The 144179-nt window shown below is 39.4% G+C and overlaps 5 long non-coding RNA genes across 7 annotated transcripts in view; 1 reads left to right on the top strand and 4 right to left on the bottom strand.

Moving 5' to 3' along the window:
* Positions 1–7408: 7408 nt before the first annotated feature.
* Positions 7409–9643, bottom strand: LOC103477327 (uncharacterized). Its single transcript, XR_535625.3, has 3 exons — positions 8788–9643; positions 8523–8706; positions 7409–8411 (listed from the first exon to the last, which is right to left on the bottom strand). It is a non-coding gene; the product is annotated as an uncharacterized LOC103477327 (long non-coding RNA).
* Positions 9644–12461: 2818 nt separating this feature from the next.
* On the top strand, positions 12462–19158 carry LOC145555062 (uncharacterized). Its single transcript, XR_014091130.1, has 2 exons — positions 12462–12562; positions 16260–19158. It is a non-coding gene; the product is annotated as an uncharacterized LOC145555062 (long non-coding RNA).
* Positions 19159–56353: 37195 nt separating this feature from the next.
* Positions 56354–120694, bottom strand: LOC145555063 (uncharacterized). Its single transcript, XR_014091131.1, has 3 exons — positions 120276–120694; positions 57469–57635; positions 56354–57082 (listed from the first exon to the last, which is right to left on the bottom strand). It is a non-coding gene; the product is annotated as an uncharacterized LOC145555063 (long non-coding RNA).
* Positions 120695–132392: 11698 nt separating this feature from the next.
* On the bottom strand, positions 132393–134185 carry LOC145555135 (uncharacterized). The gene is made up of 2 exons (XR_014091222.1): positions 132975–134185; positions 132393–132682 (listed from the first exon to the last, which is right to left on the bottom strand). It is a non-coding gene; the product is annotated as an uncharacterized LOC145555135 (long non-coding RNA).
* Positions 134186–143239: 9054 nt separating this feature from the next.
* LOC145555151 (uncharacterized) overlaps positions 143240–144179 on the bottom strand; it is a 10424-nt gene continuing 9484 nt past the window's right edge. Inside the window, exons 4-5 of one of the 3 annotated variants that reach the window (XR_014091246.1) lie at positions 143588–144053; positions 143240–143520 (exon numbers count right to left, since the gene is read on the bottom strand). This is a non-coding gene — a long non-coding RNA (uncharacterized LOC145555151). The other 2 variants (XR_014091245.1, XR_014091247.1) reach the window with 2 other exon arrangements.

The following is a 144179-nucleotide window of genomic DNA, read 5'->3' as shown; positions in this document are numbered from 1 at the left end:
TTGCTGAAAAGTTCTGTGTAAGTTAGTTTTCTTATTTCAAATGTACCAAGATATTTGCACTAGAAACTATACAAAAATATGTTGTAAGATTTTGTTTTTTTGCAGTGTAAACACATTATAAACAATCATAACTGTTTATTATGCTTTAATTAAGGGTGAGAATGACACAAAATAATCCAGTTTCTTTCAAAACTAGTGAGCCTAATCTGTTCACATATCCATTTTATCTGGAGTTCTACGTTGTAAGTTCTACGTTTATAAGCATTTATAAACGTAATTTTTATATTCTGCTTCTCACCCTTAATTAATGCATAACTAACAGTATTTTACAGCACAATCAGCAAAAAATTTTCCTTCAGTTTTTATCAAAATGTATCTATAAAACATAATTTAAAAGAATTTGACGTCTTAAAAGTGGGTCTCTGTCTCTTTAAGAAACTCCTACTCTTTTCGAAACTCTGCCTTTAGGGAATCATTACAACAATGCTCCTCCACTAAGCCGTTTACAACCTTCCTAGGAGTGTTGGAACGAGAAACAGCAGATGAACAATTCCAGTTCCAAGTGCTGGCTAATTGCTGCTGCCGCTAGTCTGGAGGAGCCGAGAGGTGAACTGAGTTAGATATGCCTCAAAAGGATGTTTGTGTGTTAGAATGGTCCAGTCAAAGTCCATAACCAACTCTAAAACAAAGTATTTTACATTAAAAAAAAACAATATGGACAACCCTAGAAAGGCAGTGTCTTCAGTCAGAGGCTTCTTGAAATTTGCCTACAGGAGACAACCGTCACTATCTGCAATAATGCTTTGAGAAAGATAAATTAGTTACAACAACAACAATTCCCCTTTTGGGATCAATAAGGTATTTTTTATGCTGGTTTTTATTTATAAAAGTTCAATAAAATAATGTCCACAGGTGGGCACTAATGTTGCTCCATATGTAATTGCCAGTATAATGACACAAAGTCTGTAGTTATGTGAGAACTTATGTAAGAGATTTTAGAGTAAAAATGTTAAAGTTGGTCCAGATTCTGGTTTGAGACGACGTGGTGACATAAACCTGGTGGTGAGCCGTGTCAGGAGGGCGCAGTGTAGCGTGTGGCGCCGCGGTGCAGGACGGTTTCGGTGCTGGACGGTTTCGGTGCAGGACGGTTTCGGTGCTGGACGGTTTCGGTGCTGGACGGTTTCGGTGCAGGACGGTTTCGGTGCTGGACGGTTTCGGTGCAGGACGGTTTCGGTGCTGGACGGTTTCGGTGGTCCTACCGGGCCTCCGTCCCGCCGCATGACGATCCGGAGCCGGGGCATCGCAGGGGGGCCCGCCTCATTCATAACACTCACTCAGCATGCTGCAGCTATTTGTACAGTATAAAGATTTTGGGTGATTACATGTAGTAACCCGCTGCAGCTCGGACGTCCATGGACTCAAAGTAACCTGAACACACTGACCTGGCACTGTAAAACACAACAAGTGGAGCTTACTTAAAAAAAAATCACGTTCTTAAAACTTAAAAATGCTAGTATGTGTGATCCGTACATCTTAACTTGACTAACTTCACTGCAAAAAGACAAACTTAAGTATTTTTGGTCTAGTTTCTAGTGCAAATATCTTAGTACCTTTGAAATAAGACAAACTAACTTAAAAGTAACTTTTTGGCAAGAAACGAGCTTATTTTAGTTAAATAATTCCTCAATGACAACGTGCTAGTCCCATTAGCAGATAAAATGACTTGTAACAGTTTTTCCCATGTTATCAGCTAAATAACAGTGTAGTGGAAAATTTTTTCAGGAATATTAAGGAATTATTTATTTAGCTGATATCTCTTACTGAAAAGTTACTTTTAGTTAGCTTGTCTTATTTTAAGTTCACCAAGATATTTGCATGAGAAACCAAACCAAAAATATTGGTACAATTTTGTGTTTTTGCAGTGTAAGGTGTTTCTCCACCATTAGCATGTACATGAGGATGATTGGCAGCGCTAAGACCCTCCTCTTGGTTCTGATTGGTTGTTTTTTGTGCGTCTCTTCAGACGCCAAGAGGTGGAGATTAGTCTTTTCACAGATTATCTGTCTCATATTAAACTGTCACAACGTGGTGACATTTTTAATAAACATATTTTTAATAAAAACTAAATAGTGCAGCTTTCAGATGATCCTTTCTGCTTATTGCATTCTGTGACCGGCTTCTGGCAGGAAGCTAACCGGGCCTGGGGTTCTTACAGAATGCGGTTCCGGAGAAGACCCGTGTTCCCCTCTCCTCGGTCCGGCTGCGGCGCTCCAACTCACGTCCATATTTCATATCTGCGACTTTCAAACAAAAGCTGAATGTTGATACAATCTGCTGGCTCGCTGGAGGAAATGACTGTTTGTGGGCTCACTAATGATGTTTCTGTTTCTCTTTCTAATGCAGCCCTGCCTTTTCTTTTCTCGCCGTTTTCATTTCCCAGCATGCCCACACACGTCTCCTGTTGAGAAACTTTCCCCCAAACTCCCCTGGCGGTGAACTCGTCCAAACCGGGTCCCGAAGGACTGCGTTTGTAATGAATCTGTTCAGATCACGCTCCTGCAGAGCGCTGACTGCGACTGTTACTGTGACTTAATGCAATTTATCAGCAGCGTCATTTTAAAAATCATCACAAAAAGTCACACATGATCGATGGCAACATGTTGTGTTTAGTCTGTTTGCTTTCAGACGACAATGCTGAGAAAATCTACACTAGTTTGTTTTAAATTTCCCAAAATACCTTTGAGAAGTGAGGCTGTTGCTTACATGGCATTCGGAGCAACATATTTGTACTTTCTCCTCATCTGTTCCTGATTTTCTTTTAAATGGAGGAATGAAGTGGAGCTTTTTCAGCTTTTATTTAAGTGATTTCTTGGTTGTGCAGGTCTGGCAGTAATCAGGCCCGGGTGTAGCTGGTGAAACTGAATCCAGAAAATGTAGTAATTTACAGAGAATTCATTATTTAGCAAGATTTTTATTTTATTTTTTAAATAGGACCTGGTCGGTTTTCACATATTAAATGAAAATCTTATGTATTTTCAACTTGAGTTTTTTTGTTGTTGTGGTGGCTATTATTAAAAATTGTTTCATGATCTGAAAAATCATCATTTCATTCAAATCTTTTGAATCAAATATCCTATTGTTGCAAACTCGGTTTGTCTAGGTTTTGAACAGAAAATGCCACTCACACTATGGCTTCACCACTGCTGTTTTCATGTAGTTTACTCTTGTCTAGATCTGCTACAGCTATCTAGCATGCTAGTGTTAGCATACTAGCTTATGACATAGTTTTTGTTGATTTTGGCATGTAATATTCTGTTGGCATCACAGACAATGTCAGCTTCTTTAAGCTAACATTAATACGCCACTCGCAATATGGCCACACCACTGGCGTACTCATTAAGTTGACTCTTGTGTCTATATTTGCTATTGCTAGCTAACATAGTAGTGCTAGCATTCCTTCTAGTGACGCCAATTTATTGATTTTTGTATGTAATATGTTGCTAGAATCACAAATAGCAGTAGCTACTTTAAGCTAACAAGCTACCAGTAGCTTTGCGTCTTTATTGCTTCTCTGTTTAAATCTAAAAACACAGATCAGGTTTAAATGTTTTGTCTTTAACTCTGCTTCTTCGGCAACTTTCTGCCTTAATTTAACTTGGCCTGCTTCTAAAACCAAAACATATTTAAAACTTGCTGCTCTTATGATGCCAATTTATGCTCTGCAACAGATTTTCCAGCTTCGGTTCAGCTTCGTCATGCATTAATTTATAGGCTTTGATTTCCTGTCACTTAGTAAATTTCCCCACTAAGGGACAAAGAAGGTTATTTCTATTCTATTCTACCTCAATATTAATAGTTTGACCTCTAATTTTGAATCTTTTTATCTACTTTTACCAAATGTCCTTCTCCCATCTATAATATTTGAGGTTTTTAAACTGCTTGAAGGTTTCCTGAACATATTTCTGAGTTTCCTCTGCTGTTGTGCACCTGTCACTTTCACGACTCGCCGTCTCCCTGCGTGGCCGAAAGTCCTGCAAGACCAGTTCTGCCATCAATGACTCCCTTTTGAGAATCAGGAGAGCGGCGCGGCAGGACAGACCACCTTTATCTGGCGCTCTCAGGACTCCCATTCATGCGCCGGATGGGGGGAAAACTATCTGCATTTACACACACATGCAAACAGAGTGGGAAAAGTTTGTGTTTGTGTGTGTACCAACTAAATTAACCTCCATCAGCGAGCGGAAAAACATCTAATTTTATCACTTTTTATAGTGCGTAACTGTTTCCTTTGTATCTGCAACTTTGCACACATCTAATTTTACAACTATTTTAATTTGTGTTGTTTCTATTTTTTACTGATTGCCTGCGTGTCTGCCTCCACACCAGGACCAGAAAACAGCATTTTCTGGTTTCATTGATACTTTTGTCTCATCATCAATGGAGAAATGGCTTTAAACAAGAGATGAGTCATAATCTGCATTTCTGCGCCGTTTCTCGGTTATGTGGCCTGGAATACACACAGTTATTTACGTTGAGTAAACACACACGTACACACACACGTAAATAGTAAGTAAATTTTATTTATACTGCGTCTTTCACAGGTCAAAAACCCACAAAGTGCTTTACAATCAAAACAAACCTAAAAAAATACAGAAAAACGTTTTGAAAACATTCAGCAGCAGAAATGAGTCTTCAACTGAAAACTGGAAGTGACCTATTTGATTTTAAATCTTTAGGTGGCCTCGAATCTGCCTGAGTCAAAACAAGAAAATGTATGTACTTTAAAATTAAACAGATAATTTCCCTACCCGTTTTTAAAATTTATTTAAAAAAGTCAAATTCCTTATGTATGTGCACAAAACTCTCTTTATACACTGCAAAAACACAAAATCATACCAAGTATTTTTGTTTGATCTAGTGCAAATATATTCAAATATTTGAAATAATAGTAGCTTTTCATTGAGATAAAGGGGATTGTTTAAATCAATAATTCATTACTATTGGTAAAAAAAAAAGGTTATTTCACCTATAAAAAGGGAAAACATGTTTTTATGAGTGATCAAATCTGCCACTGGAGCTAGTACTTTACCAGTATTCAACATTTTTCTTTACAAGTTTATTTATCTTGTAAAGTTACTTGTTAGTTTTTTTTAGATATTTGCACTATGGACAGAAATTATTGGTCAGATGTTGAGTTTTTGCAGTGTAGCTCTTAAGTTTAGCATCTTTTTCCTCCTTCATATCAAACCCAGACTCTGCTGTGTTATTTTCTAAGAAATACAGGATTTTTAAAACCTGTTTTTCTGATAAAGAAGACAGTACACTAAAAAACACAACATTTACCAAGTGCTTCTGGTCTAGTTTTTACTCCAAATATACACTTGAAATGCAAAAAAACTAAATACAAGTAACTTTTTAGAAAAATATAAGATTATTTTAAGTCAATAATTCCTTAATATTGATGAATATTGGCAGATTATTTCACTTCTAATAAGACATTTTCCCATGTTATAGGTGAAATAATCTGCCGATAGAACCATCCCTGTTTCATCGATATAAAGACTTAAAACAAGCTTCTACACAGTAAAAATGCTGGTGTTGAATTAACACCCAAAAGTGTTTATATGTGTCCAAGTCAGCAGGTGTTAAATTCAACAATACAGAGTCACATTAACATTTACAACGGTGCTGTTGTTAAAATATATTAAAAGTAACACCAGTGTAGTGTTAATCACATAATGTGGTGTCAAAAAAGTAAATAATTGACCCACAAGGTGCCAATATCAATCAAATCCAGTGGAAAATATTCAAAACAATACACAGAAATGGAAAGTTTAACTTTTCTTAAACCCATTTCAGTATTATAGACAAATGTTAATTTAACAAAAAAAAACATGGGTGTCAATCTTTTAACACTTTCAAAAGTGTTACTTTAACACCTGCTGACTTGGACACATATAGACACTTTTGGGTGTTAATTCAACACCAGCATTTTTACTGTGTATCTTTTGCTGAAAAGTTACTTTTATGTTAGTCTTATTTCAAGTGTACTAAGATACTTGCAGTAGAAACTAGACCAGAAACACTTGGTAAGATTGAGTTTTTACAGTGTATTTGCCACTTTCTGAGCGTTTTACTGTTTTTTTTTCGGTGTTTTACTTCTCTGCCTCTAAACCTTCCAGGCTTTTTTCCTGCTCACAACATCAGAAGTTTGTAGTAGAAACAAGATGATCCAACACAATGTGCCCTTTGTGTTGATTCAGCTGCAGAGTAAAAAAAAAGAACAGAAAAGTTTCTGTCTGAAATTATTTTTCATGTCCAGCGTTTAAAGATTTGAAGACGCTTGTCATTACTTGGAAATCTAAATATACCTTCACATTTAACACATGTGCAAAGCTGGGTAGTAACTTCAGTAACTTCCTTTTTGACAAAATGTACTTTTAGGAGTATTTTTACTCTTATTTGAGTAAAACTTCTGGATTTTCTACCCACTGAATGAAAAACAAACATGTTTTAACCAAACATTCACCAGAGACACCTGCAGTTTCTGTTAACGTTTCATAAGTTTTTTATTTTAAACATATCATTTGGTAATACTTTATTTTGCCTGATTTTGTTATTTTTGTTGCTTATATAAATTATTGTAATTTTTGTCCTAAAAATACCAAAATTTCCACTTTATATTTGCATCCGTCTGATGATGTAATTTTAATTATTAAATGATTAATTTGATCAGATACTTGAGTATTTTATGCTTTTTATTTTTACTTGCCTAAAATAAGCTAAGAGTATTTCTGCTCTTGAGTATTTGAAACAAAAATAAAACTTGAAAACTGAGAATCTTCAGACACGTTTCCTTTGAGACAATAAAACATTTCATTTCAAGCTTAGAAAATCAATCATGATTAATCTGATTTCACTTTTTAAAAATTAACAGGACTAATTTATTTATAATGTACAAACATATTTTAAAATATCAGCTAAAAAACACAAAAATCTGTTTAAATGTGTGTTTTCGATCCTTGTTGCGGTGAAGTGTGACGCCTTCAGAAGCTTAAATAAGTTATATATATGTAAATAAGGATTTCATCAGACCTTCTCGCATGCAGAGAAATCCCGTCTGACATTTTTGTCACTTAGGAAGAAAACCTGTCGGCTGTTTCTGTCGCCAAAACTCTCACTTCCAGTTTAAATCCCTTTATTCTCTGCAGCAGTTAGTTGAGCAAACAGCAGCTTTTTTCTCCTCCACAGAAAAAAACTCATTAAGTCACAGAGCTGCAGGGAAGCTAATGCTAATTTCACCAGCATGCTAACTCACATTTACTAAAATAAGTAGTTTTTTCTGTTTTATTCATAAAAGTTTGAATTTCTTATGTCAGTAAGTGACTTAATGTTGACAATAAGTTACAGCAGAAGGAAAGATTGTGCTGTTCACCAAGATAAGTTCAAACTCTTTCCTGATTATTTTCTGCAGAGATAATAGATTAAAATTTGCTTAATTTGATAATTTAACACAGCAGTGTGCACTTGAATTGTCTCCCAGGCCTTAGCTTGACATTTTAAACGGCTTACTTGCGTTTTGTTTTTTAAAATTGCTCCTAGTTGCAGGGTCCACATCAGCAAAAGTAAAGACAAAGAGGAAGATAACGGCCTAAACCTGGTTTGCTGGTGAGAAAAGAAACCTTCTGTTATGTTAACCAGGCAATAAATCAATTAGTCACTTGATAAGCTGAAACAAACTCATGGTGATGAGCTCCATCTTCCTGGTTTTAGTCAGAACGCCAGCAGCAGCTGCAGGGTTCTGGATCAGCTGCAGCTGGAGGATTGATCTTTTTAGGCAGAAAAGTGAAGAAACTGTTCAGAAGTCAATGTGACTAAAGATAAACGCATGGACAAGTTTGTCCAGGTCGTGCTGAGGCATTAGTCCTCTAATCCTGGAAATGTTCTTCAGGTGATGGAAGGCTGGCTTTGTAACCATCTTTATGTGGCTCTGATCGTTCACGTCTGAATCTGTCACCCAGATTTTGGGCCTTTTTGAGAAATCTTAACTGCTTAAAAATAAAAACAACATGGAGTAAAAAACAGTTTTTACTCCATGTCGCCAGTTTGGCTCAGACTTGATTTCTGAACAGGATCAGAAAAAAAATCACCCAAAACTTAAGTCACGTTTGTATCAGTTCAGGCTGAAACCCAGGCAGCATTCGGGTTGAATTTCACTCATCTGCTGATTCATGACTCTGGATGGTCCTCGGGTCTCTCTGACCCACATTCTTCACCTAAAAGATGACTTTGTGCGCTCTCAGACTCGATAAGGTGTCGCAGGTGGTCACGTTGCCGCTGCAGTGTGACCGCAGTCCAAGCTCGACACTCTGTGTTCTGTTCTGACGCTGTAATGCCTGGAAGCCCTTAATCTGCAAACAGAAACCGTACACACGGCTCTCATGTGACCTGGAAACTGCCCACGCTAATGCAAGAAATGAAAGTAAATGGAGTTAAACTGCTTATAGATGTATTTGTTTTACCTGAACGGATCTCGCTAGCATGTTGAAGCATTTCAGTTCGTTTCTGCAGGCAGAAATGCTTTGGTGCCATAAAACAGAGTGTAGTTTGTGCATCTGCTGGCGCTGAGGGCTTCCTTTCACGTTACCAAAAACTGTAAACTCCTCCAAATGGTAAACATCCCTACCAGCTGAATTACTGCTGTGTCTGTGTGCACATGAATCTGGTGAGTCATGAGTGGGTGATGCTTCGTCCAGGCGTGTGAGTGTTTGTGTGTCATTAAGCTACCTGAGGAGCGCAGAGGGGAACATCTGGAAACGAGGCTGCAGCTTCGGTCAGTGGCGTCAAACCAGCAGCTACTGGTTTTTAAACCGTCTGTCTGCGAACGGCGCTTTTCACACCGGTGAAAATGTGGGAAATGTCTTAAAATAAGAATACTTGGGTGAAAGAAGGAGATAAAATCTGTAAAAAACAAAATAAATCCTCTAAATTAGGGAGTCAAACTTGGGCCAAATTACAAATCTGATGTTCTTAAAGGGCCAGAATGTACTGATAAAACCCATTAAACTGTTAAAATATCAATAAACAGATGTTTGCTTCAGCATTTAAGAGTTTCACTGATCATTTCCTCCAGGATCTCATGATTGTTTTTGTAGTTTTTTTTGTAATCAAATCACAGATTTTGTTATGCTCATTTAGAAATATTTGTAAGGAATTCTGCTCTAATGTATGAAGTTAAATGTGACATTTTATTACCTCGTCAACCATGGACTACAAAATCCAGTAAAGCTGAGGCAGGAGCTGCTTGTTTTTGGCCAATTTTGAGAAACTTTAGCAGTAAAATCAATAAAATTTGTGGATTTGCGTGAAATTTGCAGATTTGTGAAAAACTGGAGGAACTTATTGATGTAATTTGGAGTCTAGAGGGCCACATAAAAAACTACGGCGGGCCAGATTTGGCCCCTGGGCCTCGAGTTTGACACACTTCTAGATGCTTATTTTAATAGTTTAAACACCAAATAAACACCAATACACATTGATATAGTTGATGCAAACAAAAGTTTTGAATCACGAGAAGTAGTTAGTAGAAAAAAATACATAAAGCCGCCCATTCTCTAAAGTCAGTTTGATGTACCATTAAAAACTAAGCATATATATATATATATATATAGTTCACCTAGATACAAGCAGTAAAACATGCAGAATATCCACCCAAGAAGTGTATGGGTGAAAAAGATTTTTATAAAGTTAAATTATTATAAACAAAAAAACGGATGAATTGATCAAACTTCAGCCTCAGAAGTGCAAACCCTCCTGATCCCGTTATCAGCTGTAGTTTTCCTGTTTTTTCCTGGGAATGAGGCCACGCTCCCATCTGGCAGCTTCGGCTCAGCAGATTAAATATTCACTTTCTCTAACGAATGCAGAAAGTTTAGTTTGCATAAGAAATGTTTTGGTGTCTGCAAACTTAAATCATCTTCAGTTTTTCTCATTTGATTAAAGTAATTTTCTTTCTTTTGTCGTGATGGTGTCTGCTAACGCTAACGGCTAACGAGGAAATGTTCCAAATGAATATGGCTTCAACCAAACTAATTATTTCTATTTCATTTTTATTTCAATCAGTCATTAATAAATGTGAATAGTTCATTTAACAACTAAAAGAAATCATGAATAAATAGGAGCAGAACAAAGTATAAACACCTGATGGTTCGATAGATTTGGTTCGATTGGGGACCAAAATTGCAACATTTGTTGCATTTTCAGCTGCGGTTCACTTTCACACTGCATTGTGTCCAACAATATGAAAGACCTGTTCCCCTTCTCGCCTGTGGGGGCGCTGCACCAAGAACCACTGAAGGAAACGTCAGATTTTAGCAGTCGTACCATTTCTCTTCTGTCTTTGGCAAAAGACCATGAGTCGTTTCTCCTATTAGTGCTAGACTCTCATGTCTGCTTTGGCTTTATTTACCCAGAATGCCCTGCGCTCTAGTCCACTTCCTGCTTTTGGATCGGTGTGCAATCTGCATTCAAATCGCACCAGAGTTCATTTCAATCAAACCAAGAACGAGGTTTGTAGATGGGCCAGAGTTTGATTGTTTTGGTTCACACCAGAGTTGGTTAGATTTTTTGGTTCACACCAGAGTTTGGTTTTTTTTTTGGTCCACACCAGAGTTTGGTTTTTTTTTTGGTCCACACCAGAGTTTGATTTTTTTGGTCCACACTAGTTTGATTGCACGTTCACACCTCCCCAAACGAACCGGACTTTCTAACAAAAATCTAGACTTTGATTAAAGTGGATTAAGCAGGGCTGGTGTGAATGAACCGTTTGAACTACATTTCAAATAAGCATCTTATTTACATCCTTATCTCTTCATATTTGCTGTGGTTTTATAGAACCAGATAAGAGCTGATTCTTCTAGCAGCGGGACTGCAGTGGTAAAAATAGCTGATTACTCGAAGTACACTTTTAGATTAGTTCTGAACTCTTCAACACTGAATAAATAGTGTGCAAAGACTTCTCAAAGTAAAAATAAGCAGAAATATTTGTCTCAACAGAGGTATAATTGTTCCCGTTTTAACAATGCGGTGCTTTAAAGTGAAATTTGACGTCAGGCTGCTGGTTTCCACTGAGGTATCATGGGGAATAGGTTCGTCTCCAAGCATCACATGCTGCTTCATACACTCAGGCCCTCTTGCAGCTTAGTCACATCACTGTGCATTCAGCTTCCCGGTGAAAACAACACCACTTCCATTCAGCCTTTATCAGTACATCATCAGTTCAGGGAACACATGGTGTTCCTCATAGTGCCGTGTCCTCACTCGATCGTGTTTCCCACTCTCGGTTTCTCTCGACACCCATAGAAAGCTTGTAACCAACAGCTAAAAAGCTTTTCTTATATTATTGGACATGACTTACGACACGTTTAAGCCGTAAAGACAGACTTTAAGCTCCTGCCTCCCCGTTTCTGAACGAGATGTGTGTCCGAACATGTGTTTCATGTTTCACTGTTGGATTGTTTTTGTTGGTTTTGGTTGAGTGTTTGCGTGTGAGCCAGAGAGACCGTCTGTTTGCTTTCTGTGGTTTTCCTCGGGCTGCGGAGAGCTTGCTTCTTCCACTATCATTCCAGCAGGCCTGGTGGCAAACTTTCAGAGTGTGAGAGCAATTTATTTTCGACTCGGAGGGAAATCAGATTTAGGGAGGTCGGACAACCTGGCAGTGATGTTGACTATCTTGTTTTCCTTTTAATTTTATTTAAATGTTCCCAGCCATGGACTCACCCAGACAGAGAATCCTGACTTGAATGTGATAAGAAACCAAGAAGGCCTTCCCTAAAAGATGGGCCATAAGCAAAACAGTTGGTCAGATTATTGATTATTGAGCATAAATAAATTCTCAATGGATGCCTTACCTTCCCTGCACTCGCTCCCCTCACAAATTACTGTTCGACTAGAAGCAAAAATAATAATAAAAATGGCTGCAAACACAGGCGCAATAATACAAACGTGCATCTTTGAAAAGCAGAAGTAGAGCCTGCTGCAAAAACAAGAAAGCGGTTTCTGGATGGTAAGCCAACAACAAATCAGCTGTCTTTTCTAGCAGCCATTGTACAGCGCATACAGTGGTAAAAACAGCTGACCAAACATGCGGGAGCTCTGCTGGAGTTGCTAGGTAACGTGCAGAAATCTGATGTGGTTGCTAGGTAACGGAGCGTGTGACTTAACATTGAGGAGGTTTTTGTAAGTGCTCGTCTTCCAGACACCAGAAAACATTAACCTATTACCAAAAAAATGTCTGGGTGTTTTTTTTTTGAAGCAGTAGAAACCCAAATGGAAAAACAAAAACATGAAAATGTGAATTTTGCTCAATAGGTGGCCTTTAAGTGTTAAGCTCTTCCAATGATGTATTGTTGTCTGAATATAATTAGTCTTTAAGGTCAGAAGAAGGTTATATCCCAGAACAGCGCCGCCATATTTTAGCGGTTAGGCTAAACCCCGAAGAGGCGAGGCAGAACTTCAAGCAGGTTTCGGGTCACCAAGGTGACGCGGACCGTCACTCGAGCAGGTGGGAAAGAGGCCTGGTGTGTTTGTGCATGTGTGTTAGAGGTCCAATAGGTCAGCGGGTTGCTGTTTGGATTCGTTCATGCTGGTGTTTAGCTACGCGGCCGTTGCAGGCGCTGAGGGCTTCACCATGACAGCTGCTAATCCAACCCGCCGGCCTCAGGAGCGACTGGAAACCAGGGAGCCTCAGCCTGTTGGTGCTTGTGCGATTGTGTCGTTTTTACGTACATGCTGGAGCCTGAAATAAGTGTAAGCTGACACAGCAAAGTGCTCTTAATTAGTGTGCGGTTATTCTTGCTTTTCCCACAGGACAGGAAAGAAAACATACGATACAGCTGAGCTATAATGTGAGCAGGATAAACAACGAGGAAAAATGGAGTCTGGAGCTAAATCTGTTTCAGGGCCACAAACATGAAGGCTGTTAATCAGTTTCACATTTGGTGCAATGTTTTCAAAAACCTGGACAAGCAGAAACATACGTCTAATACTGAGCTATTTCTGTAATCGATTAATCAATTTTCTGACGATTAATCGAGTAATCAAATAAAAAATTGACATTCTACAGATTTTTTATTGAACCACTTAAGCCTTTTTTATATAATATCAGAAATAAATTAAAAACTTGCAAATAAATGAACTATTTAATTACTTTGTTAAAAAAAAAAGCCTAAAATGCAGTTACACAGCATTTCTTTCAGTGAATTTGAACTGGATGATGCTAAAACTATGCAACTTGAGGAGTTTTGGCTAAAACAATATTTACAGAAAAAAAAAGTTTTTATCTTAAATGCTAAATGTATCTTGTAGAATTTTGGCTTAATTACTAATATGAATGAATACATTGGCTTTTTTCCACCAAATGCTCTTTTTGAGTTTGTATATTCCAATTAACAATAAATAGTTTACTAAAATAGTTGATAATTATTCCATTAGCTGGAGTGAAGCAGAGAGCATGGGGGGGAAATGGAGAGATGATTGACAGCGCTAAGACCCGCCTCCTGGTTCTGATTGGTTGTTTCTTGTTAGCACTGGAAGAATGCAGATATTTCATTTTTCATAGTAACTAGTTACATTTACTAGAGTAACTTTTTGAAAAAAAAAACTAACTTTTAGGAGTATTTTTACTATGCTGTACTTTTTACTTTTTCTTGAGTAATTTTATCATGAAGTATTTCTTCTCTTACTTGAGTAAAATTCCTGGATTTTCTACCTACTGAATGAAAAACAAACATGTTTAACCCAAAATCCACCTGACACAGACACACACCTGCAGTTTGTGTTAAAGTTTCATAAGTTTTCATTGACATACTGCAGCTTTAAGACAAGAAGCAAACATTTAAAACCGTCTGTTCTGTCCTCGTTTCAGTCATAAAGGTTAACAGTTAGCATGCTAACGTCAGACTGAAGAGTCTGAGGTGGAGCTTTGGGAATAATGCAGAATATTTTTTAGCCTTATTTTTATTTTTCAGATTGCTTTGATTAAAAATCTTTAAAAATAAACCTGTATTGGTTTGAAAACAGGCTATTAGCTTTTCCTAGATTGATTGCCAGCCAGTTGCTCCTGTACGATCCCTCTTGTTGCCCGCGGTTATAGCGCAGATCAAACTGATCTGTTCACTGCATTGAATCAGCTGCTACTTTCACTTAAAATAAATGAGCAGACACTGCAGGCTTGTTCTTAATATTTCACACTAATATTTTTATGTTGACTTCTTGTTTAATGAATAATGCCAGTGTGTGTGTAGTCTGTTGTGTGTTTTGTTAAATGACGATAAGAGGTGATGAATGTAAATATTTACATTTCAATAAATGTGTCAGTTTCTTCAGGAAGCTTTGAAAAGCAAATATTTATGATAGCCTAACTACCAACTCACCTATCAGCTTCCTTATGAGCCGTTTTCCTGGCATCAGGCTGAGTTGTCCCATATAATGATTCTAGGAACCTAATGACAGATTTTACACCCATCAAATATATGAATCGAGGCTGACGCAAAAGCTTCTGTACTGCTAACTTTCATGAGGTTATAAACAAAACTTGTTTTTTAAAGTTCCCGTCTAGTTAGGAGAGTCTCATTTGATGATTGGCCAAGTGAAAACAATCATTTTAAGAATAATGTTGCAGAAAACTGAGTGATTTTACTGAGCTGATGTGTTTCTAAACTCTAAACGAATCAAATAAAGTCAAGGATCTGGTTTTTAAAGGGTAGTTATGAGCAGTAAGTATCTTACTGAGGAAGCTATGTTTAAAGAATCAGGGAAAAGTTAAAGTTTTACAAGTGGGAAGAAACAACTTCCATTAGTTTTATCCTCTCAGTGGAACAGTAGAAACAAAATAAAAGAAATATTAGAGATTAGCACTAAGCCTCTTCTGACTCTGGTTGTTTTTGGTGCGATTCTTCACATAGTCATGGCAGCTCAGAAAGAACGTGGATATCGATCTTTTCACATATCATCTGTCTCATAAACTATAAAGACAAGGTGACATTTTTACCAAATATGCTGAAGATATATTTTTATAAAATAACAGGTTTTATAAAAAGCCCATCCTGCATCATATGACCTGATGTGTTTCTATAGCTGCTCGTCCCAGAACTTAATGACAGCCTGAGTGTAAATGTATGTTGCTCTGTTTGAGTGGGGTGACTGAGTTCACTGCGAGCGTTTTGAGTCTGAGACGCGGGGAAATTAGTAGGAAGACGAACAGGACAATCAGGGTCGGCTGACCACAGAGGAATGCTCCCTGCAGGCCGCGGCTCCTCCAGCTGTTCCCAGCGCCTGGCAATTACACTACACACACACACACACACACTGAGCTCAACCTTTACATAATAATAAAGACGCTCAAGTCAGATGTTGTGCAGTCCAGGACTTTGTCACATGGCGGAGTGGAAGTGGGGCAGGCTATTTGCTAACATTTGTTTTGGGTGGAGTCGAGTGCTGTCAAATTTAGCTAACGCACACAGACACACACACAGTCGTGTTTTCATGACTTGTGGGGACTTTATATTGACTTCCATTAATTTTCTAAAGCCTAACCATATCAAAATATCACAAATATTCCTAAATTAGTACCACAAACACTTACAAAAATTATTTGTAAGTTTTACAAAAAGAATTACAAAAAGAAAAATTACAAAAAGAATTACTAAATCCATGAGGGACTGAAAAGATATTCGATAATATTATTTAATTTTAAGAATTCATTGATATTTTATCAGTTTGTGAACAGGATTTATCAGTACATTCTGGCACAACCGGCCAGAATTTACACCGTAACCCCAACCAAAAGTCAATTCACACCTTTGCCCTAAACCTAACCCCAAAACAGCATTTCCCTTCATGGGGACCAAGAAAATGTCCCCACAGGGAGCCGTGGTCCCCACAACCCCACATTGTAGACAGAAATAGGTCCCCTTGAGGATATAAAAACCAGGTTCACACACACACACGATTTAAGCCGCATCGCTCCGAAAAGAAGCGTTGTAGATTTTTATTTAGCTTCTGTTTTCACAATCTGTGCTGCAAAGAGAAACGGCGCCCAGGTAGGTGGTGTGTGCTGCCGAGGTGTTGACCATCATGAGACCGGATCAGTGCACTAAAAACACAGCCACATGATCCACGCACACACACACACACACACGCACACAGGTACAGGTTCAATGAGAAACATCACACCGCCTCTTTCTCTCTTGACTTTGCAGGCCGCTGTCGACATGGCAACCGTTGATGAGTCTGACGTCAAGGCCGCTTTGTGTGTCTGCCCTCGGTGTGAGCGAGACGCGAAGGTGAACGGAGGCGGAAAATGTGAGAAAGTGCGCCTCGTTCGTTTAATCCCTGCGTCCCGAAATCTTTCTTTCAGGTTCCATGGAAACGTCCGGAGTTTAGTCGTTTTTACGTCCTTTTAAGATACAAAATACTAAAAGTTTACGACGAATTTAAGGCCTGTGAAAAATGGACGTTACCAATGGAGGATGGAAAAAGAAGAAGCTGAATGGAACGAAGGAAGGACACAAGGAAGGAATAAAGAGTAAAATAAAGGGCAGACAAGATGGAAAGAGACAAAGATGGACACAAGAAGGACGGGAAGCGACAAAGGGAAAAGGGAAAGAAAGAAGGACAAAAGAAAACAAGGAAGAATGAAAGGAAAGAAGGAAGGGAAGTAAAACAAAAAAGGAAAGATGGAAGGACAAAAGGGAAAAAGGAACAGAGAAAGGAAAGAAAGCTATAACAAAGTATCCAGGGAAGGAAGGAAGGAATGACCGAAGGAAGAAGAGAAAGAAGGACAAAAAGATATGAAATGAGAAAGAAAAAAGGAAAGAAAAAAAAACTAAAGGAAGGAAAAGCAGAAAAAGAAAATATCCTTGGAAGGTGGAAGGAAGGACAGAAGGATGCATCTGAGGAAGGACAAGAGGAAGGAAGGAAAGGACAGACTACTGTACACTGTAAACTGGAATTTATTGTGACAATGATAATTCAAAAATAGTAAGAAAATAATACACGATATGTTAAATTTCCACCCCTGATGTCTCAATTAAAAAAATGTTATAACCTGATAAAGTTTGGAAAAGCTGGTGGTGGACGACATGAAAGTTTTATCATGATATTTTGTGGCGATAATAAAAGTGATGATGGCAAACATTTATTAAACGTAATCCTAACAATATGGAGAGCTTTTCTATAAACATCGTAAATTGGAATTTATCTTGTAAACGATAAAACATTCGATAGTAACTACTGTCTGACGCCGACGTCATCACTGAGATCAGTGTAAACATTTTCCTGATAAACTCAGAAATGCTCGTCTGATGCATAAAACCCTGTAACTTTCTTTTCCGACTCCCATCATGTGAAAAAAACAACTGAATCGGTTGTTTTTGTGTGACTCAGCTCAAATTTTAACCCTCTTCATCTCTGGCTCTGCCGATTCTCACCCTGACGTAGCAAACAGCGCATTCCTCCCTTACCTCTGGTAACGGCAGCTACGTCTTATTAGCATACGGTAAATTTAGATGTGAAACCAGTTTGGGGACTGAGCGGATGGTTTAACTCTCAAGGCGCTGAGTCATATGAGCCCACTGGGGGACGAGCTGTGTCATGCTTCTTGCTGCTCTGCTGAGAATCACACTTTTATCTTTGTTCTCAGAAGACTCTGGATGAATTTATTTGAAACGGTATTCAAATCTGAGTGAAACTGAAAAGGTTCGGGTCTAATCGGCCCCCTTAATGAACCGGCTGTGTGAGTCAGAACCGGGCTTCTCGTTTATTCATGCCCGTCCCAGTGATGCAGTGATAACGTCGGCTCTGTGAAACAGAAAACATCCTCTGCTGTCCTCACAGAGGAGATCAGATATTACCAACACACCAGATTCTGCTTGGATGGAGTTTACAATAAAAAACATTTTCTGGATGATAAATTGTCCCAGAAATGATGTTGATAATATAATGTAATATATTGATAATGGCATGATATTAGAAACTTTATAATTAAAACGCTAATTTTTACTAACCAAACATTGGTCCATAAAGTCTGTTAATTTAATGCTCATTAGAGAGTTTTTGTGTTTAAATCATTAAAGTATCTCATGTTTTTTAAAACGGCATTTATTTAACTTTTATTAAATTATTCTTTTACATATTTGTTGAAACTGTCGTGACAGTTTGATACGAGACAGATAATCGGTGAACAGAACCCCGAACACCTCTGCCTTCTCCCAGTGTTGACTAGAAACAACCAATCAGAGTGAGGAGGCGGGTCCTAGCACTGTCAATCACGCCCATGTACATGCTGCTCCCCCCCTGTGCCCTCTGCTACAACACAGCTTTTCCCTGTCAACAGAGCATGTCGTAAATCTTACTGCTAGTTAGCATAGCCACTGGTGATGGTCAACAAGCTGTTTTCCTGTAACTGTAAGCTGTTTCTCCTCCATTAGCACATTTAGCAGCGTGTTCATGAGGTTGATTGATAGCACTAAGACCCGCCTCCTGGCTGTGATTGGTGCATGTCTTCAGACGGCAGTAAGTGGAGGAGATCCATCTTTTCATAGCAAAAATTTAAAAAATGTGTTTTTTGTTGTTTTGTTTATAAAAGTTACCCTCTGTGCTATTAATGGTTTATAAACAAGCTATAAACAGACGAGACTTGATGGTAGCTTTGGGATTCACGCATCAGCTGAGACATTTTGGATGTTTTTGTAACATTTCCTGTTGATTTCCAACTCGATGACAACACGTGATGAGGGGGATGTCTGTGCATTTCTGAGAGATGTGCAGATATGATGCTGCAGGTTTTATAAATCATGATACACATTTCCTGTGTTTCCTCGTTGTGTGCCACTGCCTGTTATTACATAGGTCCATTCGGGACAGAACGCCTCAGGCCAGTGGAATAAAGCTGTATCTGTTTGTGACCACTCATATCCCATAATGCATTGTAGGGAACATCTCTGGCCTGGGGGGTAAAAGGTTATGAGACAATACTCCAGCTAATGCTATTTAATATGTTGGGCAGCTGTCTATCTGAACATCTACCTGCATGTCTGTCTGTTTGCTTCTAATATCACATCTTTAAAAAAGATCTGCTGCTGCATACCTGATCTGAAACTTGTTTATGGAAACTCTATCCTCCCTGATGTGATTGCATCCTGGGCTCCAAACCTCCCAGTCATGCCTGACTCACTTTATGAGGCGTCTCCAAGGACAAACAGCCTTTCATGCTCCACGTAATGCTTTGAATTTGTGTATTAGGAAACTTTTACTCATTCCTAATTGTTTGAGAATGTGCACTCAGGCACGTCCTGCGGTTTCCAAAAGAGCAGAAAAAAAATTGGAAAGCTGTCTTTTGTGTTTTTCCAAGATGTATTAATCAGTTGGGGACAATACACAACTATTCTCATGCTGTTTAATTCAGTGCTGCACAGCAAGAAAAACAACGAGAAAGCTACTTTTCACTTTGGCTGCTTTCCGCTAAACATAATTTGTTCATGATGAAAGGGATAATTTATATCTGACAGAAAGGGTTCTTCACCTCGAGCCAACATAGTTTCTCCACAATGTAGGGAATACATCATGACCACCTTGGATTTGTTACCAAGGATAAAAATATGATGGAAAAAACAAGTTTAGACACTTGTGCTTCCAGGTTAATGGGTTTTGTGCGGTTTAGCAGAATTAGGCACTGAATAAAAAAGTATGTTTGAGTTTCAGTTGAGCCAAATTCACATTTTATATGTTTTTATGTTACCATTTGTGTCTCTATTGCTTCTAAAAACAATACAAAAAATATATTTTATATACATATAGGGCTGCACAGTGGCGCAGTTGGTAGAGCTGTTGCCTTGCAGCAAGAAGGTTCTTGGTTTGATTCCCAGCCCCGGTCTTTCTGCATGGAGTTTGCATGTTCTCCCTGTGCATGGTGGGTTTTCTCCGGGTACTCCGGTTTCCTCCCACAGTCCAAAAACATGACTGTCAGGTTAATTGGCCTCTCCAAATTGTCCCTAGGTGTGAGTGTGTGTGTGCATGGTTGTGTGTCCTGTGTGTCTCTGTGTTGCCCTGCGACAGACTGGCGACCTGTCCAGGGTGACCCGCCTCTCACCCGGAACGTGAGCTGGAGAGGCACCAGCAACCCCTCCGACCCCACCAAGGGACAAGGGTGTAAAGAAAATGGATGGATATATATATAAGTGTGTGTGTGTTACCCAGCCATTTTTTGGCAATAAGTTAATGTTTTTTTTGGTGTTTGGAAAATGAGCCGTTTCAAAAACCTTACGAATATCAGCAGGCACTAGCCGTCACCTAGCAACCCCATGGAAGCCCAGCCCGTTACCTAGCAACATGCTTCATTCTACTGGGCAACTCAAAACTGTCCTGTTTTAACGTATCAACAGGCTTCAAAATAAGCCTGTTGATACTGAACACGTTTCTCTATTTTTAAAGGCAACAAACTAAGATTTAACATTAATTTTAACTCTTAATAGTGTAAACCTACTGTAAAGGTGACAACATTGTTTTATTAACGTATAAAATATACACAGGGCAGATCAGAGGTTAAAAAGACTTCTTTACCTTTTCGAGACTAATTTTACCTGTGACATCACAGAATTCGAAGCAGATACGCGATATACGCCTTTCATGTCAGTCAATAATATCGATAATTATTGACTAGTTTTTTGTTTTAAATATATGAAGTACTGCCAAACTGGTGGTGTGAATTTTTCTGTTTTATTCAGTTTCACTCCATGCTGTTTTTTGTTGTTGTTGTTTTTTAGTTCTAAGCAGTTTTGAGGCAAAGTGGCGGAAATTTAAACTGCTGCTGTGCAAGTTACTCAACAGGTTGTTGCTAGGTAACCACAGAAGGAGTGAGTTGCTAGGTAACCAGAGAGAGAAGGGTGAGTGAGTTGATTCCACTAACCTGTAAGAAACCCATCAATATTGAGCCCACACTTCATGTAAATGTCTTTTGAGAAGTTATTAAAGGACAATAAGCACCAAACCAGACCAGTAAATTGCAAACTTTATCTTTTGACTTTCTTTTTTTACCCCGTGGAATGTGTGCAGACAAATTCTAAATCCATTTAAACGTAATAAAAACAGAAGATAATAAGACGGCTTGTAACAAACCAGAATGGATTTTTGCAGAAACGAATCACAGGAAGAGAGCGACTGCTAACTGGGGTCATGAACCGCCAGCCTAACCTGATCCAACCTCGTCCAGGCGGCTTCCATCATGCAGCTCCACCATCTCATCCAGTATTCAGCACCATCTGTGGTGCCGGTCCACAGCTGCACCGTGGCACACAGCTGTTAATATGCAGCCAGGAGTCATGCATGATGAGTGGCTGGACCCGACTGTCAGAAAAAAAAACAAGAAAAGCATAATTGGGGTCAAAAGATGACACGGGATCATGTAGCCGATCAACACAATTACCTAGAAAAAATGGAGACACACACACACCACCTGATTAGGTTAATCAGAATCAGGGATTCAGATCGTTGGTACTTTATTACTCAACCACAACGAAGAAACTATTATGTCTTTAATCTGGCGTATTTAACTTCTATTTTAAGAAAATTGTTTTTTAAAATATGTGTTAAAACTGTCACTATGTTGAGACAGAAATATACAGCTTGGTCACAAACAACCAAGCAGAGCAAGGAGGAGGGTCTTAGCGCTGTCAATCATTCTCTGGTACATGCTGTTCACATCCTCCCCAGGAATGCTAAAGCTAGTTAGCATGACCACCAATAACAGTACCATGCTCTGTAACTATACAGAGCATTTTCTTTAACTGCAAGTTGATTCTCTGCCTTTAGCACATTTAGCAGCACATACACAAGGATTATTGACAGTGCTAAGCCCCTCCTCCTGGCTCTGATTGGTTGTTTCTGAGATGAGCATTTCTTCAGACATGGAAGGACTCGATGTTCATATAGGTTAGCAACATGGTGACGGTTTTAACAAATATGTAAAAAAACATTTTTTTAAAATAAAAATTACATTCTTTAGCGTTAAGATAAATATTAATGTATTACTGCACTAAAAATGTGAGTTCCTGCTTCATTGTAATACTTTTGACTTGCTGAAATAAAAAAAGCTGATTGCTTAAATTATTTATATTTGTCTGAGTCAAACATTTGTGCAATTTATGACTTCAGTCTGATTAAATCCTCCCACACAAACCAAACATGACCGAGTCAATAAAAACGTCAATTTCTGCAAACTAAGCATCCAAACTGATGTTCTGGTGTCTAAGCAACGCAACCTGGATGTACATCAGCCTGCGAACGACAAAAACACCAAAATGTTTGGGTAGAAAAGGAGACGCACTCCATGAGGATTCTCGTTTTAAAATTCCCCATGGGAAAAATGACCAGATGTGAAGAGATGTGAAGAGACGTGTTAGACGTCGTCATGCGACCTGACCGATCTGTGCAGGAGCCGACAGTCTTTCCATATCAGTCATATCCTGTCCTGGAGGACAAACAGTGGAGGGGAACATGCGGGGAGACACTGCATGTTTTTACAGATCAACGTTTTACCGTCACCGTGTTTTACGTTTTGACGAGTTTCAGTTCTGCCGGTTTTCCATCAGAACTTGGTGCCTCCATGTCGGATGTGGACGGTCGTCATCGAGCGCTGGAGGCTGCAGGAATCCACGAGGACAAACGTTGAAGACGACGACAGATGCTGGGAAGCCAGATTTAACAGTTTCCTCCACACTGATAAAAATATTCTGCCCCAAATACTTCCATAATTTATTTATATTTATCAAGCAAGACTGTTCTTTGTTTACTTAAATGCAAAAGGAAATCCAAGAAAAGTGAACTTAATTTTCTCAAGAAGATGAAGCAAAACTAAACTTTGTTTAAATTATTCCACTTTTTTAATGTAGTAAATAAAATTTGCACTGTAAAATCTTAAGACATCTTAATAAATCTGAATATGTTGTAATTACTCAACTATTTTCAACTAGAAACTACTTAAAAGGAAAATACTTGACTGAAATAATTCGTGGCTCCTGCTTTTTATTTGTTTCTCTGCTCAAACCTCGACAGAAAATATGGAAAGCAGCGACAGTTTGTTCACTTTTTTCAGTAAACAACCATATGCAGGCAGAATGCGAGTATTTTTACTTTATTTTAATGAGATTTCTGGATTTTCTACCCACTGAATGAATGTTTTAACCCAACATTCACCAGAAACACACCTGCAGTTTTTATTAAAGTTTCATCAGATTTTATTGATCAAAACTGATTTGGAATTTTTTTTATTTTGCCTGATTTTATTTTTTGTTATTTACATGGATTAAAGTAATTTTGTTCATTAAATCACTCAAATTTACACTTAAACTTTACATTTTGGTCCATCTGATGATGTAATTTTTAAATATTAAATGATTGATAATTCGATTAGTTGATCAGTACTTGAGTTACCAAATAACTTTTTACTCTTCAGTAATTTCTTGGATTTGTACTTTTTACTTTACTTGAGTAAAAGTACGTTAAAGTACTGCTACTCTTACTTGAGTAAAATTTTTGGGCACCTTAGGGTTTTGTTAATAATGTCATCTAATAAAATTCAGTTATATTTTCAAATTTTCCGTCCACTTTAAACATTTTTTAACTCAAAAACATGGTGCTTGCTAACCGTCCTTGCTAACCACCAGGCTAGCAAGTTGGATTTAAACTCCAGATTAAAATTGTCCCACTGTCCAGATTCACATCATTTTTCTCTTTTATTTAATTTTCTCCTGCCACCAAAATGGTTTCCTGATGTTTTTGATCCTCTTGGCTTCTGTCCTTCTTCCATAACACTAGATAAGAAAAGTGCTAATTGTAGCAGAGTGGAGCTTTGTGGTCAAGGGCGGCTTGTCATAACATTTTGAGCCCCAATAAAGCAGAAAAGATCCCACCTTTAATGTCCGTGAAATACAGATTGTTATGAACACAGCTGCAGCATACATACAATTTTTACTTTCTGTTTATGTATAAATGCAATCACAATAGCATTTTATTATTTATATGTGAGAAGCTCATACAGATTCACTGCAAAAACACAAAATCTTACCAAGAAATTTTGGTTTAGTTTTTAGTGCAAATATCTTAGAACGCTTGAAATGAGAAAAAAAACAACTTTTAAGAAATGTTTCTGCAACATAGGTTGTTCTAGGTCAATAAATATATGATATTGATGGCAGATTATTTCACTAATATGGGGAAAATATATTGTTAGAAGTTGAACTAGTAATTTGTCATCAATATTAAGGCGTTACAGTTGAAACAAGCTTCAATGTTTTGCTGGAAAGTTACTTGTAAGTTAGTTTTGTCTTATTTTAAATGTACAAATTTATTGGTATGACAGCGTATTAGAGCCGTTATAGAAAAGATGAGTAAATTTCTGCCAAAAAACTCTGATAGGGTATTCAAAAAAAATAAAATAAATTTCAAAGCTCAAAAAGTCAAAAATGTGAAAACTCTTAAATTTTTCTTGAAATTTTTTTAAGATTGATTAAAATATTTCATGTTTTTTTTTCTTGCAAACGTTCAACTTTTGAAGCTCATACATTTTCACACTTTTTCTTGAAAATTTCTGGGCTCAATCAAAAAATTTCTGAAATTGTTTGGCAGAAATTAGCACCTCCTATTTTTCCTAACTCCTATTGAAAACTAGACCAAAAATACTTGGTAAGACTTTATTTTTTTGGAGTTGAAATAATGTTTTTGGAAGATCAGGGTACAAACATACTTTGCATCTTCCATCAGTTGTCTGTAGATGATTCCCCCACCGGGTGGAGGCGATGCAAAACCAGCAAAGGTCAACGACCTTGAAAGCGTCACGACAGAACCGATGGGAGGAGGAGGAAAACGAGTGAAGATGAGAAGAACAGAACCCGATTTGGAGGCTAAAGGAGAGAAACAGGCTACAGGAGCTGCTGCCGTCTGTGACGGAGAGAAAGCAGCTAACTAAACAACAACAAAAGGAGAAAGCCGAGTGGATGTGCAGCTCCACCGTAGAAACAACAAACGGGCTCAGAGTGGAGAAACCAGATGGCTGTTCTGGTACCAACAGGAACCTCCACTGGTCTTCGCTTAGAACCAGTTTAAATATTCAGAGGAAAAGGTGACAGGACCTCTGTTACTCAGCGTTGTTTAAAGGATGTTTGCTCAGTTTAAAACTTTTAATGTTTGGTTTGTTCCTGACTGCTGAAGAGAGAGAGAAATCTGGAAATATTGAGAAATTATTCAACAAATGAAAACGTCTAAGTGCAGAAACTACCAGCTCCGAATGTACAGATCAGGTCATGAAGACGAGATCATCCTGAGAAAAGACGGCAAGATAAAACCCTAAACGCTCATCAGGGGACTGGAAAACAAAAATACTTGGTAAAATTGTGTTTTGTTTTTTCAGTGTAGTGTAGCAAAGGGTTTATTTTAAAGACAGACGGCAAAAACACAAAATCATAACTAATATTTCAGTCTAGTTTCTAGCACAAATATCTTAAATATTTAAGATAAATAAAACTAACAAGAAACTTTTTAGAAAGATATAGAAGCTTGTTTTAAGTCAATAAACCGTTGACGAAAAATTTCTATTTCCATTGGCAGATTATTTCACTTGTAATAAAACATTTTAAACAGTTATAAGCGAAATAATCTGCCAATATAACTAGCACTTTAAAAAAAAATCAATATTAAGGAATTATTGACTAAAGAAAGTCCTACATATTCCTGAAAAGTTACTTGTAAGTTATTTTTGTCTTATTTTGTGCATTAGGTTATTTGCACTAGAAACTAGAACAAAAATACTTGGTAAGATTTTGAGTTTTTGCTGTTTAAAACTTATGTAAATAAGCCATAACTTCCTAGAAGCTGTTAAGGTGCATAACTGCATATATTCAAAGCTGGAATGTTAAATTTTTGACATAAAGTCGCAGATGAGTTTAAAACCTTCCAAATAAAACATAAAGGATTTGATAGTTTTCCAAATAAACGGTGGATGAGCCTGGATGTAGGACACAGCAGACAGAAAGAGCTGTCACTTCTGAACATAAACTCTGCAGAGTGTAATACAGTGTGTGTGTGTGTGTGTGTGAGACTTTATGAGTGTGTGTGTGTGAGTTTATGAGTGTGTGTGTTGATCATCTGTGGAGTTTCAAGGACGGGTTAAACTCTGCTGTCTTTTTATAGCTCAGAGCAGCTATTGTGCTTTTGTTTGTGCTAGTCCTGCTTGCACTTATTGACGACCTGGAGTGAATTTGAGAATCGCAAAAAGCTCCAGGTGAGTTTCATCAAGGTGAGGAAATGTGTGTGTGTGTGAGCATGCACACTCCTGCATGTCCTTGTAGCTCCCAGCTTAGCTTTGTGCCAGGGTAGTCATAAAACTATGAATCAGCCTGTGTGTGTCTGTGCAAACACACACACACACACACACACACACACACACACACACTCAGGGTGTATTTTTCCATTCAGGTGTAAAAACAGACAGCACCGTCAGGTGTGAGAGGATGACTCACCTGACCTGCATTACACACACATTGCACTCGCTCGAGAAACAAACAGTCGAGTTATTTTCTGCACGTTGAAACGTTCTTCCTTCCTCTGGAGGGATTCGCTGCAGAGGAAGGCGAGTCCGGCCTCTCACACGTCCACCTTACTGATCCGCTACGACTCTGGTAAAAATTACACGTCAGAAACATTCGGCTCAAATCTGGCGGCAGAGGCAGCAGATCTTCCACGTCTGTGGAAACGTGTCCATTTCCCAGATTATTCCTTACACTGCAAAACATACCAAGTGCTTTTAGGAGCAAATAACTTGGTACACTAGAAAAATGTATTGACTTTTCAGCAACATATAGAAGCATTATAGCGTTATCACGAGTGAAATAATCCACCAGTAGAGCTGCACTGCAAAAATACAAAATCTTACCAGATATTTCAGGTCTAGTTTCTAGTGCAAATAACTTGAAATAAGACAAACTGACTTATAAGTAACTTTTCAGCAAAATATAGGAGCTTGTTTTAAGTCAATTCCTTAATGGCAGATTGCAATTTTTCATTGATAAAATTGAGGGTTTCCCTCAGTGTATTACAAGCCTGGCGGGCCACCAGGCTTTACTTGTGCCCCCACCAGGCTAAGCATTGCTTATTTATTCAAGTTTTTAAAATTTGTTTGCCTTTTTTAAGATTTTGTAGTTTGTGTTCAGGTATTAATCTTCCAATCTTTCAATAACGCGTAATTATCAAGTGATATTTTCAAATTTTCTTTAAACATTTTTAACTCAAAAACACGACGGGTCGCTGGATGAACAACGGCCGCAGCACCGATCCACCGGTCTTATCAAGTTTTCAGGAGGAAAATCTTGAAGACTCTATGATAATAATTCCTTTTACTAATTAAAGGAAATTACTAGTATATATTTCTAAAAAGTTACTTTTAAGTTAGTTTTGTCTTATTCCAAGTGAACCAAGATTTTTGCACTAGAAACTTAATCAAAATATTTGGTAGTATTTTGTGTTTTTGCAGTGTGGTCAGTATGTGGGAAAAACTTTCCAGGGTTTGTTTTTAGAGAGTAAACTGCAACGGCTTCTTTAGATCGGTCTTAAAATTGCATCCCTGTACAGTTAAGATCTGGATTTGCTCTGTTTTGGTATTTATTGGTCTGAAACGTCGGTGTGACTGGGAGCCGTTGTCCTCTGACAGATTACTGCAGCGCTGCAGATGGTATCAGCAATTGTCCGGAGGACTAAGACAAGCTGCCACCAGCAGCTGCTGAAGGAGCAATTGGGCAACAGGTCAGGATTCGTTCCAACATGCAAGTTTTCTCGATGAGCGGGAAAGTTTCACAAAGCACTACTGGTTTTAATTACTGAACCATATGACTATTTATCCTACTAGCAAATCATGGTGATGCCTTTTGACTTGTTACAAATACTTTCATGTTTTACATTGCAAGACTTTAGACATGCTTACGAGTATTATGGACGTTGCAGAATGACTACAATTAGCTAGGAACACATATCCACAGTCTGCTGTTGTTCTTCTGAAGCAGCTTTGAGCCTTAAAACCCATCAGGAAACTAAAACCTAATAATTAAACCATGAAAATGCAAGACTTGTAAGAAAAATGCTAACATTAGCAAACATGCTATCATTAGCATCATGCTACTACTAGCAAACATTGCAGATTACGCTGCAGTTTTATTTCAGATAGTTTAAAATAGAAACATTTTAAACTGCTTTGAAAAACTAATTGCTCATACTGTGCTGTCTTATGACTACAATCAATTGGGATTTAAGTATTTATGATTGGATTTAAATTATTTTTGTAAAAAGCCTCAAGACATTTGTTGTGAATTGGCAATATATGAATAAATAAACTGAATTCTCAAAACAGGCAATTTTATCATAACTAACAAGTTAAGCACATGTTAGCCGTCTGTATCTGCTATGCTAGCAGCACCTTATATGTTATCACCAGTTAAAATGCTAACATTAGCTAAATGTTAAGCCATATGCCACTGGCATATGGCTTATTAAAAGCCAACAATATTATGGTGCAGTTGGGTAATGTTTGAACATTTCTTAAGATGCTAAATTAGCTGAAGTCTTGTTAGCATGTCCACCAACACTCTTAAGATGGTCCAGACCAGTGACGTGCGGTGAGGTTCTTAGCTGACGAGGCACCGACTTAATTATAATCGGATTTACAAATCTAGACCCCTACATATTATTGTTTACATAAGGAAATTTTGCGCATGCGTACAATGCTGGAGGGCAAAAAGACTTTAATATGTGATGCTTAGCCGCGCCGCCGCTACAGAATAATTCCGTTATCTCAATCAAACTTAGACATGTAGATATTATTAATTTCGTGCTGTGCTTAACAGCAAAGGGAGAAACCGTTAAAGTACCACGTCTTTCTCGCTCTCTGTGTCAGTGCAGCTACTGTATGGTTAGCTCGCTGTTACTGTGTCTTACTCTGCAGTTGTGGAGTCACAATGTCTGGGATCATGAGCGCCCCCAGCCATGAGGCAGGAGAACTGCCTGCCTCACCTCGAATCTGTTCTCTGCCGTTTCTGATCGCTCCTCAGCACACGAAACACGTTACACACACAGTTGGTGACAATAAAAACACAGTACATTAAATACATAAGCTAAATTATGGAAAATCTGTTCATACATTAAATGTTTTTAACTATTTTATTGCCGGCGTACAGACAGGAGGAGCATGCTCTCATAGAGTGGCAACCGGTGCAGTTAGCGAGAGGTTGCGCAATCCCAGGTGAGGCTCAGCTCGCTGCTGCCTCACCGGCTTCGCTTCTGAGCATTTGAATGGGAAAATGCGAACATTCAACTATTTTTAAGGGGGAAAAAATCATCAGATTTGGTTAACTTAAATGAAAAATAGGTACTTTATAGTACAAACCACAGGGTGAAAATATCTTTATAAATGATTTTATTATATTATTTTTCCATGATGCCTCCCCTGCCCGCACGTCACTGGTCCAGACAGTTAAATAAAATAGAAAAGTCACACAACAAAGCCAGTACAGAAGTCATAATAAAACAGTAGTAAAAAATAAATAAAACTGGCTAGCAGAAGTTTTTCGCTGTACATGTGCTGTGTGGAAGTAACTCCACTCACAAACCTGGAAGGGAACACTATTAGGAACCTTAATTAGCATAGAAGTTATGCTAACTAAAATATTAGCCACAACTTCATTTATTCTTATATTTTTTTTAATTTTCATTTTATTACTTCCATTGTAGCTGTGTTGTAGCTTGCATGTTTTATTGCATCTATGCTAACAGCAGCCAATATGCTATGACTAGCAAAGATGCTAACATTAGCTTCACTTAACGATGCATAATAAATAGAAACATTATTTTTATCTCACTTGTTCTCATAACCCGCAACTCTCAGACTCCCTGGTAGATAATTATTTAAACTTAATTCAAGCTGCTTCTGGTTAGTTTTCTAAGATGATAATTAATCAGGATATGACAAGACACACATGGCCTGTCACATGTGGCCCCGCGGTTACTCCTCTCACCTCCTATTCAACGCATGTTGGAAAACCACCAGAGGCCCGGGCCTTTCTTCAGCCTCTGCTATGACCGGAATGACAGGAGCATCCGAGTCACAAAACCCGTTTGTCAAAGCAGCATCAAGCTCCGCCCCTTTAATTAGCCGCTCTGCCTCCAGCCGCGAGGCCAAGACTAAGGTAACAGCTTCCTCTCACAGCGTTTGTGTTCTTAAAAATTCATAGCTGAAGCTTTCTCTTTGTGTATGACATTCTTTGTTCGGTCTCCATTGGCTGTTTTGAAAACAGACTCTCCTGACATGAAGATCCCACTTTGTCATGTCTGGCAGACGTCCAAAGAGCAAACGTCCTTCTGAAAACTGTAATTTCTGATTAAATTTCCCTTAAAAAAACTTTTGTTATAAAGCTCCAGTATGCAACTTTTATAAAAAAATACTACAATCATGTCGTCACAATAGAGTATGAGACAGATAATCTGTGAAAAAATAAATAAAATCAAGCTCCTTTGCCTTCTCCCAGTGCTAACTAGAAATGACCAATCAGAGCAGGAAGGCGGGTCTTAGTGCTGCCAATCATGCCTGGGTGAATGCTAATTAGCAAAGCCACAGATGACAGTGGAGTTGTTTCTCTGCCATTAGCACACTTAGCAGCACATACGCAAACATAGTTTAAGAATTTAACTTTGGTCATTTTGATGGTTAAACTGTAGCCATTTAACTACAAGTTCAGAGCTGTAACAAGCAATTAAAGATTCAGATGTACTAAGTTATTACTTGTTTTTATTTTCCACCATTTCCACCTCATTATCAAATTCACAATATTTCTTGGTTCTGATGAAACATGGAATGAGCATCACTGAGTAATGTACGGGTGATCGTTTGTTGTTTCCTCACAACAGCATCATGCATGTTTACAGTTGTGTAAAACACAAACGGCCTATTTAAGGATAGAAACCATCCTTAATACATTATTTAAATGTGAGTCATCTGATCAGTCTCTCTCTGCCTGATTACATATTTTTACTTCCATCTCTACTGCTTCTAAAAACACACCAACCACTTAAAAAATAACAACCTGACAGTTTTTGATAATAAATTTATGTATTTTTGTAAAACAAGTCGTTTCAAAAACCTCTGGAATGTAACGTTACAATCGGAAGGGACTGCCCGTTACCAAGCAACCCCAGCGGAACCCAACCCGTTACCTAGCAACCCAAGCAGAGCTCCAGCACATTAGGTCAGCTGGTTTTCCCCTGTATTCGCTGTGCAATGGCTGCTGGATATATAAAATATATATGAAAATGAATTTATGCAAAAAAATGTAATGATGTAGTTTGTTTCTGTCGGTGAAGCTAGCACTTTTTCATCAGTATTAAGGAATTATTGGCTTAAACAAGCTCCTATTTCTCCCTGTAAAGTTACTTGTAAGTTATTTTTGTCTAGAAACCAAACAAAAAATACTAGTTCATCCATCCATCCATTTTCTTTACACCCTTGTCCCTCAGTGGGGTCGGGAGGAGCTGCTGCCTCTCCAACTAACGTTCCAGGCGAGAGGCGGGGTCACCTGGACAGGTCACCAGTCTGTCGCAGGGCAACACAGAGACACACAACCATGCACACACACATACTCACACCTAGTGACAATTTGGTGAGGCCAATTAACCTGACGGTCATGTTTTTGGACTGTGGGAGGAAACCGGAGTACCTGGAGAAAACCCACCATGCACAGGGAGAACATGCAAACTCCATGCAGAAAGACCGGGGCCGGGAATCGAACCCAGAACCTTCTTGCTGCAAGGCAACAGCTCTACCAACTGCGCCACTGTGCAGCAAAAATTGATTAGTTTCTAGTTTAATATTTTGTGTTTTTGCAGTGTATGAGTTAGAGTGCGTTCACACTGCAGCCTGAAGTGACCCAATTCCGATTTTTTTTTGACGTAATGCGACCTGTATCCGATCTTTTCATGGCAGTGTGAACAGCACAGGTCGGATTCTTTTACGAATGTGACCCGTATCCGATTCAAATGCGACCATAACGTTCAGGTCGTATTCATTCTCAACAAATCTCACTATTCTGCGTCCTGATACACGCAAGCGGGAAGAAAAACAGCAACCATGACGAACTATATGAGGATTAAGTTGTTAATATGCTGCTCCGGTTGGACAACAACTTCAAATATATAAGCTAAGCTCCACCGTTAGCCTCCATGTTTACTTCCGCAAACACCGAGCTCTTCTTCTTTTTATGGCAGTTGGCAGAACACTGAGAACTCTTGACGTTATTGCGCCCTCTACTGCGCATGCGGGACACTTTCAGGTCGTTTGCCCATTCAGACTGCAGAACGCATACAGGTCGCATTTACTGGCAGTGTGAACGGCCCAGTAAAATAAATCGTAATTGCCAAAAAATCAGAATTGGGTCACTTCAGGCTGCAGTGTGAACGCACCCTTAACCACTAAACCAGGCCAGTAGAACTGAACTGGTATCATGAACTGAACTGCTGCGTCTGCAGTGGACTTTCAAACCGCCTCGTCCTGAAGCGCCACACACCCTGGCAAATAGCTGCTAAACTTTAGACATAGTCACACACACACACACACACACACACACACACACACACACACACACACACACACACACACACACACACACACACACACACACACACACACACACACACACACACACACACACACACACAGGCTGTTCGGCTCAGTGTTGCATGCCAGTGAAAACAATGACGGTTTGTCAGGAACAGGCGGGAGTCAGTCTATCCTTGGTGTGACAGGTGCAACAGCAGAGCCTGCCTCAGTAATCATTAGCTAACCGTAGTTCACTCAGTGCGCATTGCTCTGCATTGTGGTTGTCTCAGTCAATCACTTGGCCCCTCTAGGGTTTTTAAACGCAACAGGTCATTGCTTTCGTTAACTGATGGCCTTATCGGAGCTGGGTACACAATGATGTCACTGAAGGTGTGTGTGTGTGTGTGTGTGTGTGTGTAAGAGAGAGAGTGCATTGGTAAAGAGCAGCACTACAGTAATCAATATGCTGCCTCCTTTTCTCATTTTTATCTTTACTTGCGGTTAGGTTTGCTGATTTACTGATAACATAAATCTGCAATTTAGTTTCTTTGAAAAGTTTCCCATTGCATAATACCAAGAAATGTTTTGTTTTTCTAATGTAAAAGTACTACAAATATCAACTTTTCAATGCAAAAACAAAATCTTACCAAGTATTTTTGGTCTAGTTTTTAGTCCAAATATCTTAGAACACTTGAAATAAGAGAAACTTAAAAGTAACTTGGTTGCAAAATATAGGTGCTTGTTTTGAGTCTAATTCCTTAATATTGATGAGAAAATTCTAGTTCCAGTGGCAAATTATTTAACCTATAATAAGATATTTTTCCCATTTTATAAGTTAATGTAGCTGCCAATGGAACTAGTATTTTTTTCATTAATATTAAGGAATTATTTACTTAAAACAAGTGCCTCTAACCTGCTAAAATTAACTCACAAGTAACTTTTCAGCAAGATAAGAGATTGTTTTAGGTCAACAAACCCTTAATATTGATCAAAACATACTTACAGTATAACGTAGTAAACGTGTTTCGTTACGTTTTTACTAATATTAAAGAATTATTCATTAAAAACAAGCTCCTATTTCTTGCCAACTTTGTCTTCATTCAAGCGTACTAAAAAACTACATTAATAAACCACTTAAAATGATGATTCTCTGTACTTTTTATAGTTATACGTCTGTTTTTTTTATTCTATGAACTACTGACATGTCTCTGAAATTACAAGCAAAAATTTAGTATTTGCAGAAAATTAAAAATGGTCAAAATAACAAAAACAATCCAAAGAAAACAAGTTAATATTCATTTAGAAACAACAATATTAATGTTTTAACTCGGCAAGAGTTCAGACATCAATATTTGGTGGAATAACCAGGTTTTCAGTGGGATTTAATGCAGTGGTAGCTTAATTTTTTTCCTGAGCTGCAGAATAAAAATACTTTTGTGTAATGAATCTTTTAAATAAATAAGTTTAATGTTTTGATTTAAATTGCTGAAATGAACTACCAAGCTGCTGAGATGCACCTGTACATGCATGACCTGCATTAACATTGTGAACGTCTCTGTGAATCTCTGCCTGTTAACAAGACGAATCGCTTTCCAGGGGAGCGTGGCTCGACAAGTTCACTGTATCAACATTCCCTTCACGCAGCTCGGAAAAATGCTCCCTCGTTGCCAAAATCCTCACAGAAGAGGGTTAAATAAACAAAGACGTCCGTCTGAGTCTGACAGCGGTCTCTCCAGAGCTGTCTGGTCAAAACATGCTAATCCCAGTTTAAGTGGGAGAACTGGGAGCGCGGTGGCCTTTATGAAGCATCAGTCGATATGATCCATTTCATAATGCAGCTGGTTTACTGTGCAGCAGATCAATCCTGCAGTCAGTATCGACAGACCAGCTCCACTCAGCGCTAACGCTGTTAGCGGCGGCTAGCAGAGTTAGCTCTGTCATAAAACTCACTCTGGTTACAGCCACCATAGACAGAATGGGCAGTAAATAGTTACATTTACTTAATTAACCTTTTTTGAAAATATGTACTTTTACTTTTGGTTGAGTAATTTTATTATGAAGTATTTCTACTTTTACTTGAGTAAAATGTCTGCATTTTCTACCCACTGAATGAAAAATAAACATATTTAACCAAAACATGACCAAACACAGACACACACCTGCAGTTTTTGTTAAAGTTTCATAAACTTTATATTGAAAGAAACTGATTTGGAACATTTTCTTTTGCCTGATTTAGTTTTTTTTGTTGTTATTTATATGAATAATTGTCATTTTAGTCCTTAAAATACCAAAATTTCCCCTTAACTTCATATTTTGGTCCATCTGATGATGTAATTTTTAAATATTAAATTATAATTTTATCAGTTATTTTTAGGCTACTTTTTACTTTTACTTGTCTTGGCCACTTATTGTATGCTAAACTATAAAATATACATTTTGTTCTGCAATAAGTGGCCAATCTAATCCCTGCAGATGTTTTAATGACCAAAAGTCAGACTATGGATATGGAAGTGTTAGTTGGTTGTAGATTTCTATCAGCGTCGGCCATCTTCTGCATGTTTGAGAGGTCAGAGGTGAGCAGAGTACCTTACCTCTGACTTAAGAGTAGCTCTACTTCAAGTCAAGTAAAAGTAAAAAGTAGCCTAAAAAGTACTAAAGTAGTGAAAAAGTTCAGTGATTCAGAAAACGCGGCAGCACCTGAGGAAAAAGGGAACTGAGACGGTGCCAGGTTTTTGTCTCTGTTGGAAAGGTAAAAGCGTGACAGTTGTAAACGTCGCGACTGCTTCAGCGTTGCTTCGACTGTCAATCATGCAGAGAGAGACAAAAGACACGTCCAACCAGAACAGGACCGAACTCTGCACGTCCGTCAACGTGACCGTTTTATGATGAGTCACTTCACCTGGAGTACAGAACGCACCCACGGCATCTCAGTATTATGTTTATTAATGTGGTTAAAGGTGCAAAACGATTTAATTAACATCCCTTTCCAAAAAACAAACAAACATTGGACTACTTTATTTGCTTGATTTAATTAATTTAATTTTGTTACTGGAGTACTTTTGACAATTTCTTAATGAAAATAATTCATTAATATTGATGGAAAAAGTACCATTTCTTCTGAAAGATTTCTTCACTCATAACCTGGGAAACATGTCTTTCTTAACACCTTTTAAAGTAAATATTAAGGAATTGTTGACTAAACACAAGCTCCTGTACTTTGCTCAAAAGTTACATGTAAGTTTGTGTTTTATTTTCAAGTGGATGAAGATATTTACACTAAAAGCAAGAGAAAAATACTTGGTAAGACTTTGTGTTTTTGCAGTGAGCCGATTGAAGGTGAGCTGCAGGAAATCCAGTTTAGATAAAACATTTGTTTTTCACAGAAAAAAAATTGAGACCCACAGAATGTCATCGTTGACAGAGGAAAGTAGGATAGAATCAAAATACGTTAAAATACGAAAAACGATAATTCAGGTACAGGACTGACACCTGGTGTCAGTCAATAATCGCAACATCCCTAAATTAAAATCTTCCACTGATGAGGAGAGAAAATAAACGTCTCAAAGAGTAAAGAACTGTTTGGTAAAAAGTCTACACAAGTACTGAGTAATTATCAATTATTAAATATTTATCAGTCTGTGTCTGGTGAATTTTTGGTTAAAACATATTTTTCATTCAGCGGGTAGAAAATCCAGAAATTTACTCAATAAAAAAAACAGTACAGCGTAGTAAAACTACTCCTAAAAGTACATTTAACTGGTTACTACCAGAGGTGGACAGAGTACCAACAATTGTACTCAAGTAACAGCAGCGATACTTCAACATATTTTTACTCAAGTAAAAAGTAGTAAAAAAGTATTTGGTTACAAGTCTACTCGAGTACTGAGTTACTGATCAAATGATCAATACTTTAATATTTAAAAATTACATCATCAGATGGATGAAAATATCAAAAAAGTTACTAGAGTAACTCTGTAGTGTCGGTCCTACAGTCAACAGCAGTTATTTTCCATCCACTTACTGAGACGCGGCGTCTGATAACGCCGCGGTTCGGCTCAGACTTGGAGCAGCGTGGGGGAACCACCAGCTGCCTTATCTCTGTTTATTCAAACTTCCCACCCATTCCAGCACACGCCCGCTTTTTTCCTCCAATAACAAACCAATAAAAACTCCAAGAAATCCCTTCCTAATTGCGAAGCTGAGGTGAATGAAGCGTGGACTGAAGTCTCGGTTGGTTTCTGTCTGCGCTCTTACGTAACCGCGCCGATGAGAAACCTGCTTGCTGTTCAAACAGGTCAACATCACGGAGGATTAGCGGCTGGCGGACCTGACCCACATACCGAGACGCCTTCCTGCAAGTACACTGCAAAAACACAAAACCTTACCAAGTATTTCTGGTCTGGTTTCCACTGCAAGTATCTTAGAACACTGGAAATGAGAGAAAACTAACTAAAACGTAACTGTTCAGTGAGATAGAGGCTTATTTTAAGTCAATAATTCCTTAATATTGATGAAAAAAGTACTACACTGCAAAAACACAAAATGTTACCAATTATTTTTGGTCTATTTTCTAGTATAAATGTCTTAGTACTCATAAAATAAGACAAAACAAGCTTACCAGTAACTTTTCAGCAAGATATAGAGGCTTGATTTAAATGAATAACTCTTTAAAATTGATAAAGTTCTAGATTTTTTGGCTGAAAAATTCACTTTTAACAAGACATTTTTCCCATAAGTAAAATAATCTAATATAACTGGTAGTTTTTCATCAATATTGAAAAATTATTGACTTAAAATAAGCATAAGCCTCCATATCTTGCTGGAAAGTTACTTTTAAGTTAGTTTATTTAAAGTGTACTAAGACATTTGCAAGATAAACTAGACTGAAATTAGACTGAAAGTTCCACTGGCAGATAAACTAACTTAACATGGGAAAATGTCTTGTTATAAGTGAAATGATCTGCCAATAGAACTAGCACTTTTTCAATATTTAGAAATCATTTACTTAAAACAAGCTCCTTGATCTTGCTAAAACTTAACTTGCAAGTCAGTTTTATCTCATTTCAAATGTATTAAGGCATTTGCACAAGAAAATAGACCAGAAATACTTTGTGTTTTTGTAGTGTAGCTGTCACCTTCATCTCTCATGTGCTGCTTTCACACTAATTTGTGACTCCCTTTGCCACAGTGGAGGCTCAGAGTTTTGTAGAAATAACAAACGGCAGCTGCTGATGAGACGTGGCAGAGATCCAAGAGTTACTGTGAAACCTGGCTCAAGGCCTCAGATAGACTTTCCATTGTTCTCCTCATTGTTTGCTGACATGACTCATCCCAGAAAAGTGTTTGGTGATTGGCTGCATGAAGCCTTGTGTCTTGCTTTGTGTTCTTTTTATTTGTTATTTTGAGATAGTTCAGTTTCTGCTTCTCGCAACATCTGTCAACATTCAATCCATCATGTTTCCGAGCAAAACGTCGATGGATGTTTGTGACCTTACGTAGCATCAGATTAAAATGGAAGCAATATTTTCCACTTAAAGGGGACCTACTATGCCAAATTCACATTCACCAAATGTTTAGGGGTTGCGGGGGAAAATGCTCGTCACCGCTCTCAGTTTTGATACCCTTGTTATTTCTGTGGATTACTAAGTCAGTGACACGGTGGTTAAAACAAACCCGCTCTGATTGATTCCTACACCCAAACCAAGACTTGGAACAAGATACGCTGCCTTTCTAAATGCATTTATTACAATGTGTATTTTGGAATAATAAATTCCCCCCCCGTCTGTCAGGCACAAAACAAAAACAAATTGCCATTTTCCAGCGGCTGCTGATGAGGTGACATCAGTTTCATCTCATGGTTGCGGCTGACATCTGCACAGGTGTCAGGAGGCTGTGCGTCATCCTGGGGTCTCTCTCTGCACACTCGCTGAACCTAAAACCACAGGTCTGACTCACTCTGCAGCTCCTCCTACCCTTCTTGTTGTTCATAAACTCTCGGTTGTTCCCTGACCCTCACCTTTGCACTACTTTCCCTCCGGGGTGAGCGAGCATCACCGCCTACTCACATCCCCCCGTCTTCGGTATTTTCCTTCGTGTTTTCTTTTATCTAGAGCCGGAGCGAGCTTCCTGCCAAACAATTGAAGGAACCCGGCAGTCAGAGGTGCCATGTTCTCCCGACCGACTGTATGTCTATTGTATGCACAGATAGGACACACGAACTCATCCCACAGCTGGAGGGATGAGAGGATGCAGCAGCAGGAAGAGCTGCATCCTGCTCAAAGGTTCATGGATGATAACCGTCTGTTTACTGCAGGTTTGGTTAGAATAGTCTCTCTGTTTCAGATAAATCTAATACCATGAGTGACGTTCGATTTCCTTTCAGATCCAATACTGAGTAGAATTTGCTCTTGGAGTAATAACAGTATATTAGTATGTAATTTGGTGGAGGCTCAAAGCCTTACGGTTAGTTTCTCATTACCAAAAGTGGCAGGTATAACTTTCCCATTAGCTTAGAAAGCATTTTAAAGGGATCCACCACTGATTGAACATGTTGGTCTAAATATGTTGTAGTCTTTCTCTTAACCTAAAAATTGTTGTAATAATATACTTTTTTTTTTCCTTTTCTGTTTTTACAAATATTTTTTATCTTTTACAGACTCCCCCTATTGGACATAGGGAAAAAAAAATTTCCTTTGCGTCATTTCGCAAAAGTACTGCACAGAGCCTCAGGGAAAATGTGTTTATGTATTCTTAACTTTGATTGAAAATTAGTTTATTTGCTGCATGTTTATGTCTGTTTGTGTAAGGGTGAGATGGAAATGCACATGACAACAACCCTTTATTAACCATTCAGACTACCAACCCAGATGATTTTATCACCCCGTGAAAATAACTCAGAAATAACCCAAATAGTTTGGATATTTACTTACGGAAAGTTTCTGTTTATATCTTAGAAGGGATGGAAAGCCTATATTTAGCCTAATTTGCTTTTGAACATGAAAGTTTGTGGTGCGCTTCTATTCTAAAGAAGAAGATATAAAACACCAGATATCTCACAAACGAGATATTATAAACCTTACAAAAACCTTGTAATAAAGTACTGTGGCCAATGTAAGAAAGATTAAATTATGCTGCATAAACTAATGAGTATTATTGCGCGGGAACGCAAAAGAAAAGAAAAAAACCTAATCCTCCGTGTCCCGTTGGGGTCTCCGTAATATTTTTCACCTATCAAGGTCGTGAATTTTTCACCGGCGCAATGAATGGACCTGAGGTTTCAGGTCAAGAAATATTGACCTGCAACCTATAAACCAAACGCGAGACGTCCAGGTGGTGGAGGCTGATGAGGGCAGCCCGCAAAACATCTGGATTGAGGAAAACTGCCTCGACGTTTTTACGTCGCTGTACATACGATATCGGCTAATGAGCTACTGTTTACTCTACTAGCTGGAGCTAACGCCTTTAGCAGGAGCTAACGCGAAATCAAAACAAATCGGAAGATAACGAATGGACGTTTGAAGTGAAAGACTTTATAAAACACAATTTTTGATATATTAGCGAGAATGTTATGATGCCGTCGCTTACCGTAAACAGCTTGAGTTGGAAACGAGCTCATTTCCGGTTAGCATTTTCAAGCAGAAGCAGCACAAACACCTGCTTTTTTTTTATCCGACTTCCTCCTCTTCATCTGTAATTTCCACTCGTAATTACTTCATTACCTTCGATTTAAACGCGCTCCGGTTCAAATTAAAAGAGCTAAGCTTTACTTATTAAACAAAAATTACTGTTCTGACCGTATTAATGTCTATGATTCTGACTGGCTCGAACTAGCGCCTAGCAGATCCACTACCCAGAATGCATTGCAGCATAAACGATGTGTGTAATATTTCTTTATAAAACCTAATTTTTGCTGTTTTTGCATATTAAATAAAAGTTTCTAAAATAAAGTATATTTATCACTACTAATAAAACTTTTTTAATAAATAAAATCAACATTTGAAAACTATTTACCCAGGTTGTTTTTCTGAATTTGTTATTTTAATAATGCAAACACTTTCGCTGGTGTGTAACTCTTCCAAACAACTATCAAGTTTCATGTATATGCTGAATTAATGCAAATAGATGAAACTCTGAAATTAAAACCAAAATGTTAACAGATTATGATCATCGTTTAATTCGGAAAAGTTTTTCCTTTTAAACGTTGCTTTTCTTTAGAATAAAATCACTTTTGCTTTATAAAATTAGGATAATCCTGTTATTTCTTCATTAAAGCTCCAGCCTCTACCAAAGAACCTGCAGCACATTTTCTTCTTTTTCTTATCGTCTGTTGAATGATTGCACTCAACAGACGATAGTAAGCATGTTGTTTGCATAAATGAGTTTGTCTTCGAAAAGAATAGCAGAACCAGGAAGGTCGGACCTGAAAGACGGCGCATCTCTAAGATTAACCCTGAACACAGTTTGCTTAATCATTCAATTGCACAATGTTCTACCTTTTTAGAAAATGTCAGACATGACTTCGGTGATGGTCAGGCCCTGAAATAAAAGAGTGACCAGAACCGAAGAAATAAAGCCAGGGTGGAATAAACACAAACAGGTCATGAAGAGAGCCACACAAACAGAGATATAAAAAGGTTTTGGTTCTGGACGGCAGATTTAGACCGCTGGGTGAGGTTAGGGGAAAACCTACGGCCGCTCCGTTGGACAGCTCTTTGTTTATCGGCTGCATTTTCTCCTGCATTCTGTCGCGGTCATGGTGACTGTGTAAAGTTTGTCTTTTCTAAGTATCGGGTAACCACGCTGCGAGCTGCCAGCTTTCTGTGTTTGTGCGTATCTGCCTCAATACCATAAGTGATTATACCCCGTTTTGGAATAAATACGTGTGCTTTTAAAAGAATGATTTCATGGGAAAATGTAGCGCAGCGTGGACACGGCTCCTGACCGATGTTCCCCGAGACAGACGTGCAGACTCAGCGCGCCGACTTGGACTCACACACGCTGGAAAGCAGCTGGAGGTTGACCCCGGGTCAGCAGGCCGCTGCGTTGATTGGCAGATGCTTTAACAGGCTCTGATTGGCTCTAAGCTCACCTGTGGCAGGCGGGATGCAGAACCGCCAGTTTTAGTAACAGAGCCTGTCACACACACACACAAACACTGCAAAAACACAAAATATTACCAAGTATTTTTAGTCTAGTTTCTACTGAAAGCATCTTATTACATTTAAATTAAGACAAAACGAACATGCAAGCAAATTTTCAGAAAGAAACGGAAGCTTTTCTGTCACTAATTATGTAATTGTTGACTAAAATAAGCTCCCTTATCTTGCTAATAAACTTACTTGTAAGTTAGTTTTGACTTATTTCAAGTGCTAAGATAATTGCAATAGAAGCTAGACTAAAATACTTGGAAATACTTTGTGTTTTTGTAGTGCAAGATGTTTTTTCTAAAGAAACTGGCTGCTTGCAAAAAGATGAATCCAAGTGTATTAATGGAAGGTTTAGTGGAAAAACACAACGTTTACACTGAAAACACACAATTTTACCAAGTATTTTCAGTTTAGTTTGTACTGCAAACATTTTATTACACATAAATTAAGACAAAACCAACCTGAAAGTAACTTTTCAGCAAGAAATAGAAGCTTGTTTTCAGGCAAAAAATTACATAATATTGATTTTAAAAAGTATATTAATAATTTATTTACTTAAAACAAGCTCCCATATCTTGCTAATAACTTACTTGTAAGTTAGTTTTGTCTTATTTCAACTATACTAAAATAATTGCAATACGAAGTTGACTATTGCAACGTAGCTTTTAATCTACTTTCAAATACAATAAGTAAACTAAAAATGCTTGGTTTTATTTTGTGTTTTTGTAGTGTAACTCAAGATGTGACTACTAAAGAAGCTGACTGTGTATCAATGGAAAGTTGAGTGGAAGGAAAACGTCCTACACAGCAAAACGTCTTACCAAGTATTTTTGGCATAGTTTCTAGTGCAAATATTAGTAAATTTGAAGGAATAATTAACTTTACCAAGAATTAGAAACTTCTTTTGAGTTTTGATTTTTTAAATCTTTTTGATTTTATAAAGTATCAGTTCCACTGGCAGATTATTTCACTTATAACACGAAATGTTTCCCATGTTATAAGTGAAATAATCTCCCAATGGAACTAGCACTTTTTCATCAATATTATCTAATATTTGACTCAAAAGAAGCTCCAATATCTTTATTGTTAGTTTTGTCTTATTTTAATTGTACTGACACATTTGCTGAAGAAACCAGACCAAAAATACTTGGTAAGATTTTGAGTTTTTGCAGTGTATGCAAACAATACCACCCCACCCTTTACGTCTCACACTGTGTCCCCAAAAATTTAATCCATCCAGAGTCCATTAGGAATGAAGACGTTCTGTTTGATATGCAGAGGAATTTCCCTCTCTCTCGATCTCCAGGACAGAGGAAGAGAGCGCCGCACAATGTTCCAGTTAAAAGGACTTGGTCCCCATTGAAACTGGGCCCTCTGAAATCCCTGTAGAGCCCCCGGGGGCCCCCATTACGGTTCTGGCCTCAATAGACGGAGCTGCGATGCCGAACACTGGGCCTCCTTGTATTCAGCCGGCGCCCCAGCCGAGAGCCATTGACAAGCCCCACAATGTCCCGAGCGCTCCTTTACAGTAGAGAAGGGCTCTTTTCTCTGGACGCGGAGAGGAGGACCTGCTTTTTCACAAGGAGCCTTTCCAAAGGAGGCATCTGCAATCTGTTGCTTACCCCTCAACTCACAGAAGTCTCCCCTTCAGCCTTTTTTTTGTGTTTTATTGCAAACTGGACGAGAACAAATCGACCATGAATTCCTGAGCGCCTGGCAGCCGCTGCCCGCTCCGGCTCCGCAAACTTTCTCCTGCACCGTCCCTCCTTTCAATCTCCCTCCCTCGCTCTCTAACTTTCTCTTTTGTTGACAAAAAAAAAAGCCGTTCTCCCTCCTCCTCTACCCTTTTACTTCTCTCATGTGTATCTTTCAACCGATTCTCTCTCTCTGTGTGACTGAAGAGCCGAACAGTTGAGGGGGCTTTACACTGAGGTGCTGAATGGGAAATTGTTTCGCAGAGCATCAACCCATCTTGCATGCAATCCCAGGCCATCGCTACCATCTCAAGAGCTTAATGAAGATAAAAAGCAGACGGGGGACAGATGAAAGATGTTGGGAGGACGATGGTTTAGAGTCATTGTAAATGACTCTATTTATATAAGAAAAATTATATATAAGAAAAATTTCCAATATAAAACTCAAATATTCTGTTACAATACGGACTCTGGACTTTTCCTGTTTACCATTGTGGTTTGTCCGCCATCTTTGTTTCTGAAGCGGATTTTATTAGTTAACCGCCTGGAACTAATTTTAATCTGATAAACAATTACATCTACAATTAATGATCAGATAATTAATCGTTTCAAAAGTTGAGGTGCAAACATGTTTTCTGGTTTCTAAGTTAGGCTTGGACAATAAATCAATAACAATATGTACTGTGATAGATACATGATCAATATCTATAGATAATACATATGATGTAATATTCAATATTCAATACATAGGGTATTCGCTGACCTCTGAGCCAGAACCGCACAGCATTCTGGGAGATGTAGGCAGAGGAAAAGCTTTAGCCACTCAAGCTCTCACAGCTAGCTAAGCAAAGTTAGTGAAGTCAACAAACTCTCATTCTTTGGTTACCTAGCAACTCACTCTTTCTTTGGTTACCTAGCAACAACCTGTTGAGTAACTTGCGCAGCAGCAGTTTCAGGTTTCCACGCTGCGCCTCATAGTGGCTTCAAACTAAACGGCAGCAGAGTTGAATGGAAACTGTGAGTAAAAGTCACACCAACTTTTTTGGATGCATTTTAAATACTAAAAACAAACCAAAAAAAACAAATCAATAACTGTCAATACGAAACATTAATATGGTGGTGAGATTTCCAACCATATCGTCCAGCCCTAATCAAAGCACGGTTTCTTAAAAACACGTGGCATATGGACGCTCGCGTCGCTGTGAGATGTGTGGTGAACAGAAAGCCTGGCCGCCTCTCCACCAAGGCCACTCTTATCCTCTCTCCTCCTCCGTCGCTCTCTGTAAAGCCCAGGGGATCAAGTCATCCAAGGCCACCGCTCTGCGCACATCTGCTCCGCCGGACAACCAGGCCAGCCGGCGAGGCGAGGGGCCGACTCGGGGCCGACTCGGGGCCGACTCGGGCCCCGGCGGCCAGGACACTTGGCTCTGGATGGACTTGGGTGGCTGGCGGCTGGATTCAGGGGGGATTAGATGCCTCAGAGCGGTGCTCAGGCTTCCATGGAGATACTGTCGTCCAGTGTTTACAGCCTCCCAACGGCGCGTCGGACCTCTCCTCCCCATCCGTCTATTCCTCCACAGGCCCGCTGCATCCCTCCTCTTCTAATGTAAATGTCGGGGCCTGGCAGGCTGGAGACTGGCTTGTTTTGGTGATTCTCTGCTGTTCTTATTGGACTTTTACAATTTCAGCCTTTCATTTTTTTAAAACTCCCTCTTTATCCTTTCTCCTTTTAAGAGGTTCTGTCCAGCCAGGCCGACTGCCCACAGAAGGGCCGGTGTTTGTGCCATCCGGCTTTCACGCTGCCCCCAGTTAAAGTGAATGGCAGAGTGCAGTCTGGCCCTTACAGAGAGCACCTGGTGGTGTTCATGTGCCAGCTCGAGGATTGGCCAACAAACGCCTGAACGGCTTATTTGTCTGGAAATTAGTCCTTATTTTATAAACCTTCAGTCAACGAGGACAGATTATGGCATTTTTAAAAATACCTGGTAATCCAATTCAATGTCCTTGTTAGAACAAGTGATGGTGTTTACTACAGGAACTTTTTAGTACATTTTAAATGCATTACATCTTATGATATATCAGGAGTTTTTGGACAAAACAAAAAGGAAAATTTTAATAAAAATAAAGATTCTAGTTTGTTCAGAAAAATCATAAAACATCACAAGCCTTGGGGATCCACAGGGTGAGGTCCTCGGATTAATGCTTTTTTACTGCAAAAGCAAAATATCTTACCCAGTATTTGTATCTACTTTCTCGTGCAAATATATTAGTACGCTTGAAAATGAGACAAAGTTCACTTATAAGTAACTTCTCATCAAAATAAACCAACTATGTGAAATCCAAAGACTCGACGTCATTTTTGTTTGAAAATTGAGGCTCTGTTTTACCCGAGCCTTGTATCGGCATGACCTGTAGAAACCAAATTCACATAAAAAGAACCTGTATGGCAACAGGAAGTAGGCAAAACCGTATTATAAAGCAACACATGATGTCTGTATCTAGAGAAATTCAAGACCAGATGAGAAACAAAGTTAATGACGTCTATAAGTCTGAAAATGGTTACAAAGTCTGGGCAAAAAGGGCATCTGTGTAAAAGATTCCAGGTCAAAACCACATCTGACCAAAAAACACAAAGGTGCATCTCACATTTCCTGAAAAACATCTTGATCATCTCGTGGACTGACAAGAAAAATATGGACCTTTTGGTGTCTCCATCCAGTTACATCACCATGTTTGACAGCAGACAGTCAAACATGGGGATAGTCTGATGGTTTCAGAATGCTTTTCTTTTACAACCCATTAAATCTGCTCTCTAGCAGACAATCCAAAGGGAAAATGTCCAACCAAACATTCACCACCTGGAGGTTCAGCACACTTAAGTTATGCAGCAGGACAATGAACCAAAGCAAACCAGCAACCTCATCTCTGAATGACTCAAAAAACCTAAAAGCTACAGTTAATAAAAGTTTGCAGGGCCTAGTCAAAGTCCTAACTCATGGGCTGTTTGTCTGTCAATATGTTATAATGGCAGTAACAGAGAATAAACCACTTGCAGTCCTATGACTGACTGGTCTCAATAACAATCTGTCACCTCTACATGAAATCCAAGTTAGGATTTTTTCTATGGGCTAAACAAAACATGTTCATTACATTTTTGCACAAAATCATTCTTAAATAATAAGGTTTAATGAGATTTCTACACGCACACAGCTGGATAAAACGTGCTGCAGATTCGCCTTGGTTGCTAGGTGACGGGTGGAACTCTGCTGGGGTTGCTAGGTAACGGGTGGGGCTTCTCTGGGGTTGCTAGGTAACAGGTGGGGCTTCTCTGGGGTTACTAGGTGAGGAGCAGTAGCTACTTATTTCTAACGTTACATTCAGAAACGGCTCATTTTCCACCATAGGACATAAAATTATTGCCAAAAATAATTTAGGTGATTTTTGTTAAAGTTTTCATGCTGTTTTTAGAAGTAAACAGCACAAAAACCCAAACAGAACCACAAAACAGTGGAAATTGCATAACAGGGCTCCTTTAACAAGTCGATCTTTATGGTGAAGCCAGTGTCTTATGTGATAAAGTGGGTCGACTTCAACCCTTCTTGCAATCTCAGTCCTATCAGAAAAAACAGAGATAAACACAAGTTATTGTTTAAGGAAATTATGTTTCTCAGAATTCATGAAGTTACAAACACAGATTTTGTATCATCTTTATCATTATATAGGTAAATAGTGGAAAATCTATGCAAATTAAAGACAGTCTTAAGATAATATGCAAATTGTCACTCAAAACCCCCTGGAGAGGTGCTTTCTTTTTTTTTAAATTAACATTTCATATCCAGCTTTCGATTGTCACCTCGGCACGTGGCTCTACATGTGAGCATTTGCTTCTCGGTAATCAGCTCAGTTTTTACTTTCCCTGAATCAATCAAAGATTAAAAGCCCTTGTTGGAGTTTTCAGTGGTTACAATGGTTTTACCAAGAACAAAGTGAAGAAATTAAACTTTTTGCCAAAAAATTGAATCAATCTGCGGCCTGAAGGTGATGACTCATGCGCTCGTCTGACACAATTTTTATTCTCTTTTTTCAAGATCTGTAAGAAACAATGAGCAGCAAGCAAAACAGTTTCAGCTGCACTGACTCATTTTGAACCACGCTAAAGCTACAGCTATAGTCAAAGAAAGAAAACACACACACACACACACACACACACACACACACAAAGCGTTCAGGCCGTAGACAAGCAGCGGACTGGTGATTAATTTCTCTGGGTAAGAGAAAAACCACCTGACTATATATGAAGACTGAAGGGTGGAGTCTGAGAGGCCCACTTACCGACAACAACAGCAAGGAGCCAAGCGTGTGTGTGTGTGTGTGTGTGCGTGTGCGGGAAAGAGACAAAGGAGGAATCTCTCCCGTCTGTCCTTGCACAAGTGTGTGAGACTCTGAAATTTGGGAACTTTTCCTGCTTCTCTGTGAGTTTGTTACTGGGAATAAGAGCGGCTCCCATCACTCCAGCTGTGCCTCTTTTCATCTTCACTTCCGCTGCCTATCAAGTCTGCTTCTTCACGCTCCCCCCGCCCCCGCCACCCTGTCCACACCGGGACTAAAAACAGATGAACACTCGACTGACTCCACCGCTGCACATCAAAGGCCGGAGAGACGAAGAAACCCCTTCGCTCTTTTTCCCCCACTTGTCCTGTTCATTTAAAAAAGCTTTCCATGTTATGATAGCGAGTTTCTGGAAAGTATTATGGTAGTGCAAAATATCCACCTCGAATTTATTTGTGGATTTCATAAGTCATTAAAGTGGACCTGTTATACAAAATTCACATTTTGGATGTTTTTGTACTTCAGCTCTTAAAATCGACTCAGGTGTTTTTCGGTGAGTGGAAAACAAATTGTTCCAAAAACCTTCCGACTTTGACGTCACAAATCAGCAGGCACTGCTCACCATGTAACCTCAGCAAATCCCAGCTTGTTACCTAGCAACCCCAGGAGAGTTGCTCCCGTCACCTGGCAACCCAAGCTAGCAGTATGCGCTGTACAATGGCTGCTGGAAAAGACAAATATTTTGTTGTTGAATTACCATCCAGAAACAACTTCCTATAATCTTATTGGTTGTACAGGAGGCTCCACTTCTACTTTTCAAATATGTACTGGTGTATAGCTGTGCATCTGTTTGCAGCTGTTTTCACGTGCGAGTGTAAACTTGTTTGGATTTAAAGTGACAACAGGCTCAAACACAGCTCAGTCTGAATGGAGCTCAAAATAGGCAGAACTGAGGAGACTGAAATCTCATTTTCTAAAGTTATTTTGTGAAAAACATGTAATGAACATGTTTTGTATAGGCCACAAAGCTATGCTAACCGGTTCAAGGAAGAATGACAGGGTCACATTTAAACTGCAGCAGCTGAAACAGACTTTAAAGTTTGTTTAAGTTTGTGCATCAGCTATAATCTGTAATTCTTGCATTTGCTAAATAAGGATTATTAGAGTATCATTCATTGCAAATTAATATCATGTAAAGCAAACTTTCAATACTAAACAGATTTATTTATTATTAGGAAGATTATTAGTGAAAGCAAAAACATGAGGCAAAATGTCACAAGAAGCCATGAGAACAAAAATCAAACCAGGAGTAAATATTGTGATGAACGGATCAATTTGATTGGATTGAATTTGATTCAGTTCAATTCAGAAACAGTTCATGTACTAAAAAGGAAAATTAAAGTTTATCATAATTCATATCATCCAAGTATCTTCAAAGAGTGTGATGGTAGGGCCGGAAGGATCTCCAGTAGCAGTCAGTCTCGCAGTGAATCTGAAGAGGCCTCTGACTGAAGACTTGCTGTATGAGACTCTCATGGCCGTCATGACAAGCTAACAGCTAAATATCCGAGCAGGAGAGACAATTTTCTACAGTAGCATGTTTCGGATGATCCAGTGTAAGAACTGCTAATCCACTTCATTTGCTTTTGCTGCTCCTCTTTAAATCTGTCTGGCCATGTGGTTAGAAAGACGTTGGAGTTGGATATACGATCCAATCATGTTGGTTTGAACTTCCTCCTGTTCTCTTTAGTTTTTTAATTCATCCTGGAAGAAAAATAACCCGATTCACTGAAATCAAAGATTCATTTATTTTAAGACCTTTAAGTCTTTACTGTGGGTGCCAGTAAATGTGAATGGCACTTTGAGGTTTTATTTTGTTCTGTTTTGGAGTTTACGTCATTTTCACAGAATCAACATGTTGAATATAACAATAAACTTAGGAAATAACAACACTGATTAAAAAATAATGGTGAAAGAAAGCTGAGCTTAGATGGATTTTTTTCAGATTAGAGTTTTTTTAACTGCCTGTGTCAGTTTGAGCTTCTTTCTCTTTAATCAAACTTGTCTAAATAAATAAATAATAATAAAAAAAATCTAATATTTTAATCTGGTTTAACCAGGACAACAACACATTTGATAGTTTCAAAGAGGTTGAAAAACAAATCACTATTTCCTCATGAACTTCTACCTGCTTGTGTTTATTTAAATCTTTTGGAAACAAACTGTTGCGTTCGTAGCACAAATGCTAAAACCCAAAACGTGTTTTTCATGTTTTTTGATAAAAACTGACGACTTCCCAATGGCGACTGAGTCAAAAAGCTCCTTCAAACAATCAATTACTGTAAGCGAGGGAGTCGGCGTGTAGGAGATATTTAAATTGTGGTTTTCCCACAAGTCTGCCAGTCTATTAACTCCAAAAAGGGTAAAGGGGGTGTTTATGTGAAAATACGAACAAAAAAAAAAAAAGTATCTGTAAGTCATGTGCTCTCCAGTCAGCTTCCCCCTGCAACTCGTGCCGATCACCTGTGGTGTTTGTCTGCGCATCAGAGGAGGAAACCTCCTGTCTCAGTTGGTTCGGTTTCACTGCAGCGGCGGTGGCAGCGGCGGCTCTGCAGGATGCTCTGCTGTTTGCAAAACTCAGGTAGTGGGAGAGGTGTGGAGATAACGGAAAAAGAAACCGAGAGATGAAGAGAAATTAAAAAAAATCACTTTCCTGCATCCAAATGACGCTTTAAGATAACCCAAAAGCTAAAGAAAAGTTTAGAAGCACAAAAAAACAGTTTTAGTGCTGAAGAACTTTATTCCCTACATAAGGATTGAGTAATATTTGTTATTTTTATTTTAAAAGAAACAGAAAGCAAACAAGGAAACAGAAACCGAGGAAAACAGCTTACGATAAGATCAGAACACACAGTTCCTATATCTGCTGGTGACTCTGGTTGCTGAGCAGAATGACTGGAAACATCCGTGATGCTGCATGGTTCAAACCACATTACACACACGCACATGCACGTACGCACACACACACGCACGTACGCACACAGACACGCACACACACACACGTCTTAGTGATGTGGTGAGGCACAGAACAAGCTCACAAACACCATACCGCTGCACAGAACTCTGCTGCAAACGTGTTCATTAGAGATGTGGAGAAAAAAAACACGCAGAGTGGGCAAGCTGTGACACCAAAACCACAATGTTAGCATAAAATGCTAAAGACGCCACCAGCCTTCGCTCTCTACCTGCACAGAAACACTGAAACAAGTGGCTCAGTGCACAGCCTGCACCAAGGTGTTTTCTTATTTCCTGTTTTTGGTTTTCTTGGTGTTGTTTTCTTGCGTCACTTTATGCGTACATCGTTTTGTTTATGAATGTGAACGGTCAAGTGCATGCATCATTAGATGTGTGTGTTCAGCAGAGAGCTGTACATGCCTTTGCATCGGGTGTTTAATATTACGCAGACGTCGGTTGGGACACTCTGTCCGATTGTGGAGATAACGGAGAGTGCAGATTGATTCAGAGCATCTAACTCTGAATCAAAGGGCTGACGACAGGGATTCACAGTTACGACTCGTTGCAACTAAACAATGATCTGCATCTGTACAATCAAAACAAAAGCAAGCAGAGACACACAGGACCAAGCAGAGGACTGGATCCCACTTAAATCATCTTATTATGCCTTCACAACTGCAAAAAGGGCTAATTTAAATAAAACTGGAAGAACGTTTAAAAAGAGCAAAGCTTCCTACAATCAGGCAGGGAAATTATCTTTAAAGTGAGAAATATTTCATGTTTTGATCCACTTTTAGTTAAATTACTTTTACTTTATAAAATGTGCGGTGTTCTGTCTTTTACAGTCATTTCACAACTGTGTTATTATGGCTGTTGATTTCAACCTTACAGCAAACTAAAAAAGTTTTGAGAAGCAGAGCGGCATTTTATTTTAAATATTTGAAGGTAGCATCACCTGATAAACATTTAAATTTACAGTAAACAGGTTAGGCTAGGACTGTGGGCTACAGGAAACAAGTTAACCAGTTTAATATCTTATATTTTCCCAGCAGCAGGAAGAGATTAATCTATCATTTGTGTACGAACTGTAAAAACAACGTAAAAATTGCTTAACAGAATTTATTTTGCATTATTCACTGTTTTATGCATGTTTTATCATGCTGGCTTGATGCTCTTGGGGCCCCCTGGTGGTGTGGAGGCTCCAAGCAGCTGTTTATCTCACATATCTTCAGCTGCCTCTGTATTTGGCCATTTATACGCTGAGTAACTAATTATATTTACTCAGCTATATTTACTTTTTTGGAATAAATGCACTTTTAGGAGTATTTTTACTTTTACGTAATTTTATGATGAAGTATTTCGACTCTAACTTGAGTAAAATTTCTAGATTTTCTACCCACTGAATGAAAAACATGTTTTAACCAAAAATTCACCAGACACAGACACACACCTGCAGTTTTTGAGTTTCATATGCTTTTTATTGAAAGAAACTGATTTTGAAAAAAAAAAAAGAAAGATTGATTTTGTTATTTTTTTTGTTACTTATTTGAATTATTGTCAATTTGGTCCTTGAAATACAAAAATTTCCACTTAACTTTATATTTTGGTCCATTTGATTGTGTCATTTTTTATTATTAAATGATTGACAATTTGATCAGTTACTCAGTACTCGAGTAAACTTTTAACCAAATACTTTTTTACTCTTACTGAGTAATTTCTTAGACGGCTGCTCTTTACTTTTAGCAGTGCTGCTCTTACTTGAGTAAAGGTTTTGGGTGCCACCTCTGTTTGTATGTATGCTTGGTTGGAGTTCAAATATCTGTCTAAATGTATTGCTGGATTCTGATTGGTTAATTCACTATTTGTCTTGTCACGCAACTTAGCATGTGTCCCTAATAAAGTGGCAGCTGAGTGAATTTGTGGCTCTTGAGCTTCTAAAAAAAAAAAAACAGTTTCTGAAGTTTCTTAATTTGTGGCTTCCCCGTATTGTGCAGCGTCCTCTGCTAGCTGTGCTGTAATCACGCTTTCATATATAGCTGTATTTCTGAGTAGTGCTGATGCGTAGGTGTGAGGGCATGTGACTGTGTGTGTATGAACCAGCTGGTGTCCTAATCAAAGTTTCTCATCTCCTTCACATCGCTACGCTCAGCCTGTATACCTGTGTGCCGTCTTACGTGCGCTGTGGTTTCTCTGCTCGCCCTGCAGTACGCTCGCATGAGAGCTGTTTATCTCCGCACCGTGGCTTCCTCCTCAGCATAAAAAACATTTTGTCTGTACCTCTGTGCCACTACTCCCCCTTTTGTCTTTTATGTTTGTGCAGCTGAAAACGCCGCGACCTGAAAAAGAAGCGTGACGTGTTTGGGGGCTGCGGCTCCCGGCTTCTGGTGTCAATCCTTCCTGTCTGAGCGCAGATCTGACGGTTTGTTTTTGGGAGAGAACGCTCTGCAGGCCTTCACACACCAACACACGCACCGACAAGCACTCCAGGAAGTAAAAACACACAAAGAGAGAGATGCATGTCAGGAATCCTGTTACATAACAGCCCGCATTGCACTGCTTTCTGACATGGGAAACTCTACACTGCAGCTCAGTCGTGCTAAAAGTCATGCAATGACAGGCAGCTGCCTCGGCTACACTCTGGTTACTCATCTAAGCCGTTTTGCAGAAGCAGGACTTGTTGCTCTGTAGATAAGTTTAGATTATTGCACTGATTGATAATAAGCCCAATTCTAAGTCTGTTTGAAAGATAACCTCTTCAGACACGGTGAAGGCATCACAAAGTATTGCATAACATCTGTGGCCTAACCAGTGACTCAAAGATAACATTGTAGGGGAACTTTGCAGTGTTGTTTTTAAATCAAATCAAGAGATCGTTTCATAGATTCCTGCTGAACAGGAGTGGCACAGCAACTCAAAATGTTGAATAAATCAATCAAGGATAAAATAAGATTGTTTTTTTTCATCTCGGAATGAGAGGAAAAGAAATAAAATGAAATAAATGTGTAAGACAACTCAGAATCTATGTTTCTATTGACCATTTAATTGCACAATTTGACATTTTGACAATAAATTTGCTCAACAGAATGCCAATTTGCAGATAAAAAGTTTTGATCAGGTAGATTTTGGCCATTTTTTGCATCATAGGAGTGATGATCACATGATCAACAACCGGATGTTACCACTGCAAAAACCGCAAAGAAGACAACAGGAAGCCGCTGGAGGTTGACTTACCACATGAACAAACATATTTATGTATGATTTTAATGGCGTTGTCTTAATTAGGTGTTAAAAAACACCAGATTTGTGGGGGGGTTTTACATTAGTGGAATATTGACAGTTTTACACACGTTTGTAATTGAAACGCAGCTCGAAACACAGAAAACAACCATGATCACACCGATTCATACCTGATTTACAGAAACCAATCAGAAATTAATCATCATGTGTTTGGACTGTAGTAGGTAGCAGGAGTACCTGGAGAGAACCCAAGAAAAAACCCAAAACCCAAAACCCAGAGTCTGAACCCAGAAAGACAAACCTAAATATTATGTTTCATGTTTGTCGCTTTCTGCACCAAGAAAAATCCTGCTTCCTGGTTTTGATTCTGATGAATCATGTAGAGCTGGAAGATTGAGAATAAATGAGAGTAAAAGTGGGAGGCAATAGATGGGGGAGGGGGGACAGAGAAAGTTTGGTAACGAGAACTGGGAGCTATGGCGTGAGAGAGCACCTGTCCCACAGGAATTGGGTCCACTCGTCCTTAACCGGAGTTGGCAGCGCCTCAGCTTGACCTTGTCCCCTCATGCCGCTGCTTGCCTCTGATCCCATTAGGACCCAGGCACCATGGCAGGACCCCCCCCACCCACACACACACACCCACCCACACACACACACCCGCACGCACGCACGCACACACACTTTCACCCCCACCTCTAACCTCGCTTTATCAGCCCCTCCCACATCCTCACCCCAGATCTTTTGGGGGCCCAGGACAAACATCAGGCCCTGTGGAACAAACAGGCCACTAATGTGGACGGACAGGACAGACAATTACAGCCGATGGGAGTGTGGACGAGTCCAGGAAGGGACGCAGGGAAACACAGCACAGAAAAAGATGAAAAATTAACCCTTTCGCAGAAAACGTCAGATTTAGCCGACTTCTCAAATCGCTTTGATAAAGTGAGGACTACGTTTACTTCCTAAGTAAAATACACTCCACGTTAGGGACACCTGTTCAGTTTCTTATTAAGAATCAGAATTAATTTTAACGTCATTGTGCACGAATGAAGTGCAACACAATGTTGAAGGAGTCTTTATGAATGTCTATGACTGTTGTCATGAAGTGTCATTCGGTAAATATTGAGACTTTTAATGAAAGGTGCTTTAGAAGTCGTTTTAAAAGTCCATTAAAAGTGTCAACTTTGCATTAAATTGGTAAATAATGACTCTTTAATGCAAAGTTAGCATTTTTACTGCAACTTTGCATTAAAACTTTTCATGACACCAGTCATAAACATTCATTCGGACTCCTTCATGTTCGTAACTGGTGTTATGTTCATGACAGTGTCGTGTCATTCTTATAAACACCCCTTCAAATAAAGTGTTACTGTTTTAAGCCAGTAATTCTAATATTGATGAAAATGTGCTAGTTCTGTTGACAGATTATTTCACTTATGGGAAAAATGTCTTGTTGTAAGTGAATTTATTTGCCAATGTAACTAGTACTAAGAAATATTTACTTAAATCAAGCTCCTATAAACTACTGAAAAGTTCCCGGTAAACTCGTTTTGTCTGATTTTACATGTACTAAGATATTTCTATTAGAAAACAGACCAAATTTATTTATTTTGCAGTGTATCTATTAAGGTTAAATCCTCTGTTGCTCAGTTTTTGGATATTATTCCTTGTCAAACCTCTTCAATATTTCCTCCTCTTTCTTTCATATCGAAACTTTGACCTACTTGGCATATTACGCAACACTACGTGGGGAAGTGGAGGGCATGAAAATAAAAACCCCTAAGAGAAAGTGTAAACAAAAGTGAACGACCTTGCACGAATCCAAGTCCACCTCACCGCAAATTATGCATCCCTTTTATAAAATGAATGCATGTGCAACGCGTGTCGCTCCGTCCCGTCGCTCCCGCTCGTCTGGACTGGAACCTAAGAATGCCAGCCTGTGCATCTGTGGTTGCAAAACACAAGCAACACATGTACACAACACTCTAAAGTTAGAATCGAGAAAGCCAGAGCTCCGTCTGTAACCCTACACGCGCACAGATTTAGCCTGGTGCATTCATACGAAAAGCAGGGTGTGATGCCATCCTTCAGCTGGAGGAGGAGGAGGAGGAGGAAGAGTTGTAATGCAGGAGTAAGAGAGGTCATTATGGGTCTGAAGTGAGACATAATTAAAATTTTATCACTGTTTGACCCCCAATTGACCCCCAGTTAGGCAACACACACTGAACAAGTATCAATCAATCAAACAATTGAGTTTATTTGTAAAGCACTTTTCAACATTTCAGTAATGTTTCAATCAATAACTGAAACATCAAAATGTTAGTCAATGTTTCTAGGCCTGTCATAATAATCAATAAATCAATCAATCGCACGATAAATTAAAACAAACTCAATAATTTCCATTTGCATAATTTATCATTTCTAACTTTTCTTTCTTTTTTCTACCAAAAACTCGATGACAAAAGTCTTCAGTCTGGTGTTTTGGTCTCAACTAAACCTTTTTTTTAAAGACAAGTTTGTTTACAACGACTTCATAATCAATTTTATTTGTTGTTTCTCTTGTTTTGTTCATTTATTTTGGATATTTAAAATGTCTTTCAGTTTCAGTGATAAAAATTTGAGAATGTGCTCTTGGATTATTTTGCCATTAACGTTATATCATTTGAAAATGGTCTCAAAACAATATTATCATTTATCGCAATAACTTTTGGGACAATTTATCGTCCAGCAAGATTTGCTTAAATGTTTCATTTACTGCGCTACAAAAGCAACTCTAAAATGACAAGATTTTAGTCTAGATTTAAAGGAACTTGGTATTTCAGCAGTTTTGCAGTTTTCTGGAATTTTGTTCCAGATGTGTGGTGCATAGAAGCTGAATGGTCTCCTGGTTCTGGTCCATCTTTCTGGGTTTAGTCAGAACGCCAGCAGCAGCGTTCTGGATCAGCTGCAGGTGGAGGTTTGATTTTTTTTAGGCAGACCTGTGAAGACACTGTTGCAGTAATTAATGCAACTAAAGATAAACGTATGAATGAGTTTCTCCAGGTGTTGCTGAGACATTCATCTACTAGTCCCGGAAATGTTCTTCAAGCGATACAAGACCAACTTTGTAACCGTCTTTATGTGTCTCTGAAGGTCCAGGTCAAAGTCCATCACTACTCACAGAATATATAAACTTTAATCTGTCCTCGCTGAACCCATTAACCCAAACAGCAAACATTTGTTCCCTGAGAACTGCCAGATACAGTCGCTGGTCAAGCACCCCCAGACACACAGATGGGTTGAGACTTGTTACCCACAAGACAGCCTTCCGTCCCCTGACAGATCATCCTCACGTAAACAGACTTGTGTGCTGGCACTCACTTACAGTAAGGTTATACCAGCAGACAGGCATGCAGCCACACATTCGGTGCGACCACAAATGTTTCTCAGTGCATCACGGACCGACAGGCTGGTGCACGTCGGCGCGCTCCATGGACCCATCCAGGAATTTAAAACGAGAGCCGCACCACAAAAGAGGAAACTGAGAAACTGCTGGAAAACAGAAAGAAAGTCTTTCTGAGATATAGCTGAAATTGCATATTATTATGGAGAAAAAAAAACAGGACAACAACTTCATTTATACATGTATATATAAAACACACACACACACACACACTTGCACCACAGCACAGGAAACTCAAATGTCAATGTGGGTACAGGGTGAATGAAAGTGGAAACAGAAACACCAGACTACAATGGGCTGCATACAGGATATGTTGAGATGATTATTTCCTATAAAAACAACCAGGCCTTTTGGCAGGAATGAACACTGGAAAAGAAAAGCTTCGTAGAACTGCAGTTCTAATAGTAAAACCACTAAAAATTAGTTTTATTTAGTTCCACATACCAACATGGCATACTATATACCATACTACACTATATTATACCATGATGTGCTGCTGTGCTGCACTACCCCATACTATACCATAGCACATTACACTATACTATATTACACCACACCATAATATACCATTGCTATAGTGTGGTGTAGTGCTATACTACAATGTGCCACTATACTGCACTATACCATACTACAATATGCTATGCCATACTATATTCTACTACACCAAACTACTACCATACTATACTACACTGTATCATGTTACACTATGATCCACTCAACTGTACTATTTTGCGCTATATTACACCACACTATACCACATTATACCATACTATATTTTACCATATTATGTTATACTCAATTATACTACGCTATACCATACTATGCTGTATTGTACTGCAAAGTATAGTGAAGTCTACTATGCGGTATATAATATACTACTACTACCACTGCTACTAGTATACCATACACCATAGTATATTATACTATTGCGTAGTTCAGTGCAGCATAGTATAGTGTTATGTATCATTGTATAGTGTAGTATAGTGCACTGTGGTAGTATATCATACAGTATAGTGTAGAATAGGATATCACAGTCTTGTATTGTACAGAATAGTATAATGCAGTATAGTATAGTAAAGTACAAGTACGGTGTTAAACAGTGGGGTTTAACACCGTACTGTAGTGTTGTATAGTAAAGTACAGGGCAGTACCCTATAGTGTAGTAGAGTATGCTTAGTGTGGTGTAGTACAGCGTAGTATAGCATAGCATAACATAATGTACTATTGCATGATGTATGATAACATGGTACTGTAAAGCTAATAGAACAAGATTGCGTAGAATAACAAAGGCTAGCATAGTAATTGTGTTATCACAGGATTACATAGTGTATTATAGTAATTTTAACTCCTGGCTACATTTGCTCTTAATAGTAAATGTTTTAACTCAAAAATAAAACAAGTTACTTTGCCAGATGTGACAACCCTCGACAGTTTTGTAATTTGATGAGCTGAAACTGTCTCCTAAGATCAGTATCTGCTCTGCTACCGCTAAGATAAACACCAATCTTTAAACGCAGCTGCTACCATCGCTGTCACGCCCGCAGGAAATCAGACATGGGTCCCCTCAGGTCAACTGCAGCTTCAAAGGCCATCAGTGAGTTCTGTTGCCAGGCTGAGGGCAGTGAGCTACAGGGTCCTGGGGCTCCTGCGCCCCAACGCGGTAATGGGATTAGAGCTTCCTAAAGACAGATTAAGGGGCTCCAGGTCCCACCTTGGTCCCCCTGCCAGGTCTGGTACCTCCCATCCGCTGGACCCAAATAGATTAATGATGGCAGGATGGGAATATTCTCAATCTAAGCAAATGGTAGTCAAGTAAAGCAATGTCATACGTTTCCATTTCCATAGAAGATGTCCAACATAAAGCGATGTAACCTTTTGTAGATTTACTTCCTGTTTTAAAATTTTTCTCAAGTGTTCAATCACTTTTTAGGGGATTTGACTGCTTTAGAGATCACTCCAACCCTTCACTTCTCCCAATTACCCCAGGCCAGTACCTGAGCCCTCTCCTTCCACAATGCCGCTGCTTTCTGAAGATGGAGCCATATCATTTTACTCAGGTTCAGATCTGAACTTTGACTGGGCCACAGCAATACTCTTCCATTTTTCAGCCATTCTCTTGTTAATTTGCAGCTGTTTGTAGCATACTTTGGGCCAAGCTTTGGACTTTGGCTCTCTGATGGTTACAAATGCAAAACAAGTCCACATCATCAACCCTCCACTACCGTGCTTGGTAGTTGGTAGGAGGCGTTTGATGTTATGCTGTGTTTGGTTTCTGCTGAACATGGTGGCCTAATATCTGTACTTTGGTCTCAACAGCATGTCTGTGGTTCATTTCCTGTCAGACAGAAGGTAACAAGACATGTTCTATTGGTTGTCACCAGATTTATCATTGAACATGCTAACTGAGGTCTCTAGGGTCATGTATTGCATTGCACTATCTGACCTTTTGGGGATATCTTAACTCTGGAGAAGATTGGCTGCTGTCTTAGATGTTTTCACACCTGATTGCCCGGTAGACTCGGTTCAATTGGGGAACAAAATAGTAACATTTGTAATATTTTCAGCTGCTGCGATTTGTTTTCACGCTGCACTGTGTCAAATGAACCTCCTCTTGTGGTGGCGCTGCACCAAAAACCACAGAAGACGACATTGAGGGCAATGGCTTTTGTCATGAAATGTAAACAAAAATGGAGTAGGGTCATATTTTAGCAGTTGTAGGATTTCTCTTTAGTTGTTGGTAAAAAAAAAAAAAAAAAAAACAACCCACAAACTATTTCTCCCTTTAGCACTAAACTCTCATGTTTGTTTTGGTTGTATTTACCCAGAATGCCTTGCGCTGTAGTCTGCTTCCAGCTTTTGGCGCGATCGCTGGTACACTCAGCGTTCAAACCCCACTAGAGTTCACTCAGGTTTGTAGACGGACTAGAGTTTGATTGCGTATCACAGCTCCCCAAACGAACCAGACTTTCTAAGCCACATGTGTCAAAATGGAGGCCCGGGGGCCAAATTTGGACCACCGTAGGTTTTTTAATGTGGCCCTCTAGACTCCAAATTACATCAATAAGCCCCTCCAGTTTTTCACAAATCTGCAAAATTCACAAAGAAACAACAAATCATATTTTTTTTTCTGAATTTACTGCAATTCTTTTTAAGAATTGGTTAAAAATGTTGCGTTTTAAACCAAAAGCTCAACTGCTGCCTCAGTCTTACTTGATGTTAAGTTATAGTCCTTGATCAATACAGCAATTAATAAAAAGACAAATTTAATGTCATACATTAGCGTGAAATTCCTTACAAATATTTCTAAATTTTGATTGCAATAAACACAAAAACAATCACAAAAATCTGGATGGACTGATCAGTATGAAAAGACATTCAATATTTAATTTTAAGAAACACTCATTGAATGCTGAAACAGCTATTTATTGATATTTTAACATTTTAATGGGTTTTATTAATACATTCTGGCCCTTTAAGAACAGTCAGATTTTTGATAAAGAGCAAAATGAAAATTAGTTTGACGTGCCTGGTCGAGGCAAATAAACTAGTTTGATTAAAGTGGATTAAACAGGGTTGGTGTGAATGGACCTTAAGATGTTTTCCACTGCAGAATGATGGACTTTAAAGTTGGAAATGTCCTTATAACCCTCCCCAGATTGATATAAGCTGTAACATTCCTTATGTGATCCTTACTGTGGGTGTGTTAACACACCTTAAGCTCTACAGCAGAAAAATGTTGCCTTTCTGCTGGAAGCCACACTTGTTGATCAATGAGTAATCTGTATTTGCATTTCCTTTTTTAAAAAGTAAACTATGATGAGATGACGCAGCATGTCACTGATGTATAACAGCAAATGATGTAGCATGCTGTAACACAACATAAACTTTGACTTACAGACATGGTCTTAGAAGTGAAAGAAACTCTTTGCTCTTGCGGTACTTAACCTGCATCCTTGACATTTGCCAGTGAAGCAGCCAGGGTGAGATTAGGCCTGGATGGATGTCATAAACTGGTCAGTCTAAATATAGACGGGGCCACAGAGGGTGCAGTTATTGTTACACACAAACAGGCATGCATGGACTTGCTTGTCCAGGATTAAATGTACACTTGTGTCCAGAAACACACCCAGACACAGATACATGTGTATTTTCTTTCATGCACAGCAACAATTTATAACTTCTGAGAGTGAAAAAGGCTGATCGGTTGAGGTGTTTAAGATTATGTTAGAAAAGCAACAGAATGAAAGAGTGATGTTTTGGAAAAGGACATTAAAAGTTGGGGTACTTTGAGCACCACAGGGGGAGAGGCCTCGTTTCCAGGACATGCCTGGAGGTTTTGGCCTGCAGTGACAAACGGAGAGTCTGTCTGGTTTAGAGAGAGCAGTGGGTCGTGTTACTCGGAGAAACACTGACCCCCAGTGTTTCAACCAAAAACATAAAAGGACCAACATGAGTGTCAAAGAATGTTCAGCTCTTTAATATATATAAAATATATATATTAAAAAATATGCATTTTAAAAAATTAAAAAAATATCTTTTTAAAATATGTATTTTTCAATATTTTGCTCCAATTATGGAGCTGAAGATGTTTTATCAGGAGTAAAGTGATGAAAAATGTTATTTTAAATAATAAATATTTGGAGAATCTAATTCATGCCTTCATTTTCTGCTGTTTTAATCAGTAATCTATGAACAGAGGTGGGTAGAGTACCAAAAATACACACAAGTACAAAATATCCATTTTGACAAATCAACAGAAGGATGAAAAGGAAATGGGCTGACAATTTCAAAGAGGAAAAATGTGATAAATGGAAAGAGGGAGGTGAGTAAAGTAGCCAAAAATTGTACTTAAGAGTAGAACTACTACTTTTACTCAATTAAAAGTAAAAAGTAGATAAGAAATTACTCAAGAGTAAAAATGTATTTGGTAAAAAGTTTATTCAAGTACTGAGTAACTGATCAAATTAATCATTTAATATTTAAAAATTACTTCATCAGAAGGACCACATTTGAAGTTAAGTGGAAATTTTGGTATTTTAAGGATGAAACAGACAATAATTCAGATAAGTAACAAAAATAACAAAATGTTTCCAAATGTGTTTCGCCCAATAAAAACTGATGAAACGTTAACAGAAACTGCAGGCGTGTGTCTGTTTATGGTGAGTTTTTGGTTAAAACATGTTTGTTTTTCCATTCAGTGGGTAGAAAATCCAGACATTTTACTCGAGTAAAAGTAAAAATACTCCCAAAAGTAAATTTTTCCAGAAAGTTACTCCAGTAACTGAGTGACTGGGTACCGCCCAGCTCTGTCTCTGAACAGCCTGGGGCCTCAGTGTCTCCGTCCCCTGCTAGCTTGATGGTCCCCTCTCCTCCCCAGCTGGCAGAAGTTACGGCGGGCCACAATGTGCCTGCATGACGGGCCGGTTCGGGTCCTGAATGAGGGTCCCACAGCCCCACTGAAAGGCTCCCATTGTCCGGCCCCACCTCCATCAGAGATCATTAATTATGGGCCGCGGAGCACGGCTCTGAGCGCGATGAAGTCCAACCTCTACACTCCCCTCCTGTTACAGCATAAACACGCTGATGAGGCTGAAGAGAGCCAGCCCCTCCTCTTCCTCCTGCTCTTCCTACATCCTTCTCTTCTATTCTGGCGTTTTTAATAAAGCCAAGCGGACCGCTGAGGACTTGGGGGAGGCAGGTTGATGGTTTTTGAATGAGAACAGGAAATTGGAGGTGATTTCTTCTCATTTCATTCTGTCTATTCAATCATCTCCAGTGGATTTTAGAGCTTAGTAGAGTTGGATAGTAACTAGTTACTCAGTTACATTTACTTGAGTAACTTTTTTGAAAAATGTAACTTTAAAATAATTTTTTCTCTTTACTTTTACTTGAGTAATTTTATTATGAAGTATTTTTACTCTTGAGTAAAAATTCAGGATTTTCTACAAACTGCATGAAAAACAAACATAATTTAACCAAAGACTCACCAGACAGACACCTGCGGTTTCTTACAGTTTCATACATTTTTTATTGAAAGAAACTTTCAATTTTAAACTTTATTTCTTGTTATAGGAATTATAATTTTTGTCCTTAAAATACCAACATTTCTGATGATGTAATTTTAAAATCTTAAATGATCGATAATTTGATCAAAGTCTTCTCAAGTACTCAATACCCGAGTAGACTTTTTACCAAATTCTTTTTTTACTCTTACTTGAGTAATTTCTTGATACTTTTACTTGAGCAAAATTATGTTGAAGTAGTACTTGAGTATAACTTTTGGGTGCTCTTCTCAAACTGATGAAACTCTGTGTCATGAGTCTTTAAATTTACCAAACTCCATTTTCTTTCTGGGTATTGTGTTTAAATGTTACTAAATGATTTACAAAAGTAGTTTTGAACCACTTGGACCTTAATGAAACTTTATTTTTAATTGTTAGCCAACAATAACCAACTTATATCACTCAGTTATGCTAAATAAAAAGTACAACTTCAGTCACTTCTTGGGTTTTAAATATAAAGACAAGATTTAACATGATTTTAAATCCAATTTTATAGCAGATTGGGTTCATTCTCACCAGCCATGTTTAGTAAGCCTTATTCAAACTCTAGTTTATTTGTCTGGTTCGTTTTTTGGAGGAGTGAAAAAACTCAGATGTAAACCAAAGAAGCTACAAACCTGGGTCTTGGTTTGGTTGAAGTGAACTCTGGTGCGGTTCGAATGCAAATGTGAACGCCAAGCGGACCAAACAACGCTCCAGAAGCAAGGAGTCGACTGCAGCACATGGTATTCTGGGTAAATACCAAATCAAACATGCTAGCCTAGCACTAGCAGGAGAAATGGCTTGTAGTTTTTTGTCAAAGACAAAAGAGAAATGCTACAACCACTAAAATCTGACGCTACTCCATTTTTGTTTAGATTTACATTTTCAGTGTCTTCTTCAGAGGCTTTGGTTTGATTTCCTTCAGTGGTTCTTGGTCAGGGCGATCCCTGGAGTTTGCTCCTTCCAAAGGCAAGGAAGGGAACAAACAGGCTTTGCAATGTCTTTAGTTCGTTTGACACATTGCAGTATGAAAGCGAACCTGTTATGCTGCTGAATTATGGGAGGTCAAAGCTTCTCCAGCGTGGTTTCACCTTTAAGCTAATCTGTGCAGCACATTCCAGTAACAAAGTGCTTCACTTGATAAAAACATTACACAGTCGCCATCAAATAAGCAACAAATGTTACATTTTGTCAAACCCCATCTTCAAAATCACAAAGAATATCCATAATCAAACACACATCAATTATATTGATCGATATTTCAGTTACTATCAATCAAAAGCAACTCTATACAGGTGGATTTTTAACATTGACTTAAATGAAGTCAGTGTTTCGGCAGTTTTGCAGTTTTCTGGAAGTTTGCTCCAGATTTGTGGAGCATAGAAGCTGAATGCTGCTTCTCCATATCTGGTTCTGGTGATCTTTACTATATTTTGGTTCTAATTCACTAAACTAATAAAAACATTTTAAAGTTTATTCTCAATTACTTTACCAATGTGGAATCTGTTCTGTGTTTTAACACTTTAAAGTTTGATATGAATCATTTTAGAAACTGGTTAAAAACAGATTATTATGTCTTCATAAACTGAATGAGGGTAAGTTTAATTTTTTCCCCCTCATGTTTCTGGTATTAGTTTCTAGTTGTAAACTAAAATAAGAGGGCAGTATGAATTTACTGCCTGTAAAGGTCCATGAATGATTATGTGGACGTTATACTATAATGTTTGTGTAACTCAAACCGCCGCACATGTTTTGTGCTCAGTTTTGGGGAAAAACGTCAGAAGAATAAAGTCGTTTGAATCCAAAAGGGATAAAATAAGAGTTCATATAATAAAACCGAAATGACATCATGTGGTTTCGTTATTGCTGTGCGCTGTTGCTTCGACCTTGGGGGATGAGACGTTACATTACACATCCCTCACTAATGCGACACCACCCAAGAACAGTTACTCAACACCAAACTGCATTTCGATTCGGGCAACAAACTGCGGTCCAACAGTCAGACCGCACTTCCATCCCTGGAGTTTGCTCCGTATATTCATAGCAACTCTGCGCGTTTACATCACAGCGAGCCGCTTTGGGCCGAGCGCGTCTCACTTTCCTCACAGAAACCTCATGTGCTTGGAGTTTATGAGGCCCAGGCTGCGATCGGGTTTGTTTTTGAAATGTTGTCATGTCGTATTTACTGAACAGATATGGAGTTTTTTTTTAATCCATTCAAGGATCTGGATTCAGTTGAAGGCTCTAAATATGAAACAGTTTTTTCTCGGAGGGGTGAATAATTCATCTCCAAAGTGAAACACGTTGCACAGTAACTTATTCCAACGTAACTTTTACTGAAAGTGAAGACGGAAAGCGAAAGCAGAAACCTTTTAAATGCGGCTGATGAACAGTTTTGCCAGTGTTACTTCTTTTGCATATGAGATTTGAATACGATCAGCCTCTCAAGGTCACAGCGTGACACTTTAATTTCATACGAAGTGGGAAAATCTGTTTGGCTAGGCTGGGGGTGTCCAAACTGCGGCCTGTGGGCCTTTAGTGGCCCTTACAGTGATTTTGTGTGGCCCCTAACTGCAAAGCAAAAATTTTATGAATTTGGCCAACAGATGCAGATGGAATTTTAATACATGATTTTTGTACAAATTATTCATCTTTTTAAGATCAAACCAAATTTATCCAGAGACTTAACCTGAAAAGCCAAATTTGCTGCACCAAAGTCAGATTTTATTTGCTTTTTATTAAACCTGGGTAAATATACCAGGCGTTTTGAAAGAAAGTGACCCAAATTCTGTTCTTGTGACTGAAAGTACAGTTTGTTCGATCAAGACCAAAAGAAACTGAAACTAGATGCCTTTTTTTAATACAGCAAAGGTGCAAAATATGCCCTGGTGTATTAGTCATTGTACAGAATAAAGGACTACATTTCTGCCAAAAACAAAAAATTATTTTCATTTTGAAACTCGGAAAATAATTCTAGCAATTTTTTTAAATTAATCACAAAACTTTTGAAGTTATTGGTGAAGATTTACTCTGCCTTTTATTTCATTATTATAATTATTATTATTCACAATGGCCATAGTACGCCGTCATAAATAGCCACTTCAAGTTTTGGATTTAAAATAAAGACAACAAAATTTACGCTACTTTATTTGCTTGATTTTTGTTGTTTTTTTGTTTGAGTCGACAATTTTGGTCTACATAACAATAATATAATTTATATAATTTTTTTAAATATAATTTTGCCTAATGCCTTTTCAAACAAATAATGATCTAGTTAATTATATATCTGTTTGAATGTGAATACGTTTGAACTAAACTAAACTAAAAAAACATCTTGAGGAATGAAAAGCAAAGACAATAAATCCTAACACAAAGTAAAACAAAATCAAAATTCATAAAGCTGCAATTTCAGCAGACAGTGGTTCTAGCACTGAGTTAGCAGCTTGTTTATAAATGCAGGCCGCACTTTTCAGAATGATGTTCATCTTCACAACTCGTTTCTACTTTGCGTTGCTCAATCATATAAAATCCCAAGTAAATCCTCTGAAGTTTGTGTTTGAAATGTGATCAATTGTAAACTAAAACTTTGTACTTCAGGCCTCTGGAATGCAGATATGCTGAATAATATCTCTGACCTCAGAAAACATAATTAGGAAAGTTATCGTTTTTCCCCTTAATCATGAAATTCCTCTCCTCCTCTCCCTCCTCGCTCTGACCCATGGCTCTCTTCTTCCCCCAGAGAGGAGGTTACATAACGTATTTCCAACGCTCCCCTGTCGACACACACACACACACACACACACACACACACACACACACACACACACGCTCCTGCAACACTTCATCAGTTCCTGCCCCTCATTGCCCGCCTTCCCCCTCACTCTATCCTCACACAAACACACACATCACACACCTGTCAGCTGTGAAATATTTCCCCCAGATCTCCTCGACTGGACACTGAACAGACTCTGGTGTGCGTTGAGAACCTTCTCATGCCCCAGATACTTCTCCTTTTCCCTTTTCCACACCAGCGCCATTGCTCCCCCGCCCTCTCTCCTTTCATCTCTCAGACAAACACTCGCTTGCATTAATCAAAGCCCCCCACCCTTCTCCTTCAGTAGTTCTGCTTTACATCACTGATTGGGGATGTGACACAGCCCCCCTGCTCGATTGGCGTAACTAGAAGCAGCACTAAAGTAAAAGTATCAACAAAAATAAGCGTCGCAGTAAAAGTTATACACGTATTTAGCTAGTTTTTGTACTTCCATTTAACTCTTAACTGCTTCTGAAAGCAGCCCAAGTGCTTAAAAAACCCACCCAGATGTTTTTGTGGCAATAAGTTAATGGAAAACGAGCTGTTTAAATTATGTTCTGATTGTTAGGTTACATTCAACGTGCACTGTGTCTTTACCAGTGGTGGGAAGTAACGAAGTACAAGTACTTCATTATTGTACTTAAGTACAATTTTCGTGTATCTGTACTTTACTTAAGTAGATATAATAATGGATACTTTCTACTTTTACTCCACTACATTTTACAGTAAGTATCTGTACTTTCTACTTCACTACATTTCTACAAAAGTGTCGCGTTGCTCGTTACATCCAAGTCGCGTTGCTCTTTTCTTCCGTTAAAATATGAAGTTCAGGGATTTAAGGCGGCGCCGTAAAATCCAAGCAATAACGTGACTTAGTGTCTGTTGTCACCCATCGCCTCCACCTTTACTCGCACGCGAAGCTCCAAGACATGCGCAGTGGTTTCCTCTGAGCGGCAGAAGATGTCTGTCTAATCGTCAGTAATATAATAGCGCTGCATAAATCATAGATATGGCAACATGTAAAATCAGCAACGCTTCGCTTTCACAGACGGTGGGGACTTCGTCCAACTTTTAGCGTCACTTGGAAGGAAAGGTTAAAGAAAGGTAAGAGCTGTGGACGTGATGCTAGCAAAGCTAGCTGTATTGACTGAGACACATGTTGCATCTGCGATGAAAAAAGGTGTCACTCATTCGCTGAATTATTGTGCGGAGGTATTGACTGAGGTGTCGCAGATATGGGACAACGCTACGACCAAAGTGCAATATAGTGATATGACATTCAGGAACGATCCGATTCTTCTGGACGGATCTTTACTAAGAGTGATAGGACTGAAGTCTCACTGCATGCGTACACTGCAGTTATTATTTTATATATATATATATATATATATATATATATATATATATTATATATATATATAATTGGCAAATAAATAAAACAAGAACGTAAGAACGCAGAGCATGTTCATTGCTCATTGTTCTTTGTTTTCGTCACCTGTCATGGTGACAGACATTGGAGCGGGAGGGAGGATGAGAACAGTCTCATCCTGCTTGGTTACTTCTTGCTTATTGCGCCTTGTACAGTGTTCACAGTTGAACGTTGTTTGCACCATTAAACATAGCAATTAACTGTAGACAGTTGTGGTTTCTGACACGTGCAGTATGGGCAAACGCCCAGGGCGTTATTTTATTTTTTTTAGGGATGGCAGGAGACCTCTGCGGATTGTGGCACAGAGATGGAAACAAAGCAGAATGAAGAAGAGTTTGTGAATGTTAAGGCTAGTTAGCATAGCCACTGATGACGGTGGTGAGTTGCTTCTCTGCTATTAGCACATTTAGCAGCGCATTCACAAGGTTGATTAACAGCGCTAAGACCCTCCTCCTGGCTCTGATTGGCTGTTGAAGCCATGCATTTCTTCAGATAGCTATAAAAGCTCAGGGAGGAGATTGATGTTTTCACATATCATTAGTCTCATATTAAATTGTCAGTACATGGTGACAGTTTTAACAAATATGTAAAAAATTTATTAAATAAAAGTTGCATAGAGTAATTCTCTTACAAACACAAGACGTATCAAACTGCGAGTGGAGCTCCACGGCTTCACTAAAGGGGCAGTGGGTGGGGGTGGGAGGTTTGGGGGTTGACACCAAGGTCAGCCATGTCAGCTCTGGGCTGCAGTGGGTGGCGTTTAGGGGTAGCTTGGGTGAAGACAATAGGACTCCCTGACACCTGAAGAGAAAAGATGCATGGCAAAGAAGCCAGAAATGAATGAGCGGTTTGTCACAGTTTTCTGAGAAGCAGTGTTGGGTTTTCGCTGGGCGGCGTTGGGGAGCGGGGATCCTTTTGTGGATGACAATTGTATTGAAATATGATGTTCCCGGGGAGGCGTTTGTATGGAAGGTATTCGCTAGTTAATAAAGTGCAAGTGAGCATAAATAATGGTAACAATGAGATTAAACAAATAAAATAGCACAGTTTATTTGTAAAAGTTTGCTTTGTCCATAACTGAATGAAAAGCATCTACAATTTTTAAAAAAACATTTTCAAAGATCTGAAAGTTGTTTATTCGATAGGTTTACTGTGCCAAGCGAAAGTATTCATATCCTTTTAGATTTTGACATTTTAAAACCATAAAATTCTATGCTCTATTTGGATTTTATGAGATGCACCAATAAAAAAGACAATTTAATAGTTTGCAATTTTTAGAAATGCAAATTGTCCTGCTATTGGTAATACTATCTTTAACAGACTGATAACATATGGAGGCTCTGAAGAGGCTAAATAATGCAAAGAGCCAAAATAAAACCTCTCAACATTGCCAAAAAAATTCAAGTATAAAACTTAACATTCAAAGGCAAATAGAGGATCCATTACAATAAACAATCCAGAGTTACTGAATGAAAACTTCCTGTTAGCATGGCGGCTAGCTGATTACTGCTAGTTCTGAGTGGCTGTTTCTGACTGAGCAGAGTAATTATGCAGAGCAGGGAGGAGAGCGATTATTTTTTTTAGAGATTATCCGTCTCAGGACAGCGAAAGTTTTAATAGGTATGTAAAATGTATTTTTTTAAGTTAGATGCTGCAGCTTTAAGCAGAGGTTCGGTGTGAGAGTCACTACCAGGTATAGCAGAAGCGGCGCTCCGTCTGTGAAATATTACTACCTGTAGCTTAGCAGCGATTCAACAGCGAGAGCAGAACCAGCGTCTTACATTGCAGCTCGAAAACTTAAATAATTTTGCGGGTTATTTGTTTAGCTTTGTGACCGTCATGCTAATCCGGGTGAGTGTTTGTAGCTGTGCGCTGCTTTACCTGCTATCTGATCCTCCATATGTCTTTTTTACTGCAGTGAGCCTCGATGTAGCCAAACTCCGTCAAGTATGTCATTGTTTTTACGTCGTATTAGCTTCATTGTGTTGATGCATTTTGACGTGCTTCACCCCACGTGCTTTAATTTTCCACCGCAACACGCAAACTACCCCATTCACTCAGTGCGTTATAGTTCCACATCGGTTAGGATTTGTTGCTGCGCGTTTGTGCAGTGTGAAGGAAAGAGGAGACCAGCTGCACAGGCAGGCTGAGAAATGAGATGCAGGTGATTGGTATTGGCAACAAGAGCCAATGATTGGCGATCACCGATCATACACTTTTTCACGGAAATCGGCCCGATTATGATCGGTGACCGATCGATCGGCACACCTCTAGTAGAAACCGCTTCACTAATAAACCAAATATCTTTGTTCCTTCACCATTACATGAACCAGAACCTTCTCGGTACCAAATATCCTCATCATCAGCTAGAGACGCTCTAGGTAAGGTCAGGCGCTCAGAAAGAGCGCCTGACCTTACCTTCATCCTAGAGTCAAGTTTCTCAAACACAAAGGCTCATTTTAGCAAAGCAAATGGGATGTTATGCCCAAACGGTGCAGTTCCACAACGTTAATGTGGTTGTTGTGCCTTGCTGCTTTTCAACTCATTGTTATGGTTTAACTGACCATTACTTCACTGGTCCTGGTCCCGCTGAACTCATCAGTTCCACTTTTACTGAAAAAAACTTGAAAACCCTCAGAAACTTAAGTGATTGACTTTTCGATGTCACATAGAAATTGGTGGGAAATAAACGAAATTCTAAATATGACACCAAATGAAAGACTATGTTATAATTTTTAACATTTTCCTTTCAGGCTGTGATAGTTTTAAACATTTTCCTGTTTGAAGTCAAGCAATATTTTTAAAAATCATGAAGAAAAAGGCAAATGTTTCCAAAAGAGGCAGTGATCTGACAACCTAACTGACCAGTACTCACCTAGATACTTATAAGGGTTATGTGGTGAACCCAGTCTGATTGTAATTCATCAAAAGTGAATAATTACATTAAAGAAATGTAAATAATTTTTAAAAAGCTTTAGTTTGACAGCATTCAGGCGTTATAAATTCTGCTCTGGTTCTGACCAGCATTCTTACCAGAAACCAATTTTCTTCTAAAAATCTGTTAGAAAAAATAACTTATACAAGCAGACCATGCTGTAGTTTTGTAATACAATTAATTAGTAAATGGCAGCAGCTAAAAAATAAGAAAAAACATTTTCCAACGAGGAAAACTTTGAGAAAAACAAGAGCTGCAGTCATCTTCATGGTCTGGACGTCGACTCCACTAGAGCTTTATGCTGTTAATTTGTGATGAGGATTCCTTGTCCTCATCACAAGTCAAGATTTTAATTGTTTCATAAACCAAAAAGTGTTTTCAATATGAATTTTAGTAACGTATTTTAGTAAGCAATTGAAAAAGAGATAATTTCCTTTAAGATAAGATTTTAAAAAATGTCAAAGCTACATTTAAAACATTGAAAAGCCAAAATAGATCAAAACGTGGATGATATTTTTTTAAATGAATCATTCTAATTTATGTTGGACTTGGATTTGGTCAAGAATGTCATTAGCGGTGGATTTAGCACCAAGCTAGCTGTAGCTCAGTGCTACAGTTAGCACTAAGCTACAGCACTAAAAGTGATGTTTCTTCACTTTTCTGTAAGGAAAAGTTAAAATGTCAGATGATTGTAGAGGATCAAGGGAAACTCCAGAGTTCAACTTTCAAACCACTCTGTTTGCACTCAGTTTTCTCTGACAGCCTTTAGCCCAGCTCAGTTTGATTGTCTCACCACACAGTTTCGTCTTTGTCGGGAAGTTGAATCTCCCTCGAAGTGACATGTTTTTTCAAATGATTTGAAAAACTACCCAAATATAAAACATGAAACTTCAGCATCCAGACAGCAACAAAGAACAAAGCATTAAGTGCAGATGTTTCAGTGGTATCGAGTGTGTTGGGTTATGTTTTGATGCTGAAATAAAACCAGCTTCAGGAATTATACTTTCCGTACTGCGACGGGGCGATTTACACTCTAATCCAGACCGTCACTGGAAAATTATTGAATATAATTATGTTTCATTTGTGTTTCAGTGCATTAAGTTTTTCACATGTGCTAACGTCGTTAGCAGATTTTTCCAAATGCCTCATCCTTTGCTGATTATCATGGGTTTAGCTAAACCTTTTTACAAAAAGGGGGTAAGGAGAGCAGCACTGGGTTTGTCAGGTGAGAGGCTGAGTCCAGCACAGTCTGGGTGGCAGACAGAAAACTGACTTAGCTGAGAGCCTGGTGGTCTATCGACTGAACCCTCCTGATACGAGGCGAGGAACAATGTTTAGGGCAGCTGCAGGCTGGCACAGAGCTCACTCAGGCAGATGATTCTTTCTCAATATGAGTGGGAACAACCGTAAGTGGCAGCAACAAACTGGAAAAAAAGCTAAATCTTGCAAAGTAACTTTGGTCTTGATTCTAGTACAAATATCTGAGTAAACTTGAAATAAAACAAAACTTAGAAGTAGCTTTTCCTCTTGTTTTAAGTCAATAATTTCCTAATATTGCTGAAAAAGTTCTATTTTCTCCAGCAGATTATTTTAAAATGGGGAAAATGTTTTGTTATGAGTGAAATAATCTGCTTGTGGAACAAGTACTTACTTTAGATGCAGAATTCAAAAAGGTCAAAGTATAGTATTGTAGGTAATGAATATTCAATATAGGGCAGGATGATGTGGCTGAAAAATTTATCACAATTTAAGAGTTTCACATCAGCCTATATCGATCTTGTTTGTTTGTTTTGTTTTAAATATCTGAAATATTGCCAAACTTGTGGTGTTACCTTTCTTGTTTTATCCACTGTTTTCATTACAAGCCATTGTTGTTCATTTTCAAGCAGTTATGACCCACAAAGCTGCTGCTGTGGAACTTAACAGGTTGTTGCTAGGTAACTAAAGAATTAGTGAGTTGCTAGGTAACCAAAGAATTAGTGAGTTGCTAGGTAACCAAACAGTGAGTGAGTGAGTTGATTCTACCAACCTAGCTTAGCTGGCAGTTATGGCTATTTTATATCAGTTCAAAAGGCTAATAAATATATTAATAAACACAAAAACAAAGTGTTTTATATCTATTATTTCAATATGTTTTCATTAGTTTAACAAACATGACATGGTTCTGGTTAGAGTTTTCCCCCAATAATTATTTATTCAACAAAAACGTTTTCACAATTTCAGTTTTTGTTGTTTTGTTTGTGTTTGTTAACTATAATAACCGTGCTCACTGGTGGTGGTGAAAAGGGGGGAAGGGTGCGAGGCACGGAAAGGGCAAGAGAGGTCGGCGAGGGGCCTGAATGAGTGGCGTACTGTAGTTTGCATCTCTAAAAGCCAGCTCCGACAAAAAGAGAAGCGTCCTTTCCCCTGGCTGACCCGATAATGCATGGCAGGACCCAAATAGAGGCGCCATGCTAATGAGTGCATGCGATTAATGGGGAGAGGAGTTGGGGGCATCTATTGGTTCTTAATGAGAAGTGAAGCAACCCCCTGCTTCCCAGCAGTGAGCTGGTTTCTGAGGGTCACTCCAGGCTGTGCTGCACATTAATGATGGACCACATACCAATGGATAGCAAAGGGTGTGTGTGCGTGAGTGCGTGTGTGTGGAGGGTTAACTAAGACAAAAGTAAAGCTGTGGAAAAATGCTAATTCACCATTGGCTCGGAAAAGGGTGGCGGCGATGGGGGGCAGTGGAGGAGGAGGAACCAAAGAGTAGCGTGTGAGGGATATTTTTGGGACGGGGGCTTGTGTGTTAGAGTGTGTGCGTGCATGCGTGTGTGTGTGTGTGTGTGTGTGTGTGTGTGTGTGTGTGTGTGTGTGTGTGTGTGTGTGTGTGTGTGTGTGTGTGTGTGTGTGTGTGGTTGTGGGCACAACAGAGAGCTGGAAACAAAGGCAGCGAAGGAACGAAGCCTCGGACTTCGGGCCTCCTGCGTAGAGAAACTAAACCTCTGGCTGCATGTTGCTCTCATTTAAAGTCTGGGAGTGCATGATGGATTTAATCCAGAGCCAGTTGGAAAGCGATATAAATACAGAAACAGATCAAACGACCAGGATCTGAGAGGACCGCAGTCCTCCATGGTGAAAGTCTGACTCCATCACTAATAACGTGAAGGGTTTTGATTATGGATCGTGAAGATTTTACCTGTTCTGAACGGTTTCTACTCTGTTTAATGCAGTTCACACGTTTAATCCCTTGTCATTGTTTTCCAATCCAGTCACTTTTATCGCCTATAGCTGCTTATCTTTGCTGGGTAGAAGCACTGAACCAAGTATACCTTGTGTGAACGTGAGAAAGGGAGTGAAAAATAATAAAGCATAGGGAAGAAGCAGCAAAACCCTGAAGAATTGGGCTAGGTACAACTTCTGTGGAAATTTAAAAATTCAATCTAGTTTCTAATCCTTTGAGGTGAGACTGCTGTAGTTGCATAGACCTGTTTCTTTTGTCAGGCTCTCATTTTCAAAACAAATAATCTCAAAATGTTGATATTAAATTTTATTTCTTTGCAACCATTAATGCTAGACTTGTTAATTCGTTTGGTTACACTCATTGAATCCAACTTCTTTCTCCTTTCTGCTACCAAAGTTTGACTTTCATCAAATATTAAAATTCTCAGTTTCAACTTAGTGTAACATAGATGAAAGACAAATGATGTCAATGAAACAGGAAATGTATCTGGTTTAGGGTTTAAATCTAATGGCATATGCTTAGCCTGAACACGCACACATGTAACCAGAGGAGTACAAAGTGGTTTTGTGTACTTTCAGGTGGTTCCAGTCTGATTTTTGCTGACCCACTTTCTCCTCCAGCCTGCTACACTGAAGGGTTCACACCCCGGGAATAGCTGGCATCCACAGAGGGAGGGGGTGACAGATGAAGGGTATGAGAGGCTACTGTAACAGTGTGATTAATGAGCCAGTGTTATGGCAGCACCACAGAGAACAAAGAAACTAATCTACAGCACATGGGGAGTGGAAAACACTGCACATACCAGAGGGAGGATCTAAAATCGCCTTCTCGCATGTCTGCTGGTGCGAACCGGGGCTGGAGAACACCGGACCAGGACATGTTGATGGGGATTCTTGGCCTCTAATGTTGTGTTGCATAATGTAAACTGAACAGAGTGTTCCTCCAATATTAGAAAAAGAAAGAGCTCATAGAGTGGATGAAAAGATTGATGTGTATTTTGTGGGAACCGATGGAGGTTTGAGTGTTGCTGAATGATGCCTGGCTAATCTGGAGGGCTAGGGAGGGCTCAGGTGCTGCACCTCTGTCTGCTTGTCTACTAGTTACAGGTGTGTTTCCAATAAGAACTCTGCAAAACCACAAAGTCCTACCAAGTATATTTTTGGTCTAGTTAAATAGTGCAAATACCTTTGTATGCTAATAAGACCAAACTAACTTACAATTTTCTTTTCTGACCTTGTTTTAAGGCAATAATTTCTTAATTATATTGATTTTAAAATGTACTAGTTCCACTGGCAGATGATTTCACATATAATGAAGCATTTTCCCCATGTTATAAGTGAAATAATCAATCAATGAAACCATAACTTTGTCATCAATATTAAAGAATAACTGTATTAAAACAAGCTCAGAAAAGCAACTCGTAAGTTAGTTTTGTCTTATTTCTATAGTACTAAAAAACTAGACCAAAAGTACTTGATAAGATTTTGTGTTTTGGCAGTGAAAAGCAGTCTTGATCAGTCACTTTAGCTTGATCTTACAAAGCAGGTTTGAAATAAAAAATCAGGCACAATAAGGTTGGTTTTTGTTGGGTGTTATTAAAGTTTTCTTAGCATGCCTTAAGAGACTCCTTACGCTTATTGAAAAGATGTAAAAAAAATAAAAATAAAAAAAAATTATCCACCAAATGTCCATAAACAAGATCTTAGGGAGCTACAACATAGTGACAAATCTGTGTGTGTGTGTGTGTGTGTGTGTGTGTGTGTGCGTGTGCGTGTGTGTGTGTGTGTGTGTGTGTGCGTGTGTGTGTGTGTGTGTGTGTGTGAGAGAGAGGTCTGGGTGGAGGAATAATTGACAATCCAATACGTCAGACCAGTGCTCACTGGTGTTAATGGGTCATAGAAAATTCTAAGCAGGACTGACCACATTAGCTTCGTTCCTAAGCTACGATGATCCCATCAAACTCAAATTTATAAAAAAATAAATAAATGAAAACACTCTTATGAGCCTGGCTGCCATGACAGCAGCATCCTGCCTGCGCTCTCCTGACGAAAAACAACAAAACAATCTCTGACAGGCAGCTGAAGATACCAAACTCTGCAACGGGCCAAGTCTAAGTTTAACCTCAAGTCTCTTAGGGGCAAGCACAAGCCAAGTCTCAAATTTCTGAAGGGTAAGTTCAAGTCAGGTATCCAATCTTTGAGGGGCCAAACCTAGACTCAAGTCTTTGACGGGCAACTCCAAACCAAGTCTCAGGTGTTTAAGAGGCAAGTACAAGTCAAGTCTCAAGCCACGAGCAGAAGGTTCAAGTCATGTCTCAAGTCTTTGAGACACAATAAGTTAACGAAAGTCAAAACCAGGCCCCAAATCTTTAAGGGGCAAGTCAAAACCAAGTTCCAATTCTTTGAGAAAGTCCAAATCAACTCTTAAGTCTTTTAATAGCAATTACAAGTCAAGTCTAAAATCTCTGAGGAGCAAGTTTAATGCAAGTCTCAAGTCATGAGGAGAAAGTCTCTCAAGTGTTTGAATGAATAGATTAAAGTCTTCGAGTAGCAAGTCCAAGTCAAGTTTCAAGTCATAAGCATAAGGTTCAAGTCAGGGTCTCAAAAGTCTGTGAGGGGCAAGTCCAAACCAAGTTCCAGTTCTTTAAGGGAAATGTCCAAATCAACTCTTGAGCCTTTGAGTAGCAAATCCAAGTCAAGTCTCAAATTTCTCAAGTCTCGAGTCACAAAGAGAAAAGTCCAGCTCAGGTCTGAAGTGTTTGAGAGTCTAATTTGAATCTGGAGTCTTTGAGGGGCAAGTATAAATCAAGTTTTATGTAAGGCATAATCCAAGTCTCAAGTCTTTAAGGGAAAAATCCAGATCAAGTCTGTGGTGTGCGAGTCAGAGGTCATATCCCTCACAGAGATATGACCTGCGAGGTACGTATACAGGTCATATCTCCCATATGTCCTTCCTGAAGCAATTCTTGCATCTGCACCCGTCTCAAGATGTATGTTTTATAGGCCTTATGCCGTATGCAAGAATGCCACAATAAACTCTTGCAAATTCTAGCAAATATCACCATCAGCTGCTTCAATAAGGTAAAGCCACTGAATCAGACTGATCAGAGCCATCAGTCTGATTGGTGTTTACGTGAAATCTAGTGTAGCAGTCGAAGAAACACGTGAAACTGGGTGCAACAGTTGAAAGACGAACTCCACCTCTTCCTGTTTAGACAGGTACCAGCAACGGAAACCACAACATCCCACATTCAGAGATGCTGTGATTATCTGAATGTGGGATGTGTTGTATCGGGTGACTAGTCAAAGGTTCTTGTCTTTGTTTTATTTGCATTTTGAACTCAGACTGACCTTTGGGAAAGCCAACATTACCTCTTTGCCTGACAAATAACATCTGATGTTTTTAGCCGTGAAGCCGAAGACAAAAACCATGAAGTGAAGGGAACAAGGACACATTTAAAACAAGATATAAATGAAAATACTCACTACTCCAATTTTATTATGCAACATTAAAACAAGCTATAAACAAACATTAAAATGTCAACTTTTTTTAATTTTTGCCGTTTCGGTGTATTATATCTTTAGCTTATAATCTAATTTGTATTTGTGTGACAGGAATTCGTGTGTTTTATATTAAATAAAGATAGTAGATTGCTCAGAGGGATTTAAATTTTTACGATATGTCGCAGAGCTTTGAACATGTTCTTATAAAAGCTGTGTTTTGTTGATCCCATAAACTTTGGCATCAGGTTTCTCTGGGTAACTGAGTTTGTCTCCCCGTTTCTTTTATGAGATTCTGTCTTGTCTGCAGGTCCAGTTGGAAACAGTCTCCTGCCTGGCAGAGAATGAAAGACTTCCCTGCCCGTTTCATCCCCGACGGTCCAGAGTCGCCGCTGAGCCGACTTTCACTCTGGGCCTCCGGCTCCAACTCTTGCTGGTGGGCTAAGACCTGCTTCAAGGTCCCCTCTGTGATGTGGGCTGCCCAGTGAAAGCAGACGCTGGCTGGATTCCTACCCCCAGTTTCCCCTCTGAGTCTTTGTCTTTCACAGCTTTGGCTAAGGTTGAGGAATTGCCCGAGTGGGTTAGGTTACAACCTGCCGCCGGTTCTCCATCCTTTGCATTCATGTTAAAGAAGCTGTTTGGTAACAAAAGTCAGAAAACATTTTCTTTTAAAGTTGCTTACTTTCTCTTTTTCTTAGACAATGTTTGTACAAATATGGAAAATTCAAGGCTGTGAATAGAAAACATTAAATTATTGGAAACCAAACTGTAATTATATATCGAAGACAAAATGGGGTAAAAAAAAGTTTAAAATCCTCTTTTTATTGAGTATATGAGAGGATATGACAGCCAGAAGTTGTTAATCGGATTAACTGACCATTATCAAGGTGATCACTTCCAAAGACTTTTGGTTGTTTTCTTGTCTGGAGCATGTTGATACAATGTCATAATGGAAAAACAAGTGGCAATTGTCACTGTCTGTTAATCTGAGAAAGGTTAGAAGGTCATCTCTCTAGGAGAGTTTTCTTATTAACAAGTGGAAAAAAAAGACAGCACCCAAAAACATGATGGCTCATTAGCAGGTCTAAGAAGAACACTGACATGCTGAGGAAGTTGTTCCCACCACTAGGAAGGATGCAGGATGCTGGCCCTCGTGGACCAATGGGAATGATGCAGATTAAGGTTTATGATAAGATCGTTTGAAAAAGACCAAACAAGTTTTTTTTGGGGGGGAAGAGTTGCTCTACTCTCAAATTAGATCAGGGTGAAAGAAAAGATTTTTCACACTGTGTCTGTGTCAATATTTGAGACCAAAGTGGAAAGGTGTGGCCGTAATTCAGAGCATCACGCTTTTAAAAAAATAAACACACCAAATCAGCGCAAACGCCTCATCTCATAAGAACCGTCAAACAGCAGTGAAGAGGTTCAGATGGAGGCTTGTTTTGCAAGAACTGAACACCTTCCAGTCTATGAGTTGACCTTAGAGTCATCAAATGCCGATTAAACTTTCAGCTGAAGTTTGGACCAAATTGGACCACTCTGGGATGTTGCAAATCTCAAAGAACTGGAGCGACAATGCGAGACTCGTACTCTGACTGTGTCATGTGAAAACACTTTTTCCTTGCCTGCCTGATTGCGTTGTGACTGCAGCTGATTCATCTCTGATGTAACCACTTAGATGTCCCTGACCTTAAAGGTGCACCAATTTATTTTCTCATGTTTGAGCCAGCTGCTCTCTGCCTCGTTGTCACAACAAGGAAAGATTATTACAAGCTGTTACACACAATAAAACATTACTGTGCAATTAAACACAGTCTATCATATTAGCATAAAAACATTTAAACAAATCTATGCTAAGCTGAAACAGGCGAGCATTTGTTTACTGGATCATTGATGCACATCAAACAAAAAAAGACACGCTGTAAAATGGTCCATAGCTGGAGAACATTTATATTACGCTCAGTGTGTGATGTGCAAAAACACGGATAAGCTCCACATCCACACAAATTCCTCAGTCATTTCACTCTTGAGGTCATGAAGCTGTTTTTCCATCACTGGGTTCTCAGCGTGACATGGCGATCCAAACAGCAATGAAATATTATTTGAGCCCGGGTTATTAAAACTGTTATTAGCATGGCCAATTGGGGCCAAACAGGACCTGACTGTCACCCTAATGACAGGGTGTGCTGAGGGTTGAGGAAGGAAAGAGGGGCAGTGGGCTGCTGAAACCTCTGACCATCATCCAGCAAACAGCTTTAGTAGATCCCCCACTATTCATCCCCCCACCGCCAACCACCCTCTTATCCCCTCTGTGAGCTGGGAACTCTCTGGTTCCTTGGCCACATGAGGCACATAAAACTGTGGTGTTGCCATGCAAAGCCACAGATATATAGGAAAACAAGAACAGACCCCTTTGCACCAACAAGAGCTGCAATCTGGGTGAACAAGACCAGAAATAAAGATCGATCCTTAAGCAAGTAATAATTTAATAGAGATGACTAAACAATGAGAAGAATGACTAAAATTATCTTTATGTCAGTTGAAGGGAAAACTTAAAAAGGTCCTTCCTGAATCTCAGATGGTTTGTGGGTTGTTTTTGTCCAGGTTGGTACTTCTGCTTCCTTTCATGGTCTAAAAACACGCAATGATGATTCTAAACTTAGCAACCGAAAGAGTCTGGTGACACAATTTCCTGTCTCGTTATGTAAGACAGTACCCTGAGAAACACCTTATGAGGGTCTAAGCATGAGATTGCAAAATGAGATTTTGTTAAATACAAACTCGTGTGGCATCTTCAAATGATCAGTTTGGATGCACTCCTGTTAGGATTCCTACATAATGTCTCCAGGTTGAGGTTAGTTGTTTGGGCATTACAGTGTTCAGCTGACCAAGGCCAAAGGCTTTGTTTACACAACGATGCTGGCACAAAACAGTCGGTACTTTTGGATGTTGATAGACAAAAATGGAGTGGTGTCAGATTTTAGCGGGTGTAGGATTTCTCTTTTGTCTTTGGTAAAAGACCACGAGTTATTTCTTCTTCTAGCATTGATTCACACATTTGTTTTGGTTGTATTTACGCAGAATGCCCTGCGCTATTATCAGCTTCCTGCTTTTGGAGCCATTTCTGGTTCCATTCGAACCACGTCAAGAGTTCCCATCAACCGAACCAAGGTCTGTAGGTGGACCAGAGTTCCCTTTTTTGGTCTGCATCAGAGTTTGATTATGCATGCACACTTCCCCAAACAAACTTTACTTTCTAGATAAACAAACTAGAGTTTGATTAAAGAGGACTAACGCCGGTATGAATGCACCATTATTTAGTTTGGACATTGGAGAAAGCCACCATTTTTTTAGTTTTGCAATAAACTCAGTCAACTCCATCAATTTAAAAAAGCTTTCACAAAGAATATTTTTTAAATGTTCCTTTTTCTTTCCCCCTTAGTTATCATTACTGACTGACATCTCACCAGAAACTGGCCTTTAGTTTTCAGTATTTTAAGCTGGGCCTTCATTTTCGTCACATCAGGAAATGGAGTGGATTTAAACCAATATACACAAGGGCTCCTCTATGAAATATGACCTCCAAAACAAAGCTGTCCCTTCACTACCCTCCCACAACCTCAGCCAACACACCTCAGTGGTATCCCCTTCTGAGACATGCGCTCTCACCAGGCCCTTCACCTTCTCCTCTTCCAACATTTAATCACTCACATAAGGTTTCTGGAGGTGGGAGGTGAGTTAGGGGTGAGATCCTCAGACAGTTTGCAGGGTGAACCCAACCAAACGTGTGCGAACACATGTGCCCCCTACATTCTACCCACAAATCTTTCCTTACTCTGTTTATTTGGCTTCAAGAATGATGGTTGTCACAGCCAATAGCCTGAGCTAGCCACAGATTTACTCCAGGTGGCACTTTAGCTATTGTCCAGCTCAAGAAGCTGCCCTGACCCTTAACCCCTGACCGCTGGGGGGGAGGGGGGGGTCTTCTCTGTGCCCCGACAAGAGGACAAGGATGGAGTTGTGTGTGGAGGGGAGAGGCGACATGGGGATTAGACCAGACTGAGAGGTTTGTGTGTGGAAACGGATACTCCCACATCTCCAGAGCGCCTGACCTCGCAAACCCATCTGAAGGCCATTTAAGTGATGCTGAGACGAAAGAAAAACCCAAGTTTATATCTGCCTCCTCTTGAATCTTTTAATTTATTCCCACTCCTTAATTCATTACATAAAAAATGCAATGATGCATTTTCTGCAGCATAGAATAACATAGGAGTACAAATATTGGATGAATCCTTATTGAATCAGTCTTACCCTAACCCTATCCTAAATCTAAAAGTGTTTTCACACCTAATTTAGCCATTGTTTTCTGTTGTCGGTCTGTTTGTACTATGGCGGACGAAATTGAGAAAGTGGCACCAAAATATTCTGTAGTAAAAGCTAGTGAAAGCTCAGATTATTCAACTCCATCTGTGGATGCGCTGGACACGTGTCAAATGCTCTAAATGCTCAAAACGCTTCAATCGCACAGCGCTTGACGCACAAAACGTGCCACAACGCTCAAATCGGGCTTGGTGTGAACGCACCATTTCTCGTCTGTGGAGGCACTACACCAAGAACCACTGAAGGAAACACAAAAAACCTCTGAAGAAGACACAGAGTAATTTCCTTCTTTTTGAAATGTAAACAAAAAAAGAGAGTTGAACTGTAATGCATTATATTGACGGTCGTTGCTATAGTTTTACTTGTCCCACACATTCACTAGTGTCCAGCCTTCGGTTTTAATTGGTTTCCTGGTTTGGTCCACAGCTAGTGTGCTCAGTTACAGCCTGCTGTGGTTCATAGTCATGGAACCACACAGATAGTTCACATGCCAGCTGACCTTTGCACTACCCAAGCACTCAGATTTAAATATAGACTGGGCACATGACGAGGGATTAAAGACACGTTCATACCTCTAGTCTAGATTCAGAGCTATTATAGGTTATTTTAGTACAGAGCTTTGTGAAATCTAACTTAACATGGTGAAACCACAAACCCTGATGAAGTTTACTGGGATTTTATGTGGCAGACCAACATAGAGTTATACATAACTATGAAAGGAAAAGGCAACACAGTGTCTGGTGTTTTTGAGTGTGGTTTACTCTGCTACCCATGAATAAAAGTTAGTGCAGCCATCACCCTGAACACATCATGCCCAGAGTGAAACATGGTGGTGGCAACATCAAGCTTTGGTGGAGTGGTTCTTCTTTAGCAGGTTTTCACACACCTGAAAAGACTTGAAGTAAAAATGTATTCTACTTAGGTTTTAAACCAGTTTTGTATTTGCAGAGCATTTAAAAAATAATGAATCCTTTTCCTCCACAGTCAAGCAAAACGGTAAGTTGGTATATTACAATATTTCCCAATAAAATATGTTGATGTTTGCAGTTGTACCATAAAAAATTTGGAAAAGTTAAAGGAATCAATATGGTTGAGATTGTATTTATTCCCAACCAATTAATGAATTAATCTAAAACATATTTATAATTTATTGTTTCTTATAGTTATTCATGATGCTTTAGTTTAAATTTGTTGCTGTAACTTTGCTTCACATACTGTCCAGGATTTGCTTGTGGTAGCTTATCTTACTGTTTACATTCAGGCTTCTGTTTACAAACTGAATCATTTTAATTTGAACTTAGTTTCAGGTATAAGGCAAATTTCTGGTCAATGATTTCTTTGTTCAGATCCTACATCCAGGACATGAGAGTGGGAGATGCTGGTCCAGCACTTCCTGTTTGTAAAGGTTCAGGACATTATTGATCACATCACTAGATACAACCAATTAAAGGGAGTTCTTTTCTCTACAGCATTGTTTATTCTCCTTACAGTAAATATTAATAACCATATCCCTGTTTCTTTGTTTGGATTGTTTAGTTTGGTTTAACCTCTTTTGTGACGGCCCTGGGCCTTGTAGGCTGGTCTTGTTGTCCCTCTTTGTGCTCCTCCCATTTGCAGGTGTGCCTGATCGGGTGATTGGAGTGCAGGATACTTGAAGCTGGCTGTCTCCGTCTTTCAGCGGCGCTGGGTGGCTCGTAGCTGGTCGTTGGTCACTGGTCGTTGGTGGTTTGTCGCCTGTGGCTTGACGCCTGTGGCCCTCAGCGTCCATTCTGCAGAGGCAATGGTAGTTGCCAGGCTCCAGCTCCCCGTCTTTTGCACTTTTGAGTTTCTTTTGTTTTGATAGTTGTTTTTTGTTAATAAACATTTACTTTATTCCACTTTAACCATGGTATGGTTTCATGTTTTTTGTTACGACCCTGAGCCAGTCGTAACAAATGGGGGCTCGTCCAAAGCAAGAATTCCTACAGTTTGTAAACTTGATGGTTTGAATGCGTGATGTTTTGTCATTCATCTTTTTTCGTGTTTGTAGGAGTGAGCACTGACGTCACCATTTGGGTGTGACACGTTTTTTTTTGGCCGGCTTGTTTTTGGCAGCTGTGGCGTATTTGGTAGGTTGGTTCAATATGCAGGTGAGTGAAATGTTTTTTGAGCTTGTGCATCAGTGTTGGTTCTATTTTAGTGACTGTGTCTCCTGCTAGGCTAAGAGGTGCTGTCGCTTTAGACTTCACCTGTTTATTTTGATAGTGTCGTGGGGGTTTGCGGTTAGCGTTCACTGTGCGAGCAGTGATCTCGGGGGCAGTCCGTAAGATTAATTTCTTACTGGTTTGGTGCTTAATAAACCCGCCGCCGATCCACGTGAAGAGCCAGGAATCAGTTTATCAGGTGAGTCTTGGCAGGCAGGTAAAGTATAGTGGGGACATGGTTACTTTGGACCCATTGTGCACTTGTTTCAATTTGTTTTCACTTCACGCTGTAGTTGGCGCTTAGCTGGCGTTTTTTCTTTCTGTGATGTGATTAATTTTCGTCCTGAAAATGGAGTTTGACCTGGAAAGTTTTGTAGCTGATCCCTCTTTGGAGAAGTTTAATAGTACTACTAAAAACGATCTCATAGCCATTGCTGCTCATTTTAACATGCCTGTGGTTAAACAAGAGAAAAAGGGGGTTATTAAAGGACGTTTATACGCCGCATTGGTTGAGCAAGAGGTTTTGCCACCTCCCGCACCAAACACACAGGGTGAAGTTGGGCCGTTTTACCCTGAAGTGCGTAAAATGGAATTGGAATTGGAGATGCGTCGTTTGGAGCTGCAACATCAAGTTGAAATGCGCAAACTGGAATTGGAGGCAGTTGCGAAACGCGACTCAGCGCGCGGTTCTGCTGATCAGGACAGTGGTCTGGCAGGGGCCCAGTTTGACATTAATAAATGCATTCGTTTGATTCCACCGTTTTCAGAGTCGGATGTGGACAAGTATTTTGTCTTGTTTGAGCGTGTGGCTAAGACACTCAAGTGGCCTAGGGATGTTTGGCCGTTGCTTTTGCAGTGCGTATTTACGGGTAAAGCACAGGAAGCCTATGCCTCGATGTCACCTGGTGACAGTTTAAATTATGATAAAGTGAAGAGTGCAGTGGAAAAGGCTTACGAACTTGTACCCGAGGCATATAGACAAAAATTTCGCCGCTTTAAAAAATCCGACAATCAGAGTTACACGGAATTTGGGCGTGTAAAAACCGCTTTGTTTGATCGGTGGTGCGCTGCACAGGAGGTAAAAAACTTTGATCAGCTCCGCGATCTACTTTTGCTGGAGGAGTTTAAAAACGGGTTGCCGGAAAACATAGCAACTTACATCAATGAGCAGAAAGCTAAGACCGTGTCTGAAGCTGCAGTGTTGGCAGACGAATACGTTCTGACGCATAAGGATTTTTCAGATCAGGTTGGTTTCAGACAATCTTTTGGGCGAAGCGAGTACCGCATTGATCGGGTTGATGTCGCTGAGCTAAATGAGGCCAGACGATTTAAAAGTCCGGTTGTTCGGGATGATCGGGTTTGTCATTATTGTCACAAACGCGGACACATTAAGGCGGATTGTTATCAGCTTAAAGCTGAAATGCAAAGGTTTGAGACTGCTCCTAAAGGTGTTGGTTTGGCTGCACCGGTGCAGAATCATCTAAAGGACGCGAAGAACGTTCAGCGTTCTGAAGTAGGCGTCTCCTATCTGCCTTTTATTCGTGATGGGTATGTGTCACTGCCAAACAGCACGGAGAAGGTTCCAGTTAAGATCCTTAGGGATACTGGCGCGTTTGACTCTTTCATTAGAGCTGATGTTTTGCCGTTCTCGGTTGAATCTGAGACAGGTGCCTGTGTTCCGATGCGAGGAATGGGATTAAACGTCTTGTTTGTTCCACTACATAAAGTATATCTCGACTGTGAACTATTTACGGGTGACGCACAGTTGGCTGTGCGCCCTGCTTTGCCGATTGACGGAGTCTCTGTGATTTTAGGTAACGGTTTAGCTGGGACACATTTGTGGGCGGAGACTGTGCAGTTGGATGGACTAGTTAAGTCGGAGCCGATTAAACGAGTCATTTCTCAGACTGACGAGAATAACAGGGAATTCCAGGATGTTTTTACCGCATGCGCAGTTACTCGAGCCATGACGCGTGCTCAGAGCGGGAAAGAGGAAAAATGTGTGAAAAAATGACTCTTCCATTGTCCAGTTTTCCCATGTCTCTGTCTCGCAGCGAGTTCGTGGCGGAGCAGCAAGCTGATGCTTCTCTCAAGAATCTCTTCGATCAGGTGCGCCCGCTGAGTGAAATCACGGATGGTGCATGTGGCTACTTCCTGCAGGACTCGTTGTTGGTGAGGAAATGGTTACCCCATGCTGACATTGTGGGTGAGCCAGTATTTCAAATAGTGGTTCCCACTAAACTCCGCTCCGCAGTGTGCAAAGTTGCTCATGACGAGTCGGGCCATTCTGGAGTACGTAAAACGTATGACCGGGTGCTCAGACATTTTTTCTGGCCGCGTATTAAAAAGGACGTATCGTCTTACATTAAGATGTGTCATGTCTGTCAGCTCATTGCTAAACCCAATCAGACTTTGAAACCGTTCCCATTACGCCCAATTGTTGCCGCATCTGAGCCGTTTGAGCACTTAATAATTGATTGCGTTGGCCCGTTACCTCGCTCAAAGGCTGGGTCATTATATCTGCTCACTGTGATATGTCAAACTACACGTTATCCAGCAGCCTATCCATTACGGTCAATAACTGCTAGGTCAGTTGTACGTGCGCTCACTCAGTTTTTTTCGGTGTTTGGCATCCCTAAAGTCATACAATCTGACCAAGGAACGAATTTTTCATCACATTTGTTCAGTCAGGTTTTGAAGCAGTTACGGATCCGACACAGTAAAGCAACAGCGTATCATCCAGAGAGTCAGGGGGCGTTAGAGCGCTTCCACCAGTCTCTGAAGTCTCTCCTGCGAGCTTACTGTACAGAACTGGCGGGCGACTGGGAGGAAGGTTTGCCGTGGCTGATGCTGGCCGCCAGGGAGGTAACCCAGGAAAGCACCGGGTTTAGCCCAAACGAACTGGTTTTTGCGCACAACGTTAAGGGTCCGTTGGCTGTGGTAGCGCACGGGCTTAAAGAATCCGTTCCACCGACAAACTTGTTGGATTATGTAAATGGTTTCAGAAGACGCTTGTATCTGGCGCGGGATCTTGCTAAAGAGAGGCTGACTGAAGCGCAGAGGAAAATGAAAAGTCTGTTTGATCGCCGTGCTGAGGTTCGCTCATTTCTGCCTGGTGATCAAGTGTTAGCTTTGTGTCCAGTCATGACTTCTCCTTTTCAGGCTAAATTTTCTGGTCCATATACGGTCCTGGAGAGGGTTTCTGACCAGAACTATTTAATATCAATGCCAGAGCGGAGAAAGAAAAACCAGTTGTGTCATGTTAACACGTTAAAAGCATATTATGCTCATGACGTTTTATTTCAGCCTCATGGCGTTACCCCGGTGTGTACCGTAAACAGCCTTGATGGAGGCAGCGAGACCTTCAGCACCACGGATAGCGCAGTGTCACCTGTGAGGAATGACGGCGGTACAGATGAGTTGGACAGCGTTCTGATTCATGGGCGTCTTAACATGGATATTCAATACATTAAAGGGAAAAACAATGTAAAAGCCGATGCGTTATCTCGCGCTCTAGTTTAGTAGTTTGTTTTGTGCTCTTTTCTCTTTATTTCCTTTCTTGTCCTTAAAAGAGCTTCTGAGTGCACCAGTTGCTGGTTTGGAAAGTGGAGTAGGGAGAAGAAAACCTGGGCATTACATATCTACTTTGCTAAGTACGACTGGTGAAAATGGTGGCTGTGTTTGTTTACGCACGGTGAGTTAGGCAGGAGCAGGGTTCCTTGTAGGAACCTGCTTTTTATGGGTGGGGGTGTGACGGCCCTGGGCCTTGTAGGCTGGTCTTGTTGTCCCTCTTTGTGCTCCTCCCATTTGCAGGTGTGCCTGATCGGGTGATTGGAGTGCAGGATACTTGAAGCTGGCTGTCTCCGTCTTTCAGCGGCGCTGGGTGGCTCGTAGCTGGTCGTTGGTCACTGGTCGTTGGTGGTTTGTCGCCTGTGGCTTGACGCCTGTGGCCCTCAGCGTCCATTCTGCAGAGGCAATGGTAGTTGCCAGGCTCCAGCTCCCCGTCTTTTGCACTTTTGAGTTTCTTTTGTTTTGATAGTTGTTTTTTGTTAATAAACATTTACTTTATTCCACTTTAACCATGGTATGGTTTCATGTTTTTTGTTACGACCCTGAGCCAGTCGTAACATCTTTTCTCATGGTGCCGGCTGACTAGGTCCAATGAGTTTCAGTTCTGTATAAAATCTGTGAGATTTAGGCAACTGGCTGCTTCAGATGAAAAATTTTGAGAGGCAAGGATGCATCTTCAACAAATTAGTACAAATGAAGATTGGTGGATGTCAGTGAAATCCAGGAAGGTGAATATCGATACGTCTTCTGATGCTACCTTCCACTCTCCTTGACGTTTCTAGACTACTTCATACAATCTCTTTGCAAGGCATTGTCGCCTGCACACACAGCATGCTCCGTGCTTGGTAACTGTTGAATTTAACAGATTTCAAGAATTTGAAAGCAGCTGTTTTCTTTCCTTTTAACCCTCTTCAATTTCCCCAGTTTCATCTGAGTCAACATCCTCTTTAGACATTGTATGCCCACATTGCTCAACAGCACTCGGTGCTGGTCCAGAGCTGATGACAGAGCGTGGGTTGGCAGACAGCAGCTGTCACTCTGGTTCAGTTACAACCACTGATACACCTCACCCAAAACCCCGAGGTCCATGTCTGGGTCATGGAGCTCAGGAGTTCACTATGACCTTTAACTTCAGATTCTCTCTTGCCAAGCTATATTTTCTGCTTCAAAGACTTTCCCATTGACACACACGCTTATTTAGGTTTTACCAAAAACCCCAAGCATCACATTTTTGCAAAATGCACTAATTATGTCATTGTAATAAGACCTGGAGTTAAGAGAGGAAAGGTGCCCAACAGTAACAAAAACAACTTTTGTCCAGTCAGAATTGACTCTAGTTATTTAGCTAGACAACTTTTTGCTAATTGGCATTTTAGTATCTACTGAATCTGACAGTGTTTTAATAGAACTACATTTTTAAGAACAAGTAATCCAATTTAAATTGGATTTATTGACTCTCTCCAATACGGCTGCAGGTGGCACAGATAGTTGGTGGGATTAATTAATTTTTTTAACAAAAGCTACATGAGTAATTTTGGTTGTCGTTGAGGGTCATGTTCCAAAAATAACCCAGGACAAGTGGAATCTGCAAAGCAGTCAGCTTTATTTTTTACAATTATTGTAGAGAACAAAACAAAAGATCAAAACCCGCTTCCGGCTCAAGAACTTAAGAAATAAAAATAGAAATGTTTCCTTACAAATAACTAAACGCATTTTGTACTGGACAGAGATGACGGACGGAGGAGAGTGACAGCCTATCAGGATGCAGAACACAATGCGTGTTCATACACTAAAAAAACACATAAAACTGCACTAAAAAATCTGTGAAACAGCGAGGCTGCAAAAGGTGAAGCACGTTATAGCCAGGGTTCACTGTTCTCAAAAGATATTTTGATAATAAACGTTATATCTGGTTTTTAGTGGATGTTGGTAACAGTAGTAATGGCTATTGAACAACAAACTGAATAGTCATTAGAGAGAAATTGTCAGAAATTTTCAAATGAAGTATTTCCCTCCATGTTTAGTGTGACAATGTAAAATAGATATTTTCCACAAAAGCATCACTTTACCTTTGACCTCAGTAAACATATACTTAGGAATGGATTGGACTAAGAAATCTCTGCTACCATCCCTCACTTTTTGAAAAACGTCCTCCATGTCAGGTGTGAGCATATGATGCAGTAAAACTCCATCCAACAGGCTGAATAACGTCCAGAAGTGTTTATCCTTAACATGTAGACTCATATTTCGTCCACCTCTGTTTTGGAGTACCAATTCTTCATCGCCACGTGGCTGGAAGTGTTCTCACATACCAGATGATGAACTGGACTCCTCGATTGTTCAGAAATGGCTCCAAGATGCTGTTCTGACTTGCATAAATCTATGATCCTCAGTTCGGTGATGAGAGTGCTGGTCGGTCCAATCAGTGATGTCAAACAAAGTCGTCCTATGTTGGCACAGACTAGCCAGCAGCTGCAGTCAATAATGATCTCTTACGAGAAGCTAACAGGCTTTTGGACTTGGCATCTTTGAAGTTATCTTGGAAGAGTAGCAACTCTGCAGTGATACGTTAATGTATTTCTTTTTTTTTTTTTTTGGTGGCTGGGAGTCATATAACGTCTACAAGATGTTGAACACATACAGTTAAAACATTTGTCAGGTTAAATACGACAATTTAAAAAGAATAGCTGGAGCAATTGGACCATGTGATTGCATGTTTATGTATTTAGACGTGTAAACATTTTACTGAGATCAAAGTCCATATGCAAGACATCTAATGAATGTAACCCTTGCACTTGAAGGCTAAATTTGTCTTCTTCTTTAAGAGTTTGAAAGAAAATGTGCTGTGGGTTAGATACACAAGAAATTTTGATTATTATTGTTTCAAGAACAAAACACAGATACATCTGTGGGGTAAAAAACTAAAATATACTAGTGCACAGATGCTCTGACTGTATATTTATCCAATAGAAATCATAGCTTTCCTGTGTTACACTTGGTTTTGGATCATCTCTGTCAGAGGCAAAGTCCACATCTCCATCCGGCGTTTCTTTAGTCAACCACTAGGGAAGACACACCAGGATTAAAATGGAGTGGTGCTGTAGCAACCAAATCCTTGCTGTTACACATATCAGGGCTGCACCATCAAAAGCATTTGTCCACAATAGGGAGCATTTTTTCAGTCGCAGAATGGTCCGACTGCATCAATCCAAGCATTCTCTAGAACAGCGGTCTCAATTTCAGCAGTGATGCATATTTTGGGTTCAGCACTGAGCATAATCTACCTGGTTCAAAACAAAGGGGTGTTTTGGCAATGACATCCTAGATGTCATGCATAGGTGAGTTTCTGAAGGGACTCTGGACACACCACAGTCAAATGGCGTCAGAGTCCAGTGCTCAAGCACCTGTTACATCTGGCACAAGCCAGGAAGCAGTACACTTGTATAGTTTGGAGGCGAGTACTAGAACATTGGGAAGGTTTGTAGATTAAGGGTGTTTTCACACATGATAATCCAGTAGACCTGGTTTGATTGGGGACTAGATTACAACATTTGTTACATCTTCAGCAGCTGTGGTTTGCTTTCACACTGCACTGTGTCTAACCAAACTCAACCAGTTTGCCTCCTCACCTGTGGTGGCGCTGCACCAAGAACCACTGAAGGAAACAACACAAAAACCTCTGAACAAGACACTGAGCACAAGTGGACACTGAGAATACAGTAAAGATACTGAGTCGCTGAAAAGACTTTTTGGCCAGAGTTTGACAGAAAAAGTTTAGGGTAAAGTGAAGAAGTCCAACACACAATCGATTACAAGAACCTGGGGAACCACATGACTATGGTTCATAAAGATTTCAAATGTTATCAAACAAGGAGCAAAAATAGTTCGTAGACGCTTGAGGAGAGATAGTCTATGAGACCTACTGGACCAGTAAAGAGGGAGTAAGATCAATTTGTGTGTCATTTGCACAAGGCAGTCTTTGTACGGATCATGATCGAAAGGTTCCAGATACAAGTCACGGGAATTAGCTTCCTGATAGGGTGACATTAATTGATCTAGAACTAGAGAGGAGGTTTTTGGAACGAGCATTGATGGAGAGAAAAACAACCTGGACTTGTTCACCTGCAACTTGACCTTTCATTACAGATATATATTTACAATTATTCGGGAATACAAAAGGAGAATATTTTCTATCTCGGGCAATATTTAGTTTGACAAACAAGCTAAAATAAACATGTTTAACACCATGTTCTTAATCCTTAATGAATAAAGAGAGTACAGCGTTCTGCTCTCACTGTGTCACCGTTATACCAAAATGCAAAAGCGTACATGGGACTCATGATTAAAGTCATTCAGATCTCTTAAACAAGGAATCTGGGCCATTTAAATGATCATTCTTACATTTTATGGCCCTTTTCAGACCTGCTTGCCCACAGAGGTTTAATGCAATGCAGACCTTTGCCAAAAAAAACCCAAGGCTGTAATTCAAAAGGCCCCCTTGTGTGTTTGTTATATAGCATGTCCCCACAGTCAAGAGCCTCCCGTCCCCCCACTGGTTGGTAACAGTTTACTTCCCTGTTCCGCCTGACTGGAACATGGTAGACATGGGCCTTGTGTTTGATGGGATCTGGTTGCACTGGCAATATAAACCCACTGCAGATGGGGAGAAATAACAGAGCACTCACATACTTCTACAGAAAGCACATTAGGTATGTTACCTAACTAGGTCTAAATCTTACTGGTGATGTGTATTTAATTGGTTTAAGAAGGATATTATTAATATTGAATGGACGTATCTTTAAAAAAAATGTGGAATAAAAATGAAAAAGACAGAGGAAACGGGGTTATGACTGAGGATGTCTGGCACAATAAAGGTTGGTAGCAGCAATCAGTTTAAGGGCCAACAGAGTCTCAGATATGAATCTCACTCAAGCACGGTAACCTCTGACATCCTCCCAGAACCCCCCCTGAGGGGTGCAGTGCAGTTATTGTCTCCATCTTTCGGCCCAACTCTCCCTGACCTCCTCCGTCTTCTGTCTGAACAAGTCCATTAAAGCCATTTATTTCAATTCTGCAACAAGTCTCTGCACATAAACTAATCCCATTCTCCCCAGTGATCTGTTTCCCCACTATGTCGCTATCGTCCATTCATGCCCCAGACAGAGCCATCGATTCATCGGCCGGACGTGACCATACTGCGTTAAAATGCAGGGACGACAGAAGAAGTGGAGAATCAACTGAAAAGCAAAGTGGCCTGGGGTCATCATGGAGGAATGGGAACATCCAAACAACTTCAGGCGTCTATGACCATTGCAGGACATTCAGAGCCTCCAGGCAATTGGTACAAGTTGTCAAAGCATCACCGATTAGTCACCCACTGTAAACTGAAACATATTTCATGTTTTGAGTCATGGGAAAGGGCTTCTTTAAAAGCCAACATCAATTAATCGTGTATTAAAAGGAGCAGTCATTTGAGTGCCATTCATATTTTTACTTTTCTTAGTATTTTGTTTTCATCTTTGGTTAAATTCACATGTCTAAAGCTGCAAATGAGACCTCCAGATGTCTTTTTAGTCAGTCAGGGAAGGAAGTCGCCAAATAGAGTCCAACAGATTATAGTACAATGACTTCAGTTATGTGGATGGAAGTTGCCGCTTGCTCAAACAAGACAGCACTGTCCAACAGGAAGACACTTCAGTGGCTCTGTTTACTGATACAACTTTTTGCTCTGGTCAGTGACATCCCTCCAGGATGCATATTTAGCCATGTGCACGCATGTCTTTTCATTAAATGGTCAGCTCTGGAGGGAAAGGAAGTCAGTTGATTTCATGAATACCAGAATCCTGGCTCCACAATGTTCTTAAAACCCCACAGGAAAATCTCAATATTTCCTAAAAGCATTCATTCCAGCTTCTTGACACTCAATCATGACTTCACCTCACAACATAGCAACAAACAAAGTGAGATGTTACCGGATGACCCTTGGGCTTTGGGTCTATCACGGAGGCAGGCACATGGCCTCTTCCCCCTGAAAGTCCTCCAAGACTCACTCCCCTTTCTTCCTCAGTCTCCAAAGACTCCCCAGTCATGGATGAAGGTGGTAGTGGGAGGAAACTTTAAGACTCCCCCTTTTCTAATGATTTCACATATAGTAAATATTTCACTGCTAAAGTTTGTGAGAAGCTGCTGTCAATGCATTGACTGTTTTAGACAATCTAGACTGTTCCCAAAGAGTCTTTCTACATTTTGAAGTACAACCACTATCAAACCCTTGAAAAACAGTTAGTTGAATTTAAATCTGAGACTCTGAAAAAAACTTTAGCATCATTAGCAAGCTGTTATACAGTCAGTCTCTCAGCATTAATGAAGATCAGGTGAGGTGCGATAGTGTGTCAAGGTGTGTTCACATTCACATCCTGAACTGGAGACAACAGTGAAGCCGTCTATAAGACGGAGAAGACTGGAGGAAGTTACAATCTTTCAAGGTTTGCAGCAAGATGTTGAAGATCTTCTATAAGTCTGTTGTTCAGATCATCATCTGTTGGGGCAGCAGCATAAGAATCAGGGACCTAAAAAGGATCAACAGCCTGATAAAGAAGGCTGGTCCTGTTCTGGGGACGACTGTGGATCCTCTGGAGATGATGATGCAAAGAAGGATTCTTCATAGGATCAAGAAAATTATGGACAACTCTGGAAACTGTCTTGGGAAAACAGGGTATCTTCAGTCAGACTGCTACAAGAGATCTTTTCTAACAACACCATCACCATCTTCAATAACTCTGACTAAACTGAGTTAATTAGTTACAACAACATTTAATTTCCCTTTGGGACCAATAAAGTATTTTTGAATTAGAATTTGAATTGATACGACGATGAAGACATGAGGATGATTGGGCTGATGGGAAAGCGGCAGTGGAAGTCATAAATCAAAGGTCATTGTCGATGCCAAAGAATGAGTGAACCGGCCAGTGGGAGGAGTGGGAGTGGGGGCTCGGCGGATAAGAGACTGGAGGGAGATCAGGGTGCGGTCACTGTGATGTAATCCAATGGACATCTGTGCTTCAGTGACAGACAAGACACACTGTGTCCCACACATACTTACACACTGCTATGCGCACACACACTTCCCAAAGAGCTGCAGTGCGGTCCCTGTCTGGGAGCCAGAGGCTTGGCACTAATGAGACTAAATGAGGCTCTGTGAGGAGGTCACAGCCTGTCAAACAATCTGTCAGACAGCTGGTTAAAATATTGCTCCAGTTTAGTCGAGTCAGAGCAAGAAAAGCACCAAAAGAGCCATAATATCCCTCCTGCATCCAACCACCACTAATCAAGTCTAATTTTAGAACCTAAATTAGGCAATTTTATAGGGTGTATTTTGAGTTATTGCCGAAATGTTTAACATATAAACCGTATTCTGTTTGGGAATGTGCAACCTAAGTCTCATAATAAGTGTTAATTAGTGCACTTCCTGTTTGTTATTTTACGTTTTTGTGAAACAGGAGATGCTTGTTTTTGCATCGTTCCCGTTTTAAGATCCCATGGATCGGGTGACGTGGGAATAAGAGGGCAAAAGAACCAGCTGCAGAATCTAAAATCCAGACTTTCGGAAAATGCTGAGTCACTGGTTGCCGTGGCAATTGGATGGCTTTCCTACACAGCGGGGTGGAGTGACCAAAAGTATTCAGATGGTGGCAAAACAAAACAAAAAAAATTCTGGACATTTTTTGTGATGAATTGTGTTGAAAATTGTACGTTTGCATTGTTTATGTTGGTGTATGTTTTTACATTTTTAACCAGAAGTTAGAATTTTCTCATATTTTTTGTTTTTGGATATATTTATCTTGCTGTTTAACATTAACTAGCATGTTGTTAGCATACTAATGCTGTTTATCACAGCGAGATAAAATAAGTTATTCTACCAAATTGACATTAGTGAATGAGATGCAGGTGAGTCGATAAATGAGAAAAAATGCCTCAGATGTCAGATATTATGAGATATTACTAGCTAGCAATTTTATAGCAAATTTGTTCACAGTAAGATCATCAGCTCTCAATATGTCAAGTTCCTCTAAATAGGAAACATACATACTGTGAGCAAGGCCACTGGAATAGGGTTTAACTAAAAAGTAAGTTTTCATAAAAAAAACTTTTTTAAATTAATACTTTGTGTGCAAAGGACAAATGAAATATAATAATGTCTTCCTATGTTGGTCACAATTAGTGGGAAAATGAAGATGTAGCTGCAAATATGTCAATCATTCGAGGCGCCATGAAGGACATCGAAGTGAGGGATGGGAGTATTGAACTTGAGTGACTGATGTTGTTTTATCAAGTTGTTTATGCTAGCTTATTCATGGCTTCTATTTGTTCAAGTCGAGCTAATTTATCTGTGAATTTCACACATCTGGTTGGGTTCATATATTTACAGAAGTTGGAAACAGCTAGCTTAGGAACCGACCCATTACTCCTCCCTCCTGACATGTTGATCAAATTACCAACTTTGCCTGAATTCACACCACATGATTTATATCACTATGTCATAAACAGCGTTTCCCCTTTACACTGGAGCAGATTTAAAAACGTACCAAAGACGCGATGCTAAACAGTTTTTTCCATGCATGCAAGGCTACATGACGGTGCCGCATTGTCTCCATGGTTACTAATGGTTAGATGGATACTTTCACCAAAATGCAATATTTGATATTTTTCTAATACTTACTATAAAGCATATAAACGTTAATCTTCTTACCTTTTAAAAGTGTTCGCTGCAAATCTGCGGTTACACCGAGGGCTGACAGTCATTATGACTGAGGGCTGATATCCATTGCTGCCGAATCTTTCCTCATTAAAAGTAATAAAATAAAATGACAGGTTTGGTTTGTACCATCGTGCAGCTGATCACGCAGCACCCTATGACTATTTTTAAAGTCAAATCAAATAAATAAAAGCGATATTAGGCTACCAGACATCTGTTTTTAGACCTTAAAGGAGTCATTGGTTGTATTGACGTCCGTCATGGCAGAGTGGGCGGAGTCCTGGCGAGTGTGACGTCACGTGCAAAGGGTGTACAGATCCAGGAGGGTTTGAACGATGCAGATTGAGTGAAGTTTATTTGACTTTAGGTGGGATAGGCTTCCCTCAAAAACAAACAGGACCAACTCTGTTTGCTGTGTGTTTTAGCAGCTGTGACCTCCTGTATGACTCAGTTTGACCTCGTCTTTGCTGCCTTTAGTGGGGGATTCCTGCTCCTTCAGTGACAGGCGCGAGTGGATTGGAGTCACATCTACTTTTAATGTGGCGTTTAAATGAGAGTAGAATTAGGTTTATGGTTCATCTCTTTCAAGTTTATAGGGACATTTGCAGTGCAGGTGCCAGACAGAGACAGAGAGATGTGCTGGACAATGGTTTCCACACACTCACACGTTTACACACACCAGATCGTGTGTGAGTCCAACAACAGAGACAACACAGTCCTTTTGGCCCGCCAGAGCCAAACCGAGACTTGGACCCGAGGATTTCCATGAGTCAGGAGCAGAGACGATGATTTCCTTGTTGCCATAGATACCTCCGATGACAAAATATTGTCAGAGAAGTATTCGTGACAAAGTATTTCAGCAGCTGCTCTATGACCAAAGAAATGTAAAAGTCCCGATGGGGATTTTGAAACTCTTCGTAGTGTAATTATAAACGTAGAGGTGAAGACTGAGACAAAGCATTGGCCGCTTTGTTCCTCTAGACATACAATTATACCTGAGAACAACACAGAATCACTGACTTTTTAAAGGTAAAATACATGCAAACAGACCCACGTAACTAGAAAAACTAATGAAGAACAAAAAGACATTTAATTTTGGATACAGTTTAAGATGAACTGTAAAAAAAAATTAAAATTTGAGTAAAACTCCCAAACTATCAAGAATAGTTGAAACAACTAGTAATGATGAAGCATTTCTAAAGAAACCTCACGTAGACCTCAAAAAAATGAAGAGTCCACTGCACTGAACCCCACTGAAAACTTCCTGGTTATTCCTGATTTCTGAACTTTACAACATCAGTATTGTTGTTTCTAAATGAATATGAACTTGTTTTCTTTGCATTATTCTGGTCTGACAGCGCTGCATCTTTTTCATTATTTTGACCATTTTTCATTTCCGCAAATAAACACTAAGGTTTTGCTTGGACTTTCGGAGACATGTCAGTAGTTCATAGAATAAAAGAACAATGTTCATTTTATTCAAACATATATATTTATATATTAAAATAAGAGACACTGATAATATTAACTCTTATTTTTTTCCAGAGCTATATATGTAATAAAAATGATAATTTACCAGTTTATTTCTTGGTCATTGAGAATTTATGAAGTACTAAATAGACAGACAGATAGATAGGTAAGGACATTCTGACTTATGTAATGCCAATAAATATTTAAGTTATTTTATAAAGAATTAATAAAAATTGCTAAATAATTCCTTCAAAAGTTAAATAATTTTTTATTATTATTACTTAGTGGATGCCGTCTCATTTCCAATCAGAAATAAACATTTTTATTGGGTGGAAGTGTTTTTACAGCTGCAAATACATTGTTGTATCTGTTATTGTGTCTTTTCATGCAACAACAATGAAGACAGTTTGAACGTTTTCAGTGTGCAGCTTGTGTAACAGTGTAAGTTTGGTTTCTTAACCATTGGACAGTTACCAGCAGTTTGTTTTGTGAATCTACCTCTTTAACATGATCCTGCCTGCTTTTGGGTCTCAAAATGCCAATAAACATGACATAAACATGATATTCACATCCTTTATGACTGTAGGCAAACTTCTGACTTAATTGTGCGATGGTGCTTTCCGTACTTTAGTAATCTGCTGCTCTGAATGCAACTTCGGAAAGAGTCCAAACCAAACTGTCTTGATAATCTCAGGAATTCGTTTTGTCTAACTGGGGTTTTTTATTTAAAAGAGTTTTACTTATACGTGAGTAAAAATGTTTTCTGAAAAACAGTGAGGATGGAATAATTTGGCAAAAATAAGAGTTTTTAAAAAGCAATGTGTCTGAAATACAAATCAAAGTTGTAAATGAAGGCATTCAAAGTATTTTTTCCAAACTGGGTCCATTTACAACATCTGAATGCTGAGAAGAGTTGGACAAAGCAGCACAAACTGTGTGCAGAAGAAGTCTATCTGGCGATTTACCCACAGTGAGGGGTCAGAGGTCAGACTGGCTGGGGTTAGCTTGGATCACTGGGATTCCCCTTTGGTCTTTATCCTCAGAACCCCTCTGTGAGACAGGTCAGCCATATAAACATCACACTGGCTGCCCCTTGCTATGCCTGACAAATAATCACAGAACAATAGCCGTGGCTGCTTCAACCAGCGATCGCTGCTTGGTGGCTGCCTTTGTTGCTCCTTGTGATTCATGTGTTCACTTTCTTTAAACCTGTCACCAACCACCCAACTGAAGCATTGATCAGCATAAACACGAGTCCTGCTTGCTTCCTTAGAAACCATTCAATAGCTGCATTTCTATTGATTATAGGGTTGCACAAATTTTGCAAAAATAAATTTGCTGAATGGAAACACGGCAACTCCGATAAAATTCACATTTTTTGATAAAAAGTTTTTTACGTTAGGTGGTTGTTTGGCTGCATGCAAACTGGAAACACTTTTTTTTGCATCACACAAGTCATGTGATCAACAACCGGATGTTACTACTGGCGGAAATGGTGAAAAGAATGACAGGAAGTTGTAGGAAGATGATGATACGGGATGTTTTTCATTGACTTTTGCACAAAAACTTATTCAATGTTATTTTAATTGTGTTTCTTATAGGATATACAGCAACTGGGAAATTGTGTTTTTTTTATATTTGCAGATTATTGATGAAGTTTTGTGCACATTTGTGCACATTTTGTGTACAAATGTGCACAAAACATTTGTGCACAATGTGTACTAACATTTTGTGCACAAAATGTTAGTACACGCACTAAAGCGCAACTAGGAAGTTGAAAACACAACTAGGAAGTTGAAAACACAACTAGGAAGTTGTAGGAGGATGTTTTTAGTGAGTTATTGCATGAACAAACTTATTTAATTGTGATTTTAATTACATTTCTTATTTAATTTTAACCAAAACTGTAAAATTTTGTTTTTTCAACACTAGCAGAATATTGACAAAGTTTCAGAAATGCAAAAGTGTAAAAGCATAATTTTTATTGTCCATCGTGTGTAAAATCTTATTCAGGTGTGATTTTATTTGCATATCTTGTTTAATAGAAACACCTCAATTGCGAAATTGTATTTTTTTGACATTAGCGAAATGTCGACAAAGTTTTGTAATGAAAACTCAACTAGGAAGTGGTGGGAAGATTACGGCATGGCATGTTTTTTAAAGGCTTATTGCGTGAACAAACTTAATCACGTCTAACTTTAATTACTTTTAGTATTTACTTGAAGCACAGCAATTGCAAAATTTCAAAAAGTTTTGCAGACATCTGTGATGGAAACACAAGTGAGGCGAAAGCATTGGCCAGCTGCTTGTAGACATGTTTGTGTCTCATTTCTCTTTGCCCTCTCTACTTTTTGATTCTGATCCTCCTAATTAAACTTTGAGAGTCTGCGAGGCTCAGCACCCCCCTCCCCGTCTCCACAACTTTCTCACAGAGAGCACAAAGGCCTGGAGGAGGCTGGGAGAGGGGCACAGACAGAGCAGGGAGAGGAGCCAGAGAGTGCGAACAGAGGAGGGATTCATGGTGGCTCTGCTTCGCTCCTTATCAGCATCCTGCCTCTGTGAATGAAGCTCTTCAGAGGAGCTGCTCGCCCTTCGATACCCAATACGCCTCCAAAGCTATCTTTGAATCCCCACTGCGTGTGCGCACACACGTACACACATGTAGGCTTCATTTCCACTACAAATAAAAGCAGTGGACGTGGGGATGGAAATGCTCATCAGTGGATGTAATGGTGCAGATATGATGGCCGTTGACCGTCTCCTCAAATTCCATAGTTTTTTTCTTGAAAGACAGTTTCTTATCAAAATAGATCTTTGTTTTAAAGAACCCAAAGAGACATTGTATTGTTTCTACATCTCCTGGGTTTGTTGTTTCCAATGTGGGAGATATCCCAGTTTGGAGAGTACCAACGGTCAAAGGTCAACGTCCCCAAGATTTCACGGAAAACAGGATTTTGTAAATAGAGGGTGCAGACTTTTGTTTCCTCTGATAGAGATCAGTTAAAAACCTTAACTATCAAACTAACATCAAGATTAAGAATGCTGATTGTATCAAAAAGTGTTGGAAAAAGTAATCATAACCTTTTAAAATTTGAATCAATAGTTGTCTCTTTAAATGAATTAATATTAATTATACTTTCACATTAATTTAACCTAAGTATGGCCTAAGTTTCAAATCTCTGCCTGGATAGTTTTGCTTATTTTAATTATACAAAGTTCTTTAAATGTCCAGTGAGTTAACATATATTTGCCCATTTCTCCATAACAACTGGTCCTTTCAATATCTACCAGTTATTTTCATAATTTATTGTCTATTAAATGGTGTTTCATCAGAAAAACTGAGGTAAAACATGCTCCCTGCTACGGCAAGAGTAAAATTACCATAGTAACCTGATATTGGCTGGAAAGTACAACGTCTCCCCTTTCAGAAACCGTTGGAATTTTTCAGACAGAGCAAAGTGCACGGTACGGTACCGCAAAGTTGGATTGTGTCGTCTGCAACACATTTCAGCCGATAAGGGTTAATTTGGAATAATACACAAAACTGCTGATTTGATCGCTAAAAATATATTTAAGCTCACTGCTATCTCAAAGGTTTTATTTCAAGAGTCTCGAGGGAGACATAAAAACTTATGGCGGGCTGGATTTGGCCCACGGGCCTAGAGTTTGACACCACACCTCCAAATAAATGTATCTTTTTCTGCAGCAGCATAATGTTTGGGGGGAAATAGCTATTATTTTTTTACTTTTTTAATTAATGCAGAGCAAAAAATAAAAAAAAATTTATGACATGACTGAATAAAATGTTTTTCTGATCATAAACAATTTAATATAGTAAATTAAAACTGTTTTTAGCTTAAACTAATAAAAGTGTGTGGATGCTTTAAAATAGCAATCTTTGCCTATTTCTTACCCAGAACCGTTAATCTGGCTACCTGATACAATCTGTCGTACCAGATTTTTATGGTACAAATATCAAACTCAGCTCCCAGATTAAGAAACCTAACCAATAAATAAATAGAGTATAGCTATAAGTAGCATAAATATACACATATATACGAAAATATGAGAATGAATAAAACAGCTAAAAGTGAAATGAATCTGAAATTAGTCTTGCTAAATACACATGTGAAAAGAGACAGTTGGTAATACTGAACCAGTAAATAAATGAAATATTGCAGCTTGGTAGATAAAAGTAATTCTCTGAAGAAGAGGAGGGTGAACACATGACATGTCGTCAGGACAGTTTAAATGACCCAATGACTGGTAGTAACAAGCTTCTTTTGAAGAAACATTCCCACTAGGCCTGGCAGGAGATAATGGATTAATAGGTGAAAGAGAATTTCCTCCCTGCTCGTAAGTACGGTGGAGGCTAGGTGATGCTGTGGGCTACCTAAGCCTTTTTTACAACCCTGGGAAGTGATTCTTCTTTTCCATTCCATTATGTTGGTCCACTACACGCAAAATGAACTGTATTTAATATGATGAAAGCAGCAGTAATATAAAGTACTGTATTAACACAACTTTCCAATTCACTGCCACCAGGGAAGCCATCAGTGACCCGCCGACCCCCTAATCCAGCGCCATTCCTCCGTTCTCGCTCTGATGGTGGAAAGATGCGACCTCCACCAGCCTCAAGCTCTGATTCTTATTTCTGTTCAGGCTCAGTAAAATCCTTTCAGATCTTTGGCCTTATAAATGAAAACGACAACTTGCCGGATTTATTTGTTTTGGGAGACGCGGACGCTGAACTGCTTGCAGGCCTGAGCTGCGGAGCCATGATGAAAATGTAAATTCAATGGTTCAAGCCCAAGTCATGCCATGGACCACGATGTCATAATATTGATTTATGGAGGCAAACAACACCCCGGATTCTAACTTCCTGACATTGAATAACGCTGACACAAGTTCTGATTTCCTGACCCTGTTGCACATAATGCATGGATGCTTATTTATCCAATTCACAGTAGCCCCTACTTAGTGGCCTGTGTGTAATGATGGGAACTGTTGTGCAGCTATGCACTGGTTAGGTCCAAATAAAAGAGAGGGATATTGGGTATCCTTGCTTATTTGCGGTGTGGGTAGCCCACTCCCCCCTTCTATCGCCCACTGGAGGCTGTTTTGCAGATGAGTGGAAGGCGAGGGGGGGTTATATTATAGGATATTAAATGATAATGATGGGTCTGGAAGCGCCGGGTCTATGGGAAAGTGGTTGGTGTGTCTCGCTGTGGCCCAGCCTCAGTTCTGAAACTCTGGAAGGCAGAAATGGGTCACCCTGCCGCAGAGGATCATTATGTCAGGGGGCCAGGGGAGCGATTATAAAGCCAGACCCCATCGACCATCACCCCAACCCTCCCTTTGGTCCTGCTCTTTTCTAAAACCCAAGGTCTGCTGACCAGAGATGCCTGCCCTTTGGAAAATGGTTGTAGCCGCAGTCGCCGGCCTCCACCTCGTCGCCATGTCGGCCAAGCATCTACAGCATTGAGCAACCTTGAGGCACAATGGAAACCACAAGAATCAAGACAATGAGGAGCAGAGAGCGAGGGGCCTCAAGCTGCAGCGCTCATCCCACTGAAGGGAGGATGTCGGAAATGGAAAACTGGAGCGTAGATCATTGCACAGAGCAAAACAAGGAAGGGCAAAGAGGGACAAGGTCTTCTTTCCTTAATTCCCTTTTATCCAAGCAAGTAGTTGGGATATTACAGAAAAAGCCCAAACCTGCATGCTGTTTTTTTTGCATGTGATGCAATCTTGTCTTTGACTGCTCAACGTTTGTTGGTAAACTCCATTTTAATCAAACTCTAGTCTGTCTAGAAAGTCTCATTTGTTTGGGGAAGTGTGAAATGCGCAATCAAACTCTGGTGTGGACCAAAACACCAAACTCTAGTTCGTCTACAAACCTAGGTCTCGGTTCGGTTGAAGTGCGGTTCAAATTCATATGTGAATCCCAAGCAGATCGAATACTGCTCCAAAAGCAGAAAGCGGACTATAGGGCAATGTATTCTGGGTAAAAACAACCAAAACTAATGTTTGTGTCCAGCATTAGCAGGAGAAATGGCTCATGGTCTTTTACTAAAGACAAAAGAGAAATCCTACAAACACTACAATCTGACACCACTCCATTTCTGTTTACATTTTGTGAAGAAGAAAGTTGCACCAAGTGTTCTTCAGAGATTTTCAAGCAATTTCCTTCAGTGGTTCTTGGAACAGCGCCACCACAGGCGAGAAGGTGTTTTGTTTGACTCAGTTCAGTGTGAAAGTGAACCTGAGAATTTAACAAATGTTTGAATTTAATGTTTTCAATTTAAACAAATCTACCAGACAAGATGTTCAAACACCCAAAACTTATAGTATTCACATTTCTTCACTTTATAGAAAAGGTTATCAGCATTAAAGCAGTGCAGTATGTAATGGAAACAAGTTATTTTCTGCGTTCAATCCTTAAATCTAATCAAATTCATTTACAACTCAACACTTTCATCCATTGTGGATTCTGAAGTTGCATACCTGGCCCATCAGGTATGTGGCATCCTGCATGATGTAATTTAAAATGATTCGACCCTCTGGTCTCTTCATTGTACACATCCTTGAACTTGTTTTTGATTCAGTTTCAATTTTCTGTCTCAAGTAAAAGTCTATCCCCTCACCTTGACTTGGCCATATCTGCACATTTTACCTGTATAAGTGCTCTAGGTCAACCAGTTTGAAGGGACATCTCTCGTCTCAAGTGGTCGTCAAGTGACCCCAAAGACTGTCAGATTTAGCTTGAACTTTGACTCTACCACTCCTAACCTTCACTTTTATACAAAGCTTTTGTTTATGTAAATGTATTTGGACTCATCTTCAGCTCTTCACTGTTGAAAACATTGCGTCGGTTTTCTCCTACTTCTAAAATATGAACTACTTTGTCATGATCTCAGAGTTACCACATCAAGATGTTTATAGAGTTTGAATAGTGTTAGAAAAAGTTGTAAACTGAGCTCTGCATATAGCTTAGTCAATCAAATCATTGGTATAGAGACATCACTGAGGACTGAAGAGGTCCATTTGGCTGCTAAGAAGGTGATCAGACTAACACTGTCAACCTAATAAAGAACGGCAACTTAACTGAAAACAAAGAGCTACTCCAAAGTACATCTGGAGTTCTACAGTTTTATTTTACAGACAATCTCTGAGCCCCAATGTGAACATTATGGCTTTTCCTAATAGGAAACATGTCATGCCAACATTCATTGCCCCCCAGAGCTCCCTCCTCTTGTTTCTGCTCCAGTGTTGCCTCACCCGCTCAGTGGTATTCTCTGCCCAAACCCAACCGTCTAACATGATCCCATATAATTAAGCTGGTTTAAGGCCAACTGATCCCCTCGGAAAGCCTTGTCTTCCTTACATTCCAATTAAAAGCGATTACACACGGCGGTATTTACTCCTCAGAGGCCTCTGTTGGCTCCTCATCACCCCGCTCATTGGACCCTCACCACCACCCATTCCCATGGTTTCAGCTGTCACCCATCGCCTCGGCGCATCAATCTCAGGAAGATTGGTTTCTTATTTTCCCTTCGTGAGCTGGTATTTGTTCTCATTGCTCCTTTCGATATTCTGTTTTTGGTTTCCTGATTGCTTATTTGCATGAACACAAGTTTATTCGCTAAAAGATGGAGGCAGAGATAAAATCTTAAGCCAGTTTAAATCCTCAAATCTTGTCAACTTTCGCTCAATACGCTGCCACCCACCGCCCACAACCCACCGCCCTCCTTCTCCTTATTCTTCTTTTGAGAAATCTCTGCAGGGAGCTGAATAGAAGACCCGCATTTCCACATGAAGTGAGCAGCCAGCGGCGATCTTCTCTCCCCTGCAAAGTTTACTTTTCTTCTGGTTGTGAGAAAGCTTAGTGGGACTACGGCTATGAATATTCATGCTGCAGAGCCCCTTGTCAATCAGTCAAAGTTCTCCTAAGGGGGGGATTTGGGCTGTTTTCGCTGAGGAATAATTGTGAACTCAATGTCTTTCTAAATGTTCCTGCCATATTTGTTTTCTGTTAAATGTTCACTGGTTCACCGTCATGTTTCTTACATCACCCATTTATATTTGTACAAAGTAAAAGTCCATCTGTTGTTGGAATACCTGTGCCTTCAAATTGAGTGTGATGGCAATGATTGAGCATTTTACGGACATTCACAATAAATATGACAGCCACTCTTAAAGCATCAAGACAATACAAGATAAATTGTGCAAACAAACTTGTTTATGTTGCTTGAGTGTTTGTTTTGAACTCTGATTGTGTTTCTATTGCAAATGTGTGCATAATTTTGTTGATATTACGTTAATGTCGTAAAAACAATTTCACAATTGTGGTATTGACATTAATAAGAAACAATTAAAATCACAAACAAATATGTTTGCTCACTCAATTAGTCATAAAAAAACATGCTGCATCATCATTCTACCACTTCCTGTCGTCTTATTCATCATTTATACCAGCAGTAGTTGATCATGTGACTCATGTGATATGATAAAAGTGTTTGAAATGCAATAATTTCAAAACAGTTGTGAAAACCACCTCATGCTAGCACAAAAACTATTTTTTGAAATTGGATAGTTTCCATTAAGCAAATTTATTCTCAAAATTCCAATTTGCACAATTATATGGTCAATGGAAACAGAATTTGTACCACACCTGCTAAGGAGATGCGCCAATTTTGAAAAAATAAATAGTTTTTTGATCAAAAGTTTTGGTGCTAGGATAAGGTGGTGGAGATTATTTCGCAAAACTGCCATGGAAACACTTTTTTTGGTATCACCAGTCACATGATCAACAACAGGGTGTTACTACTAGCAGACACTACAAAGAAGACGACAGGAAGTAGTTGGAGGATGATGGTTTTTAATGACTTGTGTGTGAACAAACTTATTCACATGGAAAACCGCAATTGCAAAATTGTGGGGGGTTTCGACATTAGCAGAATATATATACAAAGTTTTGTGCACATGTAATGGAAAGGCAGCTAGTACAAGTAGAATTTGTTTGACATAATGTAAAGAAAACATGGCTCCATCCGCAGTAGATTTGGAGTGCTGTGCTCTTACTGTGTGTGTTTGAGTTGGGTTCAAATATATCTAATTCCCAACAAGCCAGAGTGAATTTTCTGAGTGTGTGTGAAGATTTTAGGTTCTTCAGAACCAGTCAAAGAAAATAAGTTTACAGTTCTGTTGAAACAGCAGAGTAAAGTTACTTGCAACATAACCTCTGTAAAACCTCTGTGTTTCAGGTTTTGGAGTTTTCCATCTTTTCTTATCGGAAACATGAATAGTGTCAGAGGAACCAAGTATTCTGGTGGTAGGCAGCAAAATAGACCCTCACTGAGTTCAGGTGGGATGTTAAAAAACAATCCAGAAAAGTGCCAGGGGGGAGAACATTTAGGAGATTATCAGATGTCAGAGCGCAGCACAGTGGCTTTTATTATGATAATTTTGTAACCTTGGAAACACACATTCAGCAGGAAACATGGCATTGACATTACAAAGTGATCGTCATGGAATGTGTTTTTGAACTTCTTACTTTTAAAAATCAGATTTTTTTTATTCAGCTGGGTTTTTTGTGTGTTCTTTAGAGTCAACCAAAATCTCTCCAATATGGACAGCACCAAAATATACCCAGAAGATTGTAACATTTGTGTGAAATCAGTATCATATGTGGACAAAAGAGAAAGGAATTTATGTGGAGCAAACAAAAACTAAAAGAGAAGAAACAGGTGAAGGCCGGATGCTGAGATTCCGTGAAACTGATATTTTTACTGAAAGCTGTCATACCGTGAGAATCCCAAAGCAGTGTACAACAACAAAAAAACTCAGCTGGGCATCAATCACAGGCGCATAACTCCATGCACTCACAATGCAATTCAAATGCAAATTCTGCACAAGCATCAGGATTAAAGGCCAAATGTACGCCACACCTTCTTCTTCTCACCGAGTCTCCACATGTGAGCTGTCCATGTTTTACATCCACATAGCTTTGTACCAGAGTTGGGCAGAAATTAGTTTTATTTACTTGATTTACTAATGGAAGTGCTTTTGTTTTTTTTATTTTTTGTTGAGTCATGTTATTTTTAATGATTAAAATGTTTAATTGAGTTAATTGATGGGTAAAATAAACACTTTTAAAAACCAGTTTTGCTGTTAAATTATTGAATAAATAGACATATGAGCTCAACAACAAATATTTACTGTATTAAATATTTTATTTAGGTGATTCAACCATCACTGTTCAGTGTTTCAGGAACCTCTGATCAATCATGTCACTGCTCTTAAAATGTGGATGCTAACATTAGCATTGGGAACCATCCTCTGCTATATGTTTAGTATGAAGATGATATTTTAGGCTTAAGTTGACTATCTCCTTTTAGCACATCTTGCTCACTATAATACTCTTTACCAACGTCCCATTAAATTGTTTTTGAAGCAAAAATTAATTCCCAGTGGACCAAGAGAAGTGGTTTCGTCCGTCGCTTTTTTTGTGGATGTTGCTTGTGTGTCAGTTTTATGGGTGTACTAGAAACGCATAAATATTAAGGTTCCAGCTTGGGACTTTGGTTTGGAAATATATAAAAATGCAATTAATTGTGTAAAAAATTTCTAATGCTTTAAAATCTATGTAAATGTGTAATTTTTGGCGGCTCTATCCACCTCTGCTGAGCTCTCGTTTGCATCTGTATGCACCATTTCCCCCCTAAAGAGGCTCATCCTGCATTGCCTCTGTCAGTTCCCACCTCCCAGCTCCTTCTGAAAGGGAGCCAGAATTGAACCTGAACTGATTGAGAGTCAAAACCAGTTGCCAGCGCAGGATCAGTGGGGCGGAAGCAGTTGCCGGGGTTCTGGTTTGTTGCCTGGGAGTTGTGCAGTGTTAAGGCCATCAGGAGGCCTTACCATATGAAAAGCTGAATGGGTGTGGCAGGACAGAAGATGACTCCTGGGAGGATAGCCCCACTGTCAAACAGCAGCAGATTCACAAAAGAGCCTTTCATTGGGCCATTACTGCCCCCCCACATACAACCTCCACCCTAAACTCCCATCCTAATCAGGCCCATTCAGAGGCACCAACCGTGGGGGAATTTCTCCTTAAAGTAAAAGGAGTGATGAGGCAAACTGAGAGAAAGGGAGCAGAGACATGGCCAAAGCAGAGTGACCATCATAGCCCCACTGAGATGGCTCCAGACTGCAGCGGCTCCCTGCAGAGACTTTTATTACGGAGTCAACAACTACCTCGTATTTTCCTGCACCTCCCTGGGAAGAAACACTTCTCTTTTTTTGCATCACTAGTTACTCTGTAGTAGTGAAAAAAAGCACATTGGCATCTAAAAATAGCCGACGCTAATGTAACTTAAACAGCCACGTTTGGAGGAAATCAGAGCGAAAACAACTGTGTGTGTTTGTGTTTGTGCAGACACGTAGCCGCAGGTACAAGCAGCTGTGAGGATAAGCAGCATTAAAAGCACAGTTCTGTTTCCTGCCCTTAACTGGCTAATAGCCGGCAATTACTGACTTTTTTATTATGATTGCAGCAATTAACTGTACAGCAACACAGAAACAATCGTATACTGCCCAATCTGTCTCTTAGCTTCTCTCAGTCACCCCGTCAGTAGCTAAAGGTTTTCCAAAAACTTTTGACTGATCTTTTCAGGAAACTGAAGTACAGAAAAATAGCACAAGGTGAAAAATGCATTAAAAACCAATTAAAATTTAAACAATAAAAGGAAACATTAAAATATATATTTAAAATAACTAAGACGCGGGGAAAATTAACTAATAAGCTGCAATTGTAGCAGTCACTTTTAGGGTGTTTTTTGACCAGATAGTCCGGTAGAGTCGTTTTGTTTGCAAAATTATTCCATTTTCAGCTGGAATAGTTTGTTTCCATACTAAATTATGTCAAACAAACCAAATCCTTCGAAAAACTTGTTCCCCTCCTCGCCTATGGTGGCGCTGCACCAAGAACCACTGAAGGGAACAACATTAAAACCTCTGAACAAGACACTGAGCGGAACTTCCTTCTTCATGAAATATAAACAAAAACAGAGTGGCGTCAGGTTTTAGCAGTTGTAGCATTTCCCTGTTGTCTTTGGTAAAAAGCCATTTCTCCAGCTGGAGCTACACTCACATTTTGTTTTGGTTGTATTTACTCAGAATGCCCTGCATCGCAGCCAACTTACTGCTTTTAGAGCGGTTCAATTCAACCGAACCGAGACCTAGGTTTGCAGACGGATCAGAGTTCGCTTTTTTGATCCGCATCAGAGTTTGACTGAACGTTCACACCTCCGTAAACAACACGGATTTTCTAAACAAACCAACTGGAGTTTGATTAAAGCGAATTAAACAGGGCTGGTGTGAATGCACCCTAAAGCACAGATCGGTGGTTTTCAAACAATGCTTTATAAATTGGTACAAAAATAAGAACAGCAGTCTGATCTACCATAACTAGTAGAATCACTCCCTTCTTACACTTGAGGTTTCTCACAAAGAGTCTGGGAACCAAACGTTTTCGATCACATCAGCAGCATTGTAACTCTTCTAATTAAACTTAGGATGCTGACAAGACCTTTGAAACCTAAAATAGAGGAAACCATCATTATTTCCATAAGCTCCAGCAGGATGAAAAAATTCTAGAGATTTATATAAATGCAACTACAGCTGCAAGAGACAAAGTAAATACATTTTCAGGTTACACAATTAATAAAAAAAATTACGTCTTGTGAGTCTTGTGAGTGACTGCGACAGTTCGACTTCAATCTTGACCTTTAAAAAGTGCTGCAAGTACAGAGCCTTGGGGTACACCACATAGTTTCTCTGTTCAGTCAGATTTATGCCAAAAGACACGATGCAGTTCTGCTCTACTAGCTAAGATCTGAACCAGTTGTTCAGGATTCTGATCCAAGTTGGTGATTTCTAACCTAATTAACCAATACAGGACTGTATTTGAAGAGTAAAAACTCATCTGTAGGTTAATCTGTGTGATTAGAGCGATGCATGCTGGTTGTAGAACAGAACAGCTTCTGAAAATACATAATTTCCTACAGCAATATTTGCCTAAGTGTTAGGTAAAATATGGGCCTCTCATTAGTCATAACAATTCATTTAATAGAGATTTGACCTCTGCAAATTTCAGGGCCTTTGAAAAATAATCTGAGTTAAGAGAATAATGAGCCATCTCCAACATTTCAGGTGCAGCACAGCTAAAACCAGAATCCGGACTGCTAAAGCTGTTAGTCTGCTTTCCTTTTTCTCTCTTTATTTTCCATACTTCATTTCTTGCTTTCAGTTCTCCCCGTCTGTCCATTTTCCACAGCTAGGATAATAAATCCAGGTTTAATGTCTGCCCAAAACATCTGTGCTGCACTAGCAGGTCAGCTCCTTAGATCCCATTACACAACTACTGGCTACACTTTCCAACTTCAGCAGGACAAACTACGTCAATTATGTTTCCGCAAGTCAGAATGGAACACATTAAAATTAACATAATGGCATCCAGCATTCTTTTGCATTTGGAGGTTTATTCAGGTTGATTAAAATTCAGGGAAAATAAAGCAGCTTTTGTGGATGATTTTGTAAACTTCTACAGCTAAATCATTAAAAGAACTGCTGAACCGTTTGATACCGACTGGCCTGCTGATTTCCTGGTTGTGAGTAAGAAGTTAGGGAATGTGAGTGAGTCACTTTCTTTGCTTGTGTGTGTGAGTGGGTGTGATCTCAGTGGTCCAGTCAAACCACAGAGTGTGTGTGTTCTGGACTGTAACAGAAATAATGTCTTAAAGGCTCCAAAATGATATTTTATGAAATTGAAAGCTGTCCTCATGCAAAGAGAGAAACAGCCGACAATTCCTCTTTGCACACTTCCTCTAGATTTTTCAGAATCCCATGTTCTCCATTTAATTAATTCCTGGCGACTCAGATGTCATTCGGAGAAAGATGACTGTGTCTGGTGAATCACTTCTGAATTATTGGCAGATGCGAACCGTTTTTTGGTTAAAACTTTCTCAGATGGTACCGCGCTCTGCAGTGAAGTTTTCAGAACCTTTGGACAAGAAACAAGCCGACAGCAGGTCTTGATGCTCAGTTCTGATTTTTTGTTGTTGCTAAAATAACAGTTTTCTTCAAACTGAGTAATGCAACTGCGATCAGACTTCTGTGTGAACGGTTTACGGCCCCAAAGTGCCATAAGCCGTTCACACAGCAGAAAGTTCTGTTTACAGAATTAATACTGAATTTATAGATCGATTTTAAAGTTTTTCAGCAACGGGAACAGACACAAGATCATAAGACGACGATGGAAGTTAATACAAAGAAAACAACTAGTAGCAATGGTCTGTAGTGGAGTATTGACTGAAACTTCTGTAGTGAAGTCAGAGCTATGAGTGGTTGGATTGTGATGTGATGTGACACTTTGAAAACAATCAGATCTGATTTAGTCCTAGATCTGGGAGTAGCGTAGTTTGGATTATTTGGTGGAGAAAAGATCAGAATTGGGCCTTTTTGACTTGATTTGAGTCGCATTTGGGCAAAATTTGGATTTAGGTCGTAGATATTAGCTTTTGCGGTTGTGCTAAGTATAAGTACTTTTAGAGGGTTCTCAAGTATTGAAGGATCTCAGAAATAGTAGCGGTACTGGACCTGAACCATGCGGCTTCCAGGGGTCCACTGTTCCGGTTGTTGTTTTAATTGGATAATTAATCTAACTATCATCCAACTGGTTAATTGTGCTTACAGTTGGCTGTGCCTGGTTGTCTGTCCTCCATGTTGTCCTGAATAAATGTCCTCATATTACAGGTTGGGTTATTCTACACTTTCAGCGTGAAATTGTGCCACTCCAATAAAAGTTTATTCCTTTAGGGTTTTTTTTCCTTTTTAACTGTGGTGCCAGTAAATGTGGCGAGAGCTGTAGCAAACTTTTAAAAAGGTCTTTGCTCTAAATCGTTCAACAGACGGACACAGAAAAACACATGCCATAAAGCACGAACCCCAGTGACTTCTGAGAAAAATGAGTCAGTTCTGGTGAGAAGTTTAAATAAACATAATTATTCTATTTCCTTGTTTTGGACATTTTAGTATGAACAAGCTCGAGCGAGAGCAGTAAAAACAGGAAAGTGCTTTTTTCATCTGTCTGCTGTGGTCCTAAGAGAAAACAGATTCTGCTAAATACTCAGATGCAGAGGAATACAAAGGAACACTTACACCATTCATTGCTCGTTTTATAGTCATGGCATATAGTATTTTACTGAGTCATGCATCGAGCTGTAATTCGGCCAAGGATTTAAAGTTTGAGTGGTTTCTCTTTCAAGGGGAAAATCCAACAACAAGGTGCTGGCATGAAACAGCAGCAGACTGGTGATGCTGCCAGTTTTATAGCTGTGCCAGGTTAGAGGCGGCCAACACACACTTCTGTGACCTGTACACACACACACACACACACACACACACACACACACACACACACACACACACACACACACACACACACACACACACACACACACACACACACACACATGCAGGAGCAGCAGCAAAACAGCAGCGCCAGAGTGATTAGTCACGGGTCTTGTTCCCTCTCTGAGTTTATCAATTAACACCAAGAACGTGGGAAAGGGAGGCAGGAAAAATCCTGGGGGATTAAAGGACAGACTGACAGCAGCAAATGCTTCCCAACTTCCTCCTCTTTCCTGTCTCTTCCTTCTCTTCATCTGTTTTCCTCTCATCTGCCCACCAGTAAAAATCCCTTCCACCTCCCAGCAGGTTTTTTTTTTTTTGTATGTTTTCCATCATTTCACGGACCTTGCTTTTCCCCCCCGATTCCAGCCAGTCCACATAAAACCGAATCCTCCATCGGGAAACAATGTTTGTTTTTGTTCAAAACAGTCGGCAGCAAATCGAGTTAATTTCTTAACAACCTGAGGGGATTACCAGAAAGCGCTATGAGCCATCAGAAGTTAAATCCCAGACTTATACAACATTACAAGCCATGCAACTCAAATGGACACAGAGAGTGTTATTACTCACTAGTTGGACCAAAAGTTGGTTGGTTGGCACGTAGGAGTCTGGCCGCGACTCCAAAGACCGTTTTATTGTCAAATCTGACACAAAAATCTGGGGAAATGTGTGAGTTTTAAAGAGAAGTTGGAGAAATACTTAAACATAATGAGAGTTTGCATCCAAATATGTCAGGATATCATAAAAAAGTAGTTTTTATTTGATTAAAAACTGAAACTTATATGTGGATACGCCTGTCATAATTTGCTGGCTCCCAATTATTATTGTGATTAATGATAATATTGTTATTTTCAGACCATTTTCAAGAAATAGGTTGAAATTAAGAACCTTAATTTTGCAAAGAATACTTAACTAAAATGAGGATAATTGTAATTTATTTACAATCACCTGAACACTTTGATCATTTAAAATGTATAAAATTGATTAAATCTTCCTAAATAATCCAATTTATTTAGAAAATTAATTTAAAATAGTTGACTTTTGCACAAAAGTCCTGATAGTCCTTCTTTAAGTGAATATCATAAAAAAATAACATTTTAATTTTAAAATTTGTTTCAAATTATTTTTTTATATAAGTTTTTAAAAATTGTTTCAATTTTTTTTACATTTTAAAAAATGTACAATTTAAAAGAATTTTTCTAAAAAAGCAATTTTTATAAACAAATGTGTTTAATTTGTAAACATTTAAAAACAAATGTAAAACAATTTCTCAAACAATTTTGAAAAATGTGTTTAAAATTTTAAAACAAATTTTAAAAAAATAAAATTTGTTAAAAAATATATTTTTTTTAAATACATCTTTTGATGAATAAGAAATTAAAATATGCTTGCATCTTAATTTCTATATTTTTTTCTCACATTGATGAGGCTGGAAAAGGAGAAAATATTTTTGTTTTTTTGGTTTTATTGTCAAGGTCGTCGTTTCTCGCAATTGCAAAGTATGTCAAAAAAAACATACATATTATAACTATTAATCCCTCAAACAGACAGAGAAACAGCTTCAGCTACTAAAGAGAAAAAAAGCCTCCCTATGTTTACATTTTCAATATCCCAGTTTAGGCCTCCCTGACCTGAAGCCTGTGGGAGAGGAATGTGTAGAGTAACACAAGCTTTACTGTTGTTATCAGTCAGCCATTTTGGATCCATAAGGCCGCACACAGAGCCAGCTGTTTCTTCAAGCCCAACTAAGCTCCTGGTATTGGAACTAATTTGACTCATGAAGAGAAAATTGGGACCAAGCAGAGGGAGTGGAGCTTAGATCACTGGAGCGAACCAGCAGCCAATATTGAGAACAGAGGCCATGGGGTTGTATCGTTCTCTAAGCCCTAAATCTCTTTCTCCTTCCTGTTTTTTGTCCACCATTCGTTTTATGTCCTTTCTTGTTTTCTTCCCAGATAATAGTTTCAATTATCCTTAAGGATTGCAAAACTTTTGGCAATCCTGTTAATGTACCAAGTTATTACGGATTTAATATAACAAATAATCAGTTCAGTTCTACCAAAAAAAAAAACAAATCTGGAATAACCCGTTTATCTGAATGTAGCCACTAAATGGACCAATGACCATTGATACCGCTCAGGCCCATTGATAAATATTACTGGACTGGACGTCGCATCAATATCGGTTGTTGGAAAAATTACACAATTACACAAAGAATCTGCAATGTTTTTCAATTAATCATTGACGCTTCAACAACTAGATAACAAGGTCAGTAAAATATATTAATTTATAAAAAAAAAGGAAGAAAGTAGGAAGTAGATCAGTTATGCTAGCTTGACTATGACAATCTTCACATATACCTGTGCTGCAGAATTTGGTGATGTTCAGTTCAGTTAACGCTAAAATAAGACGACCCACATATAAACTCTCTGACAGATGTTCATTAGCGCAGATGTTTAAATTAGCTAATCAACCACTAGCGTTCAGATGATCACTTCTTTATAACGGCAAAATAAACATCAAGCCCGAAAACATAAAAGTGTAATGGACTGAATATTCTACTGTGTGTGAAACATTACCGTGTTTTTTGGTGCTAATGCTAATTTTCCCGATACGCCTGAACGTAATCTGTGCTCCGTCGGCTAGAGGAGCTGTTGCCACGACAACGGGTCAATGAGTAAAGAGACTAATATTTTCATTTCTGGTTGTATATATTAAGATGTCGTTTTATTTTTGGGGCAATTTCAAGTTAATTGGTCCGTGAGTTTTTGGTGAATGGGGTAAATGGTCCTCAACCTGAAAAAGTTGGAGAAAAACTGCTCCAGTTTTACGTTTTCTTGATGTTAAGGTCTGTCAAGATTTGTGACTCCAAGTTCTGGTTTTGTTCCACATGTGACAAAGAATCAGCTGTATTCTCCACGTTTCTGGAAAATTCGAATGTTTGGCACAAAAGCCACGCTGAGCATAACCAAACAGAGATTTATGCCCGCCATGAAACATGGTGGTGGCAGTGCTATGCTGTCTGGGTTACGTCTCTTCAAAACAAGCATTTTTACCAAATCTCTCAGGTGTCTGCAAGGAAGGTGAAGATTCAGCATCACAGAGAGCAGCCAAGCAAACATTTATCTAAATCTGATTTCTGTCTGCCATCTTTTTTCTTGCCATCTCGTCTCGGCCGCTCTGCCCGTCTGCTGCTCGCCGTTTGCTAGCTTGTCAATCTACCCGCTTTATTTCCGTTTTTTCCGTCCATGCCACTTTAGCTAATGGAAAACACCTGGCTCAGGCACCGCAACGAGTAAATTTCCTAAACTTCAACAACATGCATAAAAACAGAAATTACTCAACAGAATAAACATGCAACACAGCAAATAAGAATAAATCCAAAGTGACAAACAAAACATGCGAGCAAGACGAAAGGCCATATTTCCACATTTGTTTTCTGGCATTAAAGCGTCTCCACTTCCTCAACAGACAGAGAGAGGTTCTTGGAATTGTGAAGAAAACGTTTTGTGCTTAGTTTTATTTATTTATTTTGTGTGTTTTCATCATCATTGGCCCAAATACAGTCCCTGCTGCATCCTCTTCCTCCCAAGGTGCAGCTCTTTGGTTAGCTAATGTCAAACCAAATGATGAAACTCACTACTTAAATACAAAACGATCAAAGAAAATATTGATAATACAGACCGATTGTGATCTTGCTTACAAAAGTTAACTTTGTCTTATATTTTATATCACCAAAATCTTGTTTGCACTGTTTATAGACACTTTTTTGTCCTCTAATATGAGTCTTAAAAGCTTTATAAAGGAATTAGAGCTGCCAGTATTAAACATTAACAAATGTGATTAATCTAAAAAGTTTAAGTGTCAATATTACGTAACGCAGATTAATCCTATTACATATCCTGACCTAAAAGCCTCTCTCCCACGAAGGGTTACCTAGTTCACAGCAGGGCGTTGGACGGTCTTGTACTGCGGTCAACATGAGTGAACTTAGCGCAAATTTCACTTAAAAAAAACACAGAGAGGATCTGGATAAAGTCAAGTTTGGCTACTTATTGGAATAATGAATTATCTTTCCACTAACGCACAACCAGTTTACAGTTAACATTTCTAAAATCACATCTGAAACAAAATTAATAATTTTAAATCTTCCTGAATATGAAAAACTGGAAAACTGAGATGTTTGGTTTGAGACAATTAAACATTTTCTTTAGTGGATAATCTGTGAAATTCTTTTTTTTTTTTTTAAATCAAGCTGTTTTGCCTTCTCCCAACAACCAATCAGAAACAGGAGTCGGATCTTAGCGCTGTCAATCACCTCAAACTCCTCCCCCTTGCTCTCTGGTATGCAGCTAGCATAGCCTGTTATGAATGCTAAGGCTAGTTGGCACAGTCACCGATGACGGCGGATAAACGGTTCTCCTAGTTGTTTTTCCACCATTAGCGCATTTATCAGACTACTTGAGGTTGATTGACAGCGCTAAGATCCACCTCTTGGCACTTATTGGTTGGTTTTGGTCGGGAGCAGTGAATTTCTTCAGATTGCAATAACGTCACACATAGAGAGCATGCTCAGGGTTTTACCACCATAAAATAAAAGAAGCGCTCAATGTTTGCGGGAGTAAACATGGATGCTAATGGTGGAGCTTCTCTTACGATTTTAAAGTTGCTATCCGACCGGCGCCAGCACATTAACAACTTAATCCTGATTATTGTCCGTCATGGTTGTTTTTCTTCTCAAACGCAGAATAGTAATGAATGAATGCGACCTGGCCGTTCAGACTCAGGTCACATTTGAAAAGATTGGATACGTATCGGATATCCAAATGACCCGGGTCGCATTCGAGAAAAACCCGACCCGTGTTGTTCAAACTGCCATGAAAAGGTCAGATACAAGACAAATAAATATGAATTGGGTCACTTCAGGCTGCAGTGGGAACACAGCCTTCTCTGCTTTCTAAATCTCAGGAGGGGAAACTGCACCAGCATAGCAACCATGTGCAGGTCAGAGAAAGACGCTGCTGCAGAGGCCTGTTGTCCCGGCTGCTGAAGGAGATTCAGGGTCATGCATGCTGATGCTGTTTGAACTTCTCCTAAGGTGATTAGTGATGCACAACCAGACTCGCAAGGATTAACTCCATGAAACTGGAAAAAGGGCATCCAGGCAGGCACAAACACAGATATGCCAGCGTCTTGTTTTTCCCTCACTGGTTTGAGGAAAGGCCAATGGTAAGCCCCCACACTGAAGTCACCATGGAGATGCTAACGGGATTAGCCCACGATGTGTCTGTGTTCACATCCCAGTATGTTTTGCTTTTAATTTATGCACCAAGTAGAGCACACACAACAAAGAATACAGAACAACAAAAAGAAGTATTGGTCTACAAAATAACCGGATAAGAGAACGAAACAAAAATAAAATAAAAAGCAAAAAAGACATTTTGCAAATATGTCACTTAATCATTTGAGGGGCCATGATGGACGTGGAAGTGAGAGAGGGAGTACTGAACAGAGAGACTGGTGTTATTTTTGCCAGTTTGTTCGTGGTTTCTACTTGTTCAAGTCGAGCTAATTTGTCTGTGAACGTAACACACCTGGTTGGGCTTGTAGACGGCGGGATTTACAATACAGCTGAAACAGCTAGCTTAAAAACCGACACATTCCTCCTCCCTCCTGACCAAATTACCAAATTCACACCACATGATTTATACCACTATGTATGTCATAGACAGCGTTTACCCTTTACAGCGGAGCAGATTTAAAAACGTATTAAAGACGAGATGCTAACCAGTTTTTTCCATACATGCTAGGCTACATGACGGTGCGGTATTGTCTCCATGGTTACTAATGATTAGACACCTGCCTTCTCTAAGGGGATATTTTATATATTTATAATCATTCTTTCTTACTTACTTACTTACTTATAAAGTATATGAATGTTAATCTTCTTACCTTGTAAATCCGGTGCAAATCCGCCATTACACCGGGGGCTGACAGTCATTATGATTGACGGCTGATCCTTCCTCATGAAAAGTTATAAAATAAAATTACACGTTTGGTTTGCATCCTTCTCTGTTTGTGCAGCCGACCGCGCAGCATACTATGACCATTTTTAAAGTGAAATCGACAAAATAAAAGCGATATTAGGTTACAGAAATGTGTTTTTAGACTAGCTTTAAAGAAGAGCATCGTTGTTTTGACGTCCGTCATGGCGGAGTGGGCGGAGTTCTGACGTCATGCGCAAAGGGTCAGCGCATTAAAATGGATGCGTTCAGAACAAAGGCAAAACAACATAATCACAAGGTGTCACAACAAAAACAATTAAATGGTTTAACATACATAGGTTAGAATAAATATATATTTTCCTTTAATCTTGGCAGTTATTTTTTGACTTGCATTATTATTTTCCTTTTCTATATTTTTTCTTGATTAAGCTACAGTCACAGATACTTTGGGTAGAAAAGGAAAAGTATCAGAACAAAAAATAACTAATTAAATAAATATAGGATAACTAAAAAACACTTTATGTGGTCTTCTTATTAGGATCTCTCTTCCTCTTTTTTTCCCCCGCAGTGGCACCAAGTCACCAGCAATGAAAAGCATATTTTATTGGAATATTCACATTTTTATCTAACGCTGATTGTTGTTCCACTGTTGTGTGAGAAGGTATTTTTGCAGTTAAGCAGTTTATTTTCTCGGCGATAGTTGAAACTCTGCCTGATTGCTTACACTTTCACCAAATCAGTTTTTCTGCCATCAATCAACATGTTGGAATGAGTAAAAGCAAAGAAAGGAACTGAGAGAAAGAAATTCTTTGTCCTCCAACAATGTCCCCGCAAACTGCATGCATGACTGGCAGGCGCGCAGCCTCCCGTCCATCCGTCTATCCACTGCTTCATTAGCGTGTTTACATGTTACCTCCATGACTCAGTGGATGAAGCAAAGCAGTCGCAGAGTTTGCGGTTCGTGTTCTACCCGCAGTCATCAGAGCTGGAGATGTATGTTCACAGGGTGCTGCAGTCAGAGAAAAGTTCAACTGATGTGAGTCAGAGTCAAACTACTCGAAGAAAAAAAGGTTCCAGTCAGCACAGAATCAGCCAAAGTCCCGGACCAGGAGGTCACTAGGATCAGGAGCAAAAAACTCTTTTGCATCTTCTAGCTTTTAGACACAAATCAATTTATTGCTAGTTAGCATAACTGACAATGAAGTGGATCTTTTTGGTCTGGTTTCTGAAATATACTGCTCAAAAAAATAAAGGGAACACTTAAACAACACAATATAACTCCAAGTAAATCAAACTTCTGTGAAATCAAACTGTCCACTTAGGAAGCAACACTGATTGACCCGACGAGGGTCCCTGTTGTCAATTATTTTTTTGAGCAGTGTATATTAGTATACTGGAATTAAGACGAACAGAGAAAGTCAATAATTCATTAATACTGATGAAACTGCTAGTTCCAGTGGTAATTATTTCACTTGTAACATGACATTTTTCACAATTTATGAGTGAAATAATCTGCCAATGGATATTAATATTGAGGAATTATTAACTTAAAACAAAATTCTATATTTTGCTGAAAAATTACTTGTAAGTTAGTTTTGTTTTATTTCAAGTGTTCTATGATATTTACACTAGAAACTAAAACAATAATACTTGGTGAAATTTTGTGTTTTTGCAGAAATGATGGGCTAACCCACTACAAAAACACAAAATCTTACCAAGTATTTTTTGGTCTATTTTCTAGTGCAAATATCTTAATACACTTGAATTAAGTCAAAGCTAATTTACAAGTAACTTTTAAACAAGATATAGGAGTTTGTTTTAGGTAAATAATTCCTTAACATTGATGAAAATACTACTTCCATTGGCAGATTATATGTATCTCTGTCCAGAAGATGATTAAATCTCCTATGGATGCATCCATTATTTGAAAAGCAACAATGAACGCAGTGAGACAGGAAGAAACCCCCCGACTCGACCCTCAGCCTGCAGAGTGTTTCCTCCCGTCTCCCAGTCAGAACTGGCTGTCCTTCGCAAACACAACATCCTGAACGTTTCTACTCCTTACCCTCAGTTTCTCCAGAGGGTGTAATAACAACAACAACAGCATCCTCTTTCAAGTATCTGACACACACACACTCGCGCGCACACACACACACACACACAGAGTGAGCCTTTGGGTAAAAACAGCACAGATAGGAGGTTAAAAATGGTCACCCCAGACAACCCGTCCTCCTTCAGACTCCTCTGCCACCAGGCTGCTTTGAAATAGGAGACGGAGGCTGAACACAGAAAAACAATGCAGATATATGAAGAGCATGCAGTGTCCCATGCAAAAGAGTTTCTCAGCTTCCCCTTAGAGGAGACCAAACATGCAGGGGAAAGCTGATGAGTGAGACAGGATGGGAGGACAGTACAAAGAGGAAATAAAACATTGTTATTAAAGGTGTTGAACAGAAGTGGGAAAGCTTTCAACCGATTTCCCCTTTTAGCCAGACAAGACAGATACGCTGAGCAAAACAAAGAGCAATACTTAAAGGTGATGTACTATTCAGAATCCACTTCCAATGCTTCCATTTGGCTTTCTACTGCTTCTAAAAACATCTGAAGCATTTATTTAAAAAAAACATTCAGCTGTTTTTTTTTTTGTATTTTTGTCAAGTTAAATGTTTTAAAAACCTCTGGAATGTAACATCAGAAATCAGCAGGCACTGCCCCGTTACCTAGCAACCCTAGCCAAGCCAAGCCCTGTTGCCTAGCAACCCCAAGCTGAGTTTCACCACGTTTGTTCAGCTGGTTTTACCGCTGTACAATGGCTGCTGGAAATGACAAAAGTTTTATCTTTGACTTACCATTCAGAAACCACTTGCTGCATTCTTGTTGGTTGCGCAGGAGGCTCCAGTTCTGCTTTTCAAAGATGTGCAGTTGTATAATTTTGCATGTTTGTAGCCATTTTCATATGTGAGTGTAAACGTTGAGTTTGGGGGGCGTAGCCAGCAGCAGGTTATATGGATTTCAAGTGATAAGACGCCATAAAACAGCTCATAACTGCACCTTATCTAACAATGATTTAATGCAAAAAGAAAATGAATGAACATGTTTTTAAAGTTCATTGATGTAACATGTTCAAGGAAGCTTAACAGTTCAGCTTGAAAGCTTTTTAAATGGCATCACTGCCAAGGGGAACATGTACAAAATACTTGATCTCCTTCACTTGTGAACTGGACAACTGATCGATCTGTAGATTGAGACACATTCAGTGTACATGTTGCTTCAGACTCTGTTTCGATGATGAGTTGATTGTTTTGGATTTTCTCACCAAACATGTGGTATCAATAAAAACACCAAAACAGTCACAGGAATAATGAGCCTCTTCTGTTATTTTCAGCGTGTGCAGATGTGTACCAAACACACTTCCACTGCATGCTCTTTGCATGACGTATCCGCAGGGTTATCCCGTAATGTGTGCTGGTGAGCTGCACCGTTCCCGTCAGACAAAAATGAACAATAACAGGAAAAAAAAATCCAGTGATAAACCGTAAAAATCGCTTGTTTTTTCTGAACCTTTGACAGGAATGTGCAGTTTGGTTGAAGCTCTCTTATCTGTCATGGCTTTAAGAATCATGACTTCCCAGAAATGGAAGATGTAGCCATAGACTTAAAGTTTTAAAGATTTGTGTCTCTATCTGAAATGGAGTCTTTAAAGCTGCAGTATGTAACTTTTATTTTATTTATTTCATTTTTTTTACATGCGACCTCTGAAAAGTTACTCGTAAGTTAGTTTTGTCTTGTTTCAAGTGTAGTAAGATATTTGCACTACACTGTAAAACATTTGAACCACATGTAGTTGTGTCTACTGTCTTTTATTGTTTAAGTCAGATGAATTTATCGAGTTTTAGATTTTGAACCTAAATGTGAGTTTGTGAAAGATAAATTTACAGCAGTTAATTTTGTTAACTTTTTTTTATTAATTTTGTCAAACCTCCAAGAGTTGAATAAATTAGAGTTTTTAACTCGAAAGAAGAAAAAGACAGGAGTGGGAATTATTTCCCAGAATGCTTAGCAGCATGTTTTTGAATCTTGAGATGGAAGTGCTTTATATTGATCTCATTGTTGTTATTAAGGCAAATGTTCATTTTAATGTCCTGTTCTCACTAAATGTTTCTGAGCATTAATTTTTGGACCAGGTGTCCAAAAATTAAATGTCAAAACCTCCAGAAACAAAGCAGACTGAAAGACTCCAGAGAAATGTTTCTGCTAAATCTGGTTCTAAAAGTCAAATTATTGCTTCTTTTAGTTTTCCACTTAGTAAATCTTCCCAGTTAGACTTAGACCATTTATTTTGTGACAAATGTTTGACCTGAAATACTAAACCAACGTCTAATTATAAGAACAAAGGATCTGAAGGTGACAATAGTTTATAAAAGAGGATTTGAATGATGGATTATAACAATTTAGATGCCATTAGGTACAAAACTTTACATCTTTATCCAAAGTGATTATGGGAGATAATCTCTCCACAGAACTCTGCTTACAAAAGCTTTAATTTCAAATGTTTAATTTGAATACAGCTTATTAATATATTCAGACCAGCAACATCTATTTAATTGGGTCATGTCTCCCAACTTCTATGATGCAGATTAAAAGCGTTTCTCATCACCACACTGGTTTGGTTTTTACTTTTCAGTGAAAGTTCTTCAGTGAAAACCGGAAAGTTTCAGACAGATTTGCTTTCAGTGTTTTTCTCTCTACATGTGTGAGGCGAAGCAGGAGGGAGCTGGGCTGCCATGTTGTCCGTGGATTCATAAATAAGTCAGTCACCGCTCGTTCTTCATGGAATCCAGAGACTCTTTATCCCTTCCATGTGTTCCCTATGAGCCAGGGCCCTGACCTCTGACCCCCGGGCTCTTGACTTGGTTATCTCAGGCCCAAGGGAGACGGTGTACGTGTGTTGGCAGTTTGAGTTAAATCAGTGCTTGATTATGTCACGACCCCGTTCCCTTCCTTCTCCTGCCCCATCTTTATTTCACAGGCTGTGAAGCACCCACACACACACACACACACACACACACACACACACACACACACACACACACACACACACACACACACACACACACACACACACACTGGCGTGGTGAATCACACCACGTCAGTGATTCAGTGATTCACGCATCACCTCTGGGGTTCGTCTGACCTCTGACCTCAGGCATTTCTTCTGGTCCTCCTGAAGGAAGCAAACAAACTGGAGCATCATCTTTACGAGTGTTCAGGTTCTAACGTCATGAAAAATATGTGCAACTCTTAAATTAGCTCAAAATGCTATTTGATAAGATAAAGTCAAATTTATTTGCATGGCACAGTGTAAAGAGATTTATATGATGAAAACATGAAAAAGCAATAAAAGAAACATTACAGTGTCAAAATAAAGAAAATGAACAAAGAGGTGTTTTTATTAAGCAAAGGCAACTCTAAACAAATTGTTTTAATTTATTTACTTAATAAAGGTTTTTAAAAACAAGAAAAAAACAGTCAGTAAGACATACACAACCAAAAACAAAATAATTTGTTTTCTCCTATTTTTCTGTCCGAAAAGGATCAGGAAGAAGTGAACAGTTATTTAATCCAAACCTTTAACTTGATTTAATCAAATATATTACTCACCAACTCAATAATGATCAAAAATTTGTAATTAAAACCATGTTATAATATCCATGTGCCTGTTCAGTATACTGTGCTAAAGAGCCAACAAATAAATTATACTACATAGACAGAGGCTTGATTTAAAGGAAGTCAGTGTTTCAGCAGTTTTCTCCAGATTTGAGGATCGTATAAACTGAAAGCTGCTTCTCCCTGTTTGGTTTCGGTTCAGCAGAACCAGAAGAAGCTTCAGGGAACCACCAGTGTAAAATGATTTAAAACTGGGTGATGTGCTCTGCCTTCCCGGTTTTAGTCAGAACCTCAGCAGCAGCGTTTTGGATCAGCTGCAGCTGGAGGACTGATTTTTTAGTCAGACCTGAGAAAACGTTGTTGCAGTAATGAATGTGACTAAAGATTAAAACACGGATGAGTTTCTCTACATCTTTCTGAGACTTTTGTCCTCTAATCCTGGAAATGTTCTTCAAGTGACAGAAGGCCGACTTTGTAATCGTCTTTATGCGTCTCTGAACGTTCAGGTCTGAATTGTTCCTCTTTAGACCAAGAGTCTAATGATTGAACTGCAAACCAAGTCACCAGGGGCCATAAATCAGCCAAGTACTAAAACGAGACATAAAACCTGCATAAATGAGGTTTTCATCAACAAGATCAAATTCTTCACATCAAATGTTAATAATAAAGAATCAACTTAAATTTCTGCCTGGCAAAGATCCGATTTCAAAGCTGTTTCACTCATTTCTAAGGAGGTGGACGTACGGTTTGTTAGAAAGATATTTGAGAAGTTTAATGTTACCCTCCTTTCTCCATTTCCAAGTCAGAGATGATGTGTATTTAAAATGTATCCAAGTTTCCACAAATTACAGGTTCTTTTGCATTTCAAATAAATTTTATCATCTGAAACATGTAAAACTAGACAGAGCAACAAAAAAGAACCCAACTTTATACTAAAATAGGTTAAAAATAAGAACAAGATAAAAACACACGATACTCGAGTAACAACCTAATGTTAAAAATAAAATAAAATGTTTCATTCCTGGATCAATGGGCATTATTTTTCCTCCCTTTATTTGATCATAAAGGTGTCATTTTGTTAGTTTTTGCCTATAAACATGATCACTGCAGTCTAATAACGTCTAATCCCATGGTACCCAAACCTTTTGCACCAAGGACCAAAATCCCCAAGTTGAAAGTTTTCAGGGCCCAAAATTTTCTTTTTTCACCCAATTAGAAAATGCAAAAACATCATTGTGAATCATTTCTCTTTTACTTGGACAGCAATGAATAAAATGTAATATTTTATGTTTGCCACTAACAGTCACTTAACTTTTGGTGCTTATTATTTTAAATTTTTTAAGTTTATGAAATGTTTTTAGTTTATTCCCAGCAATGAAAGTAAGAACTTTTTTCTACAAACTTCGCTTTATTTAGCAGAATGTAATGGATGGGTGTGCCAAAGTCTGTTTTTGAGTAAAAACTTGTTCGACTTATGAGATAAAAATAAAATAATAAAAAAGGCGAACGAAAAAAAATTATTTGTGTTGTACGTAATATTGCTTAAGAAGATATAAACTTGCAACAGAAAAGAAAACTTGTGTCAACCTTGACTTCCAGTCAAGGGCCTCACAAAATCAATCGAAGGGCCACAAATGGCCCCTGGGCCGCACCTTGGACACCACTGGTCTAATGCCTCAACTAAATCAGTAAAAGTCCAGGATGAGCATCAATAAACATCTGACCACCGCTGAATGCTCTGTGGTCGTCTGGCTGTTTGGAGAGACTAATTCTGAGTTTAAAGCTCAAGGATGTTATGGGAGGCAAAACCTGCCAGCGTGCAAAACCCTCTTGACCCAAAACTTTGGTGATCAGCCAGAAGAACTGATTGCTGGATTATTAACAGATGGAACCTCTTTGATGCAGCGCGATCCTTTAATGGTTCTCTTATGAAACGGAGAGTTTTATGTGTGACCGAGCTGTGTGTGTAGCTGTGTGTGTAGCTGCGTGTAGGTGTGTGTGTAGCTGTGTGTAGCTGCGTGTGTAGCTGCATGTAGGTGTGTGTAAAGGAAGTAAAACAGCAGGGAGGCCAGGGCTGCTCTGTGTCAATAGGACACCATCACCACCACGTATTTACACACTCAGTCGTCCACATTCAGCCGTCTGGCTCCTTTAGTGCCTCTTCCTATGTTACTCTGATCTAAAGGGGAAAAGGCCGAAAGCTCAAAGGTGAAAGGTCATCTGTACAAGGACTGGTCTCCTCTTACCTCAGTTCCTAATTAGACTTTAATCAAGGTAATTAGGGTTCATTAACCAGCCAGGGGACAGCTTAACCCGGGCCAGACACTCGCCCCCCTGGCGCAGGGTGAAGAGAGGTGAGGTTTCTTCTGCTGATTGGGTTGAGCAAGAAATAGTAAACCTTTGGCTTTATCCAGATTATTCTGACCTCTTATGAAAAAAAAAAAAACACATTTTGAACATTTTTGTACTTCCATTTGGGTTTCAACTGCATCTAAAAACAGTTACAGCACTTAGAAAAAAGAAAGAAAAAAAACACCCATCTGATTTTTGGCAGTAAGTTCAAATGTTTTTTGTTGTCTGGAAAACAAGCCATTCAAACATCTGCACGCTGTGCCGTTACCTAGCAACCCCAGCAGAGTTCTGCCCGTCACCTAGCAACAAAAGCTGAGCTCCAGACAGCTTGTGAAACTCACCAAATTTACAACAACTCTGAATTATCCGATGAATTCAAACATGTGCCCAATGACAACATTCTGTTGATTTGGGTAAATAAAACCAAAACTCTCTCAATGTTTCATCCACTGTTGCTCAAAGAAACTGGAAGAAAAAAGGCAGCCATTGAACAGCACTCTATGCGCTGTACAATGGCTGTGTTTGGTTGTTGACTTATCATCCAGAGACCACTTGGTGCATTCTTGCTGGTTGTGCAGGAGGCTCTGCTAATACTTTTCAAAGATGTACAGTTGTATAATTGCACCTGTTTGCAGTCATTTTCATGGTTGAGTGTAAATGTTGAGTTGGGGGCGTGGCCTGCAGCCCCTAGTGACAAGAAACAGCTCATCACTCAGGAGACTAAAGTATCATTATTTGAACATGTTCTGTAAACCGATCTAACCTGGAAACATATCAGGTCACCTTTAGAGAAAAGATCTGTAAAGAACATGAAGGAACCCAATAAATATGAGATAAACTGTTTGCGTATCAGTGATTACTGCTCGTTTCAAAGCTTGCGTGCGCCGACAGTCTATGTGTGGCACGCTGCGCCGCCGTAGACCTGTGCAGCACAGAAAGGCCTCTTTGTGAGTCAGACTGGGACCGAGTGGCCACTTCTTTACTCTCGGCTCCCTCTCCGGCTCTGGCTGACCTCCAGGTCCCAGAACCGGGCCGGTCCTAGCATCGCTGCAGTCTGTTCCAGACAAAGAGGCCGACTCTTCTCTCGACTCTCCCCCCTCCCTCTGCTCCTGTCCCTTACATCACAAACTGGGTTACAACAGCCAGCCCAGTCATTCATGTTCACAGCAGTATCTATCGTTGACCCAAATGAAATTTTCCCCACTAATGCATAATTTCCTACTTAATAATGTAATTTACTTTTAGGTTTAGAGGGGAATCATGAACCGAATCATTTATTTAAGACATGCTGCTGCCTCTCATTTTACTAGAAATCCTGCTTGTTCTGAACAGGAAACGCACAGGCATGAATCGGAAGGATACTGCCGACTGTTTCCAGTGGGAGGAAAACGAACGACCGTGTTTGCTACATTTGCAGTTTGATAACCAAAGCTGCAATTGTCCCAGAAATTATTCTGATAAATAAAAACGATGTTGTTTTAAAGACCGCTTTCAACAAAATAGAGCTCCAACTAAAAAAAGTTGAATTAATTTGGTACTAGTATGCAATCAAAATAGGTTTATCAAACTTACTTTATTTACGTTTATTGAGTTTAACTTGATAACTCACTAAACGTAATATATTTACTTGGGTAGACTTTATTTGATTACCTGTAACAAATTAACTAAATTCTCTTTGTTGAATCACCTTTTAGTTGGCATAATAATGTATGTTTACTTTCTCAGAGATCAATAAACTTTAAATCCACTAAGCTGGCTGTTTTTTGGCAATAAGTTGATGTGTTTTTGGTGTCTAAAAAGCAAGCTGTTTCAAAATGGCACACTGCACCGTTACCTAGCAACCCCAGCAGAGTTCTGCCTATCACCTAGCAACCCCAGTCTGTTTCGTCAGCTGGTTTTTACCACTGCATGCACTGTGCACATGCGTGTGTGCATGTAAATGAACAAAACAACTGAAACCAAAATACGTTATATACTGAAGGCAATGAAAACAAAATTAGCCTTCAAAAAAGGGTTTAGCTGAGACCTTTTTTGAAAAAAAAATGTTGCAAATGGGAATGATCGAGCTTGTTTAAGCTTAGCATGTGATTAATTAATTTATTAAATGTGTTCTATAAACTTCGGCATGCACACCCAGTGATTCAAAGGCTTATAGATCCAACTTGTCGACTTTATCAGTTTCTCACATCATTGGTGAGGAATTTAAATAGCTCTTTTGCAACATTGCATCAGTTAATTTCAGGCACTTGTTTCTGAAAAGGTCGCTGCAGTCAGGCTGAGGTCTTTGATGGTTTTGTTTTTCTGCTGTTCACAAAGCAAATTTTGATGCTCAGTTCACATTCTTTGCTGAAATCAGATTTATTTTTTTGTTGGTGAGGTTGATCATACAACTAATTAAATGAAAATGTAACAAATGTTGCAGTTTTGGTCCCCAATCAAACTGAGGCTACCGGACTAAGAGGTGTGAAAACACCCTTAGTGACTGTAATAAGCACTGCAATGCAGTAAGGAAAATGCCCACAAGCACAATGTTTTGTGGTTAACACCAATATTGTTACCCTTCTTCTGAACTGGTTTTTATCTCATATTTCTGTTTGCAGCAGTAAAAACCTGCTGGAGAGCTGGCAGTGGCGTGCAGCGCCTTTTATAGGGTGGATTTCCCCTGCCGGAGCGCCGTACAGCCGCTCTCCGCCAGAAGACATCAGGCTTGCTGGTGCGGGGTTTTCTGGCCACAAATTGCAACACTTCAATTATCCAAATCCTAAACCCACAATTACTGCGCCACTCACTTTTTCACTTTCACAGAGGAGGGCATTCACCACTCAGGTGAGTGTTGTGGTGGAATGTTTTTCCGTCCTCCAATAAGCATTAACTACATGATTATTCTGTAAGGATTTAGATTTACCGTTAAAGCTGCAGCTGGAGGGACAGTGCCTCTCAAAAGCATTCATACAGCCATTGTTTGGGTTTTTTTTTTACATATTGCCATGTTAGACCCAAAACTTTTACTTTGATTTTGTGTGATGAACCAACACAAAGTAGCATGAATAGTTTTGAGAGATTTTCTTAAACAAAAATATGAAACAGATCAACAATATTTAAATTCTTTGCCATCGACAGGAATTTATCTTTCTGTACAAGTTTCATCTTGTTTTTTTTTCTAATATTGCGTGCTGTTTTTATTTTACTATTATTTTTTACTTGTGTATGAAAAAGTTTAAAAATTACAGAAAAAATAAATAAAATAGGTTTTTCTTAAACAAAAATCTGACAAATGCAGCCTACACTAACATGCCACTCAAGTTCAGTTTTTACACTCGTCAACTCAGCTCAGATATATATTGGTGCCGGCTATAATAGCTGGTGTCAACTAGCTATGGTTGGTACCAGCTATAGTTGGTTGGCAGTTGGTGTAGCTTATCCACTTATCGAGTCGGGTAGCTAACTGACTGGCTAGCCAGCTATCCAATCAGCTAGCTATCTGACTCGATAACGTTTCAGTCAGCTAGCTAGCTGAGTTGAGTTGACTCGATGTCTCGCATAGCTAGCTTACTTCATAGCTAGACGGCTAGCTATCGAGTCGGCAAGCTATCTGACTCGATGTTTACAAGTGGAGCAGCTACAGTTGATGTGAAGGCATGGAGGAGCCAGGGGCAGATGCTTTAAATCTGCCCACAGCTGGCAGGACACAGAGCTTCCCAACACTGATCCTCTGGAATGTGAAGGAATTCAAGGACACAGAAATATGAAAACCAGAGCGAAGCTTGAGTCTGTCAAGGAGCTCTGTTTGTAAAAACCAACAATTGGTCTGATTGCTAACCACTATCTTCCCATTTAATGGCTCGGCGTGACATATCAATGCTTCTTCATGGAGGCTGTACATCCTGTGTGTGTGTGTGCTGTGTAAATGAAGGGGGTTTCCCCACTCTCCATGCTCCATCACAGCATGGAGAGTGGCCAAGGAGGCCGCTACATGTCGTTTGTATTCACTTGAGCTCAGTGGAAGAGCAGCTTCTGCAGTAAAACACATGCGTAGCGACGCGCAATCTGTCTCGCACGCTTTCCGAAGTCACACACACTCATGCCACCCTCTGACTTGGGCACAGACACCACGAAGCGGTGGAAGAATCACCCCTCACAATTGCGATTCCACACCTTTTCTGTTGTTGTCAGGCCCGTCAGACACGGCTGTCTGCGGATGCGGGACGGTTACGCCACATTGTGCTGCAGATGGGGGCAAAAGCTGCTCCCGCACATCCAGCCTCCGTTCCAGCAAACAGGTTCTCTCATCCGTCACGTCAAGCAGGCTTCCCCCCTGTCAGCGCTGACTCCCTCCTTTCAGGCGAGAGACAAAAACAAAAACAAAACTGAGCTCCAGAGGAAGAGGTGGGGGCGCATCATGATGGGGCATGACTTAAGTTTCACACAAACCAGCAGAGAACATAATTACCCACAAATACACTTTACTAGCTCTGCTATAAATAGGACATCTGTTTGGCATTACATATGACTCACACAAGCAGGCAGGAAAATCTAAATAAACACATCCAGACCGTCTTCAGTTTGCTGACCAACTGATGTGTTTATCCAGATACAGACATATTAGATCCCATCAACCCACACTCACCGAAAGCAGGAAAAAAGGAGAAGAGGCAGCGCTCAGTTGGTCCCTCTCGCTAATCCAAATGAAGTGTGGTTAAATTACCAGATCTTGTAGGAACAGGAGGTTTTGCTCAGAGCCTTGGCACTTAGAGTCGGTACGTGAGAGAAAAACGATGCAAAACAGACCTTGACTCAGTCAATGAGCTAAGCAGAGAGCAGTGTGTCACCACTCATGCATCCCGTTTCAACAGAACCAGAACACAGAGTGGATCTGAGGCTCCACTGCAAAACACAAAATCTCACCAAACACTTTTGGTTTCCAGTGAAGGCTTGAAATGAGACAAAACTGACTTACAAGTAACTGTTTTGCAACATATAGGTCAATATTTCAGTTCTAACACGGTAAAAATGTCTTGAAATAATATGCAAATGGACCCGGCATTTTTCACAGATATTAAGTACTTCTTGATCCAAATCAAGCTTGGATATAGGAGAGATCCCAGGATTGAACCTTGGGGTATCCCACATGTGACTTCTGTTTGCATACACCAACCAGGCATGGCATTATGACCACCAGCCTAAAGCAGCTCTGGTCCAATCAGAGCATGGACTCCATGAGACCCTGAGCAAGCTGCGGTGTCTGGCATCAAGATGTCAGCAGCAGATCCTTTAAGTCTTGTAGCTTGTGAGGTGAGATCTCGGCGGATTGTTCTTGTTTGTTAGCCACATGGATAATTTGGAGGCCTGTTCAAAACCTCAAAGCGACTCCTCCTGAAACCGCTCCTGAACCTGTTTGGGTTTGTGGTGGGACTCATTATCCTGCTGACAGAGGCTGCAGCCAGCAGGGGAGAGCTTGTATATGTTCTTCAACAATGCGAGGTGGTAGGTGGTGAGTTACGTACATATGGACGGGTGAACTCAAGGCTTCCCAGCAGATAAGCCTGCATTCACCAAGCTGTTCTTTCCCATAGTGCATTGTTGTTGGATCTTTCTTTTTCATGCCTTTTGTTGGCTCTTTAGTTGTGGACAGAGGTCTGCATGAGGGCAGCTCCAGTTGCTTCAAGCTTTTTAATGTAGAGGTGAGTTTCTTGCATTAACCAGTTACTTTTACTCTATTACGTCAGTAATTTTTGGAAAATACATACTTTAAAAGGGGATCCATTATGCAAAATCCAAATTGTTATTTTATATTTTTATTAATATTCATATAAATATTTTTCATTATTTTTTCAATAACCGTTTAGTTTTTTTGTACTTCCATTTGGGCCTAAACTGCTTCTAAAAACGGTCCAAATACTTAAAAAAAACAACAAAAAACACCCCCAGGTTTTTCTGGGCAAAAAATTTTGTTTTTTGGTGTCTGGAAAAAATAAGCAGTTTCAAAAACCTCCAAATTGTCGAGTCGCACTGTGTTTTTACCTAGCAACTGAAGCCCAGCATCTGTACAATGGCTGCTGGAAAAGACAAGTGTTTAGTTGTTGAATTACCATTCAGAAACCACTTGCTTCATTCTTGTTGGTTGTGCAGGAGGCTCCACTTCTGCTTCTCAAAGATGTATGGTTGTATAATTTTGCATCTGATTTCAGCCATTTTCACGTGCGAGGAAATGAAACAGTGGTGAAGCGTCGACAAAGTCACTGGTGAACATGGGGAGTGAAGACTGACCTGCATGGTGCTACCATATGGATGAACTGCTGCAGCTAAAAATGCTAAAACGGTAGCATTGCCCATGCATCAGTTTGACTTGAATTGGATATTTTCTTGTCTTTCCAGTTAAGTGGCCAAAACAATTTCACTCCAGGGAAACAGTGGTTCATGGATTTTAATTACAAGTTCCTCGTTGCTTTATTTCTATTTTGAGCCTTTTTCCTCTCAATTATTGGCACCTTTTTCAGTCAACAACTGCATATAAGCTGTTAGATTTACTTTTTAGTCAACAGTCGTGTTTCTTACTTTTGTTTGCATGTTGCAGAATGAAATCAGGGACAACTTCTCTCACAAAATGATGTAACCGATTCCCGAATCCTGGTTAAATCCTCTGAAGACTGAAGTCTTAACGAGCAGCGGAGCCAAACGCTTGACGGCTTTTCAGTAAGTTGAGTGAAAGAAATCAGTGAGTAATGTTGGCTGAACCGCTGGCCGGCCGTCATACTGCTGCCTGGAAATGACGCCACGTGTTTTTGTGTGTCTCTTACATGTTCATGTTCAAACTTGACCTTTACTTGGCGAACTTGAGCCTGTAATTTATGTTTATAGCTTTCCATGGTGTGTCCTTTCTGCAAGCCTTGCATGCATAATTATGATCATGCACCGCTGATCATTTCTCCCTGCTAATGGCCCCTGTGTGTGTGTGTGTGTGTGTGTGTGTGTGGGCGTGTGTGTGTTAGCAGTAGGTGTGGCTGCCCCCATCTCTCCTCCGGGTCACCTGCGTTGCAGGGCCACATTCCCTCATGTTCCCTCGTTTGGAGCCCATTAGAGAGGAAATGGGCCACCGGTTATCAGGCCTCCATCCCCCAGCCTCGGTCCTCCGTGTCCCATCATCACCCAGCCGCTCTTGTTGTTTTCACAGTGTTAACAATCAAGCTGTGGCCCTGAGTGTTCCGGGGGCCTAATTGGGCCGGCTGCTGGCGTTGATTGTGATGGATGGAGGTGGCGGGGGGGTTAGGCTGGAGATTGGGCCTGCTGTGGATGCTCCTTTCATCTCCCTGCTCCAGTCTTTTGCTCCAGAAGATGAAGTTGAGGTTTATCAGTGGGTGCTGAGCAACACACTGCAGGCCTGACTCACTTTATGCACTCTAAAAACTTTATTTTAAACTGTCAATAAGTTCATTTTATGGACTTATTTACATGAACTTCACTTAGTTCTTTTGGCTTAATGATGACAACTTATTTTGTGTTCAATTAACTCAAAAGTTACAAATCTTCAACTTAAAGGAACTTTTTACTTTGACTTTACTTGAAACAATTGAGTTCAAGTTTATCAATAACGTTTTATTTGAAGGAATGTGCATAAGACTGACACACTGCCATAAACATGACAGCCGTTAGGAACATGAAGGAGACTTCACGAACGTCTCTGACTGTTGACGTAAAGTCTCATTCTGTAAATAAAGACACTTTTAATGCAAGTGTCAACTGTGTCCCCTAGGAGCCCATGCAGAACTCCAGAACATTTGGTCAGCTGGTTTTACCGCTGCATGCACCGTACAATGGCTGCTGGAAACTACAAGTGTTTTGTTGTTGACAATCATCTAGAAACAACTTGCTTCATTGTTGTTGGTTGTGCAGGAGGCTCCATTTCTGCTTTTCAAAGATGTACAGTTGTATAATTGAGCATCTGTTCGCAGTCATTTTCACGTGTGAACATAAACGTTGACTTGGGGGCGTGGTCAGCAGCAGATTAATTGGATTTTAAGTGAAAATCTGATTTCCAGCTGATTCTTTGTGCCTTTGCCTGAGTTTTGATGATGAAAGCAGACGGACGTCTTTCCTCGTTATCCTCCATCTCCCTGTTTTCTTTATCCATCTTTTTTTTTTGACCAGTTGCGGTTAAGCAATAGCACTTCTGAAATGAGACCAGTGTTACCTCTGTTTGCAGAGCACTTAGGACCATTGGCAGCTTGCAGACCATTTGCTTATCTTTGGTGCGAGGTGTGTGTGGTTTGTGTGTCTGTGGTGAACCCCAACCCTGGCTGGACTCATCAATCACTACGACTCTGGGGCCGATTGACTCGCCAGGGCCTTTCGGACCCTTGCATGGAGAGAAAAAAGCTCTGATGAAGATTTACATGTTTGGTTTGCAGCAATGTGTGTCTCTGTACTTTAGAGGTTACACCAAGCAGTCTCTCATTTGCTTAGTCAAAGTTGTGGATAGACTAACAGCTCTGTGAGCTTAACAACTATAGTTTGCATAAGCGACTGCTGACAACGGCAATGTTGTGCAGCAGGACTAAAAAGGTGGCGCATAAGCAAAGTAGGCCAAAATGCCTTAAAATACACCTGGGGCTTTTTGTGGCGAACTTTTCCACAAACATTTCACCTCTAGAGCTTCCCATCCTCCCATGGGGTTGAAATGGGAATATCTAAGAATATATTAAAATATCTCTAAATGTCATCATAGTACCTGATAGATAACAGATAGCTAAAAATAACTTTTATTCCTGCACTCATCTGCAGCTTTCCTCTGATACTCGGAGCGTATTATAAGCAGGATGCAGCATCACATCCAGCTTAAAAAACTCAAACTTTTCCTTTAATAAAAGATACAAGCCTGGAGTTTGCATTTTAAGCAAATGCTGAGACATGTTGTACGCAACAAAATGTTACAAAAGCCCCATTTAGAAGCAATACATAGAAGAGCAATCTGTGAATTCATGAGTAAGTTTGCATAAAAAAACAAAAACGGAGTCTGTTAAATGCTTGCAAGTCAGCTTCGCCTTATTTTAAGTGTACTAAGACATTTCTACTAGAAACTAGACAAAAAAATAGTAAGATTTTGTGTTTTGTAGTGCATCATATCCGAAAGGGGACCTATTATGCAAAATTCACATTTTGCACAATTGTGCACTTTCATTTGATCTCTCCTGTTTCTAAAAACAACTCAAGCACTTTAAAAAAATAAACCACACAGCTGTTTTTAGACGGGTCGTTTTGTGTTTAAATATGCATCTATATGGATGGCTAATGGCTGCGCAGTGGTGCAGTTGGTAGCGCTGTTGCCTTGCAGCAAGAAGGTCTCCCTGTGCATGCGTGGGTTCTCTCTGGGTGCTCCTGCCTCTTGCCTGAAATGTCTCTTTGGAGATGAGCACCAGCACCGCGCCTGACCCCACAAGGGACAAGGGATGGATGGCTGATTGATGCTTAGTTGTTTACAGCATAGCAAATTGAACTTTGAGAGACTGAGTAGACTACATAAGACTTTTTTCTTCAAACTGCTCCTTTTCATTTGAAACCTTCGCTTATGTCAACAGGTGACATGTTTATTTTAAACTAAATGAATAAAATAAACAAATATATATGCAGTGTTCCACACGTCGCCTAGCAACACCAGAAGAGTTCCATATGTTACCTAGCAACCCCAGAAGTTCCATACGTTACCTAGCAACCCCAGAAGTTCCATACGTTACCTAGCAACACCAGAAGAGTTCCATAAGTTACCTAGCAACACCAGAAGAGTTCCATACGTTACCTAGCAACACCAGAAGAGTTCCATACGTTACCTAGCAACACCAGAAGAGTTCCATACGTTACCTAGCAACACCAGAAGGGTTCCATACATTACCTAGCAACCCCAGCAGAGTTCGACCCATCTCCTAGCAACCCAAGCTGAACTCCAGCACTTTTGTTGGCTAGTTTTAGTATTGTATGCTCTGTACAATGGCTGCTGGAAAAGACAAGTGTTTTTTGTGTTGACTTACCATCCAGAAACCACGTTACATTCTTTTTGGTTGTGCAGGAGATTCTACTTCTGCTTTTCAAAGATGTAGGGTTGAATAATTTTTCATTTGTTTGCAGCTGTTTTCACAGTCGAATGTAAACGTCAAGTTGGGGGCGGGGCCAGCAGCAGCTTATTTAGATTTAAAGTGACAAGACGCCCTAAACCAGCTCAAAATAGGGACAACTGAGCAGAATAAAATCTCATTATCCAAGAATTATTTTGTGAAAATATGCAAAGAACATGTTTTTTTCATAGCCCATAAACTTATGGTAACCTGTGCGAGGAAGAATAATAAGTCAGCTTTAAATGTTCTCCTCTTGTAAATAATCTGTCCCACTGCGGATTTTCAGCTTTCAGGTAGTTTGGAAATGACCTCATAACCACTGACAGATTAATGGGCTTCTCCAAAGCCATTGCTTTGTCTTTCTGCTTTGGCGTTGTGCAATCAAAACACTGCTGCTTTAATAGACAAGATAAAATATCAAGAGTAGTAGGGGACGTTTTAAAATAAAATAGTTAATCCTTGAATAATCCTGTACCCTCCACCAGGCTGCCTCTTGGTGCATCTGTTTCGCTGGCGTTTGGCATGAAAACATTTCACAGCAGGTATCTGGAGGCCTCTTAACCTCTGCTTCCTTCCACAGTCCTGTTTAACTCCTCAGCTGTCATTTGTTCCACATCCCAGTCATATAAACTCCCATCACACTGGGATCTGTAGGAAAATAAACAGCCGAGCAGGGAAGCAGCCGCGCTGACGTCAAGGAAGAGGACGAAATCTGATCAAAAACACGGAGAGCGGCGCAGGGCAGGCTCTGATATGATGGACAGAGGGAATTATACTGGTGGAAACCCAAAGTTGAAAGATCAGAGATTGCCACACTGTAGATTAGATTAGGAGCTCTCAGCAGGGGGTTTCTCCAAGGTGTGACTGTGTGTTTGAATGTAACCCCGCTGACGTCAGGGAGAGGATCTAATCAAAGTCAGCTGAAGTGGATAAAGTCCTGACATTTGTTCTTATCTGGACGTTACATCAGGGAAACGCTTCCTAGCTGAATCTGGGCTGAGACTGATGGAGGAATATTTATCCAGTAAATGAACATAAATCCAATCAGGACATTCCCCGCCGTGCAGTGAGAGATAGTGTGATTTTACCCAGATGTTTGACTCTTCAACACTCGGTCTGTGGTGCTGATAGGAGGCGGGGGTCAGTCTGACGGATTGGACGCTTGTTGGGATCTGATTGGAGGCCGGCGGTTATCTCACGACCTGCTAGCAGCAGCAGACTCTCTGAAACGCTCCACAGATCATGTAGACTGGAGCAACACAGAGATAAAACACCGCACTGCAAAAACACAAAATTATACCCAATATTGTTCATATCGTACACTTCAACTTATAAACAACACTTCAGCAGGATATGGAGCTTGTTGCAAGTCAGTAATTCCTTAATTTTGATGAAAATGTGCTGGTTATAAATGGAGCAATTTACCTTTTTCACTTCCGATACCGATATCCGAGGTTTAGCATCAGCCGATACAGAAAAACAGATGAATTGATTTGAAACATTTAAATTTAAACAGACGTGAAAATGCTGAATTACACTTCTTTTGAATAACTCTGCACCAGTGCAGCACATCAATAAATACACTAATAAATACACCAAGCTCGATAAAACATGTAAAAACAACTTTAACTTGTTCAGTCAGAGCAATTAGGGGTAAAACAACCAATGCAACATAAATAGTAAAGAAACTGGCAAAAATAATAATATTGATTGATTCTTGTGGAAGTTTATTTCACTTCTAACAACATTTTTCCGATGTAAGTTAATTTATCTGCCAATTGAACTTTTTCATCAATATTAAGGAGTCATTTTGTTAAAAGAAGCCTCTATATCCAGCTGAAAAGTTACTTTTTAGCTGGCTTGTCTTATTTCCAGATATTTGCACTGGAAACTGGACCAAAATTCCTTGGTAAGACGTTGTGTTTTTGCAGTGTATGCTGTCTTGAATTGGCTCCTGCATATGTTATACAACAAAACATCTGTCTTCGAAGAGAGTCCGACAAGCCAAGAGTCAAACTCCCCAACGTCAGTCTGAACCCCCTGAAACAAATCTGCAAACATCAAATGACACCCTGTGTTGACGGAGCTCACTCCCTTTACCCTGAGCTTCACCCTCGACCCGGCCCAAAACGCCCCAACAGCAAACACATGAAGGCTTCACCCTTGACCTCAGACCCACAGCGCGACCTTTCTCTCTGGTTCTTCCATAATCTGAACCAAACAGCTGCAGGCAGGCGGAAATATCTGCAAAAACACAAAATCTTACGTTGTGTTTTGAGTTCCTACAGTGGAAATGTGTTGGTATTCTTTAAATTACAGAAAAATAACTTTTCAGTGATACATAGGCGCTTGTTTTAAGTCAACAAGTCTGGATTATTAATTTAAAATACCATACTTCTTAAAGTGGCCGATTTTTTTACTACTATGATATAAGTTAAAAAGTTTGCCAGGGGAACCAGCACTTTATAAAATCAATATTCAGGATAAATTGTCTTAAATCCAACTTCTATATCTTAATGAAAAGTTACTTATAAGTTAGTTTAGCTTTTTTCAAATGCACTAAGATATTTGCACTAGAAACTGGACCAAAAATACTTAAGATTTTGTTTTTGCAGTGATAAATTCAGCCAATTAAACTAAGTAATTTATGAGTTTAATATTAACACTAAAAAAAGTCTCTAATTTAAGGTAAAATACTGGCAGCTGTGGTTGTCAGAATTTTACCGTACCATAAATATGGTAAAATATGCATTTATACAGCAAAATGCCACTATAAATTAAACCTACACTTTTTACAGTGTAGGTGTATCATCACATTTAAAGATTATTCCATTAAAAGACGTAACTAAAAGACAAACTGCCTCCTAATGTCACAGAAATAGCGCATATATTGCAAGAAATATTTAACATTCATGCATCTGTTTATTTAAAAATCCCTTTAATTATATAATCTAAAACAATAAAACAGTGTCACACTGCCTGCCATGTTCTCTTTTGCTTACATGTGAGAATAAACCTCTTTTAATAAAAAGCCTGGAGTCGATGACTTTTCAAGATGGACGCCATCATAGGAACCACATGTGGCTGGAAGTGGAGGGATGTCACGGCCTGTCCTCTCCGTTTACCCCAGACATTCTTCCCTTCAACTGATTCCCTTAATGTCCAAACCAGAGTCACAGAAAATCACGAGCAAAGTCGCAAAATGGAAGGTTATTAAATATCCTGATGGACGTGAACTGGACAGATTTTTGTAGGAATCAGGATAGAAAGAAAGTACACGTGTTTTTGGGTTTTGTGCAGCCGCGTTCAGTGATTTAGAGCTAAAAACAGCTCGACTAAACCGATTACAGGCTCTTGTTTTACTTTTTTGCTGAGTCAGCACACAGATTCAGTGGTTATTCTTTAAAAAAATGATAGTTTATGTCAACATGTTCATTTTAAACTGCAAATGAATGAAATAAAAAAAAACAACACGTAATTAATGAATGATTACACTCGAAACAACTGATCAGGCCTGAAATCTGGGTTCGATTCTGATCTGAACCTTCAGAGACATATAAAGACGATTACAAAGTCTGTCTTCTATCACCTGAAGAACATTTCCAAGATTAGAGAAACAATGTCTCAGCAAGGTCTAGAGAAACCGATCCGTGCTTTTATCTTAGTTGAACTGATTACAGCAACAGCGTCTTCACAAGCCTGCATAAAAAAATTACAAATAAAATTTAAAAAAATCGATCCTCCAGCTGCAGCTGATCCAGAACGCAGCTGCTGGCTTTCTGACTAAAACCAGGAAGATGGAGCTCATCACCCAGTTCTACAGTCACCACACTGAGAGAATAGACTTTAAAATGTTGTTAGCTTATAAGTCACAAAATACATTAAAGAGCTGCTGCTGTTGTGTCAACCCTCCAGACCTCTCAGGTCTTCTGGTTCTGCTCTGCATCCCCAGAACCAGAACCAAACATACAGAAGCAGCATTCAGCTTCTATGCACCACAAATCTGGAACCAACTTCCAGAAAACTGAAAAGCAGCTGAAACACTGAGTGCCTTTAAATCTAGAGTAAAAACATTGACCAACATTTTGATGTGTAACAATGGCAAAATGTAAACTTTCAATTGTTGATTTTTGTGTTTTTATTATGTAAAACAGTTTGAACTGCCTTATTGCTTAACTGTGCTACACAAATAAACGTGATTTATTGATTGATTGATTCCACTGGCAGATTATTTCACTGGAAAAAATTACTTGTGATAAGTGAAATACTAAATTTTGTTTCAATATTAAGGAATTATTGACTTTAAAAAAAGCTCCTATATCTTGGTGAAAAGTCACTCATGAGTTAGTTTTGTCTTTAAAATACTGTTTGTAAAACCACCGAATGGCTCACCATTAAATGTGTTGGTCCTGCACCTTGCAGCCCGTTTCTAAACTTTTACCTTTGACACAACCAGTGGTCGTCCCTCCAACTACCTTATTGTTGGGTTTCATATTAACTGAATTTGTGTTTCCTCATTCATAAGTCACTTTGGATAAAAGCGTAACATAAACATTACTTTTGTAACGGTGCTCGAGGTCAGGTTGGGTTGCTAGGCAACGGCTGGGTTCCGCTGGGGTTGCTAGGTAACGGTGAGAATCAGTGCCTGATTTTTGACGATACATTCAGGAGGTTTTTGAAACAGCTCACTTCCCAGACAACAAAAAAACATTAATTTATTCCAAAAACCTCCTGTTTTTTAATTTTTTTTATTGTTAGAAAGAGCATAAAACCAAATTGAAAAACAAAAAACATGCAAAATATGATTTTTTTTTTTTTTTTAAAACAGCAGCAGCTGAACTCATCACACCCAAGACACCCAAGATGAACGTACTCTATCATTCGCTCCTACAGAAAACCATTTTTCAGCAGCAGATGCAGAAACACTCTCTAATTTGCTTTACTTAAAGGTCACTAATCTTGGTAAATATGACTCTCCGTGACACAAACAATAGCTTTGCAACCGCTGTGCGCTGGTCTATATGGAGCTTCTGAATCAAACAGAGTGCCTGTTCGTGCATTTGTTTGTCCCTGCAATGCAAAAACAACCATAAATAATGATCACATGAGAAGAAGAATGGGAAAAAGTTAAATTTACCAAATGATGAGCAGACTGTCAGGTCCTGTGTCAGTAAGTGTTGTTTTTCACTGGATGCTGGTCTGTTTCTGTTGCTCAGTAGTTTGGTTAGGTTTACTTGTGAAGGCCTGTGATCACACAGCCTTAAAGACTGTGATTAGGAGGAAATCTCCAAGCACAAAAACACACTGAATCACACTCGGCATCACAGCAGACACCAAATGCGGGCCAACCTGCAGGAATCGCTAAACCAGCCGTTTGCTGTGCTTACATGCACATGTTTGCACAAACAGAAACAAGGCACTGGAAACACACACTTGTTTTTACGCTCAAACCGTGAAATGACACGTCTCTGGTTGCTCTCTAATTTCCGACCTTGCGATTCAATTCGTGATGAAGGATGGCTCATCCCGCCACGGGGATCCTCATCCCAACAAGCTCATTCCTGACCGGCTGCGTCACGAACTCCGGCTGAGCGGGGTTGAACCTGAAACAGGAATGCGAGTCTCATTCCCAAAAAATGCTACAATTTACACACAGAGCTGTGAACACGGTCAGCATACAGACGTTTTTAAGATGTCAAGTTAAAGTAAAATATCAAAAGTGAATCTGA

The sequence above is a fragment of the Poecilia reticulata genome, chromosome 15, assembly GCF_904066995.2.
Source record: "Poecilia reticulata chromosome 15, P_reticulata-male-v2, whole genome shotgun sequence".
Lineage (NCBI taxonomy): Eukaryota > Metazoa > Chordata > Actinopteri > Cyprinodontiformes > Poeciliidae > Poecilia > Poecilia reticulata.
The sequence above is the reverse complement of the archived record's forward strand: the minus strand, read 5'-3'. Positions and strand labels throughout refer to the sequence as shown.